This window comes from Melozone crissalis, unplaced genomic scaffold (assembly GCF_028551555.1).
Source record: "Melozone crissalis strain CALT ecotype California unplaced genomic scaffold, PUWL_Pcris_2 ptg000042l_1, whole genome shotgun sequence".
NCBI classification, from domain to species: domain Eukaryota; kingdom Metazoa; phylum Chordata; class Aves; order Passeriformes; family Passerellidae; genus Melozone; species Melozone crissalis.
In genome coordinates this window covers 57,761,587-57,877,891 of record NW_026535820.1, presented here as the reverse complement: position 1 = coordinate 57,877,891, position 116,305 = coordinate 57,761,587, and the positions used below count along the sequence as shown (strand labels likewise).

Genomic DNA, 116,305 nt, shown 5'->3' with positions numbered 1-116,305 from the left:
CATTATCCTATAAACTTGGGATTTGCCAATGAAGTATCTATTAATTAGTATCTGCAGGTTCACAACCTTATCTCTGCGACATCCTGCGGCAGCAGATTGCAGGTTTTCATTACCTACTGTGTGAAGTGTTTATCCACATGTGGGACATCCCCAGAAACCTGGTGCTGCAGCCACCACTGAAGTGCTTGGTGATCCTAGAAAAGATAATGCTCCTGTCATGTACCTGTACCTTGAAATGGTGTCCTTAGTCTGTTGTGCTGTGTTTCCTGAGTGGGAGGCATGCACAGAACCCACCAGCCCCCTCACACTCCCCTCATCCTAGCACACTTTCTTCCTTTCCCTAGGACAGGCTCACCCTGCTGTCCATCACAATTACTTCTGAAACACCCACCAGCCCTGGTTAAAGTGTTGATGACAAGCATATCTCACCTAACATGAACTGAGAGCAGGGGTCTTGGAGAATGGAGAAAATACAGTGTGACTAAAGTATTTTCTGTTTTTGTAGTCAGATCCTGGCTAGTCAGCCTCGGCCAAGAGAAAAAGAGAAGCCCTGTCTTTTTTAGCCCTAAACACCACACATACAAAAGGCTGGCTTCAGCTCTTCCTCCTGCTGGCCACAGGGCAGAGGCTTCTTCCTCCTGTCCACACTCCTGCAGGATGGGTGGGTGGCCACAGCTGCAGTGGTCCACAGCATTGCCACTACTTTCCAGTGGCATTTGTACTCCCCATGGAGCTGCCAGCTGCCAGGCAGAGGAGTGGTGTAAGAGCCAGTGCCACCCTCAGCCCTGCTTTGGTGTTACTGACAGCCCAGTTTTTAATCCCAGCATTTCATCTCAGTTTTGACTTGGAGAGTCTTGCAAGCACTAGAGATCACTAACACAAGAGCAGCAGCCCTTCAGACCCAAGCAGCAGATGAAGACTCCTCAGGCACACACCTGCACAGCTGAAATAAGCCTGAATTTCCCTGACAAGCCACACAGACTGAAAAGAATTTTTTTTCCTTTCTTTTAATGCCAGCAACCCTCTAAGTGTAAATGCTAGATTTGCTAACAGGGACTCACTGTAAGCCTTGAGTAATAAATGAGGGACTCGATAAGGGGAAAATACATTTCTCCAAAGCCCTTTGACTTTCTCCGAAGTCCTTCTCTTTGTGCAACAAAGTGCTTCCTCCTCCCTTAGCCTGAATACAGAGTCATCAGCAACACAACTCAACAAGGCTCCCACCATATCTCTATCCACTAGCTTTTCTTAAGAATTTTGGTCTTTAATGCAAGGAAAATGTTACACAGGCTCTCTGTCCCCAAATCTAATATTAATATTGTGCTATTAATATTATGTTTTGTATTAATGGTAGGCTACTATTGGACTAATACTAATATTAGACTTTGGGAGAAGGTTTTAAAGTAAGCTGATCATAAGCCCTTGTTTTACCTGCTCAGTAACTAGCAGGATTTACACCAGCTTTGATGGGATGGAATGTCACATTGCATCTCAATTGTGAGAAGCACGAGGATGCAACATCAAGAACTGGTTTTGAAAAGATCTGGACAGCGGGCAGCTTTCCCTTGTGATCAGACAGGGGGAAAACCCCACAAAACCAATACTTTTCCTAAGCTGCTGCAGATTTTTGTACAGTATGTTTGTAACCCTAAGAAGTGGTGTGTTTTGTAGGCTTTTTTTCTTCCTCAAGCACGGTGAAAGTTAAAAAAAACAGACCTCTCTCGGCATTTTTGAGACCTCTCTTCCTGAAGCAGACAGTTTTGAGGTCGCTTTCCTTTACAAAGTAAAGCAATGCACCAGTGCCCTTAGACTCAAGCCTCCATGCATTCCCACAGGTACACAGTATACAGCCAAACAACAACCAGGCTCAATACCTACAAGCAGCTGCCCTTGTACTTCCCAGTCCCACCAAACAACAGCAGAATTGCTATTAATTAAAATAATAATAATAATAATAATAACAATAATAAAGCGACAGCACCAGCAAAGGAGCTCAGCAGCATCGGTCCTGCCAGGAGGGCCCATCCCCAAAGCCTGGCGGCCCATGCCATCTAGTGGTGACAAGTGCTCTCCCCACCCCAACTGGACACAAAAGCCTCCAGGATTTTACTATCTATTTCTTTATTTACTGCAGTGTCCAGTTCAGGGATAAGCGTTTTCCACTCTCCATGACATCACTTGAGGGCTCAGGAGAAACGTGAGGACATCCTGGAAGCAGGGACAAGGTAAAGCAAAACCAAGTCTACACCCTCAATATGTGAATCTTTTGGAAAATGTAAAACTAAGGCCGCAAAAAGTGTCACTGCTAGTACTTCAGTGCCACGATTGTTAAATGAACATTGTGATTTTGCCCAGAGAAGCTGTCAGTGCCCCCCATCCTTGAAAATATTGGGTTGGATGGTGCTTAGAACAACCCTGTCATGTGCCAGGGAGGGTTGGAACTAGATGATCTTTAGGGTCCCCTCCAGCCCAAACCATTCCGTGATTCTATGATTTTGGAAAATAGAAAGGCTAACAAAGAAATTCAGTAAAAGACCTGCAAATCAGAGGCACAAAGTGAAATTCACAGCTCCCTGCCGTGGCAAGGCCTCCCTGCTGGCCTGAAGGATAGATAAACATTTCCCCACGTGGCTGTAGTACTCATGGTGGTTTGTGTTTGCCAATGTGCCCCCAACCCACTGACATCAGAGGTTGATCAGACTGGTTCTGTTCTTGGAAAACCAAAAATCAAGCTGTGCCAGGATCAGAAGTCACAGCAGATGTGGTGCCACCCAGCCACCACCTCGAGAGGGCTTTAGGGAATTACCATCACTGCAGAGATGCTGCAGACCTGGCACGTCCAAGCTAAGCATATCCTCTGCCTATGCCTTGCAGACACCTGCACCAAGCTCAGCCCTCTTGCAACCATCCAGAGGTCACCAGGCAGCATCTTCTGCTTCTCCTGAGGATCTTCTCAAAGCAGGGTCTCTCCAGAACCTGAGGGGAGCAACTCTTTATATTTCTAAAAACTGAGACCACCGATGTTGGAAATAAGTGGTGGGCAGGGACAGATTTTGATGCATTCCACCATGGCAAGGAAGTTGCCTAACATTTTTAAACACATTAAAGACCAACAGCTGATCATCTGGCATCAAAAGATTCATTTGCCACAGGAACTGCAATTAACCCAAAATAAACAAGAAGTTCTCACAAAGACAGAAGGCTCCTGATTAAGTCCTTGAGTAAGAAGGAGCAGGGCACTGTGCTAGGGAGTTAAAGATTGACTTTAATAAAAATTCAGTGTTGACATAGCCCCAGTGGTACAACTTAGCACAGTTGTAGCAAAACTTGCTTTGAGTCACAGCCTGTGTTACTGGCGAACAAACAGATTTGCTGCCAGAAGGCTTTAGACTCCCCAAAAAAGATGATAAAATACTCTAGTGCAGAGGAGAGGAAATTGACATGACATAGAGCAAGGTATTCTCCTTTGTAGCATTCTGAGGAAGACACAGGTTACATGTAACTTCTCATTTTGAAACTTGACTGTTACCTGCATAGAAGGCTGGATGTTTTAATGGACTGTGGACCGAAGTTAGCTGCCTGAATTGTTCAGCACACTCAGACCCAGGGCGAAAGATTTACAGGCAACTATCTCTCAGGGCGCAAATTCCACATCTTCTTACCCTTCTCAGTTCAAGTACACTGCCAGCATTTGGGACGAGTCACAGGGGCAGTGACACAAAACAAGCCAGCAGAGACAGGTACACCACAATTAGTAGGTTATGTGTTCTATACTTGGACAGTGACCAGAGTGGCCACATTATGGCCCTACCCCATCTTTCCCTACATATTAGAGTCTCTTGGCTACCAAAGTTAAAGGAACATTTGTGCTATTCATTTCCTGCTGTGGTAACTGAACAGCCCTGTGAATAGAAACACGGAAAATAAAGCCCAAGATGTACTGGATCACATTGTCCCCCTTTGTGAAAATAATTCCTGAAGTGGAGTCCAACACTGCTAGATATGAATACTAGCCCCACACCAGATGAGAGCCTTCTCCCAGGCGCTGTGAAACAGTGCCAAAGTGTCTCCCTTCCATCCAACTTTCAGAGATAACACGGTGATTATAAACACCCACAGATGATCAAAACATAAGAGCTTCTGGTCGACATGAAGAACACAACAATATTCATGTCCTTAACATTTAACGTAAAACTCAGCATATTGACACTGCCAACTTCCAGTCTGATCACAGAAAAAAAATGTTCATGAAAGCAAAACCCAAACAAGATGTAACACTGCTTATATTTTATAAAGATTGTGTATTTTAATTACATAGACCCAAGGCCACAGGAGACCCCTGACAGCACACGAGCACCCATAGTACAAGTTAAAACAGCTTTTGGTGGAACCTGAGGCAAACTTATTCAATGGCACCTTCATTCATCCCATTGGAATGGGCCACAAAGGAGTTCTTTGGGATCAGCACCAAAGCAGAAAAGCAACCATGTGTTTCATGTGCACTTGACACCAGTTGCCCTTCACTGATTGTTCTCACTTATACTAGCCCCCAACACAAACCACCACATACAAATCCAACTTCCCAAGCTGAAAAGACCCAGGTGCTCAAGTCACATAACACCAAGACATTTTGCAGTACTCCGTTAGTAGCCCGTTTTTAAAAGTAAGAAGAGTAGAACAACTGCAGAACAGTTTGTTCTCTCATGATATTTCAGATTTTCCTTCAGAATCTTTTAATGTTGCATTGTTAAATAAAATAACCCAGGATACAACAGAAGCAGTAAAGGATGAAGCATGTTTTCACTTCCTTCTCCTGTACATCTTCATTTCCAAAATAAGAACTTCCTACTTCATCAAGACACTTACATTAGAAAAACTAGAGTCTACAACCAGTCTTAGAAAGATCAAAAAAAGCAGAGTGGGGAGGTGGCTTGATTTTTTGGGGGGGTTTGTTGTTTGTTTTGAGTTTTTTAGTTGCTAAAATGAAATTACAGCTTTGAAGGTATAAGGCAGAAAAACCACATTTACTAACAACTACTCTAAAAGATATACACAAACCTGCCCACTACAATGAAGTCATCTGCAGGTGTTACACCAGCTAGAATGTGACTTTTGACAAGTCCTCTTTTGTAGTGCTTCACACTCAAACAAGCAGTCTAATTCTACAGACAAAATCCACTCAAAAATGTAATCAGAAAATCACTGAGATCAAACATTCATATCAAGACGGGTTATTTTATTTTTTATCTGTGCAGTCAGTTAAAAGAACAGTAATGATGAAAACAGACAACCACAGAAGCTTTAGGTACAGTTTTGTAACACTGAAGAAGCAAATGACCACACTGAACACATTCTTTATGCTGGTCATTTCCAAATGAAACAGAAGGACATACACAGGTCTAGTTCAGTGTAAAACCTGATATTAAGCAGCAATGTGATCACAAATTGCAACACTGTGACATACAACACAGGAAATTACTGCTTATTCAAAGTTACACAGCCCCTGCAACAAAGATGATATGACTGTATTTAAAATAAGAACCCAAAATACATTCAAGATAACGGCTGCAACAATAAGGCAATCGTTTTAAAAATAGATCCCACTAAACAAAACAAGACCAACCTGTTTGTTGCCTTCATAAGGTTTCAGACTTGGATGGGTGAGTTCAAAGTTAAGTGCTTACCTACCATAACGTTTCGGAAGGACATTGGTAAGAACATCTGAAGACATGAGTATATTGGACTGCCAGCAATCACAACCCAGGTCTTATCACAAGCACATGTCCCACACACGCAGCTTCGCTCTTACACGTTTGCATCAAGTGCCCCATACAAAGATTTCACTACAGTTTTCTTCAAGAAAAATTAAGCATTGACAGAACACATTAGCATTTCAAAATTCTTCCAAACCACTTTATAATATATACCTTTGGCCTGCTACTAGTAAGATCATTAAAGCTACACACTAGGGAGACAGCATTATTGGCAGCAATGTCACAACATTAAAAAAATAGCATCAGCTGTTTAAGAAAAAAAAGAGACTGAAAATAACTTGGGGAGTGAAATGTACACCTACAGATGGCATGGAAGGGAGAAGGAAATTGTTTGGCTAGAGCAGATGAGCTATCCAGAGGTTTCATGTCCATCTTATTGCATATTTGATCAGTGTCCTCATTCAAACCCATACGGATTTCTCCTTCATTATCTTGCTCCAGAGTCTTGATTGTTGCACCTTCAGAGCTACCCTAAACTAGCCATATATATTGCCATAATTTCACATTTCTTCACAGCTCCTAGAAGCAGGAACTAAGTTACTGTTTCTTTGCCAGGGACACTACAGACATCAGCCTTTTGCTGTCTTCTGTACACTAAAGTCTAGATAAAGTGAAGTGCAGTGGAGTGTCAATATCCTATGTCAGTACAGAGCAAGTTTATTTGTAAGCTGTATTAGCAAAGCTTAAGACAAAGATGCTAATTTCTTAGGAAAAATGTCCCAGTATTTGATTAGCACTGCTAGACTGGAAGTCTCACCATGTGACAAGACATAAGCACACTAGAAAATTGTGACATTAAGTTATGTGAGGCAAACTGGAAGCAGCAGGGAATAGAATCTGATTGCTTCTGCTCAGTTTGAATAAATGGGAAGTTTACTAATTAAAGGGGAAAAAAAGAAAAGAAAAAACAATCAACCATCATTAGACATTCCCTTGCCAGCACGAAAGACAGAGGAGGAAACAATCAGTATTTCAACATGTTTACACGATATGTGCATAGCACTGCCTAATCATGCTTCAAAACATAACCTTATGCTTAATATATACATGCTAGCAAATGAAACGGTCTTTTAGACTCCAAAGGAAAGTCAGGGCTGATCTGTCTTACATATTTTAATACTGAAACATCTAAATGATTTTAAGAAGTGAATGCCCCTCACTGGATTTTGATCACTATCCAAAACTGACAAATTAAAACATAAAGGCACTAACAGAGTGCTCTTTTCCCAGATGTAGGCCTACTTGATGAAAAACCTAAATGCTGCTGCTTTCAGCCATATAACTGATCCAAACCACAATTTGGAAGCCACAGGTTTAAACTTCTTAACAGCTAAAAATACAAGATCAATTTTAAAGTCCTGATTAAGTTTTTATACACGGAACAATGATCCAAACACTACCACATATCCAAACTTTGAGAGAAAACTGAAGCTGTTCAAGATGAGACCTGTTGGTAGCTCTCTCTCATACACAGAGGTGGTTACATGCATGCTCCTCATCTTTACAAAATCTCATGCATCAATCTTCAGAGTTCCTAGATAAACAGAAGTGGAGCACTTCATTGTGAAGTGCAATGTCAAAACAGCTGTAGAACTCATCCTCAGAGAAAACAGGAGCAACTGCTGATTACTGGTAAAAATCTGTAAGTCCTCCAGCAAACATGAGGTATCGAATTCCCTGCTGGAACACTGTCAGAGTGTCCCAGCAATGTCTGACAAACTGCTAAGAGAGCCTTAACTGCTTCTAGGAAAAAAAGTTAGGTTAGATACCAAACACCTGACGTTAAGGTGTACAAGGAGAGCTAAGAGAAGGGCTCATTATCCAAATACCAAAGATGACACTTCAGAATATTAAACAGTGAGCAGTGCATAACCCAGACACCTTCCCGTCTTCAGCACAGGTTGGACTTGGAGTAAGGTTCAGGAAAAACATTCAGAAGCCTAGCAGGACTGTTTAAACTATAATCCTTCTTATATACCAAAATCAAGAAAAAAGGTCTTGTTATCCAATTGCTTTCTTTGCATCTCCTTCTTTTTTAAAAAAGAGGAGATAATAAAAACCTCCAAATCAAGTGCACCTAATAGAGTTTTTCATATTTCATTTATACTTTTTATATATACAAGAACTTAACTAAAATCTCACTTTAGAATACATTCTAAAGCAGGATATTCTTTCAACTGATTTTTTAGTTCACATGCTTTCTCAAGGTTGAAAAAATATATATATTCAAATACAGCTAAGGAAATAAAACTCAATTTCATTATATGTAGTTACAGTGCTGTAAAGAAAAAATAATTTATAAACTATTTTAAGTCTGAAATATTTACTATGTTCAGACTAATGCAAAGGCTAAGCCTATGGTCCAGGACCTGTTCTTCATCTGCGTGCTGAGACCTGAGACCAGAGATACAGGAGCTCAGCACTTTTGTGATGGAGATTTCTCTCTGCCCCTCCCTTCTTCCAGTACTCTGTGACTTGCTGCTGAAGCCCTCCCCGAACCTCTACTGCAGGAGCATCATCCATTGGTAGCTCAGAAGTAAAGGTCCACAGGGATCAATGGTACCTCAGGTCAGTTTCTCAGTGAGGTCACACCACTGAAGGACCCAGTGCAGAAGGTTTCACAGTTTACGCAGAAGTTCAATGGGTACTTTAAGTCGTGTCTTCCGTAGGTGCCCTTCGCTGCCGAGCCGATTTCTGTCTCCCTCTCTGAGGCGAGGGCGGAGTTTCCTGTTCAGTTTCAGCTTCTGAAGGCTCGTTGTCTCCCTGCTGGGACCCTGTATCACCTATCAATTCTCTCAGGAATTTGAATTTAGACAGGAACAATTGCCAGACCACATACCATCCTGCAGGAGGGAGAAAAGAGATACTGCTTAGTTACTTCATACAAATTGATAGTCAGCTCACTGGCAAAGTGTATCACCAAAAGGAAAAAAAAATTGATCAGCTCCCATCCTCTATTTGCCAACCCCAACAGCCCTCCACAGCACATACACTCCTTTTTACAGTCCTGTAAAAACCAATTCAACTTCGTCAAGTTCATCCTCATCCAGAAGCAACATTTAAGCTCCAGGAAAAGCCCTACACATTCCAAACTGAACTGCCACAGCAAGCAGGTGGGTGATCACCATCACACAAATAAAGGTCTTAATTGTCAGGAAAAAAATAAGTCCTGTGGTTATATCTCAAACAAGGACTCAGGATTCATTACACAGGGTCTGTGAAAGCACTACAATTTTTCCCCTCACCCAGCAAACATTCCATTCTGGAAATCACATTTTAAAAGTTGCATTACATAATCAATATTAAGCACACTTACTCAGAGCCTCAAATTAATATCATATTTTATAGTAAATCCTATTCTGAAATGGACAAGGTCTTCCTTATGTTCACCGAAAGACCACATCCCCCAAATTCAATGAGATCCCTCACCGTGCCTAAATCCCACTAAGTAAAATTAACATTCTGCAGTACATCTATGTTCTGCTCCACCACTAAAATACTCTAGGTCCCAAAATTATGCAAGTAAAGAGCTGAAATGGCCACATTTCTAGAATCTATCTTAAAAAATACTTAAGATCCACCTGCTCCTCCTCCTCTGTCTTGTCTAAGTGTTTTTGTAACCGGTAGCGAAAAAAATCTTGAAAAAGCAGATATAAATATATCTAAACCTAAGCCAGAATCTTCATTTTAAAAGAACCCACTGAATAGGAATACAACTTCTCTGTGAAATACAGCTAAGTGGAGCAAAATTTAAACAGCTCATTGAAAATAAATGCTATACAAACATCGTTTGCAACACCACCACCCATCTGCCTGCACAGAGCTATATATTTAATATTCCCATTTTCTGTTCAGAAAGTCTTGCCAGCTATTTAAGCCTATACTGCTGACCTATTCAGATATATAGAGCCCTGTTTTACAGAGCTAGGGAAAACTGTCCTCCCAATTACACAGCTTCCAGCAGTAGCAGACTTCTGGGAATGGATAACAGGACACAGTAGAAAGGGGGGAGAAAGACTACCAACTAACTAATAAATAAATAACACTTATATAACCACAGCACCTCTGTATTTCTTCCTCTTCTATAATCACAGTCAATACAGGCAATCCATTCCTTATGCCAAAAACAAGATCCCACCCTTCTCCTCCTTCCTGGAATACTTTTTACATCCCGCGGTTTTTTAATTTCAGTAACTTCTCTAGTCCTGAGGAAATTGAAGAAAAGCTTCTATATGAAAACCTTTTATGATCTAAATTAATTCCTAGAGCCTACACAATATTTCCTTTCCCATGAATACCTAACCCCTTAAATGACTTGTGATTAAATCGAATCTGCTGTCCCACAAATGTATAACATTCCCTTGCACCTAGAAAAAAAAAACTGATGGTAGATGGCTCGGTTTGGCTTCTCTTTTCTTTCAGAACTAGAAGTAAAAATTGAGCTAGCAGCTCTTTGAAGGTTGCTTCCGTTGAAAGAGGAGAGGGAGGAGGAGGAGGCAAAAATATTCAGGGCATTCCCAGAAGGGTTTTAGGGCACTTTACGCATGACTTGAGTATATTTGGTGTTAACAGATATTCCATTAAAGGAGGTATTTTAACTTAAGCTAAATAAAGTGAACTACATGCTTCCTCTATCCCTGCAAACAGGTTACTTAACACCCAGAATTACTATGGGGTGTGTTTTGGGGAAATACTAAAGAACATAGGAAATTCATTTGCACTCTCAAGAAAAACAGCACTAATTTCTTTTCAGTGTTTGGTCTGAGTTAGAGAGCAGAGCAGAATGGTCTAAGTATCCAAAACCCCAAGTACCATAAACAAGATTTTGGAGCTCTCTAGCCTCAGACTACAAACAAGACAGTGTAAATAACCAGCCAAGGGAACTGGTTCTAGCAGGCAAACAAACAGACCAGAGGTAACAGGCAGGTGAAACAAACCACATCACAGCAGGTTGAAAAGAAAATCACAAAAGGCTAAGCCAAAGGCATTAGTGGGAGGGCAACCAGGCTTGAAAACCAGAACAAAAAACCTCACAAGGTCTCCGAGCCTGTACCAGAAACCTTTAGGTATAAAGTAATCAAAGTAGAAAGATTTCTTTCACTTGCTCTAGTTCCCAGTTTGGATGGAAAGGTTAAAAAAAAAAATCCCCACAACAAACACACTTGTACAAATCAAGTTTGGATCTCCCTCTTCAGCTGAGCCTCCCTGACCCTAAATAAATAAGAATTTCCTTGGAAATAACCAGACTACTAAAGAATAAGTTATTCTGGCTATAGAAAAAAATCTCTCCAGAACAATATCAGCTAAATACATCATTAAACAAAACCACACAGACACAAAGCCTGGAGGCAGATTCACATTGTCTCTGAGAAATTAATAGAAAATGCATTGTCTTCTGATTCATTCTCTAAAGAACATTGCAAAATGGTAACACCAGTCACTGTGCCATACTGAAGAACTCCAAGTTACATAATTGTGTTTAAAAAAAGAAAATAATTGTAAACTAATTTAAAATACACACACAAGAAAAGGAAAATGAGCATCTCAAGGCATTCCTTTCTGTATGTGGCTCAGTTTAGCTTTGTGGGCTTTTTGCTGTAGAGCTCTTCCTGGACACGTAAGTGACACCATTGGTTTGCACCTCTAACACTTCCACTCTGTTCAGGTAAGCTGCTCTCAAAGAAGTCCTACTGATTCAGCTTCACCACACACAAAACATTTGATTAGAATCACTCCTTCAGTGCTTGCTTTATTTTCTTTAGCTAATTGATTTACCTTTTAAAATCATCCTTAGCTTGACTGAGCCTGTGGAAGCCAACCAGCACACCCACAACCTGCCTTCAGCAAACAAGCAGTGATGACATGCAGACTATAACACATAGTATTTCTACACTAACTGGTGAAAGAAGTTGCCTCTCAAAGCAGCAAGCCAGATCAAACATACATCAGCACAGTGCAAAGCAGGGGATCCAGCTCTTGATGTAGCACATACCTGAATCCAGTGTTACAAAATCTAAGCTACCAGCAGCTAGGCAAAACAGCAGCACCCAGCCTTGCAGAGTTTAGCACTCATTAAAAGCTGGGTGCCACCACCTCAATTAAAAATGCCACAGCCAGATGCCATGCAAAGACACATCTGGTAGTGTGCCATCAGTATGTCAACCCCCCTCTAATAAATCACAATGCAATGTGTTTGTGAAGGTGGGACTGTGAGTCAAAGCTTTTGACTAACTCACAGAGGATGTAGGTAACATCCATGCAATTCAGATGTTAAACAGATTTTATGGTTTGACTAAACTTCATCAAAACTGCTTTTTCTGTTACTTCCCACATCAGCTCCTGGTTCTTTGTAAAGGAGAAAGAAACAGTGATCCAACTACAAAGTTACTCCCACTCCAAAAGTGAGGGATAACAAGTCTCAGGCCCATCTACTTCATTCACCTTTCACTGGCTTGTATGCAACAGCTGAGTTTTCTTTATTGGAGCACATTTTCCTCTTCCGTTTGAATCAGGAGAAGCAAACAAAAGAAAAACCCCATGGGTAATATGGAGCTCTGAATAAAAGCAACTTGATCTTTCTTATGTGAAATAGAAATGAAACCAAGAAACGCAGGATGGTGATGCAGTAACTGCAGTAACAGCACAGAGAAGACTGAGCTTCCAGTTCTGACCCTGCTGTGGAATTCCTGTGTAGTTTTGCAAGATCATTTTACTTCTTTGTCCCTACTGATTTGAAAATAGGATCCTATCATGCCAGAACATGGGTACTAATTTAAAACTGGGGTATCACCATGGTGAATGTTGCCAATATTCAAATGCTGAAGTATCCATCGCAGAAAATCCTAAACAGCTACAGCTGCAAAAAGAAAAAAAAAAAGAAAAAAGAAAAAAAAAGAGCATGGAGCCTGAGATGCTAACCTGAGATTTGGGAGAACAGGGCTCTTCTCTGAGCTCTGTTAGATAACTCCTGCAACCATGCACAAGTCACTTCATGCACATCTCTGAAACAGTGCAGCTCTAGTACACTGCCCTAGCGGACAGTTTTGCTATGGAGAGGATCAGCCTGAAGGAAGCACTACTCTGACACTGGGATAACAGAGGACATCAGGTGACACGGTGCTTGGCTCTGCACAGCTCCATAAACCTGCTCCCACTTAATGCAACACTAGCCCTTGCTGATTGAGCAAAAGGAAATTTGCTCTCTTCTCATCTGCCATTTACAACTGTTTGAAAACTCAACTTGAAATTAAAGGATATTTTCTCTTTACGAGTGGTCTAATCAAGCATGACTTTCCTCATCTGTTAAGGTATTTCCCAAGAATCACTCCTTGAAGATAGTTAACAAACTGTTGTGTGTGTAGCAAAGCATTAAAGAAAAGTTATGCAGGCAGAATTTAGGGCTGAAATGTTTTCCCATCTGCAACTGAATTCATACTTCTGAAGTGAACTACTCATTCATTTCAGCACTTAGAGTTACATGATTTTTATTTTAAGGTTGTATGTCTCAATCCGCATTTCATTAGCCTCTTTTGACAAATGAGATGAATGCTTCCATCTGTTCCAGTGAAGGCACTTTGGCAATTTCACTTGGTTTCATGCATTGCTACACTGGGAAAACAGAAAAAATACACAGAGGTAAGCAGTACTAGAGTTCACCTTGGCTGGTATTTTATTTTATCCTATATCCTTGACTATGCCAAAGTTCCTCCCATCTCAGAGGTACATGGAATACGGAAAAGCAGCAATAAGACCACCAGAAAAAGAAAATCAGAAAAGGTGGGAATAAAAGAAGCGGGATCAAGTTATCTTAGTTCCACTTTTAAAAGAGCAACTGAAAATTTGCTGTGTTTACAGTACCTCAGTGGTTTCTGTGTCAGATGTGATCAGTTTACAAATGCTAGCTGCAAGCCTCTCGTGCTTCTCAACTAATTCAGATTAACACTGAAAGTAGCAGTTGCCAGCATTCAGACATGTTTTAAAGAGAAGGAAATCGGGCCATTTATTCAAAGTACATTTATAGACATAAATGCCTAATTCACATTGCTGAAGAACCAGTCAAAATAACTTCTGATAATTTGTGCTCTGAATTTTGTCTTCTCATGTTGAAAAAAAAAGGTTAAGTGAATGTTTTACTCATTGTTTAATTGCCCTTATCACATTATATGTGGAGGTACAGCAGAAATCCACATGATCCTGGATATTTAGGTTTATTACTCTCTACAGGCAATCACACCATGAGTTCTTTTATGAGCCATTCAAATCCAAGTCCCAGCTCTTTACACTCTTGACCCTTTCTCTCAAGGCTGTTTCAACACGTCTTGTCAGATTGCTGGAAAATATTCTCATCATCAGATCAGGCTTACTCCAGATTATATCCAGCCCTTCCTGTGTCAGATTTGTCCATTAATTCGTATGTCTCACTGGCTGGCTTTTGCTCACATCCTGTCCCACACAGCACTTAGGCAGTTTCTCTGCCACCTTCTCACCTGGATGTCACTACTTTTTCCAGCCTTCCCAGGGAAACTGCCTGTCACTAGCACAGATAAACAATTAAGTTCAAAGTACTCTTTTTTTTTTTTTTCAATAGTGTTCTTGACACTGTTTTCCTTGAATATTTTCTGTGCAAGATTAGTTAAGTGGTATAACCAATATTAATTAATTAATAAATGCTGAGTGATGAAAAAATAATTACAAATACTATAAATCACTATCAAATCCCACTGAATCACTTCTAGCACGGTAATAGTTCAAATCCCTCGCCAAAAAACCCAATTAATGTGTCAGCTTCCTGTGTTCAGTACACCTGAAATCTAGGTGACTTTTAGCAATCATTTTATAAAGTCTGACACTGATTAAAGTAAAATACAATGAAAGATTCAAAGCAACATATTTATGGAATTTAAGATGAATGTACAATATGTAACTCCAAACAAGCTAAGTATTTACAAGCCACCTAAAGTTAGTCATTACTTCTGCTTTCTTTAACCAAGAAATCACTAGGCAAATGATTGTGTTATCAGCCAAAGTTAATGCTTAGCATTCCAATTCCATTTGTCATATACAGACAAAGGCAGAAGGGCCTGAGGAAAACGATGCTTGTTTCTGAGTTTGAACAGTGGTTTCACAATTGTATTACACTTTCAGCAAGATAGTAAACAAAGATCTTGTATTCATACTTCTATATAAAAGCCCTAGCAATTACCATGCTGCATCTTCTAACAGTTGAAAAGTGGCCAGTCAACACCTTAGGAGGGTAGAGAAACATGAATAAATATCTGCTCAGGTCACTGCTTAGTCTGTAACAACAGACAGTGCAGGACATGCAGGAAAAGAGCACGAGACCAAGTGAAGTACAGCCTTGCAGTTCCAGTTATCAGCATTTCACAGATTTCTTCACCCAAGATCACGACCAAGACATTGACCTCTCTTCCAGGAATTTAAATGCCAGAAGTTTCAGCATCCAAAATATTCCTTATTAACGAGCTTGCAAATTATTTTCCCATAGTGTAAAAGAATTTTTTTTTGTTTTCAGCCTGTTGCTTGACCATTTAACTTCATGTACTCCAACTCCTCTGCAATGATGACATTTCAGAACACTCTCACTTCACTTTTGACTTGCTAGTCAGTGGTATACCATCACCCCTTCTCCAGTCACCTATCTTCCAGGCTTGACAGATCTAACCTGTTTAGAGCTTCTTCATGCAGAAATAATTTCACAGCTCCAACAAAGAATTGCTATGGAAACCCTATCTTTTCAAAAAGAAGCTAGGATTTCATTTTTTTAATGAGGTAATACACTTTAACAAGAAAACACACTGTGTGAGACACAGGCACATGGATGATTCCTATAGCAGCATAATGACATTTTCTCTTCTATTTCAGGCTTCTGAAGTTTGATAGCCTGTTTGGTAGCTACAAAGGATTACAGAGATATTTTGGAGAAATGCTTGCAATTACTTCAGCTAATCCTTTCTTTGGGATAATAGCAGCTCAGTTTGGTTCCATTATATTTCTCCACACAAATTACATGTGTAAACATTTCACAGTTTCTACATGCCTTACTTAATACACGTTAATACTGGACTTCACTTCCTATATTATCATCCAGTCCCTTGATAATGCAAATTTTTCCACAATGCTTTGTCATTTTGTCAACAATTAGCAGTTTTTAAACTATTAAACATCAGTCTCCACTTTGCTCCCTCATTTTTTCAGAAACCCCTTGTAAACACACCTGTCACCAAGGTGCCAGGTAGGTTTATAAGTGGTTATAAGTCTCACAAGCCTCTCATCACCTATTATGGCATAGCTTGAATTTGCTGGTGTGGTTTTTGTTTGTTTGTTTTGAGAGCCGCAAGTTCTGCATATTGGCCACAACATTCACACACTGTACTGCTGATTCCTTCCAGGAACTCCCAAAAGACCTGCAAGTCATTCCTTCCATTGAAATAACCCTTCTCACTGTGTATTAAAAAAAAAAAAAAAAAAAAAAGAATTAAAAAAAAAAAACCAGCCTTGGATGAATCATCAAGCTTGGAAGAAACTCTTTAAGATCATCCAGTCCAACCATTCACCCAACATTGCCACTGTAACCCCTAAATCACTAAGCCACTTCCAGACACCTCTTGAACACCTTCAGGGATGGTGACTCCACCACCTCCCTGGGCAACCTGCTTCAGTCCCCGACAACCTAACAGTGAAAAAACATTTTCTAATATCTACTCTGAATCTCCCCTGTCTCAGTTTAAGGCCATTTCCCCTGGGCCTCTCACTGCATGCACAGCAGATGGACCTCACTAGAGCCTCATGTCAGGTGGTTGGAGAGGGCGAGGAGATCTCCCCTGAGCCTCCCCCTCTCCATCCACGTAAGAAAAAGCCTCCTAAGAGCTGTCTTCAGCCAATTCTAGCAAACAGATGTGAGGGATGCCAGTCCCAAGTTTACTTCCTGCGCTCACTGGCATTTCAGACCCATGCATGTAGATGCCGCACAGGGTGACGGCTTTTTTTTAGTGAGCCCCATCACTAAAAAAGCCCTCATTTCCAGAGGAAACAGCGAATTAAACACCGAAGTAAGGCTCTGGGAGCACCTCAAGGCTGGAAACGACTCGGGAACAAAGAGAAGAGGGCGCTGCACAGCACACACGCTCCCCCACAGGCCGGGCACGGTGCCCTTTTCCTTCCCGCAGTCAATCCGAGCCGAGAGGAACCAGCACAGATTGCGAGCCCGCCGCGGCGCTGCGAGGGCGGTCGGGGGGCACCAGCACCGCCCGCCGCAGCCGGGCCGGCAGCCGCCGCCCGCAGCCCGGCACTCACCGCACAGCATGAACAGCAGCACGCAGGCCAGCGTGGCCACGATCACCAGCAGGGTCAGCCCGACGCTCTGCCACATGGCGCGGCCGGGGGCAGCCGGCAGGACCCGGGCCGGGCCGCCGGCCCCGCTCCCGCTCCTGCTCCTCCTCCCGCCGCCGAGGAGGCGGCGGCCAAGCGGGGCGGCGCTCGCGGAGCATCGCGCTGGCGCGGGGGGTGCGCGGGGCATGCTGGGATCTGTAGTTTGTCTTCCTCCTCAGCTGTCGCAGCGGAAGGACAATCCCCGCCAGCGAGGACTACAAGTCCCGGTGCGCCCTGCGGCACAGTGGTGATGGCGGGGGCGGTGAAGACTGTGTAAGGGCGGGGGGAGCGGCGTGTGGGGTGAAGCCCAGAGGCGGTGGCTGGAGCCCTGAGCGGGGCAAGAGTTCCCGTAGGACTCACGGAGAGGTTACTCAAGGCCCGGTTGGCGGGTCTCTAAGCGGCCTGATCTGGTGCAAAGTGTCCCTGTCCAGAGCAGCGGGGGTGGAACTGGATGATCTTTAAGGTCCCTCACAACCCAAAGCATCCTATGATTTCATTGCTCTATAACTTAGATTTAGGGATGAGGCAAACTGATTTCTTAATCCTCCTTCTCACTCTTGCCATTCCTGCCTTCCTTCTCCCTCTTGCCCTTCCACCCAGTGGAATCGTATAAAGGGACAACAGGAATATCCAGGCCTTAGTCAAGGAAGTGATTTTACTGGCGAACCCGGCATGGTTCGAATTCCACCTGGCTTTGGCTCTTGCCCTCTGATGACGTGGTGGTGGCACATCAAAGCTGGCCCTTCCCACTTAGAAGAAATCTGAGGAAATAATATCTCTCAGAACTGTGATATGATCTTGATTGTGATATGGACTTCGCTGTTAGCACTGGAATGAAGTTAAAATTTTCCTTTGCAGCATGCTGGTTAATGTTTCTAAAACTACTGGAAACGTGTGTAAATCCACTACTACAGAAGCTTAGTTTCCCATGGGCATGCCACCATTGTAGTGATACGTCAGAGAAAGCTAGTCCAGTTCTTTGTTTCTTTTATGTAGTATTTAAAAATCTTCCTGTTTAAGCGAAGCTAACAATTCTTTGTTTTCCTGCACTCTGAGCATGCCTCATGCCTCCTCCTTCCAACATACCTGTAAACCAAAATTACCTGCATGTGTGGTCCCCCATCCACATTCCTTAAATCTACTGTGATTTCACCAAATCCACCTGGAGTTCTTTCTTTCCGATCTTAGCCTTCTTTTCCCAACATTCCAAGCCCTGTTTAATACTCTGTCTGGAGTGTTAAACCACTTAGTATGTCTTTTGCAAGTATCATTTACATTGAAACATGTTTTCTGTTATTTTCCAAGTTTTAACTTTGACATGACCCTGATCTTTAAATGTTATTACAATCTCGCCTCAGCACTTGTTACATATACTTAAGCAAGGTTTCTTTTGTATTACAAGCAAAGCAAAGTAGTAACAGTTGCAACCATATTATTTTTGAAAAATAAGCTTCCTCCTAGCTGCGCTGTTCTGTTTCTCTGATTTTTTGCTTACCATCTGCAGTTCTCTGGATATGGGACTACTACCTTCTCATTTCTGTAAAATAGCTGTCAAATGTAAGGGCTACAAAAATAATCCAAATATGCCATTCTATGGTTCCAAACTGCTATAATAATAGTAGCAATAGATTCATTCACATCACATCCCCAAGCATTGCAGAACCACACAGCATTCAGAGCTGAAGAAAGAATTAATCTTGCGATCAGGTAGTTTGGGAGCAATAAATATACATGATCCGTGTATATAGGCCTCAGATATACGTGGATATATATATGGATCATACATTCAAACATATAGAGTACTGCCCCAGGCAATATGGAATTTCAGGCACACAGTGATTCTTGGGGTGTCCTGTGTCTTGTGCAGGGCCAGGAGTTGGATTTGATGATCCTGATGGGTCCCTTCCAACTCTGCATATTCTGAGATTCCAATAGACTATGAAGTAAAAAATGAAAACAAGTAGTAATTAAAGTCCTAATATGTTCTGTACAGGTTGGATGCCTTCTAATCAATGTATGTTCCGTTTGGAAAACCCTAATTTAACTTATTCATGTTGTCCCTTTCTCTAGTTCATTCACCAGGCTAGTCACCTTGTTGTAGAGGGCCATCAGGTGACTTAGGCATGATTTCCTGCCCATAAATCTATTTTGATTGGTCACAATTACCTTGATCTTCATGTTTTCAGAGATCACATGAATTCCAGGAAGATTTCCTCTATGACCTTTCCAGAGACTGAGATGAAGCTCAGAGGCCTGAAGTTCTCCAGCCCTTCCTTCTTGCTCCCCTTGAAGATAGAAGAGATGCTTGGTCTCATCCATTCTCCAGGAACATCTCCCAGTCAGCAGCCTATTTCAAAGCTAATTGAGAGCAGCCTCACAGTGACATCAGCCAGCTCTCTCAAGGACACAGCCTCTCAGGCCCTGGGAACTTAAGATATTTCCATTTTGTGTATGTGTTCCCTAACCTAGTCCTCCTCCACTGGGGATAATTCTTCCTTGTTCCATTAGACTTTCCCTCTAATCTCTTGCCTGAGACTGCTGAATGCCAGTATAGGTGAACTACTGAAATTGTCCTCAGGATAGACATGAAAAGGACTTCCTGGCATAATGGCCAAGGAACTTCACTAGGAGATAGATGTATAGGTGGGAGGTAACTGGGGGTTACACTGTAACCAAGCCATGAGATACAAGAAGAAACTTTTCCTCCTCCAGCTATTCGGTCAGCACAATCTTTGTTATTCTATTTTTCCCAATACATGAAATAAACGCTTTCTTTTGAGCCACTTTGTGTCAGTTAAGATTTATATGCATGCAGATCTCCATATGAATGAAAAAAACCTAAACATATTACATGTATTTTACCTAAGACTTTTCTTCAGATGGAAGTTAAATGACACAAATAAATACACATCTATCCCACTATGTATCATTTCATGTGCTAATGTGCCAAAAATCTGTACAATAGCCATGGTGATGCATTTGGGATAGGTGAGCTGCAATGTGGACATGGTTATTTTTCAAAACTCCATAAAATCATACAAAAGAAAACAGAACTACTGTTGGACACATGAGGTTTTCTATTCACTGAAGTTCAGATAAAAGGTTACTTACACAAATCTAATCTTGGTATATCCAGTTCCTTATGTGTATATGTGTGATGCGGAGTCACAAAATTGGATCTAGCTTATCTATTCCCTGAGGAGGATGGAAAAATCCCACTCATGACATGATGACCTTCTCTCCATCCTCTCTTTACATGCTGCCTGCATACTATCAATATTCCACATTGAACACTCTTTCCTGTGATGCTCAACACTGATCGATCTTCCCACATCTTCTCTCAGTGTGTACAACCACAGACACACCGAGATATATTTTGGGGGCAGGGAAAAGAGGATGCTCAGGCCATCAGGCAGCAGAAGGACTGCAGCAGCACCAGACTGCAGAGAGGGGGCACTCAGAGGGCCTCTGCCCAACAGTGCTCCAAGCCACGGGCTGGCTCACTGCAGCAGCATTTGACGTTTCCTCAAAGCAACGAGGCCCCACAGTGCTGTGAATAAGAGAGATAAAGACTCTAGCTCAGGGAAAAGGGGTACAGATGCTGAGGGCACAAACCTTATTTTCAGGGTGTGTGAGCTGATGCATCTAGACCAACCAGTTGTTTCACAGCAGCCAGTTAAGCACTGTTTGTGTTTGCATAACAGGACAAAGGGAGGGATCTTATTATTCCTCCTTCACCTTGGAGAGGGCTGAGGCAGACAGACACATTTGAAGTGTCAACTGATTGTTGATTGCCCCTTCTAGCCTGCTTGTGAGCTGGCATGTGGGGAAAATCTCATGCCTCCCTTTATTTGTAGCACAGCTTTTGCTGATATCGGGTCCTGCTGCAAGTGCTGAGCACTTCAACAAACCCACACTTGGTTACCTAGAGGGAGACAGGAGAAGGAAGAATGAAATCATTGACTAGCTGTAAAAACTTATATGTAAATAGCATAGAAATTATTCTATATAAGACATTTATTCTTGTCCTGAAAAAGAATTTCAGCCACTTAACTTTGGTTTGGTTTTTGTTTTCTGGTTGTTTTTTTTTTGTCCTTTTCGAGATCCTTGCATCATTCATGGCATCCTGTTTGTTTATTATCATCTGCACCCTGCATTGATGAAGTGGGAGTGTTGCCGAAGGCTATTATTGCAAATAAGGCTTAGTAAAATGAATGTGGGCAGGAAGAGCAAGTTAAAGTAATCCAGGCAGTTTTTGTTCTACAGTGTCCTAATTTTTTAAGCCTTCTCTTGGCACATATAGTATCTCTGAAGGTAACTGGCAACCATATTAACTACTGGAGCCAAAATAATGTATAGGAACTTGACTGCCTATCAGTTGTACTCTAGAAGCCGGGCAGATAGTTACAGTTCATGCAGAAAATGCAAATTGTAGCCCCTTCTGCTATTCAGAATGTACTTATTGACCTTCCCACTGCTGATTTTATTTTGGCATTAATACACTTCTCTTTTCCCGGGGTGGGCATACAGAGTAACCCCTTCCTTCCACCCCTTTCTCTCTGTGTTACACTGTTACTCATGACACTGGGAACTCTTGTATGTAGACATATGTATCTTGTGGATAGCAAGACCATGGTCCCAAACTGAGACCTCCACAAGCTACCCTAACACCAAACACTGGTGACTGTAAGAGAGAAAATTGAGGTTCATCCTCAATTCCCAGCAGGTAACGCCAGCAGGCTCCTCACAGGAGACATGCAGGCAGCGAGGAGCTTATGGTCTTTTGTAACAGCTCACCTTCAGTATTTGCTTTGGAGCCCTCATGCTTTTCCCACTTCTTGGCTGGCTTAAATGAACAGGACAGACTATTTGTATAAAGATGATAAGTCTAAGAGGGATGAGAAAATTCTACTTATGTTAATTTATAGAATACAAAAATACATAGCTAAGCTGTATCTGTGAGTGCAGCTGAGCACTTTTCCTGTTGCAAATGCTTTCCAGCTTTAGCCAAGCCCTGTGAGAGTAAACACCAGCAGTGATGGTTTGTGTCCGAGAGAGGGTGCTAAAACAAAATATTTACTACAAAAACTTCAGAGCTCCACAATTGCTCAATTCAGTGCTTCTACCCGCATAAATTTATTTTGACTTAGTTTTTATTTTACTTGCTAGCAGTTGGCAATTTAATGAGGCATTGTCTTTACGGACATATTACACCAGCTGTAGTTTCAAAGCTGAAAATAACATTTAGAAAGAACTAACCATACCAGAGAAGTACAAGGGAACAAACTTCCAAATTTTCACTTCAGCCTAATTACTCAGATTTGATCACCTGCAGTTTCATTACTGACAGTTCTGAGTTAATAAAATTAACAAAAGTTAACTGAAGGAGGAGACATTTAGGTTAGATACATAGAAGAAATTCTTTACTGTGAGGGTGGTGAGGAACTGAAACAGGTTGCCCAGGGAAGCTGTGGATGCCCCACCCCTGGCAGGGGCCAGGCCCAGGCTGGATGGGGCCTTGAGCAAGCTGTTTTAGAGAATGGCCCCTGTTTATGACAGAGAGCTTGGAACTAGATGATCTCTAAGGTCCCTTCCAATCCATTCTATGATTCTATAAAATTCTGTCACACTGATCTTGTAACTCCCCATGGTGTCACTAGCAAAATTGAAATCTGCAGGTACATAACCATTGTTCTATGCCAAAATATTAGCAAAAGAATGGATAATAGAAGAAATGTATCCTCTTTCATCTGAGCTAGATGCTCAGAGACAGAAGAGTCATTTTGCCAGTGAATTAGATAGAGGCTGCTGGCAGAACAATTTTGTGAAACAGGCATGCCCTGAGTTTAAATCCCAAGCTTTAGAAGAGGTCATGGTCGGGTCAAGAGCAGTGACTGCTAGTAGGTGACGTGGTAGTGGGAGACAGAAAGGCTTTTCTTTCCTGAACTGAAACTTTTTCCTGCTGGTTGAAACTTAGTGGGATCTAAGCATTGCTGGTAGTTGACTGATCAGGGATACCTTGTCCACCCTGTTTCCTACCAAGCTGTAAGCCCAGTGGGATCTGTCAGCTCTGAAGTCATTGCAACTCAAATGTGCTTTTCCTAAGATGTAGAGATATCCAAAACATGACTGGACACCAACTTGGGCAGCTGGCTGTAGGAGACCCTTCCTGAGCAGGTTGATTGGACAAGATGATATCCAGAGGTCCCTTTCCACCTCAACAAGCCTGTGATTCTGTAAATTAGGTAGTTTGTGATAAAATACAACCTAGAACCATCCCTAGACCAGCAGTGCTCAAGCTCACTCCCTGTGGTACTGCACTTTGAACAGTGGTGGTTGTGTAACAGCATTGCCCCAGAATGAAGTGTTGTTTAAACTGCCTCTTCTTACTCTGCCAGTTTTCAGGGAATTTCAGCTGGAACTAAGCAAGTCTATTTGTCCATATGTAAACTTATTTTTCTGCCTTTTATCTCAGGACAATGTGCTGCTCAACAATCACTGGAAGCTGGCTGTCAGAGGTCTGCTCTGCTTAGTGCCTGGGATCTAACTAAATGCATGGCATCACTCTCCCTACAAAACAGATGAATCCAAATCCTGCCACAGCCCTTAAATCTCAAAATTTAGGTCCTTAGAGAGGTGTTAAAAATATCCATTATGCTATTACAGCTTCTCTTAGATGCCACCAGAATCCTATTTGTTCTTCACTGGAGACACTATTGTTTTTCTAAAAAAGAAAGTTGCTGCTGTAGAAGGAAACTAGTTAAGGAAGAAAAGTATCAATTAGTATGAATATAATTTTTCAGGAACAAGTAACTGAATAAATTAGAAATATGACATCTTTACCAGACTTGAACATAGGTTTCCTTTCTGTTTTAGACAAAGAATAACAAGAATAAAGACAAAAATACCTCTTATTACCATATTTTTAGGTCTAGATTTGGCTTTACACACTAACCCAGATTATTTTCGACTATAAAGAAACTGGAATAAAAATTGTGAAGCCAAAGCACTGCAATGCACTGGGTCACTTCTATGTCAGTCAGCTTCCAAACTGTTCCTCGCTCTACAGCACCTAAAGAGTGACAAGTTTTTTGGACAAAGAGGACAATTTTCTCTTTAGTGAACAATTTCTCTGGGGAAAAAATAGGTATAGAAAGTATTTCCTCTCAATATTTCAACATTGTTTGTAATGACGGACAAAGAATTAAATGAATAACCGATGGAAAAGATGAAGTAGGGGAAAGGTTGGCAGGTCAACCTCAGGAATTGGGGCAGTTAGTTTGGACTAACATGCTGGAATTTGGAAGCTTGAGCAATCAAGTTTGTGTCTGTAAAATTGGGTTAGAAATTACATAAGGACAGGCTTTCACATGAACCTCCTGGCAGTATCATTTCTGGGCAGGCAGCAGCCCCGGGAAGATCACCATCCTCACTGCCTTTGGTGGACCTCTGTGTCTAGATCCAAGAGAAAGCAAGGGCTGGAGTAGCACATGGAAAAAGAGACAATCAGGAAGGAAATCTCAAATTCCAGAACATCAGTGCTACATTTTTGACAAATACAGCATGTCTGTACATCAAATATGCTTTAGTTTGTGAAGATGACACCAGTCCTGCACCACACATGCTCTTCTTGTCTTATTTCCACTGTTTGTCCCACTGACATGGAAACTCATCTCTGAGCTGTGGTCAACCAAACTATGAACACAGAATTGAGAAGGCAGCTATGGAAGTGCATGTATGGATATGTAATTTCTTGACAAATTTTCCTTTAGAAAATAAAAACTAAAAATAGTAAGAGTTTTTAAGAAATATTATTTTGATCTCTTTATTAAAAGCAGGGATAAAAAAGCAGGAAATTTTCAACCAGCTTTGATAGCTTAAATAAATGTTTTATAGTAGCTGTAAGACTTTGTTACCACTTGGAACAAAAATGCATTTTGAAGGTGTGAGATTTTTGTTTGGTTGTTACACCAAGCACAAGGCCACTTCTGTCCCTGACTCTTTTTCTGTTGTGTGTCAGAGGCTGAGTTGTGATGGGATCAGTAGCTCCTGCTCTGTGTGACTTTTGTTTCCCTCTTAGCCAGCCTGAACATTTTCTTAGCAGTCACTCCCCAAGAGACAGATCTCCTTGGTGATGCCACAGTTGGAATCATGGAATCATTTAGAGACCTCTGAGATTATTGAGACCAACTGGTAACCATTCCAAGTGGTGGATCTCACTTTGGCACCGCGTGTGCAGGATTCAGGGCTTCAGATCAGAGAAGTTCAGCCTGTAAAAACGAGTGCTGGGCCATAGAGCAAACCCAAGCTGAATCCAACAGATTCAGTGACCCTGTCTGCTCCCAAAGCAGCTCGACAGTGAATTGAATCTTCCCGACAGGGTGGATTCCAACAAAGGCAAACGGCCACCATCTGCCGCGACAGCTGGGTGGGTGATGGAGCAGCCCCGTACAGCCTCTCCCCCGCCCAGATACCGCTCCCCTCCGCCTCCCCACGGCCCGGCTCGGCTCTGCCCGCCCCGCGGAGCCCCGGCCCCCCGTGCTGCCCGTGCCCGCCCTCTCACGGCGGGGCGGGCGCGCCGGGGCCGGGGAAGGCGGTGCCTTATAGGGCGGGCGCGGGGCCGCGCCTGCAGAGCCGCGCCGAGCCGCCGATACCCTGGACAGCGCCGCGCCGCCACCATGGTGAGTGGGGACCCCTGCGTCCCCTCCCCGCGCACGCACATCCCCCGGGCCCCCTGCCCCTCTCCTCCCTGCCCCCGCTCCACCGGGGCCGGCGGAGAGACCCCGCTGCCCGCCCGCCCTCCTCCCCGCCGCTTCCCCGCTGCTGCGGGCCGCGTTCGGGCGTGATTTTTCGGGGGGAAGGGGGAGCACGGCCTCAGATGCCCCCAGCCCCCACGGCAGGCACTCGAGCCGCCGGCGCGGGTCGGGTCGAGCCGCTGAGCTTGGGCATTGTAGGGAAGGAGGGAGGGACAGAGGGACCCTTGGGGAGCGGGGCAGAAGGGATGGGGGACAGGGAGCCCCGGGGGCAGCCGCGCAGCACGGGGAGCCGGGCGGGAGCGGGGACAGGCGCGTGGAGGAACGCGGTCCTGGGTGGTGGGAGGGAGGGATGGAGAGAGGGAGCGAGAGATGGAGCGCAGCCCCTGGGCATCCATCTCCCCCGCTGCCCTGCGCCCTTTCCCGCTCCGAGCAGGTGCATTCTGCTCTACCCCGAGGTGCGTTTGAGCGTGTTACATAAACCGATTATTCCCGTTAATTTGTTATCTTAACAGAATCTCTTGCTTTAGCCATGCAATCTGTAGTGGAACACTTCCTCTTTTTTTTTTTTTTCTCCATGTAATGAATGAACAATGGAGTTTTAGATTCTAGTTCAGCATTTAAAAGAGTTAAAGTGGAACAATGAAGTCACCTATTTAGCGAGCAGTGCCGATTCCCCATAGCACATTGTGTCTTTGCAGTCATAGTAACTTTCCCAAAGGGGCTCATCCTGTTTATAAACAGCAATGCATTAAGTGTACTGCCGACCTTACAAAGTAGGACACTATCAAAGAAGTGGTTTGCAGCCTTAAATTTTGAGGCACATTGGGATGAATAATTTGGCAAAGCTTGTTGTATCAGAAGCTTGAGACATGATTAACTGAGCCTAGTTTTTGTTTCATATGATTTAACCACAAAAATACTTCCCCCCCCCCCCCCCCCAAAAAAAGTCTTTTCATCACATATAGTAAATTCTGCCTTCCTTGAACCAAAATTGGTTTGGACCCTTCCTTCCCCCATAAATCCAGACATGAATAATATGCGAATAGTCATTCTATGAATTAACTTCAGTCCTCTTTCTAAAAGCCATGTGTACACCTGCTGTCAGTCTGAATCTGTTTCTCCTGTGTATTCTATTTGCCACCAACTCCACTTTGGGATGATAGATATGAGAAGACCCTATTGAAAAGACCTGAAATGGTGCAGTAGTTTATGCTGCCTGAGCCCCCTTAGAGTGGTATAATTGAATTTCTATTTCCTTTAAATTTGGAATATAAACACAAAAGCTATGACTAAATTACCACAGCTGCACAAAGACTTAGTGAATACCAGCCATTGATAATGTGTCCCTTGTGGCAGAGGAAGAAGGTTACAAAGATACCTGGTGTTGCAGAAGGTAATGTACATTATTTATCAGTAATTGGTACAGGTAATACCCAGGTGCTCAGGAGTACTGAGGCAGCAGGAAAGAAAGGTAAAATATCCAGAACTAGTTAAAATCTTTCATTCTGATTCCTTCCAGGACTGAGATGAAGTCAGTTATACTGGTGCAAATCAAGGAAGCATTATTTGGTAACATAGGCATTGGAAACCTCATATCAATGGAAATTATAGCTGAGACCTACCCTTAACTCCTTCTGGTTCCTAGAGCTGTTCAATTAACCTTGACATTTTTCTTGAAATGGCTGGAAGCAATAACCAGAAGTCGCCATTCAGAGCTACACGTGGGTTTAGATTAGCAAATTTTGCGCTTCTGTATGTCCACTAATCTTAGCATTCAAAAGTTGCTGACATTTCCCAAGCTTTGTTACTCATACATAAAGGCATTCTGAGGAAAGAATTGCCAATCTGAGAAAGTCCTTGAAGTAGTATAAAGGCTGAAGGTTACTTTGGAAAGAGTGTCTTTGGAATAATAGTTCCTGAAACAAATACCTGAGCTATTGATGAAAGCTGTTGCAGTGATGCTAATGCAGGGTTAAAAGTTACAGCACATCGATTTCTAGATGGACCTGGAGCTTGGGGGCAAGGGGTCATGGGGACATTGGAGTATACTACCAAAGGTATCAGGAACAAATGTAGGACAAACAGATTTTTGGCCTAGGTGGTGGGAACATTGATTGAGCATTCCCTTCACTTGTATAGAAATAGAGATAAGCAGGCTTATGTTGCTAGTGTCCTTTAAACTCAACTGAGAGTTTTTTCAGCATCCTGGGTGTTCAATAATCACTATTATTTGTAGAAAGTTGGATAAGAAAACTTTTTTGTTTGTTTGTTTTGAAACTACATTTTGCTGAAGCAGCAAACCACTGCCATCATAAAGCATTTAGTATTTCCTCATCATCCTCACCGTATGAGGGCAACCACAGTGGCTTGGTTCTTCTGTTTATGTAGTTCACTGCAGCTCTCCTTGCTTCAGTGAATCTAGGTCAAATTACACTGGCTCAGGATTTGGCTGCACCCTTGAACTTTAAACCGATTACACATTTTGATTTGTCAGTGTATTTTCCATGGGGTCAAATCCCACTTTCATGGGGTAAGAGGGTGTATAGCATTGCACAGTCATGGCAACTTATGCTTACAAAGAGACTAGGTAGCACTAAGGTAAGCATAAACATGAGGACTGTATTTAGATATTACAGATCCTTTGCCAGTATCTATACCTTTACAAGAATCCAGTGGTAGAAGGAGAGACAGAAGCTAGAATATGCTTTTCATTTCCTTCAGAGGCTTTGGTACCCCTGTAATCTGAAGTCAACACAGAAAGACACCTAACTCTTCTAAGCATTCATAAGCGTCATGGCCACCATATCAGGATATGGACCTTGGTGTGGGCATACACTGATTGCAGAACATACGCAAAGAGCCCTAGAGAGAGCAAAAATGCCTCTTCTTTGTTGACTGTAGCCAAAATAAACCCCTGTCTCATTGTCCATTGGTGTTTGTTAGTTTCTCTGAATACTGCATGAGAAGGATGATTGCAAAGGCGATGTTCTAGCCACTGAACAGTGGCACGCAAATTGGAAGAAAATGTTTTTCATCAGACAGAGATCAGCTCAGCACAAATACCTGATGACACAACATCCAGTGCTACAGCACCCACAAGATCTCTCCAGCTCCAGCAGAGTGAAGAGGGAATGGACTGCAGCAGCCCTGCCATCCAGAACCAGAGCAGCAAGGCAGGGGATTGCCAGCTGACACAGAATTAGTGGGCTATGAGAAAACATGCTGAGAAGCTGCATATAGAACAGGAAAGATAGGCTCTGCTTGCATAGAAACTCAAGAAGAGACACTGAATCCTTTGGCACATGGTGAAATTGATTAGGGAAAAAACCTTCCAGGAACTGAAGTAAGAGTCCACCAATTCATTTGCATTCATAGTTACAGATACCCACATACCAAAACCTGCATTCCCTTGGTGTTGATCCCTCTCATCTCTAGGAAGGTCCTCTGATTCTTGAAGACGGATCATTGTATCTTCATTACAAGCAGTCTGATCTGTGAAAAAAAGCACAGTCCTCTTGTTCATCAGGAACTCGATTTTACATTCATTTAACTTTATAGCATCGCTTGACTTTATTGAAGAAAAAGGTTAATCATAGGCAAACACTTTAAATTTGAACTTCTGACTCAATCAAAAGTTGGGAAAAAAACCCTGCAATATTATTTTCTTGAGGCATTAGTAAAGTCCAAAGTAAGGCAAGTATAAAGGGCTGGTTTATTCCCTGATCTAAGCAAAATTCAAGTGTAAATAAATAGAATAACATCATCATTCTTCCCGAGTTTTGTTAAATACTGCCTGTAAAACTGATTTGAAAGCTGAGACATTATTAAGCATCATACAAAGAGTGTCTGAAATCTATATTCAATGATAAAATAATATGTCCCAAGTGCAGTCTGATTTGTAATTACGGAAGGTAACAGAGAAGGGAGGGAAATTATGGGGATGGAATTAAGTGCACAACTGCTTGTTCCAGCAAAGAGCTGCTGGGATGAGCCTGCCTGGTGAGGCAGTGGTGGAAAGGTACGAGGAGGATTGCCCAGCTGAGAAGAAGAAACAACCCCGGGACGTGCAGCTCTGTCACATCATAAATGCCACACTTCAGAATTTGAGTACACCAAATTAATCAGCCAATTTCTGAGTGCCTGGCAACAGTGGAGCTTGTAAATCCATTATCTGGATAAACCCTCCATGGCTTCCCTTGTCATATGCTAAATACACGGGCCACACTATCTGAGTGACTGTGTCTTTACCCATGTGACTGCTGCACAGTTGATAAGTAGAGTACAATGTGAAATGAAGTGAATATTTATGACTTCTGTGGGGCATCTTATCTACCTAATTAACAGCAAATGCCACTTTAAGTTTTTGAGGAAGAGGTAAATTCAGATTTAGCAGTGTAATTAGAATTCTTTACATCTTCAAGAAATGACAACATTATATTGGCATTAATACTGGAAGTACTCTGACTTGATGTCAGTCTAACAAGAACAGAGTGATAATTTTAAATATTGAGTTGATCAAGGTAACAACTTTTAAACTGCCCTGAATTTCCTTTTTTTAGTCAAAACTGACTGTGATAAAGTGGTAAATGTCAGCACCCCACAGTGAAAGAAATCACAGGCTCTCTGGTAGAAATTTGTATACAAAGATATGTAATTAGAGAATAAAAAATTAAGATCATTACCTTTTCATCATTGGTTGGAGAGATTTTGATTTTTTTCACCCTAAGGAGGACAGATATGGAAATGAAGCAAGAAATAGCTCATATTCTGTGTCATCATTTGAAAACCAAACACAGCAAGAAATGGAAATTAGAAGTAGGGTGACCAAGTTTCAAATAAATGTCCTAAACCCAAGCATTAGGAGCCACAACCAAACCATTCTTCCCTTATTTCTTAAAGAACTTCCTACAGGATGCTTGTCACCATTCGTGAAGCTTTTTAGCCAGCAAAGACAATGTGGTACAGCAGCCTAACAGGGGGACTGACTTACACACGTGATAAAAAGTCTACAGCTGTTGTTATTTCCTCTAGGTGACAATAACTGGGGCAGTTTACAGACATTTTGTATCACTAGGGCATTACCATGCAGCACAGTCATTAGCATTTTTATTCTGAGGAAAGTGTCGGTCTGGGTGTTTCCATGGTGTAATGGGTTTAAGAGTCTGGGCTTTAAAATTCCAGTTATGTGTGGATTAAACTCTAGGATACCCACTGTTTGGGCTGATGGAGAAAGGGAACTAATTAGCTTGGGCACCCTCTTATCCTGTGCCAGCAGACAGCGCTCTGTTATTTGGGTTTCATACAATTTTAAGAAGTGTCCTCGGAGTTCATTAGGGTTCATTTAGGGTTTTAAAAGAGGAAAATTGAGAATTGTTTTGGAGGAGGAGACATAAGAGGACTTCCATACCCTCTGTTTTGTTCTTTATTAAGCTTGAAAATCAACTGTCATTTTCTTTCCTCTCCTTGTGCTGTCTTCTTTAAACATGACTGAAGTCCAAAACATAAATTAGCATTTGAAAAACAGGGATTTGCCCTCCAGGATTTAAGGGAGAAGTGGAAGGAAGAAAACAAAGTTAAGGACCAGTTTATAGGAGAAGATATTTCCTTCTTTAGTTGTTGTTTTGTGTTCTCAAGTGACTCTTTAGAAAGCAGGCATCAGATTCTGCTTCCTTATTTCCTTATATTACACTTGCATTTTCATATCCAACTAGAAGTAAAACAAGACTGTTTCTTGCATTTTTCTGTAAGCATGGATAAAACTGTTCCAAAAAGCAAAGTGCCTTCAAATTGGCAAGGAATAAATGGTTGGCAAACTTTTCCAGAGTGATTTCCTTGTCAGGGAATTGGCACATCTCTTGGTAAGGCAGTTCTGAATATTACTGTCCACACCTGCTTTCTCTCCCATTGCTGGCTGCAGCCAGCCAAGTTACTTCTGCTGGAGTTTAAAAGATTAGCTGTGAGGTTGTGCAAGGTCTGATCAGATAGGAGTTGGTATTTGTGCCAGAACCATGTTTTACTCTGCACATGGTGTAATTTTTTTCAGAGTTTGTCAGTAGTCCATGCAATGCCAGGGGTAAAAATCATTGTCTTTATATGTTTTTATATTTATATACTTGTCAATTTATTATTTAAATACCTTTATATATTAAGTAATTTACACAATTTGCATTGTGATTGGCTACTCAAAATTATCCTTCTCCCCAATTCAGATGCTTGTGTGATATGAAAAGTACCCCATGCAATGGGATATTTTTTAGAACCAGCTGCATCTGTCCTCTCAGCTGTTAGTATTGTGTGTCTTCCTAGGGTAGCATTTCAGTGTTGCTTTGCTGTTACACCAGACTGTACTGTGGATTTAAATTTTAAAATCAGCCCTTCTTACCTAGGAGTACTCACTTGACTCGACTTCTTTCCAAGGCATAGCTTTTAATACTGACAGAAAAGTATGCATGAAGCCAGGCAAAAACTCCATATTTTCAAGTTAATGGAGGAAAAAGAAAAATCAAAGACTTGGAAAACAAGTATATCAGAAACCAGTTCAGATTAGCAAAGTCTTCATAGGTTCCTTTCTTCTTCCCACTTCCTGCTGCTACTGAAAACAGAAGTGAGAGATGTCTTCCAGCTAGCAGTGATCATCATTCTCCAAGTAGTAGACAGCTTATTTATGTGAGTTACCTAAGAAATCCAAATCTTCTCCCAAAAATTAGGTACATCCACTGAAAAATGTGTTAGAAGAATCTGGATTCACCCTTAAAAGCAACATTGGACATTTTTCCTGTTGAAATACTGGAGCTATTGGCTTTATCTGGTAGCTTGATGATTAAGAACCATGAGAAAGAGCTGCTCAATCAGTCCTTCCCCAGAACCAGGAAAATAAAGTACATCACATCTCTAGTTTTATAGTGTTCTTTTCAATTTCCAGGGCTCCTTTTTCAGGCAGAAATTTAGTTACATATTCTCTCTAAGATTTTTTTTTTTATATGTGGCAAAAGTATTGCAGGATCTTCAAGCTCTCCTTTGAAAGCTGAGATACAGCTTGTGATTTCTTGGTGCTGAACCACATTTGAAATTTGTCTTTAAAACTGGCAATTTGTGCAAGGCAACAGAAGAGGTAGCATTCAGCTTTATTGTTCAGCAAAATATAAATACCTCTCCATTTCAGTGAAAACTGAAATGAAAACCTTTTGGGTTCAATGCAGTTATTTCTTCCTTACTGCTGTAGACTTTCTAAGCCCGTATTTTAATAGTATCTATAAAAACCCTTCAAAGATAAAAGGCTAGATAAGAGTTCTTTTGATTGCAATAACTTAAAGAAAAACTAAAAAATATATCTCATAACCTAACTGGAGAAAAAGAACCATTTTTTCCCATTTTACATTTACTAAATTTGCAGCATAATTTTATTTCAAATCTGGTATAATTAAAATGTCCCTTCAGGACTACATTTAATAGAATTTTTTTTCACAAAATAATTTCTTTTTCATCAATCAGGAAGTAATTTTCTTCTGTTTGCCAGACAGCTTTGGGAGATGTCAGAATTCAGATCAGAAAGTGGTTTGATGGAACGGTACAAAGTTGAAAGCCAAGACAGAGAGCAGTGTCTTTAAGACAGGCGTAAAAGAGAAAGAAGACAGCACTGTCCCATTTTCCCCCCAGATGTGTTTTCCTGAGTTTAAAGGAGTGTGAGTATTTCAATATTCTGGCTTGTAAAACCTCAGGTCTTGCTGAAGCTTGACAGGCATACAGCAAACACTTAGTAAACCTCACAGGTCCTGGGCACTCAATAGGATAAGGAACATCCTGATCAGCTGAAAATAAGAAACCCGTGCTAGTCCCCTGGTCTTAGGAAACTTGGGGTTTCACATGTTCTTGCTTCTTTTACAAAGGCGTCTCCCCACTGTTCCACCTCCAAATATGAACAGCACTGATAAGACACTGGAGTAAGTGTAATTCTCAGAGGCTTTCATTGGATGCAATAAGGTGGTTGTTTCAGCAAAGAGGATGCAATATTATTCAAATAATGAGTCAGTGTAAATTAAGAACACCGAACTCAACAACAAAGTAGATGATTAAATACCTGTGACACTTCATTCATCCATCCGGCATTAGGTGGGGTTTGAGAATTTGTTACCTGAAATGATCATGCATTTGGCTCCAAAAACCAGTTTAGGATATATTTTGATCAATATACACCTGATCAGCTCCTCAGGTTAATACTGCAGGTAACTGAATTTAAATTAGGAGAGAGACATATGCACAGTCAGAATGAAGGAAGCTTTCAATTTCAATTAGAACCCTCAAATAACACAGTGTTTATACCTAGCTGGGGAAAGTACCAGAGGACATCTTCAGACATTACCTCCTGCTTTCTTTCTTATAGCCTTCATAAAAGAAATCATTCTAAATAGATGGATTTTCTTTAAAATCAGTGATACTTGGAATTCTTTTATTTTACCTGCTCACCTAACTCTCACAACTGTCACACATTTACTCCCTCACCACATTTATAGATTGCACTGACTTAAACAGAGGTATATATTTCTTGCTATAGTTGGTTTTCCAGGGGAAAGCTTCTTAGCACTGCTTTTTTGCCTGAAACATCTTAGTACTGTATGATATTAAATAACTAGATTTACCATTATTACCTTTGCCACTCTTTCAGACAATGCATTTCACCGGAAAACAATTATTCTGTGTCTGCTAGTTGGTTTTTCTCCCTTAGTTGGTGTTTTTTGGGGGTTTTTTTGAGTACAAAAGGTTCTCATTTTATCTTTATTACCTTATCTATTTATTTAGTTTTTAAGCTTATCTGTACTGAAACTTAAATCAGCTACAAGAGCCATCAGAGCTGTTTCTAACTTCTGTAGAACAAACGTATTTATTGCGTTTACTTGTAAGAAATTGTCATCTCTTCAAATTCCTAACAGCACACACATGATGCAAAGTAAGAAGTGATGCTTATCCTTCTTGGAAACCTAAGCTGGTGAGGATATTCATTTTCTGGAAAGAGGTACTTGATCAGTGTGTGTGATGTATATCAGGTCTCAGATACTTCAAGCTGACCTTGCCAGCAACTCTAGTTTTTCTCCCACTCCACTTTGGAGCAGCATTGAACCTCATTGATGCTTAACTATCAAGGGAACCAAAATTTTTCCAAATGATGTCCATCTTTATAATGGCTGTTTCTTCTGAGAAGCAATTCATTCAGTCTGGAGAGGTGTGACAGTGACAGCCCCAGCGGTGCAGGGCTCTCATGGAGCTGTTATGGCACATGGAAATTCCCAACTTCAATGGTGCTTGTCTTTCCAGGTCAGCTTAGGCTGATCCTATCAGATGATCTTCCTGAATGCTGAAGAAAGCTAGCTGTGTGAAAAGCCTCCACCAAGAAAGCTGATCTTCTAATACGGAACATAATTACAAAGGCACAAGATGTATTGCACGACCAGCAATATCCACTGAAGTACTGCAGGTTTTCTAGTCATGTTTGCTTTACATATGCTTTAGACATCATGACAGGCTTACCCTTCAGAATTTTTTGGGTTTACTTTTCTTCTTTCAATCAGCAGTAAATGGTAAATGCTATCTACCATCAAGTGATAAATTAGGAGATAAATGTCTATTACAACTCACAAGCTTGAAATCTGCTTGATTTAAAATCTAAGGTACAGATTTTTGAAGTAGGTATTTTTACTGAAAACTTCATGCTTCTTTCCCAGAACAATTTACTCTCCAAATTGAAAAGCTTCCTGTACTGAATTTTTTGTCCACATTTGTCACCCAGCAGTTAGACAGTTTTGTACATGGGTAATGACCTCGAAGTGAAATTGAAAGGCTTTGCATGTGTTGGAAGATTAAGGCTGAAACCTTAGAAGCTGGGATGTGAACTCTCTAATCCTCAGCAGCATGCTACAAACACCTCCCTCTCCCTCAAATTATTTTCTTTCACCTTTTCCAGCTTACATCCCTATAAATAGCTCAGGAAAGGTTCTATCCATTTGGGCAGAAACTACCCAAAGAAATGGCACAGCAAATGACTGCAAACCAAGGAAAAACATTTCTCCAGTGGGCAAAAGAACACACCCAAGCTGTAAGAACAAGAGGAGCTGAGTGCTGTTACTTTTAAGAATGTGGCTAAAGCAAGATACAACCTGACCTATGTGACCAGTCCCTGCATGGGACAGATAGAAAACATGCACACACATACCTCAGACTTAGTTACCTTGCCAGAGTCCTGCACTCCCTGTTTTTGAAGAGAAATTAAGATACAATTAAGATACAAATTAAGACACAAGCACTCCACTGCTGGCAGTGGGTCCAGTGAGTCTGGCCAAGGAGAATGTTACATCCGTGTGGAATTCTGCTGGTCCCTCCATCAGCCAGCATGGAATTTACCCATAATGTGTTGGGTTATAATTGTGCTATGGACATGCACCCTCATAAATATCCTGCTTCTTCCAGAGGCAAGGGGATGGGAATTTGTCCTGGTTTAATGTCCTTGTATAATTCAACAACTTGAGCAGGTTAGACAGAGTATGCACCAGGGTAGATTTTGCCTTTAGGCCGGTACATAGCCCAGTTTAACTAAGTGTTTATAGGTGCAATTTTCCACAAAGGAAAAACAGCTGGGCAGAATCCATCTTGGTAGATTTAATGTATAAATAAGACACTCAGTAGAGAGTTTGGGGGGAGGAAAAAGCAAACATAATAATAAGCATTATTATAGATGTGCTTTTGTGGGTTTTAATCCCACTTTGTTCCTTTCTCAGCTTTCTGAATTTGCAGAAGTCAGTAAAAATCTTCATTTAGAGGTATTAGTTTTAAATGTAATTCTGGTTTTACTGTTACAGTGAAAAGCTTGGAGGTATGACTTTAACTTCTAGATTGTGTAGATTTATGGAAACAAGAACTTGGTGGCTTAGTTCAGTAAAAATGCAGGGTAGAAGGGGTTTGATTTGGGGTATCTATAGTAAAGAAGTTGCTGCAGAAGCTAGCCAAAGATCTGAACACCTCTCTGTTCCAGCTGTGCCAGCTGCCAGGCACACAGCACCATTCCTTTGCTGCAGGTCACTGCCCCGCACAGCTCACCTGAACTCGGTACAGTGTATTTCAAGAGCTCCAGTTTGGATAGTTTCAATTAACCGATGCCTTTATCTGAGATAGGTAAGAGCTGTAGAAACAGCCCTGCAGTGCCATTCCCAGCCCAGGGAAAGCACAGCTGAGAGGCCCGTGCATGGCAGTCCAACTCTCCAGCCAGCACTGTGGCTTTCATGGTACTTAAAATGCCACACATGTTTAGCTGTGATTTAGTTTTTGTCTATGGTTATAAGGAGTTCAGGGCAGTTAAATAATTGCTTCAACTTGAGACTGTTTCACTCATGAGGATGAAAGTATTTTCAGGACCATTATTTGTTACTAAAAAAATAAGGTATCCTATGTTACAATTTTCTGTTTATGCATGGAACCTTTAATATTTAAAACAGGCTTCTGTACACAGTCCCTAGCTATTGCAACGTTAAAGTACTTCAGGAGTATGAAATTAATACTAGTGGATTTCACAAATTCATAAGGTACTGCCTGCATGTACTGTATGTGGTTAAGTGATGTAAACAAAATCTGCTGCATTTCATTCATTTTCTTACATACAGTACTTGCAGAATTTTATATGTTAGAAGTGCCTTCTAATTCCTATATCCTGACAATGAGACTTTGTAACTGGTTTGAAACAAGTGTTAATTATGTAGGAAGCTATCAGTTTTTCCAGCATCTCTTATAGTTCTCTTTTTTTTTTTACATGCTTCAGAGGCTGTATTCATCTTCTACCACTCTTTTCCTTGGCAAAAGTGTGTCTATAAAGGGAATTAAGACTGCAGGAAAAAGTCTGAATTAAGCAATTATTTAGTTAATATTTTACAAGTTGAGTTCTTGACTTACAGTTTTCTGAAGGGCTGCTGACAATTGCCTGTCAAAGATTACAAGATGTAAAAAGCACCCTAACACTATTTAATTTCATATGTTTACACTTTAGTACTTTAATTTAATTTCTTGTCTTTTAAAGAGAAAAACACACAGCCCTAGTTTTAAGTGTGCCCAGAGGAACTAGAAATGCTACCCACACAGATTTTCAAATACTCCTGCCTTGTCTCCCCTGCCAGCAGCCAAGGACCCCCCAGCACTGGCATGAGCTGATTAAGGAACTCAGGCAAAACTGCTCACTGGGGGAAAGCCCCAGCCAGGGAACACATTTTATAAAATCCTTTTTGATCCCCCTGCCTCTATCAGGAGGGGCAGGCAGTCCCTTGCACATTAATCCCTGCCGTGGGGACACAGTTGCAGACATCTGGGACGGCAACCAAGAAACCTACTTCTTTGGCACAGAGTGCCCTTTGTCCTCCTGCACTGCCAGGATTGTGGGAAAATCAGAGCTCTTGCTTTTGGATTTTTTGGGGGAGTTTTGTTTTAGTTTGGGGTTTTTTTTAAGGTTCTTTGTCCAACAAGCCATGAGATCGTGTGCAGAGGCTGAGCATCTATTCATCTTAGATCGTGAAGTTTGTTGCTGTAGAAAACGAAGAGATTTTCACAGTACTAAAAAGGATATGTTGTCAACTTGTCCCGTTTCTTTCTCCAGAAAAATGATCAATTGTGTATGCAAAGCACAAAATAAAGTCCTGCATGCATTATACTAACTTATGGAATCAGCTTCTCAGCAGCAACAAAATGTGTCTGCAAATAGTGAGGAAAACAAACTTATCATGATATGGCCTACTGAGAAAACTGAGCTGCCATATAAACTTGTTGCTGTAATTCTCCTCTACCCTTTCATTTGCTCTCTGTGCCCCTTTGGTTTATTTATTTTATGGGTCTAAACATAGGATGCAAAATCTTTGTTGCAAAAACTGTGTAGTAGCACATGTGGCAAATTTTGGGCAAACACTTTACACCCAGTATGTATTTGGGGAATATTCTGTTCCAAAGCTAAATAATCTGGTAAATCCAAAGCCTTAAAAGGGTGATTGCCTCCTTTGTTTTGGTAGAGTTATTTTCCTGTGCTTCTCAAAGTGCAGCTGGCTGTCTTGCTCTTATATAAGACGAAACTGTATACTGGTTCTTCAGATGCAGTTTGGTTGGGCATCCTTTATCAAGTCTGGTTGTTTGGAAGTAGGTAAGTTAAGCTGTGCAGGCTTTCATATTGCTGATGTAAAATTCATTCTGATCTGATCTGTCTTCCCAACACCTTGTAGAGTCAACAAGAGCTGAACAGACAATTAAGAAAGCAACCAAAACAGAATTAATTTCTCTCTAAAAAAACTCATTGGGGTTTTTTGCTTGTAACTTTAGGACCTGCCTGTTTCAGAGGAAACTTTCTGTTATTCAAGCCAGAACCCATTCCCAAGGATTGTTTATTGCTTGAGAAAGTGATATATTCACTCAGGCTGTTAGAAGGAGGCAGAATTTTTATCTACTGCTTCATTTTTAACTGATTTCCTTTTTGTTTATTCCCTCACCATCATACATTCTTGTCATATCATCACTGTCAGGAATTATGCTCCAACTCAGCCCATCCTGTCTTTTTAAATCTGATTGTTAGGGCAAAGAAAAATGAGGTCAATAATTGCTACCATTTTCTTGGGAACTGCCAGGCTGCATCTGAGGTCTCCCTAGAGAAATCTTCTTTAATTACAAGTTAAGCTGATGTTCCCCTGTGTAGCAGGTAGAATTGAGCAGGATTACTTTTAAAAGGATTGCACTGATCTGCTTTGGTGACAGTTTCATTTTGAAATTCTGATAACAAGCAAGAGGGTGGATTATAAAGATACAGTTCTTGGGAGTGTACATGACTGACAGATGCTGCAAATTGGGCCACAGCAGCAACTCTTCCTTTTTACTCTTATTTTAGGGCCATATGAGATCTATTTTAAGAGCTGAAATTGGCTTGCATTATTTTAGTGATTACTTAGCATATTCACAAAGAAGAGAGCAAAAAAAGTTTGGGAATTGTAGAAGGGAAATCATGCAAGCAGTCATTCAAGAAAGGGGATTTTTCACTTGGAAACATTGTGACCCTCAGCCTTTGATAAGATTGAGAAATTAAAAATGTGTAAAGGGTGGAATGCATTCAAGCACTTCAATTATGAAAAGGTTTTGTAAAGTCAAGTAAATATTAATGCGTTCTTAAGTCATTTTTCTTCTAACCCATAAAATTTTAGCGCAGAAACCTTCCAAATGCTTTTTCCTTGTACTTAAAAAAAACCCAAACAAACCTTGAACAGCTGATTAAATTTGCAAAAGCAATTTATCTCACAATAACTGATCTGACAGTAGTGTGACTGGTAAAACAAACAAGTCTTGCCTCATTTTATGTAAGCAGTTAATATTTTCTATGACTCCTAGCAGGTTGCATAGTCCAGAAACAAGACTGATGTCTGAAATAGCTCACATACTTACAGTGTTTTCACTAAAATTCTTCTGCCTCTTAAGTGCTTTCTCACCTATGGTATTGATGGTGTTTTAAGCTGATTTGAATCCTGATGGAAACCATAAAACAGCTGTTCCTCCATCCTTATTCCCATGTGTAGGATGAGCAGGTGCAGCACTGAGAAGGACTATAAAACCAAGTGAAAAGAGACCTCTTATGAAACAAAATTTAAAATCCCAAAGCAGAAAGGAGCTAAATATTAGTGCCTTTTATCAGAAGTGAAAAGTCTGGAGTATGTTGGCTCCCCAGCTGAAAATGGTTCAAACTCTCATTTCCAATGTGAGTCATCAACCCACAACTGATCAGGCTTGAGAGAAAACTGTTCCTCCAGCATCTCCTGGTTGTAAAGGCCTGTCACACAGAGCTGAGGTGCCTGCAAAGTTCCTGCTTTTGGCAGCAATCCCCAAAGCCAGGCATTCAGTTTTTAGGAGTTTTACACCAAGTAAAGTGTTGCACAACTCACTTCTCAAATGTAACTGCACTAAAGTAATACGTGCTGGGCTTTGGGCTTTCATCATGCATTATTATAAATTTGTCAGTACGAGGCTGCTTCACTACAGCTGAAATCTGGCATTTTCTGGGAGCCATAAGAGCTCTCTTTGTGATACCTCAGTATCATGAGTTAAAACCTTTTGGAGGACTTGGAAACTTTTGGAGGAACAAGGAAAAAATAGAAAGCAGGGTATTTTTGTTAGGTAGGAAGAGAGAATGCAAACACAAATGCAAAGCTTTTACAGTTTGATCTTCATTTTGTATCACAATTTTATAGAAAGGTGAATGTTAGAAGATCCAAAAGTAAATGTAATTTTATTTCTTTCCTTGCATTGGGTTATTATCCATTGTGTTTTCCCTTATGTGTGAGATAATTTTACCAATCCCTAAAGCTGTTGTTTCAGTCAAGCAGCAACAGGGAGGGTTGTCTGTAGATTCACACCTGTAAAAAACAAGACAAGATTCAGCACTAAAGGTGGATATTGCAGTGTAGATGAGAGGGATTACAGCTGGTGTGGGGCACTGTGGTTACAGCCACAAGCAAGATGGCGTGCAGGCATGTTTTGGGAAAGAATAAGCATAGCATATCTCCTTGGGTCGCTCTGCCTTTCTGAGGTGACCAGCCAAAGCCTGGAGCTGGAGCTCAGAGACCTGGAGCAGAGCGTGCTTGCTGGTTTGGGGGCAAGGAGCAAGCTCAAAGGGATCTGCTTCCTCAGGGTGAGGAACACTTGTACCCACAACTTGTACTCACAGCTGCCATGTGGGCAGCAAGGCAAAGGCTCTGCCTTCAGTAGGACACTGTTTCTCTATGAGCTCTCTGACAATAATACTCAGAGAGCCATAAGATGCCTAAGGGTGTGTTACTAAGAGAGCTCTGTGCCTTGACTCATGTGGAGGCCACCCAAACTCACATTCCACAGAGGAAAGTGTGGCAATTTCTCAGCATTCAAGCTGCAAAGTCATCTGCTTCCCTTTCACCAGAAGGAGAGATAACACAGCAGCAGATACTGAAGGATGGGATTGGCTTTCTGCCACCAGCTGCTTTAGCAGAAAACGGGAATTAAGTCAGGGGAGGTCTGTGCCAAGTCCCTTCTGGCCTTGCTCTTTCCTGTGGTAGTTTCTATCTGCCTGTGGGAGCTGTTGGTTTGACTCTGCTGCTTCTCCACTCTGGGCATTGACAGGGGATGTTTTCTGGCTCCACTGTCCCTATTCCTAGTGCTCTGGTCTGGTTTGTCTGTGGAAACACCCACAAAAAGTACCATTGGCACAAATGGAACTGCAGAAAGGTGACATTATTCACCAGAGACATGGAATCTGCATGGAAACTTGGTTTAGGTGCATATTTGCCAAAAAATCAATTTTTAACTTCCCAAAGTGCAGAGGCGCATTATCAAGAGGAAAGATTTCTTCTTTGAGCAGCCTGGTCTGGGGGAAGGCCCCTGCCCATGGTTGGAGGGTTGGAACTAAATGATTTTTAAGGTCAAACTACTCTTCTACCTAACTTGAACTCATGTCTGACATCTTTTTATGACTTTTTTAACTGCTTGGGCTGGCAAATCCCCTTGATTTTTTGAAGGTAATCAGCTATTACCACCATCAAAGAATAGGGAAAAAGTGGAACTGAAATAATTCATCTCAGCATCTGGATTGGAGTCCCTGCTGTGACACATAATTAAGTTTTCCATAGGGAGACAAGAGCTGTAGTTGCAGAAAAATAAATTCCAGAGTTAACTGCTAGTCTGAGGCTCAGGGCAGATTTAGAATGCAAGCTGAAGGTCCACTGGCAGATTAAACAGAGAGCAGGTGTGAACATTTGTATCACAGGCACACCTGGCATGCTGGCTGCTGCCTCTATCCAGGTACTGCTTTCTCATCTTGGCTGTGTTTGTAAGGGGAAACACTTGTGTAGGTGAAAGATCTGTTTGAGTAGAGAGAACACAGAAGTAAAATTGAAGATGAAATTAAATTCAGTTTGCCGGTGTAAGGAGCATCTTACAGCATGCTCCTGGTAATTTAGGCAGTCAAATATTCTGCTTCAGGTTTGATGCAAATACCACTGCCAGCCTCCTGCTTCCCTTCAGGCACTGCTAAGCCCTGTGGTAAAATTTCTCTGGGCAGTAATAAGGAGAATCTGAAGTCATGCCACCCAGATAGCTCAAATGCCAGATAAAACCTCTGGCAATGTGTCTTTCCATGGTTACCAAACTTCACGTCCATTCATTTTTTATATCAGAAATAGCTAACCAGTCTTCTTGTTGAGGAACCCACTGAAAATTGCATTTTCTTTCAGGCAGTGCAACCTGAGCAGCTACTCAGGGAAAACCTGCAAGCCTGCCTTCCCTTTGCAGCTGCCTTCCCCTTATCTTTACATCCTCAGTAACACCATCATCAACTCAGCTCTCTCTTCAGTGACTAAATCAGCACAAGAGAGGGTGTTCAGCACTTCTGGCTGTAATCCCTGTTCCAACAGCTGTGCTCAATTCCTTCCAGAGAAAACCAACCTATTTGATGAATCAGTTCCCCCACCAATTTGCTTTGTCAGATAACAGGCAGGCCTGCAAGCTCCCAGCCTCACCTAGGCTGCCAACCTGCAGTCAGTCATTTCCAAATACATGCAAAAAATAACCCTCAACTGCAAAAAAAAAAAAAAAAAACTGTCACAAAAAGTGCTGAATTTGGTAATATCAACTGGGAAAACATCCAGACATTTGCACATATGCATGCAATCTTTATCAGTGGAATGAATAATATATTGCATAGTATAAAAAAAGTAATAGGAGTAAAATATGATCTGGTTGAAAGACACTGAAAATCTAAAAAATAATTTACTGACCACAGTAACAACATCTTTCTTTCTTGGAGTCCTTACAGTTTAATGTGAAAGCCTTTAGAAGAAAGAGGAAGAGAAACATACAAAGACTATTCATGTTTTATTTTCTGTGCTAAAGCTGGAATGGCGTTCCTTTTTTTTTTTCCATATTTTTCAGAGATTTTTGAATTATATTAAAATACATTACACAGCCTGCATTTCCAAAACAAAGATGCAGCTCTCTCTTTTCTTGGAATTGTAAAAGAATGACTATATTTTTAGACTGAGTAGTTCACACATAGTTCTTTTGTTAGTTATTCTATTTTCTGCAAAGTAGGAGCATTACCAAATGTTGTCCACATAGTATATGGGCTTCTTTCCAGACCCAGACCATCAGCAGGACTTCCCTCTCTTCCCTTGGCTTCAGTCACTTCTGTCACACTAAATTCCATGCCTTTGAAGGAGAGGTGGAAGGATTCAGGCAGTGAGATTGCTACAGCAGCAAAACCATTTCCCATGGATCCATCTCATGTTGGCAAAAGAGCCCTTTAGTCAGCCCAGGTTACCCCAGAGGGCTGTGCTGCTCCTGGGAGCTCTGGCAACACCACTCTGCTGGGTGAGGCTTTTATGGCTCAGCCCCTAATCCTGGTCAGCCACCCGAGGGGAGAGAATGTCCCAGAATGTGGGACACAGAAATCACCATGTCAGGCAAGGACTCAGTTTCTGTCTCTTCAAATGATTAGTCTAAAATGCCAATAAAGAAGATCTAAGATAAAGTCTCTTGTAGCTATTTTTTCCCTCCCTCCCAGTACATCCACGGGACATAGCAGCAGCCTCATGCCCCATCCAGTTGAGTTTCTCTCACGAGCTCACTCCAGCTTGTTCCTACTCTCAGTGAGATTATCTAGCAGTGAGACCAATATACTAAGCATAAATTACACAAAGCAGCAGTTTATTGCCAGCTCCTGGATGTCCTGCCTCCCAATTTCATTAAATATCTCCCTTCTTATAAGACACAATTCATAGAAACATCTGCCTCGCCTTTCTGCCTTCAGCTTCAACTTTCTCTGCAGTTCACATATAAATCCTTAAATAAATGCTTCCTTTGGGGATTTTTTAGTAAAAATTATATGTATCTGTTTCCTCTACAAATATAACACACAAATCATAGAAGGTAAAGATGACAAAACCCTAGAAGGTGTCTGAAGCAATGGAGAATTGTCTCTCACTGTACATCTTTGTCCAAGAGTAATTTTAAATGCTTAAAGCAATAAAAAGCTAAACAATTTAATCTATAAGCAGTTCTGAGTTGGACTCAACTTTGCTTAATTTCATCCTCTATTTCAGCCATTCTAGAGCCAACACTACCATTTACAAAATCTTCTTTGATATTTGTATATTTAAATATATGCATAGTAGCATCTAAGATCAGTTTCTTTAAAAATGCTACTAAATTTGGATTCATTCCAGTACTTCGCAGCCATGACTATGTACAGAGCAGAACTCTTCAGGGAATCAAAGAAAAATTGCCATTTAAATAATAAAATAAATCATGTATGTATTTTCAATCAGGGAACTTTAAAATATCACTGTTACTTCCAGGAGCTGTATCAGAGAGCAGAGTCTGGCACCCATTTCCACTTTTTCTTTGAAGTCTGAAATGAGATCTTGTTTTGTATACAGTATTCTAATTTCTATGTAGCTATGTAAGAAGAAGCAAATAATTATGACAGATTTTTGAGGCAGAGAATGACATTCAAGGCTTTTGAATTAAAAAAAAAAAGCAAACCAACAGTAATACAAAAGGTTTCCAGATAGCATAAGTAAGATTGAAAGTAGTTTATTCATCTGTAAGAAGTTTATTTCAGAGAGTTTTTTCATGTTTCTATTGGATCCAAATAGTTTGTTTATAAAACTATAGAAAGAGCAAGCCTAAATCACTTGAGGCAGTGCTTTCACTGATCAATAAATAATGCCTAATGGCAAAACATTGATATTTTGAGAAATCAAAGGTATTTTTGACAAATCAGAGTTATTTTGATTTCTGCACTGTTTAGATAACATTTACCTAATTTTTACATAGCTTATACTACTTTTGCTAAAAACACCTAGAAAACCAGTAGATATTGGTCTCTCAATATGTCTTACAAAGATATATAAATATATAACAAGAAGTGATATATTTTTTATATTACACACCCAGTGACTTTGAAATTGTGTTTGAGGTGCAATGGCATGAAAACTAATTCACTTATGTGCACTGTGCTATCTATTCACTTACCTACATTTCTGTGCAAAAATACTGAAATATCTCATTAGATAGATCTCTGTTGCTTTATCATCATTGACTTTATACTCCCTCCAGATCTTTCCATTTGGGTGATTTCATTTGCTCTGATAACCAACTGTCTTTTAAATAGGTTTGGGTAAATAGATCTTCCACAAATCTGTCCAAAATCCTGCCAAGGAATACACACTGCTAATACCCAGAGCAATGTCCTGTACAAAAAAATAAACAACATGAAAGACACATTGATCTTTAGCCTTGTAACCTAAATACCTTTGTTGATAAACGTTATTATTGTGATTTGCCAGAGAGAAGTGAGTTGTCTGAGCACATGGATTTTTGGTTTTATTTGCTTTTCTTTGGAAATGTGACAGATCGTGCTGAGCAAGACATTTGCATGTATCTGCCCAGAGGTACACACAGAGGTATTAAGGACATGTTCTAAAACCCAGAAATACAGTATAGTCTCTCGTAGCAGTGTTGACAGGAAGGTGTCAAGACTAGTCACATAAAATTACCTACCTTTTTTAAGAATTGCTTTTCCCAAACTATGACTAGCATTTTTAAGTATATAAACAAATATAATTTCTATAACAATCTTACAAATCTGCATCTTGTAAATTTCTATTTTTCTTTGTGTAAACTAAAATAAGCTGTACAATGCTGAAAGAGAGACAAAGGCTAAAATATTCTTTGTAAGAAGAATATTTGTTTCTCTGCTGCACCTCCTAGAAAAAGTTCTACTCTCAAATTACCAATGAAGGCAAACCAGGCACTGAATTTTTGTAGTGCTAATTAAGATAGATGGCAACAAGTTTGTCAGCTGGTACAAGTTCTCACTGTGTCATTTAAGCACACTCATGAGGAGGTAGGTTTAATTTCAGGCTGGCTCATCTACTCAGCATGCTGTCTGCCCATCCTAACCAGGTGTAAGAGGTTGCAGGTTGGATCAGTGAGGACAGTGACCTGTGTTGGGTGGGAGTGTTGATCTGCTGGAGGGTGGGAAGGCTCTGCAGAAGGATCTGGACAGTTTGGATCGATAGGTTGCGGCTGATGATGTGAGGCCCAGCAAGGCCCATGCAGCGTTACAGGCTTGGGGCAGGGCAGCTGGAAAGATGCTCTGTGGAAAATTATCTAGGCCAGTTGACAGTCAGTGGAAAGTGAGGTAGCAGTGTGCCCAGGTGGCCAGGAAGGCCAGTGACATCCTGGCCTGTATCAGCAATAGTCTGGCCACCAGGAGCAGGGCTGTGATCATCACCTCAATACAAGAATACTGAGGGGCTGGAGCAGGTCCAGAGAAGGGCAACAAAGCTGGGGAGGGGTCTGGAGCACAAGTCCTACAAGGAGTGGCTGAGGGAGCTGAGAGTGTTTAACCTGGAGAAAAGGAGGCTCAGGAGGGACCTTATCACTCTCTACAACTGTGTGCAAGGAGGCTGTGGCCAGGTGGAGGTTGGCCTCTTCTCCCAGGTGACAAATGAAAGGAAAGGATGAAATGGCCTCGAGTTGTGCCGAGTTGTGCCGGGGAGGTTTAGATGAGGTGTTACAAAAAATTTCTTCACTGAAGAGGTTGTTGAGCTCTGGAACAATCTGGCCAGAGAAGTCACAGATTTTATCACTGTCCCTGGAGGTATTTAAAAGATGTGTAGATGTGCACTCAGGAACATGCCAGTGGTGGAGTTGGCAGAGCTGGGTTTACAGTTGGACTTGATGCCCTAAAAGTCTTTTCCAACCTAAACAATTCTATGATTCTTTTCTTTTATTCTGCTCTTCCTTCTTAATATCCTACAATTCCTGTTCCTCCATCTAACTGTTAGAAGCATTCAGTACCTAATTTCCATTTCAATACAGCTGAGAATGGGTTTGTCTACAGTATTTTAATATAAAAGGAATATACATGGTGTTTTACTTTGTTCTGGACATGTAAGATTTGTTTATGTAATGTAAGCATGAAAGCAAATAGCTTTGTATGCTCATTCCTACAAGTCACTCAAATCCATTACAGTATTTTTTCCAAAGCAATCTGTTAAGTCTAACCACAAAACCATGAAGCAAAGGAGTAGGTCTGTTTCAAATTAATGCAGCAGGTGTGCACATCACAGACAAGCAGCAGTGTGGCATTTCCCAAAAGGGAGTATCATTGCCATGAAATAATAACAGAATTACTGTATAGCTCAAGGGGATAAAAATGGAAGCAGATTTTTGCACAGGTCCCACACCTAGAAATTGAGTCACCTCCTATGACAGAGGCCATTGTTAGGCTGCTAAGGTAATTGTCTGAAATTCAGAAAATGCCTTTTTTTATGGGCTGTAGCCAGGACACCTTCCAAAAAGCTAGTTTAATTTCCTCAGTGCTGTGAAGTATGAGAAACCTTTTTGTATCGTGAATCATCAGTTTCTTTTGAGGAAATATCTTTGTTTGGTTGGTTGTTATTTCTGTTTGTTTGGGGGTTTTTGTTTGTTTGTTTTGGTTTTTGTTTAGAAAAATATATACTTTTCATTTTGGGGTTTTTGTTGGGTTTTTCTCCAAGAAAACATCAATGCAGCAGCATCTTACCAAAAGAAAATTTTATAGCCCAAGGTGCTGAAAGAACCTCTCATTACCAATTGTTCACACAAAATCTGTCCACTTGGAACAGTCTGAGGACCAAAATCAAGGGCAGAAGAAACACAAGGAAGGGGCTTGGGAGTGCCAGGAGCTTGGGTTTTGCCCAGATCAAAACCCAGTCCTAGTAAAGGCATGGAAAGGTCAGGGCTGGAACTTCTAGAGTGCAAATATGGTTCTTCATAAGGCAAATCTGTGAATGGTGTCAGCAGTCCAGGCTGGTGTGAAGATATCTGGCATTCAAAGGTACCCAGAGCCCACAGCAGCTCCTGCCCTGCAGCGAGGTTCAGCACCTCTCTGGGTCCCCCTCCTCAGCCTGGCAGCATTTTCTCAGGGCTGAAATCAGTCCATCAAGCACAGTAGGATGCTGTTGGGAAGAAGAGAGGGAGAACCTGGCTGACCTCAGGCTGTGGCAGGGAATTGTTCAGGCACAGGCATGCAGGAAGCCGCTGCCCAGAGCTGCAGTCTGGGAAGAGATCACCACATCTAGTTGCAGAAAGGACTGTGTAGGTCATGGCTTAGCTCCCAACTCAGTCAAAAACAGACACAAACTTGCTAAACCTGCCAGTTTGGCAGCTTCATTGACCAAGACCTCAAAACATAATGTCTCCATAAAGTTACCTGCCTCTTCCTGACACCCTGCATGGCCTGAACTTCATCACTGGACCTCTAGGTTCTTCTGTAGGCTGGCTTTATAGGAACTTGGAACCTGGTTTAGAGATATCTCAGTTGGCTCACCGTCACTTCAATCACTTAAAGATTTCCTTTTTTAAGTGCAAAGCATTTAGATATTCAGTTGAGGAAACATAATAAAAACAAAGAAGCATCTTTATCAGAGTGAAAACTACACCCATCACAGATGGGTTTACTGTGATACTTGCTGATTTTCATAAACCTTAATTTCCCTTCCTAAAGAGTTCTGGTTTGGGCAGTTTCCAGGAATGAGACCTGTGCTGGTATCCAGACAACAATCTGCCCTAAATTAATTTTTAAAGAGGTTTGGGGTTTTTCAGTATACATGATGTTGTGTACTTTGGAAATACTTGCGCATGACAAACTTTTTACAAATTTATTGGAGTTTTTTTCAAATCATATTCTCTCTGTGACCCTGAGATAATGTCTTTTTCACATGGCCTTTTCCATGTTTTTTAGGAGACCCTGAAAGCTTTTGACCGGGAAGTAAATGCATTTGTGGACTATATGTTTGGACCTCGAGGTAAGCTCCTCCATTTACAGCCCTTTAAGGAAATATTTCTAGGTATTTCCACCCATAAAGCTTCTAATAAATTTGCTGGGTAACTTCTTATTGAAAAATTTAAACTAGGCAGCATTGCAGCATTGCAGTATTATCAGGAAGACACCATTATTGTAGCAAATAGATCAATAAAATGATTTGTGATTCCTTGGTTTTTGAGAATATCAGAGAAATTCAGTTTTTCATCCTAACGAATAAAGAGCCTGAAGTGCTGGATCTTTCTGAAAGTGTAAGGTCTGCTTTGGGACTGATTGTTGTTCATAATCCAATTTGTTTGGTCCAGCTAATTAATTAAATTGCCTAATTCAGAAGGATGTTTGGAGCAAAAGCAACCTGCAGGATCACATCCAAAATTTCAATAAACCAATTGGTTGGGTGAGAGTCATCTTTTGACTTCCTATTATTGCTTTTCTGGAACAGTTTGGACAAGAGTAATTGTAGGTTGGAGGTGCCTCATGCTCTGTTAGGATTGAAACAAGTAAGTAAAAAAGAAAGCAAACCTAAAATAGGACTGCAGCCAAGGATAAAGCACCAAAGTCAGGGCTAAGAGAGCCAAGCAAATACAAGAAGGGGATGAGACAGGAGCTTAGAAAGGACACAGCCTTCAGAGTAGGCCCCTGCAAGGCCACCTTGCTGTTGATAGGGCTGGGTTTAACTTCAGGAATTGCCTTGCAAACTTCTACCCATGGTAAAATCCAGAACTGCTGCTGTGGGGATGGATGCATGATTATGGATTGCCAATTTGTTGCACTAATGTTCTCCATGTCACGGAAACAGTTCTTGCTTAATTGGAAGTAAAAGGGAAAGATGTGTTCTTAAACACAAGAAATTCTAATTTTTCTTAGCTGGCTGGCTGGCTACAAAACCTTTTCCATCATGTCTACAGTAGATGTGAAGTTTGAAAGAAAGATTTCCAGTGAAGAAACACTGAATAGCTTGGGAACTGCAGAAGAAGTGATTAAAGCAGAATAGGTTTTATTAATGGCTGCAATAGTACATTTTAATATTAACAAAGAAATGTGATCAGAAGGACAAAAGCACTATTTTTGGTGTTTTATTTTGGTTTTGTTTTTTTCCAAATAAACATGATGTTCTCTTTTGTTCCTCTTTCCTTGTTGGTCCAGACAAATTGTCCAAAGGAGTAAGCCATAGTTGATCCAATTCTGAATAGCACAGAGACCCCTTTGGGATTTTAGAAAGCCTTTCAATTAAGCAAGTATTATTGGTATTGCTTGCCAAGTATATCACCATCCTTCTCCAGACATCAGTGCTGAAGATGGCTTTGTTTGTCCACGCCTCTGCCCTCTGATCTTTAATTTAACTGGTGGTATAATGACACAGTATCATACATTTCCTGAATAGCATATCTCCCTCCAGTGTGTTTATCCACATAAATAATTCACATAAATAATTCACAGTAGACTGCAATCAGTTTTAAATCAAATGACCCCACAGATGAATATCTAATGAATTTGAGAGCTTCCCCAAACATCTAAAACCACAAGCAATTCCTCTTCTTTCTCTCTACTGATTTTCATCCACAGTACACACTTCATTCTGCAGCAAGATGGATTAAAAGGATAGATAACAGCATTCTATTATTTTAAAAACCAATCCCTTATTTATTGTTTGTATTATAGGTAGTAACTCCTGAGATACTTGTGTCACTATGCAGGTCTTTGTCATCACTAACAGATGTGTCTGAGGGCACCAGAAGAGACAGAATGCCTCTGGGAACTGGAGCCTGGCCATCTCTGTCCCACTGGGAGCACCAGGTTAACACAAGCTGCAGTATTGCCCTACGGCAATGAGGGACAGAATATCTGAATTTGATTTATAAATATTGGCATATTTTGTACCTTCATTCACCGGTATCAGCTGGGCTTTGTAGATAACATAACCTCCTTGTTTGCTTTTGAGCTAGCAGAACAAGTCCTTTGGATTGGGGAACAGCAGCCATATACCTGCCCATTGATTTCATCTCTAAGTAAGGGGTGGTCTTACAATTTGATGTTGGTCCCTCTTGTTCTTATGCTCAAGGCAATTTGAGAATGAGCAAAATAGCAATTTTCTTCTGTAAGAGATAATTTTTCCAGGGTAACCCTTTATCATGGACATATTTTATGAAAAATCTTTTTGCTAGGATCTTTTTTCTTGAGAACCTGAGAGGCCTCAAAAACAAAATGTAAACAATAATTATCTGCTGCTGTGGAATGCAACAGGTGCATCTTTGATTGGTTTCATGTGGTTATTTTTAATTAATGGCCAATCACAGTCCAGCTGTCTCAGACTCTCTAGTTAGTCACAAGATTTTGTTATCATTCCATTCTTTGCTATTCTTTGCTAGCTTTCTGATGAAATCTTTTCTTCTATTTTTTAGTGTAATTTCAATATATAATTTTCTTTTAATATAATATATATCTCATCTCTTCTTTCGTCTTGGGACTCCTGTGAACACCACAACCCTTCATCTGTGGAGTATTGTTTGGTGTCATGCAAAATTAAGTAATACTGAATTGCAGGACCTAAATCTAGTTAACTAGTTGTTTGTTTTATCTGTGAAAGAAACAGAGGTGGTCAAGAAGAGATGTGTTTTGCTAAAGTTATGATAAAGTAAAAAGCACTTTTCCTTAATAGAGTCTGATCAGTAGCAAGGCACTGGGCAAACTCATCTACCCTCTGCACCTTAAATAGGAGTGAATCTACTCAGACACTGACTGCCCAAAGCTATACAGAAACTTGAATCAAAGTGTTTCTAAACCTCATTGATAAAGGCCTGATATGTAAAGAGCCTGGGAGGCCTGCCACTCATTTAAAGGGAGCCAGGATTTCACCCCAAGGGTTTGGCACATCATGGCCAGTGACCGTGAATGAGCTTATTCACGGAGCGATCGGAGCTTGCGGGCGCCTGCTCCTTCCCCTGCTGCAGTCCTGTGCTTTCCCACTGTGACTTTATTCACTGCTTTGGTCTCAATTTCAGATGCTGTGCGAGTTCAATGCTGTAAAAATAATCCTTTCTCCTATTGACAATGTAACTTTATAGCACTTGAACATGGAGATTTAACTGTCGGTTCAACAAAAATACTTTTCATCTCTCATTCTTCTGATAACTTCTTTTGAAATACATTCCCTTTCCTCCCCCTTCCTGACATATAAAAACCTCCCTCTGCTTGTCATTCAGGGATAAGTGGAAGTGGAAACAAAACAGTCACGTTCCTTGGCTGCCCTTTATAAACCACTTTCTGCCAGAAACTGTCTTACTCTTCAAGGTATTGAGGTCGTGGTGGGAAATATTCAGGAAGGGTACATGTTTAAACAATTTCTCTTGAAACTGGAATACAATAGAACTTAAAAATACTTGGCATGCTGACCTGAACGAGCACATGAGTTCTGCTTTTGTGTGGATCAGCCCACATGCTTGTGGCCACTCAGAGCAGAATGAAAAGTTTCTGAGGGCATACTGGGGCAGAATTTACTCTGTGTAGTTCAGTTTGTATTCCGAATGCTTCTGAATATTTTTTCCTTTTTGAGCACACTTGCAGTTTTGCTATCTACTGATGCCAATTTACCTTTGTGCATGTAATCTTTATGCACCAAGTGTTGCAATCCTCAGATGGGAGACCTTTACTTAGTTAGCAGTCTTGCTGACATGGCTGCTTTCTACATCATCATTTAGGGTAGCATTTAAATAAATTAAATCCTTATGCTCCTAAAACACACACTCCTAAGACATCAACACTCAAACACTCAACTTTTAGCTGTCCTGTGACTCCTGTGTCATGTTGAGAGCCTATAAGGGAGCAGAATCACTTCTAAAATATTCATTCCAATGCTTCACACGTGGCTTGTGAGATTTAGGAGATTGTTGGAAGTGTTTCCTTCTCACACTGACGTCATCCAAATAAGCACTGAGATCTGAAGACAGACAACAGGCGTTCTAGCTTGGTAATGCACAACAAAGCAAGGCTGCCATAAAAGGAAGGATTGTGCAGTTGTGACTGCTTTAATCCTACACCTCTCTGCTCCTAGAGGTTTTTGGGAGTCCAAAAAGGAGGGTCAAAAGCAGGAGAGCATTGGATTTCCATGGCAGTGGTGGCCTGGTTGAAAGTCTTTCCTGTAAAAGGGCTAACAAGCCTCTTGGAATCCAAATTCAACAGATGAATGTTACAGCCACTGCAAGGGAAGTGAGGGAGGAGGCAGAGGGAAAAGGTAATGAGAAAGAAAGCTGGTGTTCAAAGCCTGGCTCATATGCAGGTTACTTCAACATATGTAAAATTTCACTTAACATATACTTATATGGAAGTATTTCTGACGAAGGAATTGTTGGAAGTAGTAGAGTACAGCACAGCAAAATTCCAATCAATTACTAATTTTTTGGGCAGTTTTAATAGGTGCATCATCCATTGCCCAGTCTTTTCCAATTTCAACACAGGCATAAAAAAAGTAAAATGCTTTTTCATACACTGTGAATACCTTTTGTTTTACAATTTGTAACACAATCTTGGCCTTTGTAAAAAAAAATAATCTATGTACTTTAAAATGAAAATATTTTCTGAGAGCAAAAACATCTTTCTGTGAGACCTGCACAATGACTCCTCACTGACTTCTTTCTTCATGAGAATTTCTCCTTAAGTAAGTCATTTTAGAAAGACTTGCTCCATAAGTAATTCTAAAAGCCAGCCATGATGCCCCCTTGTTCTTTCCACAGGTAAATGGCTGAAGAATGTTGCTATGGAAAATTGACTCTAGATTTTTCTCCATTTTGGAAAAAGAAAAGAAATCACACCCCTTTCACTCATGACATCCAGTTGTTCATATGACAATAAAGTGGTGCCTCCAGCTTGGCATCTGGGATTAGGCTTTGCTCATATACACTGAACTATCTGATTACTGCCAATGGGATTACTTGTGTGAATAAGGCAAGCAGGATTTGACCTTAATATTTCATTTCAGGACCAGGCAATTGGGACAGAAACTGTGAGAAAGCGAGCCCTTGCCCAGCCAAAAATCTTTGATAAGCATCAAAGTAAACATTTGCCACTTGCTTTTCATATTTAATATTTTGGAAACATCTTCCCCTTGTATGAATGTTTCCTAGTCAATTCTATATACCTTCCTGTATGGCAAGTGCAGAATTAAAATAACACATGAGCTGGCAACATTACATGCATACTTTGGATTTAATAGTGTCTGCAAATTGTCTGTTGAGCAGATTAAGATAGGATTTAAATAAATATTAAGTGAAAACATTATTTTTTTAAAGCATATAAAAATGGGATTTCCCCTTTGGTTTTCACTTGACTATTAAAATGAGATGATTTAGGTGACCTTAAATTATTAGGGAATTCCATGCAGTTTTCAGCCCACATTCTCTGAGACTTAGCATGCAGTTTTGATAAGTTAAAACAAATGGATAGCTCTTGTGAGGAAACAATGGCTGATTCCATCTCACACTTTTAGCAGATTCTTTACATTATGTGTTCTGCCTTATTTTAGCAATACTTTACCATAGCTTTCTTAATTGCCTGCTCCTTGTATTTCTTTTTTTAGATACCAGGGTTAGAGGATGGTTCCTTTTGGACTCTTACCTTCCCACATTTTTCCTTACTGGAGCATATCTACTCTGCATATGGCTGGGCAACAAGTTCATGAAGAACAGGCCTCCTTTCTCTCTGAGACCTCACCTCATCGTGTACAACCTGGGCATCACGCTGCTCTCCTTCTACATGCTGATAGAGGTGAGTGCTCTGCCATGCAGCACGGCTGGGGGAGGTGACCAAGGCACAGTTTTTTAGCAGAAGTATCTTAGTGACAGCTGGTTCTGCTAGGAAAGTTTACATCAACAGCAAAATAATATTGAAAAGTTCCTTCTCATCTTAGATCTTGGCATGTTTTGGTTGTCCTTGCTGAGCTACAGACCACACCTGGGGACAGATCTTTGCTGCCAGGACCGTGTCCACAAACATAAATTCGAATCTGCAGCAGTCACTCTACTCAAACGTGCCTATACCTTGTCCTTCAGCACCTGTGAAAATGCCTTAGATTGGCTTTTATTTGTATGACTGACTGTGGAATGATTTTTCTAGGCCCATGCTTAAACATGAATAGATTCATAGATGAGAGCAAGTACTGATTTATTTATGGCATTGGCAATTTGCTGTTATTTTTCTGCTGTGTGGCTAAGAAGCTTTCCTCATACAGCCAGACAGTAAAAGACAGATGTTAAAAACTTAGCACTTCATCCAAAAGCAAGGGCTGTGGAGCTTGGAGGCTGAATATGGTCGCATAGATTATTTCCCAAGTACTTATCACAAAAGAACATGCTCATATAATTCAGGATCCATTTAGAATCAGAAGAGAGATTTGGATGCATCTGATGATTTTGCAACAGCAGAGGATTCAAACAGTGCCCCTCAGCAGACATGTGTGATTTTACTTCTGCAGAGGGAAACAAGTCAAAAATCACTATTTGGATATTATCAGCCTTTTGATAACTGTGATACTTTTAATATTAAGGTGTTAATATATATTACTTGAAGCCCCTAAAAACAACTAGAAGAAAAAACCCACAAAACCTTTTTTGTTAATTTGTTGTTTTTTGGGGTTTTTTTGCCAAAGGAGTGACCCTGCTTGTGCCTGACACTGCTCTGTTACCTGCACAGCCTCTCAGCATTTTTCTCAGTCACAGTTTCCACCTTATTCTGTTGGTTGGACAAGAAACTTTCCAGAAGCCAAACAGGACACCCTAAGACTTCAAGTTTTAAATTAATTTGAGCTAAACAGCAAGTGACTGGCCTGGTCAAATGGCTGAGGAGCAGTTCAAGTTTGTGCCTTTGTGCCTTGCAAAGGACTGACTGTGTTACACAGAGCTTTGTCCTGGTCAATGCTCCAGCTGGCTTCAGAGGCTGCTGTGGGTGCCTGGGAGTGCAGGATAAGGTTTGGAGCAAAGGAGAAACCAGCACAATTGCTGGAAGGTTTGATGATTCCACAGTGATTGTCCTCCAGAATATAAATTAGTACTTTGATGTTTAAATCCCCATTTTGCTGTAAGGTATGCAGATAACTGGCTGCAGTAGCAGGACTCAGCAAAAAGGATTAACTGAATAGAAAACAATACTGCTGCCCCCTTTCCCTTCCAGTCTGATTTGGCCTGCCACAAGTAAATAAATGGAAGAACAAAGACAATTTTAGCAGGTCACATTTGCATGAATTAAGCAAATTTCATTTTAGCCACCTTCGCATCCTGGTAGGAACTGTATTTATCCACCTCCTGTTCAGCTCCCTTCCTGCTCCATCCGTCCTGAGGCTAACTTTGCTGCAGACAGTTGCCGAGTTATGTTAGTCCTTAGATTATTCCCTTGAAACCTTGATTCTGAGGCTGGAGGCCGCTGATTTTCACCTCCCAGATGGCAGCTGGGCATGGCTGGCAGTGCCAGCTCACAGCTCCACATTCTGCAGATTTGGGAGCCCAGGGAACATGATGGCTGATCTGCACTGCCAGCTGCTCTAATGCAGATTTCTCTCTCAGCTTTGGACTGTCGGTTAGGCTGGTTTTACACTGTACAAAATATGCTTCCATTTTACTGGCTCTGTATTTTCTCTTAGTCTACTTCCCGGGCTCCCATCACAGCTTCTCCTGTGAAGGAGCAGAATGGAAGTTAATACTTGCAGTATTGTACTGCCTGAGGTAGCCTGCACATTCCTGCTGAAGAAAAACAGGCAAATGGGAGAGCAGAAATCATCTTCATTACCAAATAAAGTCATGGTGATTCAATATTTCAAAATGTCTCATTTCCAAAGCTTCTCTCTATGCCCCTTATTCTCTCAGTCTTTTGTGGACACTAAGCTCATTAAGGCAAGAGTTACCTATATTTAGCACATTCTGCACAGTGGTTCCTTATGTAAACACAGCTGATCCTTCCAGTGCCTGTGATCCGGGATCAATTCCTTGTTAGACACATCCACAACAATTGTTTTATTGCTCCATCCTCTCACTGCATCTAAATCCCTCTGGTCTCTGTACTGGGGAACAATCACAAAATAAGAAGCTCTACAATAGAGATAAAACACATTCCCCCCACTCACCTACACCTCACCAAAAGAAACCCCCATAACCAACAATCTTTCTTTGTTTTGTTTATAAGGTGCCACACAGCATTTCTTGCAATAGCTCCAGAATGTAGGGGTTGCTTGTTAGACATTCAAAAGAAAAAAAAAAAATCTCATTCACAAGAAAGGGTGTGTCTCCAAATACAGGCTCTCCCACATGGTGGATTTAATGAGAAACATGGTAAACCTGCTGGTGGGGGTACCTGTGCTTCAATTCCAGATCTCCTCACCCTCATCTCCTGACTAGTTATAGCTGGCACTTCATGACAGTTGAACTGTGCAACTTCAAGGCAAGAAGGCGAGGATTACAGCAAAGAGTCATAACAAAAGGGCTGTTTTTAAATCTCCAAGGGCAGATTCCTCTTTTGAGCCGGAGCTCCAGCACTGCACCGTGGGCATGAACTATCTGGGAGCCGATTTTATCTCTGAGCTTTGAGGTCAACCAATCCGCAAAGCACTTGGAGGAACAGCTCCAGGGCAGCTCTAAGATGTGCCATTAACATAAGGCCAGATACCCCTAGGATCCCCCAGGGACAAGGTCTAAAGATAAATGGCTCTGCCCTCATCCTAATGAGATATCTCAAAATTTTCGAGTCAACAAAGAGTTAGGTGCCCCTGAAGGCCTCCCAGAAGGGCAGCTTGTTGGACCTTTGGACCTGTGAGTTAGGCAGATAGATTTTCCTGAAGTTGTCAAAGGTGCTTGCCTTCCCCAGCTGAATATGGTGAAGTTGGCACTTGGGTTTGGAGCTCATTTTTTTTCAAGTACCTGAAGCCTAGACAAGGTCCTGTGCTTAAACTGGGCAGGCTGCAGGTGGGCTGCTGAGGAGGCAAAAGACAATTCCTTCCATCCTTGCTGCTACCAAAGAAAGCCACATCAGAAGTTTGTTATTGTTGTGTACTTTTCTGTACCAGTAAGTGCTCATAGACCCAGATTAACTCCGGTGATCCAACAATTTCTAGAACATTGTCAAATGCTGCATAAGGAAAAACAGCCAGCACCTTTTTACTTCAACAAAAATCAAAACGTTTAACAATTTCCCTTAAGATATATATGCCTTTTCTCTGCACAAATCTTTGCTTTAGATGCTAAAATTACCAACTAGGAGCAGTAAACCAGTTTACTGTGAAAAAACATCACATCTGTGCATATTTTAAAATTGTTTCACATGCTTACAAACCACACTTCAGGGGTGCAACCTGAGGCACCAGAAGCCAAACTGTCGCAAGTTCAGTGATAAATTAAAACTGGAAACAAAAGAGATTGCTGCTGATCTCTGAATTCTGAAATTACTCAGGTGAGGATACTCTCTCTCACTAATAGGAATAGACATAATCTCTGCCACAGTCCAAGGCTGCTTTCCCCAGCAGTATCACCTCTGCCCTATTTAAATCAAATCTCAGCTGGTCATCAAGGTCTCACCCAAGTCCTTCTGTTGATCAGGCACTGAGAAAACCAGGACACGCACCATTTGGGTGAGATTAAAAAGGAGATCTAGAGATATGTGTCATTAGCAGAGGGGTGGCGTGATGTCTCAAGCTGCCTGTATCCCCAGGTAGCTTCTCTGACTTATTACAAATCCATGGGATTTGTAAGCAAGCAACCACACCCCTGTGGGGAAGCAGGGCTTGCCTGTGAGGACCCCTTGTTTCAGAGCAAAGGGAAAAGAGCAGAACTCACAAGTATTGCCAGCCTAGTGCATTAACCTTTCTGGAGGAGCCAGGAAAAAAGTCTTCTACCTTGCAGGATTAAATAAAATAAAGAGCAGTAAGCCAAATGCAGTTTAGCTGTTTCTGGGAGCTGAAAATTCATCCCACATTAAGTCCAGTTTCTGAATTCTAGCCACAACTTGCATATTCACAGATGCCAAGGTGATGAGAGGATTCCCAGGGGTGCCAGAATGATCAGGGCCATCAGCCACCACTTTTAGCCCTGCACACTACAACTGAGGATATATCTCACATATTACTAGAAAGTATAATGCCTGAATTAGACATAATGGGAAAAAACAAAAGGAACAAATCAAAAATAGAAGGAGCACTAAAACTCTGTTTTATTCCATCATTATAATGACTCACATTAGAAGGATTTGCTTCCTATCTGTGCAAGTGTAGAAAAGATGGAGCTTGCGTAACACAAATTCTAAGTAAACCTTTAACAGTGCAGATGATGCAGAAAGGGGAAAAAGATCTTAATCAATTTGAACTGTTCTGGAATTTTACTGTAGAAATACAACTTCAACATAATCTTGCTTTTCGTATTTGTTTTGATTTTGTTTTGGGGTTTTGTGATAAATTATTGTTTACTCCTTCATTAAGTGTCCAGAAGTTAACAAATGTAAATTAAGTACAGAAATACGGAAAGATTCTAGATCCATCAATGTTGGTGCTTGAGGTGAAGGCTTCCTTTGAAGCAATTATTTAGTACTGAAAGACTATTTGTACCTTAGGGCAGAAAGAGAAAAAGAACAAAGTGAGAAACTAGAAGAGATCAGGTACACTTTTCTATCATTTGAAGAAAAGGAGAAGAGGGAAAAAGAAAAACCTAGAGAGCAAAAGGTCACCAAGAGTGCATTGTAAAGCACTCTGTGAAATGTAAGGGCAAGAGCAAACTGATCTTTTGATCAAGTAAGAACTTTGTGTGAATGGAGTTAAATTACCAGGTGTTCTTCTATCTTAATCAAATAATTTATTTGGAGAGCTGAATAGCTGACTCTGCTGTCCTTGCTTGCCGTTATTCCAGGTGGGCGCGTTGTCTTCACATCTCAGTTTTCATCCTCTGTGTTCTTCTTGTCTTTCATACTGACCTTTCTGAGCTCTGCATTTCAGTAGAACATTTAACCTGGTCATTGAAAAATGCAGTGCTCTGGATCTCTCGTGCACGTTCAAAAAGAATTCAGTAGAACCTTATGGGAAATCAAGAATAAAACTTCATATGATTAGGTTTTCCATATGTGCACAGCTTCTAATACCACCACTGATACCACAAAATATGATAGGGGAGATATTCAGAGCAGATGTAATCAAAGACTCATGGAAAATAAGCCTAGACAGGGTTTCTTTTAGCCTGTCCCACTATCCCAGACAACAGCAATACTCAAAGTAATTACTATTCCAAAGTAATTTTGAAGTCATTAGTTCACTAATCCTTCTATCAGGCTCCCATTTACTTAAGGAGTATTAAATAGAACTGGCTGGTAGTTTCTCAACAATATGGCTTTACATTTGAAAGAGTTTTTGTTGATAAAAAAATTCAAACAATTATCTCAACTTCACTTGGGAACAGGCTTGTATTTTTTGTCACCATGTTATGAACTCTCTGACCTAAAAACGGGAAGAAAGCATAGGACCATATATTTCTTCCATCTGGAATAACCAGCATCCTTTTAGCTACAATGGTCCAGGTGGAGGAGATATCCAACTTGGGGTCCAGCAGTACGTTCTGCAGGTCAGCATAGCAAACTCCAGTTGGTGATTACAGAATTAGCAGATCTTTTTGGGGGAGACACAATGCATGCAATTTTTTGACCTCTAACCAGACCCTAATGGAGAGCTGGAGACCCTCACCATGCAGTAGCCTAAAGCACACTTTTGACAGTTCTGTCCCCATGGAAAATATCTTGAATGCATCATAAAGAGAAATAACAAAATATTTCCCCCATGGCAAATCTTGTGGGGTGTTTCCTATTCAGCACCTGGGTTTGTTTGGCACAACACCACCACTAAGTTTTACATTCGGGGAAGCCATGGCACTAACCAAGTGGCACTCCCAGATCCCCTTCCACAGGGCTGCTCTCCAGCCCTTCCTCCCCCAGTTCATACTTAGAATTAAAAGGATTTTTTTTTATGAACCTATCCAACCATTCTAAATCCATCCATAAAAACATACAAAACCTAAAAGATTTAGCAACTCAAATTAAAGAAGACAATACGTCATAGTTAAATGATTTATTCAAAGAATGGAGCTTTACACCTTAGCTAAGGGAACTTTGTAAAATAGGTCTATATGTATTAAGTGTTTTAGGGGTGATACTAATAGTAATACCTTACCTACTTCAGTGTGTGCAACAAATAATAGACCAAACTATCAAAAAAATTTCACCATACAAGAGAGAGAAATAAGAAACAGATTCACAGAAAGTTCTCAAAATCTTACAGTGACAGTAGATAAAAGTATAGACATAGAGAAAAGTTTTGAGTTAAGCCCTTAAAACAAGCGAGACTTTCAAACAACGAATCATAATTACTATCAAATATAGCTTGTACCCTTTAAACTAATTAAACTTTTGCAACATTAAAATTGCTGTGTTGTAATATAGCAATGCTTAATACAAACAAAAAAGGTGCTTTGAACAAGTAATAAACAGATATACTGCAGTAAAGCTCTATAAAACACAAAGTAGTTAGTGCACAACACAGTTACAAAAGTTTCTTTTTAGTTGAACTGAGAATGGGACTTGTGGGAATCCTTAAAATCAGAGGGTTTTGGGAAGGCTGCAAAAGGCAGACCTCAGAGATAGCAGAACTGCAATTAGAGCTAAGCAGTAGCCATAAGATTTGTCAGCAGAAAAGTTACATAAAAACTAGAAAGTAAGGACATCCCAGCAGTCAGATCCAGCATTTGGATTTTAATTGTTAAATTTCATCCCACTGATGACTGCCCAATGCTCCACTCTACCTCTCTGCAAGGACTCTTGTCCCTCGAGAGAGTCAGCAGCACCTCCCTGTTTGATACCATCAGCAAACCTGCTAAGGGGGCATTCAATTCCTGCCTCCAGATCACTGAGAGGTATTTGCACAGCACTGGCCCTAGAACCGATCCTGAGGAACACCCCTGGTGACTGCTCACCAGCCTCATGTAGCCCAGTGCTGCTGCCTCACCCTCTGCCTTCCTCCTGCCCTGGGACAAGGGGGAATATCTTATTGCTTCCAGGCATTTCCTCTCTGAGGAAGTCCAACCATGCACAGAGAATTTTCTATAACTCAAAAGAGCACAGAGAACCTGCAGTCAGTAGAAATGGCAATATCCATTTAGAAAATCACATCACTTTCCTTTCTAGCCTATGGGGAACAGATGAAAAACAAGCTACAGCTGTGATATTTTTGAATTTGAGAGCTTAAAATGAGAAGAGCACAGGCTCCTGGGTGAGGCTGTCAGAGCTTACTCAGTGAGGTGAGAGGATTACATCATCTTTAGGTACCTGCTGCCCACCCCTGAAACCTCTGACAAAGGAACCAGCTTTCAATTCTGAACACTCTGATTCCCTATTTACAAAAATAAGGCAGGAGCTGGACTATAGTGCCAAAACAACTCATGTGAATTCTTGTGCTGTTTGTACTTGAGTAGATGAATAGAAGTAATTAGTGTGAAAACAGGAATCTGTTAAGAATAACATTAGGGCAAACAGCAAAAGATGAAAACTCTACTAATTAATAGAATGTTGCTGCTTAGCAGAAATTTTTCACAAGTCAGCACTTTGCTCTTTACGTGATCTGTTTTTCCAAATAGCTTCAAACAATACTTGTTCTAATGCTATTTTCAGAATAGGCTACCAAGAATGCAAAGAATGCAAAGAATTGTTTGTTACAGGGAGAGAATTTGTGTTTCAAAAGATAGAGGGGATTTCTCCTCTCTTTGATAGTTCCTGCACTTGCGCCATCTCTGAGAGATTGATACACCATCAGCTCTGCAGAGTTGTGACTGTTCAGCATACAAAAGGGAATGTGACTGAAACAGCGCAAGTAATGTATGGGTTTGGTATCAGAAAAAAAGAGACCTTGTACCAAAATGCCTTGTGTCAAGACTGGCTTCTGTGGCTTCTGTTCCTGATATGCATCTGGCTCATTTGGCACCATTGAGTGAGCTGCTTACCTTCCACAGCCAACAGGAAAGACATTGCCTAAGATCACCAGGATCCCACAGGAACCCATAAAAATTACTCGCTGCTTTCCAAATTTCCACGCTTTCCTGTCTTTTTTTCTTTTCCTAATAAGGAAGTTAGCCAGAAATCTTGAAAATTATCTCGCAAAGCAGAGGAGTCAAAACTCAGTCAAAACTCAAAACTGAATTATTTTCCTTAAAGGAGACACAGCAGTATATTAGGTGCCTACAACAGAGAATAGAAATGTCGAGCTACAGAAAAGCTGATGTGAAAGACTGAGATTAAAATAAGTAAAAAAACCCTCCAGTCTAAGCTACTGCCTTTTGAAATGCAGACACAAACCAGAGGAAACTCTTCTGCCAAGTAAAATGACAGAGGAATAAGTGAACAGAATGATCTTAAAAATCTGGTATTTTTAAAATCATGGAAGAATGAACAAAAGAAATTAAATAAAACCATGCAGTCTGACAGAGTGGTATTCTGGCCCCAAAGCTTACTCCCCATTTGCCTGCTGACCATTTGTAAAGAGTTGCAGATTATGTAATTACCAAATTAAAAAATTGCGACACAAAAAATTGAAAAGAAATATTGATGTTGAAAAGAAATATTTTTATGAGCCTCTAAGGGTTTTTTCATCTCATTTTCAAACATGCAACCTTTGAATGAAATACTTGAAAAAAATAGATGCAAAACCTCAAGATACTACTGAGCTCACCTGTTCAGCACTGAGAGGAAAACTTCATAAAATGTGTCAAATTGGAAGACTCCCATCAAGATGATTGACTCCAACTCCTGGCCCTGCACATGACACCCCAGCAGTCACACCATGTGCCTGAGAGCATTGTCCAAACACTTCCTGAGCTCTGTTGGGCCTGGTGCTGTAACAACTCCCTGGGAAGCCTCTTCCAGTGCCCAACCACCCTCTGGGTGAGAACTTTTTTACTGATATTCAACTTAAAACTCCCCTGACACAGCTTCATGTTGCTCCCTTGGGTCCTGTCACTGGTCACCAGAGGGAAGAGACCAGTGCCTGCCCCTCCTCTTCCCCTCATGAGAAAGTTGTAACTGCAGTGAGGTCTCCCCTCAGTCTCCTCCAGTCTGAACAGACCAAGTGACCTCAGTCTCTCCTTGTAAGGCTTGCCCCCAAGGCCCTTCACCATCTTTGTTACCCTCCTTTGGATGCTTTCTAACAGCTTGATATCTTTGTCATATTTTGCCTCCCAGAACTGCCCCTAGTACTGGAGGTGAGGCTGCCCCAGCTCAGAGCAGAGCAGGACAATCCCCTCCCTTGCCTGCCTGGCCATGCTGTGCCTGATGCCCCCCAGGACAGGGTTGGCCCTCCTGGCTGCCAGGGCACTGCTGGCTCATGTTCAGCTTGCCATTGACCAGGAGCCCCAGGTCCCTTTCCATGGGGCTGCTCTCCAGCCTCTCGTTCCACAGTCTGTCTGTACATCCAGGGTTGCTGTATCCCAGGTGCAGAACTCTGGTTTTTTATCCCAGGGACCATTCCATCTGTTACCCTTCTAGTCTTGTGATGTAATTTAGTTTACTAATCTGCACAGTGTCAGGAAGATTTGGAGCCCACATAAACATTAGGTCTATTTTTTCCTTCAACTTTTCATTTTCTTTCTGTTCCTCCTGTAGCTGTCTCTGGAGCTGTTCTGTTTTAAAGGACAGTAGTAACTCAGTTGCTTTCCTTCTCAGTTTTCAGTCCTTGTTTGTCTTTAATATTATCTTTTCTGTAGTGGCAGGCAGCTTCTGGAAAGGTATCTAACACTTTGCAAATGATCACTTTCTTCTTCCTAGCCTTTATACAGCCCCTAGCAACTTACAGATGTTCCTCCACAGCTTTCCAATCACACCAGTTATCCTGAGCCCATTGTCTGAGAACTTAGGACTTGGACATCTTCCATGCTTTTGTGAGTAGTCAGTGATTGTAGTCAGCTTGCAAACCTGCTGACTACACCAATTTTTGGTGAATGCCTGTTTTAAGGTCATTCAACAAATTGCTGGCAAAGGTATCATCAAAAATAGGTTTAATATAGAAGTGAAAGCACAACAGAGTTCTTTGGCAAGGCTCACTCTACTACTTACCAGATGGTTAAAAAAAGCAAACAAAAAACCAGCATCAATTAGTCCAGACCAAAAATATCCCCAAGGTATCTCCATGGAAGACTGCAGCTCCTGACATATGGTGAGACACCACCTTCCTTCCTCAGGGCTTTACCCAGGACCTGCTGGGCAATCAACTGGCCCTCACTCCTCACCTTTAATACACAAGGAGACAACATGCAAAAGATTTTTCAAAAATCAATCCACTGTAATAATTCACAGACTGGAAGAGTTGTAAAATAGACTGATCAAAATATTGAAAATTGTACATTTTCCAGCAAATTCTGTGAACCAACATTTTACCTACTGCAGCACAAAATTTTGAGGCCAAGTTTCTGGACAAAGCAGAAAAATGTAAAGGAATATGTTTGTTTCAATTGTTACATATAATTTATCTATAAAACACTCATTAGCTATATACTGTCATCTCTCTCTGCAATTTCTATGGGTTGCTTTGGCCACCTAAAACAGCTAAGTTCATATTACAGGGATAATGACAGAGTGTGAATTCAGAAGAAAAATAGTAAAAGACTGTGGTTCTCCAGGTTTCAGTGCATTTTAATGTAAATTTAAAATAAACATTCTAGGCTACTTTCTAATCCTCCGAATATTATCAATAATAAATTTTTAATGTATTTACTCTAGGAATTAATTTATTTTGATCACTGAGGATGTCTCTGCTTCACTTTTATATAGGCTGTCACAGATTCAACACAGAACAGTTCTTTTCATTGTGAACTAGAGGGAAAAGTTCTGTGCTGACACACATCATTCCTGTGAATGTAGCTCCAGAGCTGGAAGTGACCCACTTCTCTCAGCATCTTGCAGTTCTGCTTACAGCATAACACGGATGCATTTCTCCCACCTTCACTCTCTGCAGTGTCTGTAGAGGGTGAGAAAGACTCCAGAACATGAGTTGCTCAGTTTGTCCCCAAACCCACTTTGCACTTATTTGAAAATTAGCAAGATCTTTTAAAAATCAATGGATTCGGCATGGCATTTATAAGCAAAAGATGATGCTCTCTCTTCCACAAGGGCTGCTGAGTGCTTTAGGTGGCTGTTGCTATAAAAATAGTCCATATTGGAGACTACCATATGGTTTTCTAGAAACCTGCTCCATCCCAGTGCTGCACTCTGATATTTCATTGCTCTGCTTCCCCGTGTGACATGTGCAGAATCTAAGAAATTGCTTGTGTGCTATTTCACCCCTGCACTCAGCACCGTGCCTGCTCTCCTTCACTTCCTCCAACATTTAACAGTGGAGGATAGAGACACGTATGCAATTCTCCCATTGCACTACTTTGCATTTGCCTTCTGTTTGCTTCCCTGGCAAACAGGGAATTTTTCTCAAGGACAGCTTTGCACAAGTAGCCGTATTAAGCTCTGTTCATACTGCTTCAGGACAAAGATACACTATTCCAACATTTTCTTTGAAGCAAGGATTTAGAGGTGCATTACATAATAAGATATTTTAATGGATGCCTTGAAGGCTCTAAAGCCAGAGAAAGAGAAGAAATGCATCATTTTATCTCTCCAGCTTAACTGATGTCTTTCCCCTTTCACAGTACAAGACATTAACAAGTTGTCTGGTTCAACAGCATCAGTTCATGGAAGGAGTGGGTACCCACCAATGAGGACAGAACAACTGCAGGGGGAAAAACCATTCCATCTGCTCACGAACACAATTCCTCTGTTTTCTGTTCCAGCTCATCCTTGCCACATGGGAAGGCGGCTACAACCTGCAGTGCCAGAACCTCCACAGCGCAGGGGAGGCTGATATCCGGGTGAGAGACAAAAACAGCTCAGCCCTCAGCATCCTGTCTGTTTTAACTGTCCTAGGACATATCCTGAGCTCTGATAAAATATCTCTACTCTAGGGGAGGATAGATTTCATTGTATAGAGTATCAAATTTAGATTTTTTTTTTCTTCAAAAAAAGAAACTGGCAACAAAATCTGTTCAGGGTCAAGGAAATGGTATCACCCTTAAAAAAACTGAACAAACAACCCCAAAATGAAGAAAAAACCCACTCACAAAGCTGCACCTTTGGAAAAAAATCCCAACAAAACAATTAGAAAACCCTTCCTCAAAGTTTCTATTTCTTAAATTATATTTTTATAATTATTTATACAATTTCTTAAAAGATATGTGTTTTTTACAAAACTGCTTCATTGAAAAGCAAAATAAAATTCAAGACAGAGCTTGTGCTTCTCCTTTTATAGCATATTAATGCCTTCTGAGAAGTTGCATGCCTAGGGAGTGAAGAAGTACAGAAATATTTAAGCAATTGTATGGACAGATATTGATCTCTTGCTCCTTTGTTCTTGCTTGTACAGGTAGCCAAGGTGCTGTGGTGGTATTATTTTTCCAAAGTAATTGAATTCATGGACACTATCTTCTTTGTGCTGAGAAAGAAAAGCAGTCAGATCACCTTCCTTCACGTGTATCACCATGCCACTATGTTTAACATTTGGTGGTGTGTTCTGAACTGGATACCTTGTGGGCAGAGTAAGTCTTTGTTTGCTTCATCACCTGGGGTCTAAGTCAGCTGCAGCTGGGGAGGAATCACATCAGCATGCAAAGGAATTGTGTCACTGTGCAATGTGAGGGCACCTTTAGGGTTCAGAGCCTTTCAGAACTGCTGACCACATGCAGAACACAGGAAAATGAAAAGCATTGTTGAAAGTGCAGGCCAAAAATACCTGAGTGTTAGGCCTTAGACTTTTCACTTAGCTGCCACAAACTCATGTATTTACTTCTCTTCAAACCACTTTTAAGCATCACAGTACTGAGTAGCACAGACGGGCTAGCACACACAAGACCTACTCCAAAAGCAGATGCAGGAAGAAGTCATGGCCCTGGTAAAGCCTTTATCAATCACAACAACAAATTAAATCAACAGCCCTTTCATAGGCTCAACTCTTGTATACATCAATCTCTGCTTTAGCAAGATATATTACTTAGTCACTAATTAAAATATCAATTTGGGTTTATTCTGTTTCATATGAAGATACATCCTCAGAAGGTTATAGTAGCTGTCATCATCTTCCCTGTTAGGAAGGGATCTATAGTGCCACAGGCTGGTCACTTGGCATTTGTATAAGAACTTCAAACAGCAGAGAACTACTTCAGCTGTTTCACAACAGGCACACTTTTCCAGGGCTTCACACAGCTAGAGGCTTCCTGTGGAACTGCTTCCAAAGCTGAGAAAAAACCCAGTTTTCCTGAAACCCGTTAGAGTGAGTTACCTCAGCCCGTTGCAACATTTGTAAAGAAATTTGTTGCAGGTCTTTTTCAGATCTAAAAGCAGAATTCACATTTGTTGGCACTTACTGTGGACAGCACAAAATCAAAGTAAATCAGTGTTAGAGGTAGAAGCAGGGATCAGAGATTTCATAGCGATTAGGAACTATTTCTAGATGTGTAAACAAATCAGTGGGGGTTTGTGCTTTGTAATGTGTGGTGCCCCCAGTCTACACTAGTGCTACACTACTGTAATTAAACCAGCAGCTAAGTAATTAATCAGCAGCAACATCAGAACAACTGGCGAGTCCCTCTTGTAGTTGTAGCACTGCCATCAAACTTACAAGCACACAGCAGAGTTGTGCTGCTGCTTCTCTACAGTCTGCAAAGTACAGAGGATAATTAATTTTCTCTAGAACTAGTATTCACTAAATGTAACTCATAAGAGTAGCAAGGTATTATCAGGGATGAAATTCTATACATGTGCATCTAGCAGAAGAGCCAGTGAAGAAAACAAGAGTGGTGATCAAACACAGGCACAAAAGGCTAGTTTAATTCAGAGTAAAGTCCTTGCTACTGCATCAGAGAGCAGGAGTACAGGTGTCTCCCAGGGTCCTAAGCTACCTACCAAAAACAAAGTCATCAGCAGCATTGTTTAAAGCTTACAGGAATAATGGAAAGACTCAGCAAGAAGAGCTTTAGGAGAGGGGAAAAACAGCATGTAAACTACATAATAGGAAAAAGTGGAGGAGAAGAAAAATACCAGATAAAAATACAAAATTCAGCATAAGAACAAGCCTCTAGGAAGTACCATTTGGTTTTTCAGTTGTCCCTAGGAGAGCACCTCTACACATCAGGAATACCTTCAGCAAGAAATAAGCATGGAAGGAATATGTTGTCATCTTATTGCAGGGATTCGACACTGTTGTCTCCATATCACAAAAGTTTCATACATTTTTGGTGTTTCTCACAGGCAGCTCCTCAGAGCACTGACTCTTTCTTCTTCACAAAGGAGCCAACCGACTCCAGTTCCCTTCTCACCCAGCCACCCCATTCTTTTACAGCACTCTTCTTCTCATTGGTTACAGCTGTGACTTATTAAAGTCAGGCCTGTTCCTAATCTTTGATAATTGGCCCAGCTGCAACTCCTTAGGTGTAAGATTACTTTCTACACTACCTTTATTTTCGTATATTCTGTCCCCCTACAGGAACACTTATATTTGCAAGAGATTCAATACAGAAGCAATACAACAAGCGGTAATATCCTCTCTCATTTTTTAGCAGTTTGTACTTAATTATTTTTTCCCTACTGGATTTTTATAGGCTTCTTTGGACCCACTTTGAATAGCTTTATCCATGTGCTTATGTATTCTTACTATGGACTGTCAGTCATCCCTTCCATGCGCAAATATCTCTGGTGGAAGAAATACCTCACTCAGGCACAGCTGGTATGTATCTGTTTTGCTCTCATTTTTAACTACCAGAAATCCTTCAAAATGTGAGAGAGGATGAAATTAACTATAGGTAAACATTGTTATTTACACAATTAAGCCAGTTAGAATTGAAGTATAACTAAACTATCATACAGCATAAGTCACTAGTGCAGCTTAATAAATTTAATGAAGGAAATTTTGTTCAGAAGTGTTATCTGTAGATAACAAACAGTAGATACTCTTTAGTCCACAAAATTCTGTTCATTTTGAACCATTGCATAGGAAATAACTGCTCTTTAATTGTGGAAAAAACTGATTTAAAAGTCACAAAAAATGTCTGACAGAGCCAGGTCGAAGACAGACGCCCCTGCTGGCCAAAGCTGAGCCCATCAGCAAAGCTGGGAGCACCTCCGTGATATCATATTTATTCAAGGGTGAAACACATAGCACAGCAGCTGAGAGAGAAAACAGGAAATGTGAGAAGGCCTCTAAGTACCCAGGTCAGAACAGAAGGAAGGAATTAGCACCAAAAACTCCCCTGCAGCAGTGATGAAGATGCTGGTGAAGCTGTTCCCCTGCAGCCCACAGAGGACCTCGCGCTGCAGCAATGGACATGTCTGCCCTGAAGGAATACAGCCAGTGGGGAAATAGGCTCACGTGGACCCATGGAGAGAGGAGCCCACTCTGGAGCAGATTTGCTGGCAGAATCTGTGTCCCCATGGGGACCACATAGGAAATGCCTGTTCCTGAAGCCTGGACCCTGTGGAAGAGACTCATGCTGGGGCAATTTGTGAAGAACTGCAGCTCATGGGAAATATCCACGTTGGAACTCTCTCCTGTGGGAGGGACCCCACAGTGAAGCAGGGAAAGAGTGTGAGGAGAAAGGAGCAGCAAAGCCAAAGCACGAGAGGCTGGCTACAAACCCCATCCCCCTGCACCACACGGAAGGAAGTAGAGGACTGAAGTTCACAAGTGAAGTTAAACCTGGGAAGGAACAGGGGTTTAGAGGAAGGTGGTTTTAATTTTATTTCTTGCTATCCTTCTGTGTTATTAATTGGCAGCACTTGAAACTAATCTTCCTCGAGTCTAATTTGTTTATAACAGTAATAGGTAAGCTTTATCAATTACTCTCCCTAAATTTATCTCAATCCACAAGTTCTTTTCATCTTATTTTCTCCCCCTACTCTACTGAGGAGAAGAAGGGAGAGAGCTGCCAGGTGTGCAGCTGGCAGCCAAGCCAGGTTAACACACAACACAGTGGTACAACTGCAAAATGGTGTAAACAAAGTTTAGGCAATACAGAAATTGATTTCTAAAAGTCTGTTCCACCTGTTGCTGTAGCTGAGGAGCTGAGCCACATCAAAAGTTCCTATCAACAAGATATAAGGCTTGATATGAAATAAAGTTTCTTTTACTTTTATCTTAGAGCCTGTTCATATTATTTGGAAGTTGAGATTTTTGCAGTGAGCTTTAAAATGCCTATGTAGAAATTTGCCTAGCAAGAGCTGCTTCTCTGAGACCATCCCTGCAGGTGAAACACACTTCCCTGTTGGAAATGCACCTTAGTACACTGGTTTGAGGGCACACTTATCTGGCTAAGGAGAATTAGTGTGGGCTGTGGCTGACAGTTCTAAATACAGGCAAGTCTCTGCAATTGCTTCCCTGTCTCATTTTTGCTTCCTTTGTCCCCTCCTTAACTCCATTAATGCAAGTGATAACCTATCCGAAATGCTTGGACCTGAGTTTCACCTTTTCTGTTCAGACTTCTAAAGCTATTGCCAGGAATCTTCAGAGTTTCCTCCGGTTTCTGTCCAGCAACAGAGACAACAACTGTACCTGTGACAAGGACTGGAAGATAGAGCAAAATCTACCAAACCTGAGAGGCAAAAAAGCTTCCCTTTTTTCAACTAGGCCTATAAACTTACTTTTAGAAACGTCTGACCCCTTAGGATTTTATTTAATTTCAGAAGTGCACCATTTTAACTTAACCCTCACAATGCATTCAGAGGTTATAAAGGGCCCTTTCTCAGCAAATACACCTGCATTGTCGTCTCTCCACAGATCCAGTTTCTGCTCACTATTGTGCACACACTCAGCGCAGCTGTGAAGCCATGTGGATTCCCATTCGGCTGCCTCATGTTCCAGTCCTCCTACATGGCCACACTGGTCATCCTCTTCATCAACTTCTACATTAAGGTAAGCAGTCTTCTGAGAGCTCTCTGACAAAGATGGGGGGAAACAGAACTTTGTGGATAGCAGTCTGGGTGGACTCAGATGTAGAATGACCATCAGTGCTTAAAATATGTTAGTCTTAAAATATATACATCATTTCTTTAAAATATATACATCATTTAAGAATAACAGATACAGCCACATCTGAGAGAGAGTTATTCAGTAGTGATGACCTCCTCATTGCAGCTCAACCCTTCTGCACTTGTATAGCAGATCAGGTACTGCATTTAGTACGTAGGAGGTCTGAATTTGCTTTGGTGGGCAAATTTTTGAGTCTTTCTCCTCCTTAGGGGAAAAAAAAAATGGAGCTCTGTCTTTGCCTAGTTTACTTCAACATCTTTAGCAGGGAGTGCTCTAGCCTGCCTGCATACACAAAGCTTTTAGTGTACAAGGCTTGAAATCTCTTTTGACATTGAGGAGTATTACAGTAAGGCTAGTAAAGTAAAATCACCCACAGCAGTGAAAAGGCTACTGTACTCCTAATGCAGTCTGAAGAAAATATATACATCTGCATCAACAAACAGCAGAGAAGTTCCATTTACAATTAACCATAAGCAGTGTTTTGGTGGGCTTTAAACAAATCCAAATATTTATTTTGGATTTTGCTTTTATAGACATACCGGAAAGCACCTTCAAGAACAGCTGTAAAGGAAACCCCTGCCACAACAGAAATCAAGAATGGTTTCCATAAGGACTACTTTGCTGCTGCCAACGGATTGCAGAATAATAAGAAGGCACAATAAGTATAGTGTTTCCCATGGTTTTTTTTCTAAAGAGAAAAAGAAGAAAAAAGACTGAATTACAAGCTTTAGCTTAAAACCTATTTGATTACATTTATCAGTTCTTTGTACCAGACACTTATTAATGTACTGCTATTTAAGTTTTAACAAAATGAGTAGAATTACTTGTCTTGTCAAAGATCAACATCAGAACAAAGAAGGCCAAGATCTTTCTCATGAAAAAGAAAACCTTTCTGATCTCTAATGCTGACACAAAAACGCCTTATGAAACACTTGATGGATAAATCCATCAATGCCTTCAAAAGGTTAGGACTCTGTTCAGACTAACATGGTGAGCACTTTCTGTGCATGTCAGAGGTCTTGAGGCAAGGCTTCACAGTGCACCCAGTACATCCAGCTGAACTGCAGCCAAGGCCAGGAAAATAAAGGAGGGGTGGCAGGAAAGGTGAGAATTGTACCTCTTCCATCACCATACCCCTCTTTTCTGCTTCTCAGCAATTCCTCAAAGCACACTAGCAAGGTAGCAGTTGATCCTGTGGGAGCCCTGGGGAAGGACATGATAGAGGGCAGAGCCCAGGTGCACCATCCCACAGTTTGCAGGCAGTTGTGGCTCCACACTCACTTGCTTTACACAAGTGCAACCTGATTCAAATGCCAGGAAGGCTGGCAGGAGCTTTCTGTTTCAGGGGGCTGGGCTGGTAGCCCCTGGCACTGCTCAGAATGGAATTCTGAACATAGAGCAAAACAAGTCACTTTGGATGTGCTAACTTAACAGAAGTTGTAAGTAAATGGATTTTGAAAGAGATAGGGTCATGCAAACTTAAGGCAGATAAATCCTTGAGTGTAAATGTGGGTAAAGTTAATCCTATACAAACGTTGCTAATTCAAAGCAAACTGTCATGCTACATATTAATAGACTAGAAGATGCAGAAAATCTGTGAGCTCAGCAATGAGCCAAGCAGGTTATACAGGAGTTTCTGTGGCAGGTGGACCTTACTCAGACTGGTCTCTGGCTGGAAAAACAGACGGGATCAAGGCACAAGCTGCTGGAGGGGAAGGAAGGAGATATCTGCTGTCTGCAGCTATAAAGGTGTCTCCCAACAGTCCATCACCATCTCTGTTGCTACAGTTCACTGCATTTACCCCCACTTAAATGCTTAGAAATGAAGAATACCCAGGGTTAACTTCATGAGTCTGCCCTCACCTGTTTCTCATTTAGCCCACTTAATTTCCTCTATTAAAAATAGACAGACTTTTTTTCCTCACAGTGAAGTAGTTCAGATCTCTTCCATTCTCGTGTATAAAATTCTCTTGACAACAACTTTTGGAGTCACTCTAGCCCAGCAAGTCCCTTGAAGTGAAGCAGTTCTGTAAAGGAAATATGTCCTCTCACTCCTGTCACCTTGCAGTGTCCCACAGCAGGAGGAGGACAAAACACATACCTAGCCAACACGGAGGGCCCAAGCAGCCACAGAAGGCCCACATGTAGAAGAGGCTGTCCCAAATCCTGCTGTCCAATTTTTCTCCACTTCTAGAGGGTCAGTTATCTCCTCCAGATATCCCCATTTAGATGATCTGCTGTCAGGAGGTCTTGAAGACTGCAGGCATAAAGGCAGGAGGAAGGTTTATCCCAGGGAGCAGTATGGATACAGGGCAGCCAGCCTCACAAGGAGAGACCACAGCCCAGAGGGCTCATGGATAGGAAGGAAAGAGGCTGAGGAAGTGGTACAGGAGGGGAAGAAGAACAGATGGGGTTGTCCAGTAAAAGCAGGAGGAGAAAATGGCATGAAGAAGGGTGTCTTGTGTCAGAATTCTGCTTGACTGTGTGCTTGAAAGTCCCATTGAATGCCATCTGTCTCCAGCCAGTCCTAGCTCCATTGTAATGTGGACAAAACTTTTCTGCTTCAGCAGGAAACAGAAATTCCCAAAATGCTACAGCAGAAACAGCACCTCTTAGCAGCCTGACTGCTGAACTTCATTGTCGTGAACTGGGTGACCAAAATAGCTGCAACATTCAAACCCTTTTACACTACCACACCAGCCTAGGTCTAACTGGTGCATATTCACATTTGTTCCCCTCTTCATGAAGATGGTCATGAAACTTCACTTACTGAAAGTCAGTGTTTTGTTTTATTTAACACTCAATATGGGGGAAAGCAGCCACCCAAAAGACAAAACCCAAACAAAACAAACCAAGAACCCTGCATTCACAAAGCCTGGACACTCTATGCATATGCTATTTCTCTCTGGCCCGTCCAGAAACTTTACAGGCATTTCTGGTTGATACTGTAAAAATCCCAAGACCTAAGAAATTAGTGGGTTTGACTGAGGGTGTTTTACACAGCCCTGAGTAAAGGGAGAGCTTCAGAGCTCTGTAGAAATCAGTTTAATACTGGAAGCCAGGGTAAAGGCGGAGGAATTTGAAGGAGATGACAAGATAGTGAACAAGCCATGAGCTGGACCCTTCATCTAAGGCAGGCAACACAAGGGTTGTGTGGCCCAGCATGGATTTTAGGCCGAGTGGAGTCCATAATCTTTTGATGGCAAAGCATGCATTTGACTATCAAGGTGGAAAGCGTCAGCTGTGCTAAGTGTTAAAGTTTACTATGGCAATCAAACCCAGAGATATTGTTTTCTGTTCTGTTGAAACCTCATTCAAAAGAAAAGGAAATAAATGCCTTACTTGAAAATTCAAAGGGCTGGGGAAAAAAACAAAAGAAAATGAAAAAAAAAAAAAAAAGGAAAAAACCAGATGGTCTCAGACCTTGCAGACCCAGATCAGCCAGGAAGGCTGGAATCAGGTACGTTTAAAATTCTTCAGATATGTCTTAACACCTTCAAAATGCCACAACTTTGAAGAAAGAAGCATTGACTTTTTAAACTGATTTTCCTGTAATACATAACACTGTAAATAAACAAATTTTACTATCAGACTGTCTCCACTTCTCCTTAAGGCATCAAATTGGGGTGGTAACTGGTTACTTGAGACTGCTTTTGTTCTCCAGCTTTTTTAGAAGCATTTTAGGGCATTCACAACAGATTCAAAAACAATCTCAATAACTTAATACACCACCTTCACTGGTATTAGTGTAAAGCTTCCATACAGTTTTTTTGGCCCTCTACCTATAAAAATGTGGGCTTTTCAACAAAGGTAAAATTGAAGTAGAGAACTCGTTTGTTCAAAGCTTGACTTGCCCATCAAGACCTCATTTGATTATCAGAGAGTGTTTTCACTTGGAACATGATGGCTGAAAACAGGAGAGAGACAACAAAGAAGTCAAAATCTCAAAAATACATCTCAGGATCTCAAAAATAAAATTTCTTTCAGATTGAAAATACACAATAGCTCTCAGCTGTTGCTAGAAACAGGTCTATTTTCCAGTGCATTACTCTCTTAGAGTTCTACTGCCTGCAGAAGCAGGACCTGTCCCTGTGTGCTCTAGGTAACTTCAGCATGCCTTACCAATAGCAGGATGGGCAGTTCCTGGGCCAGGGTAAACACACACAACTCTTCTACCCATTTCCAGCCACAAAGGACATCCTTTTTTCTGGCTTTATGCAGCCTTGACACGAATTAGCTGTAGCGTTTGGATGGGCCACAGCACTGGCACAGAATGTGCAGGTAAACAAGCACTTGGCACAGCATCATCCCCCAAAAGATATGTAGCATAAATAGCAGAGGTTATAGTCAGTTTAATATTAAACCCTATTTAGAGCTTAAAATGCATAAAGAAATTGTCCATAACCAGAACTTTTCTATTTCCCATTTCTTTTTCTGGGTATTGATGCATAGTTTTTGCACCTCAGCACCTACATGTTTGTTGTTCTGGTTCAGAAGTGTCAAGGTGTCACAGACACATCTGTTTCAGAAACCAAATGGACTTCAGACCATCAGGAGGTTTAAGGTCAAACATGTTTAATTGACCCAGCAGTGCAGGAAGTGGTATGAGATGGGCTGTCCAAAGTCAGAACATGTAATTTCTGTCCCAGATGTGGTCTCCAAACACTTCTACTGCCTACAGATGGAAAGACCAAAAGTAAAGTCCAGAGTTTTCACCTTAGGCAGTTCACAGGTTATCAAGCTAGAACACATTGAGCTTCTCAAATGCTAAAGTGTTTCATATGAAGGGATAGATGAGTGCAGGGGTAGAAGGTATTTAAGCAGTGTGACATCCCTTTCTGCTCTCCCATCCCCATCATTAAAACACCCTTTTGGGGCTCAGACTTTTCCAATAAAAAGAGCTAAAACCAAATGTAAGTGCATACAGATACATTATGGCAATTTTTACTAAGTAAGGAACCCTGATTTTTCCATTATCCACACCCTCTGAAGTGCTCAACACTCACTTTCCAAGCTTTATGTGGAGATGCAACAGTAAGAGATACAGAAATGCGCTCTAAGTTATCTAGCAAAGATACTTGATGAAAAGTATTCCTAACTTTTTCCAGTTAGAGGAGACACCAAGAGAGCCTTCTGCCAACACACATGAAGGGTGAGGAAATGTAGCAAAACAAGTGTTTCTACACATCTACTTCACAGTGCTGATAAAGCTTAAACGCTTAGCAGCTTGAACTTAAGAGAGCAATGAATCCATCCAAAACATCAGATTAAAAAATTAGAAAAAAAATAATCAAGCATTACTGTCATAGTTTGGAAAAAACCCATACCTTAAATCGGAGAGACACATCCCATCTCATCCTCTTCCTATTTCAAACCTTCCCTCTGGGCAGCAAACTGCTTGGAGATGCAGATGAAGGAGTCTAAATAGGCCAACACCCATCCCAAAGGAGGCGACGTGCCCCGAGGGTGAAGTTCTCAGCGCTGTTTCTGTGGCTTTGCCGAATTCAGTGTGAGGAACAACCCGTGCAGGCAGCTCATCTCGATTCTTAGGTCTGCTTCACATCAAGCACCTTGTTAGCCCAGATTGCATCATCATTTTGGGCCGGGTGGTGGGGAATAAAAGCAAGGAATATAGGCATTTATGTGGGAATTACTGGAAGGCTTACCTTGAAGCTGAGGAGTGGGAGCCACGCTCCACAAGGGATCCCTTTACATTCACCAGTGTGAGCTCTGGATCCCAATAAGAAGCAGCAGGGCAGTTCAAGCCTCATCACACTCCTACAGCCAGGACCTCAGGTTACTACTGAAGTAGTGAAAGCCCCAAATTCAGGACCTGGCTCATTGAAGCAGTAGGATAGTGATGGGATCAGATTACTCAGGCTGATATCTTAAAGCCCGTTAGGGTTAATTACACTGCTGGGGCCATCAGAGTATATAGTGGGACTGGAGCCTACTGAAAACTCTGTTGCCAAGATGCAAAATTAGTTTTACCAGACTCAAGCACAGCTGCTCACAGAGGTTACAGCTTCATCTCCCAAAAGTCATGGCTTCTTCAGCTGAGTGCTTTGAGATCCTAGAATCAAACAGCAGCTGCAAGGACACTGAAGAGTAGCAGGAGGATGCAGTGTAGCCAGGTCACTAGGGCCAGCCCTCAAGGACATAAGCAGAAGCCAGTGGTTGTAAAACCAGCACTTAAGCCCTTCACATTAGGAATAGCAGGGGTAGACCAGTAGATCTGAACCTTTGGAAAGGGCAGAGTTGAAGAGGTCTTTTCTTTTAAACCACCCCAGGGAAAAAGCACCCAGTGCATCTTGATGTGGATGATAAAACTTCAGCTCATGCCAAGCCTAGTTAGGACTACTTAAGATAAAGAAATAAGCATAAAATGGTAACGCAATGGCAACAGCAGCTTCTTGCCATTCTCTGTGCTGGTGCTACCCTGTGTGACCTTCTCAAGTAGCAACAGCATGAGCCCTACTTCAGTTATGAAACAAACTCTGTCAGGGTTTGGGCTTTTGTAACAAAGGTACATTTTGTGCAGGGGAGGATTCCCTCAACTCTAATCCATACAGCAATCTGAGGTTGGTTCTCCAAGTTAAGGAGATAGAAACCCAAAGCCTGGAAATCTGCCATGTTCCCACAAATTCATTAAGGTGCACTAGCACTAATACTGTTTTTGCAGGAATACATTCTCTTGTGAAGAACAACTATATTCTGGGGAAGTCTGTCACATTCTGTCACAGCAGACGACAATATTAATAAGCATGGATTTTCTGCTGCTTACTTTCCAGAGACCTCTGATGCTATTTCATCTAATCCTAGCATTGTTCACTGTATTCTAAACTCTTCTTGGAGCCAAAAGTCACTAGTGGCAAAAAAATTTCTCCTGCTTCACTTCCCATTTTCTGTTCAGTTCTCTGAATTTCTTGCCCCCTGCAGTCTCCCGTTTGCCCACAGACATCTGGACAATATATCCCTCTCTGCTTTCAGCTCTGCAATCCAGAACTGAGTGGCAATGGTGTCAAGCCAGCAGCTCCCACCCTTATGTGCACACTATACCTACCACATCCTATGCAAGGTAGGCAGAACTCTAGAGTACCTTCCCAGACACTCAGAGTGCATCAATTTGAAGGAAAGAGTGAGATTATTATTCTATGCAAACAACTTTTTACTTTGAATCAATTGTTAAGTGCTTTTACACTTGATAAAGGTGTTAGCAGAACAAAGTAAGGCAATATATCCATCAATTTGATGGCTATATCATTACCTTTAGTTCATTTTAAAATTTTCTTTGATATATAAAGGACCCAACCTTGCAATTTTCAGAAAAACTTGTTATCAACAAAGGGGTCACAACTGCACCACTTAGCACTATATATTCTTTTTAGGCCAAAAAATGGCTCAACGTAATGCTTTTTCCTCCTCTTTTTGCTTTTCATTTAAAATAGACTAGCATACTTCACAGAACCATCTTCTCTATGCTGCACACAAAGTGCTCAAATGCCATGAGCAATAATGAGTTCAGGGTTTTGCTAGTCAGAAGGAATGATGAACACGTTTTCTTCTGCCTTCTTCGGTGAGAGTTCATACTGCAGGGAAGAAAAAAAAGAAAAAGGTAAGACAAAACATCACAAAAATTTATACAAACATTGAAACTCTTCAAGATAAGAAATTGCAAAGATCCTGGAAGCACATTTAGATTCAGCTCTTAATTCTCAAGCCCCTATCCTGGAACAAGTGCTGCAGGATGAGCGGCTCCCATAACACAAGTGCTCTTTTCTCAGCCCTGCTGCTCTTTCAGTATCCCTATTCAGGAACACCTGTGTCCCTCAGCAACTCAACGCTCATAATGGAAAATTTTCCCTTTGGAAAGGCCCAGGATTCCAACTTTAACTGCTAAAATCTACAAGCCCTTGGTTTTCATCATCTTTTCTAAAATCCCAGGCTGAGTCTGCTGTGGTGACCACAGGCACAGTTGCTCCTTCAACACAAGGAGCTTCCTGTGAAGTGCAGGCACATGGCAACCCACACATGGCAGTAATCCACCAAACTTACTGCAGAAAAGCTAAACTCCAGAGGCATCAGATCAGCACAGAGACCTGGAACAGCAGCAGTAGCAAAAATACACATCCATGTGATGGGGTGAATCAGATGGAAACTAAGCATTGTATCAAAGTTTGCAAAGTATTTGTCCTAATTTACAGAGAGGGAGAGCTTAAGAACTTCAACAGAATATTTAACCAGGACGTAAGTTAAATAAAAAAAATTGTTTTAAAAAAATCAGACTTGAATACATCAAGGCTAGAAGTTAGCAGACCTAAACAGCAGATAAGAGAACGCATGCAAGGTGCTGTTAGACTGCAGAGCCCTTAGCCACAGGTTGTCATGGATGTATAACTCCAAGGGCAAATGCATTGAGGGTCACAAACTACACAGAAACTGCCCCAGAGTGTGAGTCCAGGAGAAACATCACTACCTGATGGCCCTTGTCTTTATCTTCTCCCCCAGGAAAGTACTGTGTGACCTCTTCCCCTCGTCAAACATTTCTTTCTCAATGGTTTCCATGCATCAGGATCAGAGGTCACATAAAGAACAAGCCCCACAAATTAGCCAACCAAAGTCTTCCCCTCCCAGGATTTCAGCTTCATTTTGTCACTTTTGACACCAATCAGCCAGGCAAGAGCTCAGTCCCCCATCCATAGGGAGCTGCTTTTGTATCACACATACCGTTGTATTCTGCACAGCATCGGTAAAACTCTTTGCTGTTTCACCCAGGGCTGAGTCAACTGATTCAATTCTGAAAGAAAAATGATCTTAGCTGGTTTTTCATGAAGCACTTACTGGTGGAGTTTGAACAGATATATTTACCACCAAAAATAAACCTGAGAATGGTAGGTTTTTGCTCAGCATTTATGCCAACAGTGTCTTTTATACAGAAAATGTTCACCTCCTTCCACCTCCTCTGACCCCTAGACAGTCATGTTGAGAGTGTGCAATTGCACATTATTCCAGATCCTGGTACAGCTCTCCTGAGCAAGGTTCCTCTCCCACACAACTTCCCATACAGGGTTCCCTCATTACACTCTAATCCCAATTGAAAACCCTCACAAGGCTGCAAAAGCTCCATCAGTGGACACCAAGTGTAGTGGTGTTCACCAAGTGAAGATGCCATACTAGGTTTAGAATCCTTTCCCATCTATCAGCAAGGGTACCACCAGTGCCCTCTATGACCATCAGAGGACTTGTGAGCATGCAGGACAGCCGGCAGAGATGTACCTTTCCTTTTGCTGGTTGTAGAACGTATTCAGTTTGAGCAGCTGCGCATTCCAGAAATCCTAAAAAGACCCCAAAGAAACCCCCTGTTACCTGGGAAGAGGCACCTTTTTGGGCTGGCACACAAGAAGCTGTACACACCAGTGCTTCCTTCTCCATAGCTGCCAGAATTTGAGTATCCTTCTCAAGGTTGGCAAGCTCTTCAACAACAATCTTCCGGAAGGTCTCAAATTTATTCAGCCTAGTGATGGAAAGCAGAAACAATTTTGCCACTTTAACGTGCAGTCACACAAGGTGGACAACAACCCCTTCAACACCAGAGCTACCTTGAGGCAGAGGAAAATTTCACTGCTGAGCTACATGGGGCAGATTTGTTCTCAGATATGTCACAGAGCATGTGAATAGCTGCACCAAAGGCACACTGCAGATAAACACGGCTCAATAGCCTGTCCCAAACAGCAGCCAGGAACAGAGGACTGGGGCAGAGCATACACATGAATTCCCAGTGCAATACTTGCACTGCGTGCTCTCCCAGCCTCCAGGGAGTTCAGCAGAGATTTCTTGTGCTGAAGACCTCTTTAAGGTCCCTTTCAACCCAAGCCATTCTATGATTCTATTTTAACACGAACAGCCTCTATGGAGGCTCTTCTTGCCTTAGGTTTCATATGTACAGGATGCCAGCAATTTCTAAACCTTAAGAAAGGTTGTGGTTGCAACATCCTTATTGACTTGGGTTTGCCACCATTCCCAGCTGCATTGAGATAGGAAAACTTTGGCACAGCCCTGCATCCGCTATCCTGTGATCCTGGTTAGATCCAAGTTACTTCAATGCTTGGTTGCCAAGTAAGTATCTCACTGTCATCTACTCTTATCTTCCACCACAAAACATCCCTTTTTTTTTTTTCTTTTGGAACTCCAACTTCTCCATGTACCTTAATGACAGCAAATTCTGCTCATAGAGGTCCCATTGATACCCGGGATTTTTGGCTTTAAAGGTTATTATTTCATGCTACATTTGATCTAAATCCTAAAAAGTGAATGTGCAATAGATACAGAGGCCTGATACTTACATCCTATACTCTACTTGTAAGTGTATCTCACTTATACCAAATTCATAAATATTAGAATTGATTTTTTTATCTAGCTCCAATCTAAGAAATTCAGGATTTGAGAAATTCCTTTTCTTCTCCTCCACTTCATTAAGCAAGTCACAACCTGGCTTCTTTCTTAAAAGATTTAGAAATAGAAGTTACTAAGTTGATGAAAACCAGAAGACAGTTCACAGACCACTCCAACTGTTTGTAACTCAAGCTTACTTTGCATGAATTAACCCATCCTCTCCTCCTACAGGAAAATTAGAATTAATCCCAGGAGTTATACATCTGAAACTCTTCTTGTGTAAAAGAAAGAAAAAAATAAAGAGACACACACAAGTTATTTTGCCATACAAACCATAAGCACAATATCCAGCTCTCAATTTGGCTTTCCCTATCAACCAAAATTGACAAAAAATTGAAGCTGTTTTCAGCCAGCACCAGACCACTTACCTGCACATATGTATCTGGTTCAGCAGGGCTGACAAGTTCTTCTCTGAAGATCTCAGGGCATCTTGTGTGTTGATCTCAATCCTTTTGTACCGGGACTAGCCACAGGATGCACAGTTAGGGATAGGCAATGGCCCTAGTCAAAACCTAGAAGTCTAGCTTGCAAAATCTTTCCCTGGAAAACATGTTCCTCTGCAGGAACTTGCCATTCATCTTTGCAAAAACCATCTTAAATCAAATTTAATCTGCAGTAGAGATGACACACATCAGTGCTGCAGATACACTCTGATTTAATTCAGTCACAGTAGTTACACCAACAAGCCTCGATGCAACCTATGTGACTTCAGGACAGTGTTGTGCTAGGAAAAATCTAATTTAAATTTTCTTTATGTCTTCCCTGTAACATTACTCAGAATATACAAGTTCTGTAGAATACTTCTAAGAGCTCCAGACTAACAGACACTGCCACCAAAGCCCTACTCCCGACCACAAACTAAAAATGGGATATTTGCACCAACTCTCCCTGAGATAAAAAGGTAATTTCACATAATATGATCAATTGCCACACATGTTGAAAGAGCTCACATTACCCAGAACAATTTCTTCAGTTGGCCAATAAAGCTTTCAAAGGCAAAAATCACTCCTGAATCACTCAAGTCTTCGTGGAGCATCTTGGAAAAAACCACATCGTCTAGGCTATCATCCCTTTTCTGACCTGGGAGGAAGCACATGCCCAGTTAGCATTATGCAAGAAGAATTGCTGGAATATAAATCTTCCTGCTACTGAAGGGATTGTCATTCATGTATGCAACAACTTCTGGTAGACAGCTGGAATTTGGGGCTTGTTCTTCTAGAGCTCACAAGCAGGAGGGCAACTGGCTCAAAAATCCCCAGAGAAATACTTGTTGGAGAGCAGCAGGGAAGGATAGGCACAATAGAGCAACACAATGAGCTATCTATCTACAGAGACTGAGGTAAATTAACAGAATAAAGTCAGAAAATAGGCCACCACTTCTTCTGTCTTCTACTTATGCATTGCAGGGAAAGTCTGATCCTCTTGTGCTCAGAGTTAGCAGTATTTTGCAGTTACTTCATCCATTACCTGCATGCTTTTTTCCCAGCTCCCGTGTTTGATGGTTTTTTAATAATTCTGGAAAATCATACTCAGAGTAGAAAGTGTGGATGTCATGGAGCAGCTGACCAAGTGAAACCCAAATGTCCTTATTCAAACCTCTACATACACAGTGTTCACTGCCATTGGCAGTGCTGCAATATCTTCTGATAATTTTCACTTTTGGATTGTGGAGAAGGTGGCCTCTCAACAAATACATCCCTTCAAGCTTCCATGTGACTATGATTTCTACCACAAAAAAAAAAAAAAAAAAAAAAAAAAAAAAGAAAAAAGAGAAAAGAAAAAGAAAAGCTGAAAGCATTTAAGCACTTCACCTTAATTACAACTGGATTTTACCTTTCTGGACCTCCACTTCCTCTTCTACTGAATCAGAAATTTTCTTTGGTGTATGGTTCATCTCAGAAGGCAAGTGATTTTTCTCCAAACTAGAAAATTTAGGCTTTTTTATGATAGTGCCACTCAGTATATCTAGAAAAAGAACAGAAGATGTTTCAGAAGAAATCTGTCCTTTTGCATGAGGTACACGACAGTGCCTGCTCAAGGAGAAACTGCCACTGGAATTACCAATGCTTCAGAAAAGGAGGCAGCCTCATTTTATGGTCTGGCATCACACAAGACAGGATAAGATTTCACCTGCAAGCACCTTCCCTAGCAAAAGCAGAGAACTAGCCTGCCCAGTGTTATACAGGTATTTGGAAAGTTTCCATGTCTCCATCCTAAGGATTAAGAAATTTCCTTTCTTGGCCTAGTGCTATTCTAATCATCAAACACCTCTGATGTCCAGCTTCTTCCCAATCCCCTTTCCAACCCAAGTTCTCAAACTGCTTATGAAGAGAATTTTTGAAAATAAAATTGAATCAATCCAAACAATCCAAATCAAAGCTGCAGGGGATTTACAGCCTCTACTTTAGGGAAAATTTGCTAAAACCCAAAGAAACAAACTATATCCCCATCCTTTTGTCTCACTGTGCACTTTTTCTGAACTCAGTAAATTGTCTGACAAATCATCTCCCTGGAGTCTCCATAGGGCAGAATGGAAGGTCATGGGGCCCAGAACAAGGGAGGGAGACAGACTAAGAGAAGCACCATGGAGTAGATTTAAAGTTCACAGAGAGAGTCCAAATGCAATCAGAAACCACACCTGAAATTTCTGAGCATAACCCTGTTTGTGCCTTTGCATGGCAACAATCCCTCTCCAATTGTAAGTCTGTACAGCAAACAGTGACAAAAATGAAGTCCTCAGCATCTATCTTTTCCCCCAGAATTAAACAGATGTGTCATTGCAGTGAGGGCGTATTCAGAAAATGCTGGACAGGTAAAAGATCCATTGGGAACACAAACAGAACCAGCTCATGAGAAAAGGGATGCTTTTGTCCAAGACTGAAACTTCAGTGACTCACTCCATAGTCAAATCAGTAACTCAGACTCCTAGAACTACATCAGCACTGAGAATTATTAGGATGGAAGCAATCCCATTGCTGCTTGACTTGCTTGAAGTTCAGTTGTTTCCAATCACAAAGAGACTGTGCCATACTTTTGAGTTAGTTTATAAAAGTTCAGTTTCATTTAAAAAAAAATATCCTGGTATGCCACTAACCTATTAAAAAAGCTACAGCAGTAATAAGCATTATCCAAGTCTCCATTTAACAAATGCTTATAGCAATGGTTTACATCCTTGTTCTTAGGTATAAAAAAACCCTGCAACTTGAAGGGACACTTGTTTTGTTTAAACTGAAGTTGCAGTTCACTTCTGAAACATTACAAATTATCTTTTGTGTGTCTCTTGGGTCATTAGCTTGTAAGTCTACACTACAAGTCCCCCTATAATCAAGGGGACAGGTTTTAAGAGTTCGCAATGAATTCAGGAATGTATGTAAAAGCATCTTACCACAGTCTGTCATGACATTCAAAAAAGAGAAACAAAATTTAGCAAAAAGAAAAGTAATCTCAAAAAAGTCAGGGTTATTTTGTCTTTGAAAGAAAATAACTTTGGCACCACCTCTTTCTGCTTTTACCCAACTCTTCCCCCCTGTTATCAAGAGTAACAAACCTGAGTCCTTCCGCTTGCTGCTTTCTTCCTCTCTTGATAATTTGGCAGGCGTACTATGAAATTTCTAAGGAGAGAAAGGAAACAAAATAAGAAGGTGCCCAGCCTGCAGACAAGCTGCCAGGGTCTAGTCTTGTTATGGGAAGCAAAGGGACACAATCGCTGGTTTCAGGCAGAGGCAGCCTGAGAGCAGGCTGGGAGGAAGCAGAGCACTGCAATCTGCACCTGTGTGGCTTTTTCCACGTCACTGAGAGAGCTCCTGGCAGACACACCAAGCAGCAGTGGACTCCCTCCAAGATCATCTGAGAGTGCTTCATCTGTGTGAGACAGTAATAAATGACACAGGCAACAAAGTTTGAATCCTGTATTGGCTGGAAATCACAACTTAATGACAGAAAATAAAACCCAAGCCCTCCATCCTCTCGTTTATCTTGTCACACAGGGAAGAGGTGGTGGCTCAGACTCAGTCCAAACGCTGTTTTCTTAGTGGTTGTCAGGTCATTCCTTTATCACTCAATAGCATCAGCTTATCTTCTCCTTGTGCAAGAGACTATCTATGCAGACAGTATCTACCCCTCATAGCCATCACAAAGAAATATCACAAGGCAAATATTTATGGGAGAAACGTGAAGGAAAAGTGGAAAAACCCACCACCAAAAGAACTCATCCAAAAAAGTACAGACCCACACATATCAAAACCCTTCAAATGCACTGAAGAATATTAAAATAAAAATACCAGCACGATTCACTGTGGGTAAATCATCTTCCTTGGAGCTCAATGAGTTTTTCCTTAGCATCTCCTTTTGAGCTCTTTGCCTTGATTCTCCCTCCTAAAACAAAACAAAGTCTAAACCTTATTTAAACATTACTACAGAAGGAGAGGTTGGGGTGCTGTTTTGGAGGGAGAGTTTTGGATGAATGGTTTGTTTTTTAAATACACTAAGAGTGGATACATACATTAAATATGCCTAACATACTGGTGGCTCTATCCAGCATCAAAGGAGACCTGTGCCCTGAAGTTCAATGCATGCAAGAATTCTCCCTTCAGGCATTGGAGATGTACATTTGATGATGTTTTTCATAAGCAGAATAGAAGCATTGTAGTCAAGAAAGAAAGTTTTCCAGGGGAAAATAAAAGCTTTTACTGTGACTACTAGTTCTGCTTTTAGTGTGACTACTAGTTCTGGGGATTTTTTCCCAGACTGCCTGTATTTCAAATATGTATATACAAATATACATACACACACACATATATTTGATATGCAGCATTTAACAGTTGTTTCTATGAGGTTTACCATGTTTTCCTAAGATCTCCTCCATTAGACCAGTAGAGTCTCAACAGCACTTAACAGACAAATCTCTCCATCAGAACATTTGAGAACTAAAATAATACCAGTTTACTTAATTCTCACTCACTGGTACACATTTTACATGCATAATGTTTTTAAATCTGAGGCACTAAAGCACGACACCTTCTTACCTTCTTTGACTCGTAGTCGCTGCCACTACTTGCAGAAGATACTGGAAGCACTGCAAGAAGAAAAGCTTCCCTGGTTACTGGCAATGTAAAGGGTGTACTTTATGCAGTTAACTGAGTTAGCCACAATGCAAATCATAAATCATTTCAGTTTTGGTTTTCTAGCCATTTACAAGATAAAACTTCACAACACTTCCATTAAATTTCAATGAAACACCTTTCTCTAACAAAGACAGATGCAACGATGCAAACATACACAACTCACTGCATCCAGAGCAGCCAAAAGAGTAAAAAAAAAAAAAAAAAAAAAAGAAAGACAGGCTTAGCATCTTGTCTGACAGTCCCCAAGTCCCAGGCAAGACTTGTGGGCTGACACTGCAGTGAGAACAATTGCCCTCGAAACCCAGCAGTATAAAGAATAATTTGAAGCTCAACTTTCTTTTGCTTTTTAATCTGTGCAGAATCCAACAGCTACCTGAGCAAACATCATTTCTCCAGGAGTGGGAGAGAAACATTCCATCTCATTCAGGACAATTTGGTTTCCATTTGGTGGTCACAGAGGCACACAGCCCTGGAGCACAGCTGCAGGGGAGGTCTGCTGCTGGTCAGGCCCAAGCAGAGAATACTATCAGAGAGAATCACATCTGACACTCAGAGGATGATTGGCTAATTACTGCATAAACAGGGGAGCAGAATGGCCTGATCTGCAAATTGTGAGGATTTTCAAGGTTTACTCAGTGATGTTTCTGGGGAGGTGAGGAAGGGAAAGCTGCAGGGAGGAGGTGTGGTAGCTTCAGAGAGATCTTCCTCCTAGTGCAGTCAAGAGCACCAACACAGCCGCCAGCTGAGGGCCCATGGGCTCTTCAGCACCATCACAGAGAGGGCTGAACCCACACAGTTTGTTTAGGTGCCAAATGTCCACCTGGACATTTGAATCCCAATTTGGGAAGGAGACAGGAGCCCAGTTCAAGCAAAAAAGTTTACAATGCCTCTCCTCCATAGGGTACCCCATGCTGCTGGCCTCAAGGCTGCTCTCTCCCACTCAGGAAAGCCAGGATTTGGCCAAACTCTCCCTTTCAAACCATCACCAGCACTTACTTTTCTGCAGCACAGTACATCATGCATAGCTAAGTGTCAGAAGGGCACTAAGCTTACCTTTTAATTTACTTCTCACCCTGGGTCTTTTTCGGGTATAGTCAACAGATTTTGGCACTGGCTGTATCTGAGAGTCAAGGATCCAGCTTTTCTCACTCTTATCAGGGCTTGTATTTTCATTGTTACTTTCAGAGAAAAGGTGTTTCCTGTAGCTGGACTAAAGACACAATTAAGTCCTTCTCACTAAGAAGCCCCTCAGCCCTTCTATTTCAGCTGCTACTAAGTTATCCCATTTCTTCCTCCCCACAGTACAACGTGAAAAGCTGTGAAATCTGCCAAAATACCCACAGCCAGCTGTTGAAACAGCTGCATAAAAACACCAAGAGGCAGATGCTTGACTTTTGCCAGCATGGGGTTTTTACAGTACCCTCCTTCCTTATCTCTCCCTCTCTCCTGTGCCTAAAATAAGAGCACTCTTGCAAGGAGAAAAGTCTCCATGTGTCTGAGCTGCATCTAGTGGCACATTAGGAGGAACAGGTAACACAGACAATTCACTAGCTGGTCTGGCAGTGATGGTGCATCCTGATCACTGCTTTCAAAATGACAGACAGTATTTAGAGGCTGTCAGAATCACATTTCTCCAACCCTGCACTGGGTAGGCCTTAAACTTCAGCTTCTTTGTGGGTGGAACAGATCCATACAGGTAGAAATACACAGCATTCAAATAGGCAACAATCAAAGGTTCTGGGGATGCAAAAGCATAGACAACCTACCCGCCTTCTCTCAAGAGTGCTTGATTCCTTGCTCTTGCTTCTGGTTTCATAGGTCCTGCCAAGTAACACAAAGACCCAGATTAGAGTAGCAAGCACAGCAATAACACACCACAGCACTGTGGAATGGGCACAAGCAAACAGAGGGAGCAGGAGGCCCCTTAAGAGCTCAGCAGAAGAACCAAACTGTTAAAGAGCATACAGTAGCCACATTTTTTCTTTACCTGGATTTTGAAAGTAGTAATTCAAGGATATCTAGAAATCAGCATATTTTAAAACAAAAGTTAATCTGCATACATAGAGGTGGCGAGTTCCTGGAAGCTTGCTATGACTGGAAGGCAGCCGAAGCAAGGCAGGGAGTTTAAGCATTTTTCAAAAATTCAATCAGTCATTTTTGCACATGGTCAGAAAAGGATGATGTTTAAGAGTTAAAATCATATTATTGTCAAAGTTGACAGCAGTCACTAGTCTCTCCAGTAACCTTTATATTCTCAGGTACTAATTAAAATATTGGTATCAACAACATCCACAGATAGTGTGGTAGCTAAGGAAGGAACTACTGTATTAGAAAAAAAAAAAAAAAAAAATCACACAGCCTTTTGGATCCTAACTTAAAAGATCTTAACCAAAGCTATGAACCCTTATTCACATAGCAAAAGGTTCATAAACACTGAATGTATAATACTGTACCTCTGACTTTGTGAAGAAGTTTTCTGGGCAAGAATCTTTCCTTTGGCTTCAGCAACCTGAAAGCAGAGAGTTATCTTAGAGCCCAGTTACCTCATAAAATACTCTATATATTGAAAATAGATCAGAATTCAGAAAGGAAATGGATTACCATTCCTGCTCAGAAATGTCACTTTTTAATGGAATAGGATTTGTTGAATGAAAAAGTGTCATAAATTATTATAGACAAACAGCTGAGCCTTTGACAGAGTTCCTTTCTCTTTTCCTTGGTTTATGAAAAATGCTCATTTTAAGCACCAACATCATGAGACATGCCATTTAAATCAATAGCAGTGCTGGCAGCAGCGCTGTAAGCACGGCGCAGGGCCCCTGCACAGCCCTGGGACAGCTGCTGGGGCCGGGGCTGGGTGCCATGGAGCAGGGATTTATGCTGACACCCAGTGGCAGTAGCTAGGATCAGGCCATGTCCAGTTTATAATAGAGAAATTTGGGGTGTTCCATTCAGCACCCATTGCCTCACAGTTAGCAGCACCAGTGACAGCTCCCACATCAGGGAAGAGGCTGAAAGCCAAAAGGTTTGTCCAGCACAGCCACCTTGATGGAATCTGTCAGGAGCCAGTTCACAGCTTCCTGGGAAAGCCCATACTGGGCAAAGTTTCAAAGCAGCCAAAGTGATTCATTTTTATCCCTCCCTCCTTTTTTTTTTTTTTGAGAGCCTGCAAATGTAAGTCAATCAGAATTCTCAACAAAAGTTTTGCGAGGACTGAGTTTTAACCAGGGATTCCCAGCTCGCAAAGCACAGCTTGAAGGGGATTTCAGTCTCTTCTATTTAGTCTAGGAGGACAACATGAATGCTCAGCAATCTGCTTTTGGTATTCAGTAAAGCAGAGGTTGGCCTTCAATCACAGAGACATCCCACAGCCTCACTGAAGCAGCAGCTCAAATACCTGCTGGTGTTATCTTGCATTATCCACCACAAAACTCACGTAGTGATGAGCATTCTTGCCACTCAAAAAAAAAAAAAAAAAATCCATTTCCACCACACAAAGAAAACGAATATCTCAGGTTCCCAGTTGTCTGTCTTGCTATAACAGCATGTTCATCCTTACATCATTTCTGCAGTAAAGGATGTCCCCTGCTTCAAGTTACTAAACCATTAGGTACTGAGTTTTTGTCTCAAGTTTACCTTTTCACGACTTGAAGAGTCTGAGTTTTCAAAGTCATAGACTTCCTTCCTGCAAGACAACATAAATATGGCAGTGATGTACAATAGTGAAGAATCACCCCATAAAATTCCACTAAGAGCAGGGAGGTGATAATGTGGTTTCATTCTGAGCCCCTCTCCTCAGACACCTTCTATGCCTAAAAATACTGTTTTCTAAGCTTCTAAAAAATACTTGCTCCTTTTCTACTTAGTCTTTTTGCTGTCTGTCTTGATTCTCACTTTTTTAAGTAGTAACTGTTTTAAGAAATACTCAAAACTTAGAAATTACCCTATCCCTGTTTATGTAGAGGATATTTTGTTCTCACATCGCCCATAGTAGTACATGGTAGGAAGAAGTATTGAGTGGAAATATAACATCAGAAGCATTTTAAAAATTCCTTTTAGTTATCTTTCGAAAATTCTAGTATTTAATATTTGTTCTCTAATCTCTTGTTTTCACACCCTCCAACATTTAAACTTAACTGTAGTTTTATAGCTCTCTCCAAATCGTAACTATTTCAAAAAAATACTACAACAATTGCTAAATATACAGTACATCATCTTTTTACTAGTAAAAGAATGGGAGAACTAAAGAGCTGAGATCCTTGCCAAAGCCTCCCAAAGGAAGGAAACACTCATTTCAAGATGAAACACTAGAGGGAGCAGAATGACCGAGCTAAGTTCCTCACTCCTAACTTCTACACTGCTGCTCCTGTTTTAAAACCGGTATTTGCTGCATCAGATTGTCTTAAAATACACAAAACAAATAAACTTATGAAGTCCTGCATCAAGTTTTCCTATTCTGACCTACAGTCAGTCAAAAATCATCTAAGCACTTGGGGTTTTGGGAGGTTTTTGGAGCTGAGAGACTGTGGGCTGAAGCAGGACTCCTATGGAAGCCCCAGAACAGGAGCAGAGATCCTCACACACAGCTCATTGGCCCTCCTGCTCAGCAGCAGGCATTAACTTGAACACAACGCTTGGCAGAGTGTAGGAGGAGGGCTCAACAAGGCAGACTTTTAGTGCTACGGGTTGCATAGAGCCCCCAAAACCTCAAGTGCTTCTTCCTGCAGTGCCCCCAGCCTCAAATGCAAACAGACAGATGTGAGGGGGCAAGGGAAAGGGACAACTTGAAAGAGAAGCCATTCTGAAACCCTAGGAAAGGTGATGTCAAGGAACTGGCACAATATGACTTAAATATTTGTGAAAGAAGGTGGTGTTCAGAACTCAGCTCACTGGAGGATTATGGTCGGGCAAGTAAAAAGCCAACATGCCATGACAGTATCACAGGGGTAGAGGGCATTTTTGGCAGGCTAGGGTTAGCTTCTGAGATCTTTATCACTTTGGGCACCCAAACGGTCCTACAGAGACAAGTTTTGACCCTTCATAGCATCATTTTGTTTTTCTTCCTGCTCTAGGTACAGTCAGGCCACCCCCCATGGGGACACTCTTCCTCCCTGAGTGCTGGAAAAGGTCTAAAATGTACACCAGTCCCTGCATGGGGACAGGCCTTGGGTGTCATACCTGCCTTCAGCCCTCTTCTTGGCCAAACTCGATCTCCTGCTTCTCTTTTTGCTGGTAACGTCCCTTGGAAAAGGAGACACTTGCAGGATCTGAAACAACAGTACCCAAAGTCATGTTCTCGTTCTAGAGCCTGCCAAAGGCAGAGAAAAGGTGCGCTAGGAAACTTCCCTCCTCCCTCTACAGCAATTTTCCAGGTGCAACTGTTGCCTGTGGTACTTTCCTACCACAAAGTATGAGATTCACAGAGCTGAAACTGGGGGGGGTCAGGAGGGTGAGGGGAGAGAAAGTTGCTCAAAATCTTTGGATTCACTGTAGAGTGGGCAAGTGCTGCAAAACCAAACTGACAGTAAAAAATATTTAAAAAAAAAATTTGGAACTAGCACCTGGAAATGTAAACCCAAGAACAAGTCTAAAATGCGATTTCTTATATAAGTACCCAAACTCAAAAATACTGCTTTGAGAATTTAATTTTTCTCACATAGTGCATTTACTTACTTGTTTTAATACATGGACACACCAATAGAACTTTCCAAGTGCAACTACAAATGACTCTCAGTTACTTGGAAATTTACCCAAGTTGCAAGCTCCTACATAGGAGAGTCATTAGAGCCCACATACAAAACTGAATAAACACATCTGTAGATTTCCAAGGCTTATCTCCATTTAGGAAGCAAAAATTCCCTCTTGAGGAGAGTGTGCAAGACTTGTGACATGCAAGAATGTCCCACACACCCCTGCACTCCTGGACACAGGCACTGCACATTGCTTTGGGGCCGTGGATGTGCTGAATAAACTCCAGTGAGCTTGAATCTCTTGGCCGGGCCCCTCTAGGATGAGGTTGGCAGCTGTGCCTCTGCAGCTCACTCCTGGTGCCAAATGGCGCAGCACATCAGGTGTGACACACTGGGGGCTCAGGACACTGCTCAAAGCCATGGGTGGGTCAACCCATCCCAGCTTTCTTCTGCAGCTCCACCAGAAAGCCTCTTTCCTATCTCTTCTCTCAGGGGGACCCCCAAGGCACACATACCTTTGGTATCTGCTCATCCATGGGTTCTTCTTCTAGGGACTTCTCACTGGGGACAAGAGGACATGTAAAGGAGCTGCTCATCTAAAGATCAAAATGTTTGTGAAGTACTAAGTGGGGGGGAAACCCCAAACTTGGACCAATTAGCACTAAAGCAACAGTTTAATGTATAGGGAAGAAAGGTAATCAAGAGCTCTATAGAAGTCCAGCTCCTTAACTACAAGGAATTCTGTCCTGCAAAGGTCTGGGATAAAAAGGTGAATTCAAGCCAAGGTGAAATCAAATTCACGTCATTTTTTCACTAAGTCATGGTGCCCATAAGGAACAATCCCACACTGGGCAAGCTCAGGTTTCACAGCTGAGGTTTAACTGTCCGTAAATCAGCTGTGGGCTCACCTTGGATTTGGACTAAATCCATGATGAGAAAAAAGTCACACCAAAGCAGCTGCCAATCTAGTAACCAAACTGTTCAGCAACTCCAAAGCATTGCAACTCCAGGCAAACAGCCTTGATGTCCAGATGGCAAAACAGAATCTTCAACGTAATAATTGATGGAATAACCTCAAAGTTACGTGCATTAAAACCTCAGGGGGAAAAATCCAAACACACACACACAAAAGAGCCACAAAAAACTCACTTTGGAACTTTCTGTCAGCGAAACACTCACCTAGGCTTAGCTTTCATCCCTGAAGATGGAGTTTTGGAGTTTTTTTCTGAAGAAAGCAAGGAAACTGTAGTTTTACCCTCTGAAGCTACTATGAAACTTTATCTATTTTTTGCTGTAAGACCCACAAAATCATAGCCTTCAGCATATCACCTGGGTGACATTTAATTGGGTCGGACTTAAGGTACTGAAGGGAGCCATGCCTGACCTTGGTCAGCATCTTCCAGGTCAGTCTGCTGGCTCACTGTAACCATGGCAACACCAGAGTTGACCATTTTCTGCTTGGAGACATGAAACCATGAACAAAACATGCATATGACCAATAAAGAAGTGGGGGTTTCTACAAATAGACTTTTTTTAGCTGTAGCCTGTGGCAAGAGCTGCATGGCAGGTCTGCCATTGCCCACACATGAAAACTTTTTCAGCTGCATGCAGGTGATATTATGGGTTTCTCACTAAAAGCATCCCTCTGTCCTCTTACAAGAGGAAGTAATTTTTTTTCTTTTTTTAAAAAAATCTGCCAAAATTGCAGCTCTGGAGATAAGTATTTGAGTTGAATAGACACAAACCAGTTTTCTTTGAAAGAAGGTTTTAGTCACACCTGTAAAAAAAGCAGACTGGAAGAAGGGAAAAGGGGAACAAGGACTGTTCCATCATACACCACACACTTACTGCTACAGTCCCTGCTAGCTGCTGTCTGTGCTGAGAGGCTGAGTTGTCTTTTGGAGTCTCCACATTTTCAGAGTTTGAAGGATCTTTCCTCCTCTGTGTGTTAGAGGACACAGGTGTTTCTGCAGAACAGCAACCAGGGGGAGAATGCCATTGCAGCAATTAAACACCCTCACTGCCCCTTCTTTCCATTCCCACACATGCATGCATAAATTGCAGCAGTACAACCTTCTAGGCACATCTTAAACTCACATTTAACAGAACAAACCCAAGTGTCTTCAAAGTACCCAGTGAAGAATTGCAATGCTAAATAAAAAACAGGCTCATCAATACTGGACAAATTTATGCAAGTTTATCATCTTACTACTTATCTTGCTACATTGACTCCTAAGCTCTGGAAGACATGGAACAAGCCTGCATGTGTGACTAAAGTAGGGGGATCTTCCACCATCTATGCTTTCCTCCACTGAATCTCCATCAGGTACTGCAAAATTTGTTTCACTGCAGACTAACTACCTTCTGCCCTTTATCCTCCTTGACTGCTTCAAGTACTCATCTGTATCTCCACAAGCTGGAGGACTTCCATTATAGCTCTTTATAGGCTGTAAGTGGAGCAAAATGGGAAGGACTACTGAAGAAGTTACTGCCCCAGACATTTAGAGGTGGAAATGGCTCTTTCAAGTAACTTAGAAGAAATTAAAAAATAAAAATTTCTTTTTAATATTCTAACAGAAAGAATGTGACAGCTATCCTAAGAGCTCTTCAAACTTCACTTGTTTTCAAGACAGTGGGTGATAGCAGTAGGAAGAGCTGTGATTTCACACCCTTAGAAGACATGGAAATATCTGTCAAGTTACACCCAGAAAGGATCCATTAAAAATCTAATCACTCTAAAACCTGAAATACAGCCAGTTTTGGAGCAAGAGCAAATCCCAGCTGTCAAAGTTAAAAGATCACTATACAGAAAAAAAAAAAAAAACATACACCTTCAAAAAAATTTGATACCAAAGTTGAGCTGAGGAAGCTTTTCCTGTTTAACACCAATTTTGATCATACACACCTCCTGCTTTTTTGCTATAAGCAGCTTTTCCTTAAGGCTGTGACCTACAGTTTGTGGGGGTTTACAAAAGAATTTCATGAGAAGGAAAGAAAGGAGTTACTCTCTCTTTTTCTTGGGAAGTACTGGGCTTAGACCTCCTTTTGGGTCAGACACAGAAATCTGTACTTCAGGCTCCAAGTTACCTCAAGAACTCCTGAATTTAGAACATAATAAAACTCTGTCAAATGATCCTGGAAGAAGATGCCTTGCAGAAGATGTTCACTGGCAGCACTACAGGAACACCACCATTTGATGATGGAAAACCTTATGTGTCCAGTTCAAGGAAACACAAAGCATTGGCTGTAGGGTGGTGAGAATATAGAAATAAATGCTATTCCAGGTGCGGCTAAGGGCCTGCTCTGCCTTAAGGCAGCTGCTTTTGTAGCTGGGGCACAGACAGGTACAGCCCTGCAGCACAAGGTATTTACAGCAGCAGGTCACCTCCTGCAGAGGAGCTGGGCTGCTGCTCACCTCTACCCACAAATAGGGACTGCAGCACTTCTGTTCCCCCAGCTGTTCTTCCAGGACAGCTCCAGGCACCTCCAAGGCATCATCCACTGCACTTGGGGACAGGGGACTGGAGCACATCATTCGCTGAACATCACCTTGTTCAGAAAAACCAGAAGTTGCCTCCCTGCAGGAAGCTTTAGTGGAGGCTGCCCCACCATGTACACTGTGCAGAGGAGAGCTTGTTATGTGCCAAGGTGCAAGCACTGGCCCATCAGAGAACCTGTGCTTTCAGGAGGCCAGAAGCCACCCCATGGCATGGCCAAACCAGAAACCAGGCATCAGGTAAGCCAGAGGGGAGGGCAGGAGGGTGCATCCCACCACACCTGCAGATGGAGAAACATTCTGCACACCCTGCAAATCAGGGACCAGCCAGCAGCTGAGATGTGCCTTGGCAGGCCACCTGCCAGCACACAGATCCTGCCTCCATGAGCATTCCCTGCTCGTGCAACCCCAGCAGCACATGGCCATGGGGCCCAGTCCTCACTCCCTGGGCCAGAGGGACTCAGCAGCTGACACAAGCAGAGCTACCAAGCTAACAAGGCAGGAACAGAACAAGACTGAGCTTGGGCATGGCCTGGTTTTTGTTGTGGAGTTGTTTTTGGTTTTTTGGGATTTTTTTCTTTCTTTTTCCTTATTTTAAGTGAAGTCAACTGTAAGCTGTGGACTACAAGTGAAAACGATAATATGAAAACAGATATTTAAAGAAAAAACATCCCAGAAAAAAAAAAAATCATATCACCTGCTTCATTCTGCATAGCTTCCTTCCCAGAATGGACAATCTCATCTTCAGACTCAAATATCTGTTGGTATGAATTAATCTCATGTGAAAAGTGGTCTTACAAAAAGTAGTCTTTATCTACTAAAGTCAGCTACTTAACACAAAACTAACAGTTGCTAATTGCCAGCAACAAATCAGTGGATACTAATTGAGTTGATAATTTAGAAGGATCTTCGCTCCTTTAAGGGCAAATGGCAGCCACTATATTATGCTTATTTACTGTCATGTAAGCTTTTCAGCAAACACTACAGACTGTGAATGAATTACAAAACAAAAATTAACTATATTAACACTTGGGGGAAAAAAGAAAAAAAATCACACCAATTTATGTTTTGACATTTGCTAATAAAACCCTTGAGGTTTAAAAGTACTCTATTCTTTGTCTTGAACTCCTGTCTACAAAGTCAGTCTAAGATTTGTATTTTTCAGCACACCTCCAGGTTTTTGTGTAACAACTTGCTCATCCTGTGCAATGTAACAGTTGGAGCCATATATAAGAGCATGTCCATACTGAAAATTATGTAATTAAATCCCATAGGCTTAATTTTCTACTTCAGAAACTCAGGAAAATTATAACACAAGGAATTAATTAAAAAATAACTTTAACATGCCAGCTTTTAAACCATAAGTTCAAGTATCTCAAAACTTCTTTCCTAAAACACCTCATTTCTCTATGTAGAGTATCATAAATCCACAGTGGGAAGGCAAATATATAGTAAAGAGACACAGAGCAAATAAAGAAACCACAAAACACAAATCCTACAAACCTGAACGGTTTTGTCCAGTGTAAAACATAGTTAAGAAAAAAACCCCCCATATTAGAACTTACCATCAGTCTTTCATCTCCCAGGACTTTTCTAAGTACAGCTAATATTTCAAGCTCATCACTGAAAACCAGTTCGAATTTTATTGCTTCTGTTTTGTTAATAGCAGTAGGTATCTTCATAAAAATTTTAACAATCTTTTTTCTATCCTTCTCTGCATTTAAAAAAAAAAAAACAACAAACAATCAATTTCATTTATTTTAGATCAAGACATTTTTCTGTTAATCCCAAGATGTCTGAGTAATTGTTTGGGATTTTAAAAACAGCCTTTTACATCTTGCCTGCGTATTTCCAGTTACTCTGCTTACTCATTTCTTTCCCTTTGAGTCTTGGTTATGCTGTTCCCCAGGACACCAACAAATTGACACCTCAAGGTGTCCTGTTTGGGTAGAGAAGGGGGGTTATTGTGCAGAATGGGCCCACACTCTGTCCAACAAGCAGAGCTAGTGCAGGATGACCAAAGGACAAGGCAGAGAGGGAGGAGAATAGGCAGGAACACCTTGGTGATGGTGGGATTTCAGGTGTCCTCCGGGTGTCTCATGAACCCCCAGCCAAACAGGATAATGTTGGGAAAAATCTTACCCTTCACACTGTAAGTGTTGACATTTTCTTTTGACAGCCTCACAGAGTCCCAAAGACCTCCCTTTGAAAACCAAAAGCATCGTGTCAGAAGGGCTGAGGGAGTGCCCACTGGCTTGGGCTAACCCAAGGCCACCTGGGCTTTGCTGTTACCTCATCACAATCCACATAGAAAGTCACACTCTGGCTGCCAGCATTGAAGTCAATCCAAAACTCCTCCAGTTTCTCATCCGATGGCTTCTTTGCCTGGGGACGAAGAGCAGCACTGCTGTTGCCCTAAACACCCCATGGCTGCTGTATCAGTCACAGTTTTCTTTAGTGAGAGAAAACTGGAAGGCATTACCCTACATAAACATCCATACATCTTGCAGAAACAAGAATTCAGGTCACGCTGTGGGGTGAGCCAGCCCACTACTCACCCAACCATACCCGTGTCAGGTGTGCCTCTGCTTCAGCCATGGGAGCAGAAATGCACAAATCCTCCCATGATTGTGCCAGAAAGAAGCTGTGGAAGCTCTGTTTCTGAGCACTTGAAATAAGCACAAACTGTGGAATCAGCTTCCATCTACATGGGTTTGATTCAATATGGCTGTCAGGAATGGTGCCACAGTTTATTCAACAGAAAACCAGTGAAGCAAACTGCAGGATCTGCAACTCTTCTCCAGAGGCATCAGGCTAATCTTGTTTTCTGGCAGTCTGGAAACAGCTCTGCCAGAGGACTCAGAGTTGTCCTGTCCACCTGTTTCTTTTTAGAACACTCTTCTGTCATCACCATGAAGAGAAGCATTGCCTCTATCACTTGGCTGATACAACAGCAAAGTCAGCAGCAGTAAGCTGGGAGCTAAGTGACAAACAAGCAAAATTTCCAGCTAGAGCAGCAGGTTACACCCTACGCTCCAAGAATTGAGCTCTTCAATGAAAAAGAGGCAGGGAAAAAAAGGCTCAAAAATTTACCACAGAAAGCAACATTTCAGCAGCCATAAAACACTCTAAGGAAGGTGCCAGAGCTTTAAGAGCTATTACCTCATTCATGTCAGCAAAAGCAGATATGCAAGGAAATGAGTAGACCCTGGAAGAGAAGCAGACTTCACATGATACATTCAACATTAGAGTCTGACTTCAATTATTTTATTTTTAATAAGATTAGTAACCAATCTCATTGTTCAAAGAATCATTTCAAATTTTCTAGAGGTAAATTAAGCTTGGATAAGTTAAAGAATACAGTATTTTAGTAGTGGCGCGTTATCTTAATTGATTTTGCTTTCAAAAGAATCGCCATAAAAATCCATAAAATTTCCTTCTTAAAAAAAGCTTAATTTTACATGTGATGCAAAATATTTTTTTATGTTTAAGCCAACCCTTTCCACAATTCTATTTATTCCCTCTGCAGTAATGATGTCACCAATTTATTCTGTTGGTTCCCAGCTTACCTTCTTTTATCTCCAAGCCTTTCATTTAGAAGATTAAGAAATTTTCTGCAGTCCTTCAAGACAAATGACACATTATTTTTTTTTAAATCAGGCTATTTCTCCTTTGCAAAGTTATTTTATTGTGTAGAATAATATTTGCTGTGTAACCCTTATTGCCCAGTTAAAAGCTTTAAGCTGTGGAACACCAAAGACCACTGGGAAGAAACTCTCAATTTACTACAAAAGGTTAGATTCAACTTAAGACCAGTAAGAACTCAAATATAAACCCTGTAAATTAACTTATTGATGCATTATTTATATTTTTATTTTACTTTTTATAGGTAAAATAATTTAAAAGTAGGAGCTATTTTAACAATGTCTCATTTAATATTTACCACATTAATAAGAAAAAATAAAGGTAAAACATGCCATCCACAAATAACTTCGTGCATTTATAAAATCAGTTTTGTAGGAACTTCGTGCAAGGACACCCTGGCTTAACTCAACCAAAACTAGCCCCTATACACACTTGTCAAGTATGTTGTTTTCAAAATAAGGACTCTCACCGTCTCAAATTCTCTATCCTTGATCTCTTTGAAAGCTTCAGCAAGATACTTATCTTCAAACCAGTGGTGAACAAGGTCATCCCTCCATTTTTTTATCATTAACCTACAAAGTGCTTCTGAAAGGGCAACCTGAAGGTCATAATCTGCCGGGTAATCATAAGCACAGGATAAATATCATCCCTCTGGCACATCAGAGGGTTTACAGCATTGCTACTCCTGCCATTTTATACTGCACAGTCACACCCATCCTCCAGCCTCAGTTCCCCCTAGGAGAAGAGGGGAGGCTAACAGCCAAGTGTTGGCTCAGGCAGCCTCAGCTCCCCCAGCTCAGTGAGACTGAGATATGGAGCACTGCAAACCACAACACATGAGTGGGAGATGTGCTTGGGAAGGGGATGAGAGCAGAGACTCATCACTAACCCACCAGAATTAGGCTACATTCCATATACCATGGTAATACTCTAGGAAGTGTTATTATTAGGAGAAAACAAAAAAGATTTCACTCAAGAGGCCATTAACCTTGTTAGCTAAATTTTGTCCATATCATGACAAAGCAATTCAAATTTAATCTTTTTAAGACTAACAGCCAGCATATTCTGTAAACACATACATAAAGCTGACTTAATTACTTTTCTACATAAATCAGTTTAGCCTGCCTGATTAGTCAATATGCATTATTAATATCAACCAGAAAAAGCTAATGCATTGCTGTATTTAATTTTTTTTTAATTTATGTTTTGTTAAAGCACATTTTACTTGCTTCCCTAAAAATCAACTCTTGACAAAAACCTAAATTATAATTCATCTATAATAAGCATGTAGATGAGGTAAAGCTAGAGAACTTACCACCAACATCCAGTATAGTTTTTGCAAGGTCTTTCCTGAAACAGCATAATGCCACAAGTTAAAATGGAAATAACTAACTCCTAAGGCAGAGAAGAGGGTATTGAGGTACAGAAACAGGAGGGGAAAATCACTTACGTGAGAGAGCACATCTCCTCAGAGAGAGGGAACTTCTTTCTCTCCTCCCGTGGGAGACTGTCAAGTATAGAGTTGAGGGTCCTCAAGGCCTTTCACCCCCACAAGAGAAGGGGTAGAAAATGAAGGGAAATAAATCAAAAATATAATTTCACATATTTTTATCTAATTACACAAACTTTTGCACAAATATATCAAATTTTCTCCTCCTAGTAAGAATCTTACCTCCAGGTGCAGAGAGCAGCAAAGATTTGCTTCTGTCACTAGGCGCCCTAGTTCAGGCAAAAATAAATTCACTAGCTCTTTCTTCCCTAGAAAAATAATTTGAAAGGTATAGCTAGAAATGGATGGTGTCCATACAAAAATAGTTGAAGCAACAACAGTTTGTTTTGTTGAATGAATAAAAACATCCCAGCTATAAATTAATTTTAAGACAAAGTTTCCAACCATCTAATCCTAGATAGAAAGGGGTAATGGTAACTTCTATCTAAAAAAAAATTGCTCCAGATACACTAACTTCTGACCTGAGTAGCTATTTAAAGAGGCAGAGAAAGGGGAAGCTAATTACTAACCACTAGAGTATTACACTGTCTTGATAAGGTTTTAGGGTGAGAGAAGTGGACGAGAATTTTGGTTGATGATCAGAAGGCTGGATTTATTGATATATGATACATAATACATTATAACTATACTAAAAGGAATAAGGAGAGAAGTTGCAGAGGCTGCTAAGGTAAGAATAGTATAGAAAAGAACGAATAACAAAGTTCTGTGTCTAGCAGAAAGCAAGGACAAACTCTCCTGTGAGTGGTTAGCAAATCTAAACACTTACAGAAGACTAATCACTGTTGCACTTGTTGCATTCTACACTAGCTGATAACAATTGTTTACATTCTTCTTCTGGGGCCTCAGTTTCCCAGAAGATGAATAAATATCAAAAAAAAGATTTCTATGAAAAAATGTCTGCAACACTAAAGAAAACCTGAATATACAGGTTTTGTCAAAGTCAACAGAGTAAACCAATAAAGTATTAACCAGAAGATGCTTGTGCCACTCTGCTCCTACTAGAATAGGGTACAAGGACAAATAAGCACATATTACCTGACCTACAGTACAATGCTTCATTTTTACATGAATTGTGAGGCTGGATGTGTGGTCACAGGTATTTTCTGAAAGCACCTGCTCCCCCCCACCCCTATAAAACCAGCCACAGCAGAAAATTTTGCTGCTGAAATTAATGAGATAGACAGACATCCCTCTATTGAATTCAGAAGGCTGAAGGAGTCACCACATTATTCTGTGGAGATGGTTGCCTTCAGCAAGGGAATGATATCTGAAGCCAGAACAAAGATATGTGCAAGAACAGACTGTCTAGACTGAACCCCTTTCAGAAGCCACTTACTCTGATCAAGTGAAATGCTTGATGCTGACCATTTAAACAAGATAACAGAAACAGATTTTTTACATAGCAAGAAAACAAAGAGAAACAGAGAAAGGTTTTGGGCTCCAATATAAATGTTAATGAAAATAAACTGAAGAGAAATGGGCTAGAGAATTTTTTAAAAATATATTGCAGAGAGGAAGAAGTAGGAAGCTGAAGAGAAAAGAGAAAGGGGACAGAGTTCAAGCAGAATTAAGAAATTCACTCCCGAGATTAAGATTCACAATATTGAGGAACAGAAGGAAAAAAATACTGACCTTCATTACTGCATTTGCAAATCACCTGATGGAAAGAGTAAAAAAAACCTTCATTGGCACAGCACCACGCAAGAACAGCAGTACATGAAGTGTCAAGGTGTTAATGCATGCCTTCCTTACCCCCCAACTTTCAGATGCTAAATAACATAAACCAGTACATACCCACATCAGAATAACCTAAAACACCAGTGCACCCACATCAGAAAAAGCCACCTGATCCAGTTATGTCACATATGGTCACCCTGATCATACAATATGCAGGGAGGGTAAAGGTAGCCAAGGACCCACTTCCCCCAGGGATTTCAGCAGCACTTGAGAGTGCAGTGCCTACAGGTTCCCTGGAAAACCCACATCATTGTGACATCCTTCTCTTATTTTTATGTGGGCCAATGTGAAAGCATTTTTTATGATTATACACTACAGTACTAGATACCACAATGTGTATCTGAAGGATGTTAAAGTCCCTTGAGGAAAATTAAAAATAATGCCATAACACAAAACACTTCATCCTCCACAGTGAAAGCATGTGGAAGAAACGTAGCAGGAAGACATAATTCAAAATAAATTCCATTTTTGGGAAAATAAATGGGTATTTTATAATTTCAAAGTGGTTAGTACAGAAAGAAGGAAGCTTGATTTTGCACAAATATCTTTTAGCAGAGCTCCTGAATAGAGCCATAGGTATTGATATGAATTCTGATACACAAAGTGACACAGTTCCAGTAAGCTACAGACAACAAGACTGAGAGAAAACAGCTTGGGGAAAAAATTTAAAAGCATTCTTCCTATTACAAGTGCTACATCACTAGGCCTCTAAAGTCATGGATATTTAAAGTTGAAACCTAAATGAGAGTTGTAAGCCAGTTAAATCATTCTTTAGAATTAAATAACCTGTTTCAAATAGAGTAGGAACAAATTGCCAGGACCACCTTAGCAAACAGATTTGCACATGAAGTGCAGCTCAGTATCAGTAACTTGTGAGTTTTAAAGACAGCTTTGGCTCACAAGCCTTTATTTACAAAATGCATCAGTATTTCTTGCAAATTTTTCTACGAAAACAAATACTTCAAGTTAGAAAATGAGAAAGCACTTCTCCCAAGTGTGTCAAATCTCAGCCAGATCCCAGCCTGGAGCACACTCCTAGACACTGCCCACCCACTCCCACCTAGGCTGCTTCCCAGGCTCAGCCCAAGGGCACCAGGTCCATGCAATTATTTCTTTTCTAATAGGAAATTGTTTGTGAGCAATAGCTATCTTATCCAATAAAGACAACCCTTCTGTCCCCTTAAAAGAACAAACATACCAATGCAGAATCAAAGAAGTCTTCAAGCAGTAACATCAAAAATTTATTCTCATTTGGGTCGATGATGGTCACAAACACTCTTGCTCTTTCAAACCAAGATACCAGGTAAAAGTTAAAAAAAAAAAAGAGTTAAAACCTGAGAAGAGGAATTAATCATTCTAAAATATATGTCTGCAGGAAACCTTACAGAGTTTTTTACTCTTTAAACTTCAGAGTCAAGTACTGTGTCAAAAGCTACATGGCTTTAAGGAGTTCAAATTTCGCTAGGAGGACATGAAGACTGCCATTTCCCCCTTCCCTCCCTAGCCCTCCTTTTATCCTCCTTTCTTGTCCAAGGCACCCACTAGTGATGCTCAGACACAACACATGCTGCTAGTGGCACCAAAACTACTGTAGACATTTCTAGAGGACATCAACTCACAGCAAAACACTGTAAAATTTTTTCAAGCTTTTTCAATGTAAATATTTTTTTATACTTTATGGTTTTAAACATTGCATAACATCACACACAAATGGTGAACTAGAAATCTATGTTCCACTGAAAGTCCAGAGATCAGACTGGAAAAAAATTATTAATTTATCTCCATACAGGAATTTTGAGCAACTGTATCCCTGAAAAACATAACTGCAAGGCAGGAATACAACATTTTGGACTGGGGACTCCTCAGTTAGCTCTTTGCTAACAGACAGCATGTGTTAGCTGTTTCCTAGCACCTGTGTTAGGTCCAGGTGATACTCATCTTCAGCACAATTGCCTTTCTGCTACTACAACTGTTACCAGCTGAAATCAATATAGTGCCAGAAGATAAAACACAATTGCAGACTAAATGTATCAAGTTTGCTACATAACTAGAGAGGGACCTTCATAAAGAATATCTCAGTTTTTAAAAACATAAAAACACAAAGTACTCATCAATTATATTACTAAAATTGTATTTTAGCAAAATGTATTTTGCTGGAGCATTTAAAATGCATTTAGAAACTCTAGATCATTTCACTAATGGGACTTATAGAAATTAATGCTCTCCTTCTACTATCACCTAAAAAAAACCCAAAACAACCCAACCCTTTAAATCAGGTAATACATGGAGCCATGAAATTGGCTGCTACACCAAAAGAAATAAGAGAGTAAATATTTTTTCCCCACTCAGCTCATTATGTGTATTTTTAAAATACATTAAAAATATTTTAAAGTCTATTAAAAATATTTTGTTTCTGTGTGGCCAGCAAGCCATCCTCTAGTTTTCACTTCCTTTGAGTTCTTTTACTGATGCAAACAACCTTAAAGCACAATAGTAAATTGCATGCAGTATATACTCATCTTTGCTACCAGTCCTTGCTCAATAAACAAGCTCTTCCCTTCTTGAAGATCACTTTTAAGGTAGAGCTGAATACATTTCAGCAGCAATGAAACATTCTTGAATTCATTCTTGTCCAGCTCCTACAGAAACACAGAATGCCATGCATCATTAGTCTGCTACCCTGTGAGTTGGCTGTTAAAAGAGTTGAGATTATTTATGGTACTCACCTTTCTCAGTGCTTTGTCCAGCTGGTTAAAGAGAGAGTCACTGTATTTCTGGGGAAGCTCTACTTCCTTCTCTTGAAGCAGTTCGTCTATTTTTTGAAATCCCTTCCCTTTAAAGGCATCAATGAGCAATGATTCAAGCTGTAGAGGGAAGGGAAGAGAACAATTAGTGAGTAAAATAAGCAGGCATTGGAATTGGAGCAACACTAATTATGACTAAATACTTGTAATGCTATTTTAAAAGTTGCAAGTTTCTGTTTATTTGGTTTTTTATTGTTTGTTTCTCTACTTTCATTTTACTACTACATCTGAAGTGAAACATCAGTCTTAATGTCCAAAAGAGACAGAACCCTTGAAACAGAATAATCATCAAAGATACAGAGTAAGGAAAGAGGCAATTTAGTATAGCCAGTTTGTAAGCCCCCCAACTATTACAATAATTTCTTACCACTTACTAAAGAAAGGATTAAGAGGACTACTGCACTTCCCACTTTAAATAAAATTACAAAAAGTTCTGGGTTATGCTATATCCATTTAAGAAATGCACCTTGAAATATATGTATATATAAAATAACAATTTGTAAGATAAAGATAAGGATGCATTTAAAAGATCCTTACGTAGTCTCCTGCTCTGTCTGCCATATTGCCACTCACATCTCTATTTCGTTCTTCACTTCTTTCTTCCTATAAAAATAAAAGGAAGAGAAAAATACAGAAAAAAAAATCTTCTTTCCCCCGTCGCCCCCAAAAAAGAAAACCCAACCAACCAAAACAAACCCAAACGACTTTTTCCGCCCCAGAGCTGAAGAGCACTTACTCATCCCCTCGCTTCCAAAACGCTGGTTTTCCTTCGTTATTACCTAAGCTGCAAAAAACCCCCCCACATCACACAACCCGAGGTTTCTGGCGGCCGCGGGCAGTCCCGGGGATATCCCCTCGTGGTGTCCCCTCTCCGCTCACCTGGGCCATGGCGCGGGGGCTGCTTCACTCGCTCCCCACGGCCGGGACGCGCTGCTGCCGCTGGGCACACCGGCGCCCAGGGTGGAGGGTGACCCTCGCCAACCTTTCCCACCGCTCCGAGCCCTCTCCTTTCCTCAGCAAGCCCTCACCAGCAGCGGGGGCGGGAAATGAGGAGGACAAGCAGCCCGGTTCGCAGCCGCCCTAAAAAGCCGCAGCTGTGCGGCTCCCGGGACGGGCCCCTCGCACCCCGGCACCGCAGCACGGACAGAGCCCCGGCCGAGCCCCGGGGTGCAAAGGAGGAGCTCAGAGCCTCCCTGGGGGCTGCTCTCGACCGAGGGATGCCGCAGCGGGCGTGTGCTGCTGCCGGGTGGGATTTATCGTGCTCAGCTGAGGGTTAGGATCAGTAAATTTTGGACCAGAGAGGATGGAAGCGAATGAGAAAAATAATTGCCAACAGGTGGGATCGTTTAAACGGCGATTGCAGCGCTCGGCGTTCAACGGCTCGGTCTCTGGGCTGTTGTGGATTGAATTTTGGTGTGCGAAACAGAAAGAAAAAAACCTGTCTCCCTCCTTCCTTCCCATAATCTCCCCCCACTCCAAAAAAATCCCAAACAAACAAACCACAAAAACAATAAAAAGAAAAACAAGCTCACGAAACCAAACCAACCAAACAGAAAACTCCAAACTTCAGACCCCATCGGCCGTTTCTTTCGAAAATAAAAAGATAACAAAAAACTGTAAATGTTCAATAAGTTTAAATGCGCCTATCAATACAATGGCACCAACACCAACTCTGCATTTTAAACCAGGTGCTATAGAGCACAGGGCGAAGGGGGAACCTGCCAAGTAACGCCGATTTCGTTTACGTCCGAAGAGCAGGTTATTCCGCATCTTTGCCTCCCTCCGCAGGCTTTACAAGCTGCGGCCAGCTCCGAGGCACGCTCCAAATCCAAGATCAGGAGCATCCCGGCGGGGCAGAGACGGGTACCCCATTACCTCTCCTCATCACCCCGGCCACCGGCGGGAGCGAAAGGCAGAGAGAGCCCCGCGGATGCCGGGTCAGACTTCCAAACCCAGCTCAAATTTGCCGAGGTCGCGGCCCCCAGTGCTGGGGGGTGGATTCGTGCGCAACCCCTGCATCCATCCCCCGTCACGCACCTCCAGGTGAGGGTAGCGAGGCCCGCCTGTGGCGCGGAGGGGCAGCGCAGCTCCTACCGCACCCGGGGCCGCAGTGGGGTTCGGTGATGGTGCTGCTGGCCCGCCCACACCTCGGCGACGCCCCGACGGCATAAAAAAGCGGGAGCCGCCACCCACGGCCGCTGCCTACCATGAAGCTCACCTGGGACATCAACGACCCCAAACTGCCGCAGGTACCGGGTGGGCGGGGGGTGCTGGGGAAAGTCTCCGTCCAGATCTTACCCGGAGCTGGGGAACAGCAAAACAAACTTCGCTCTAAGCAAAACTTTGTTTTGCGTCTGCTTTACTTCTCTTTTCATTTTGTGTTGTTTTGTAATCTTTATGAAGTCACTTATATAATGAAAGTATGGATTTGATGCACAGCTTTGCCTAGCCGGATATGAACTCCTAGAACAACCCGTGGCTCCATTTGCACAATTTCCTTGTCCCTCCTCCTCCTCATTCAAGAAATGTTGAATTAGAGCTTGAATTGACTGTTTACTAGTATTACCCAAGTTATCTAATTATTTCTTTGGTTTATTGATGCAACACTTTAATGCCAATGAGCACTCCACTTTTGTCCAGTTGTGAGTTCCAAATGCATTTTTTTAATTTGCAACTTTTTTCATCTTAGAGTTTATTCAAGTTTACAAAGCCCCTGCTGTTATGTCTTCATGAATGCCTTAATGCTGTAAATGCTGGTAGCTCCATTCTGTTTGCTGGGATAGCTCCCATATGCAGTACATACGTATGTTAAATATGTACTGCATTATAAATATTTGCAGTTTAAAATCTTCGTTCATACCTCTGGTAATTACATTTTCATAATGAACTCCTGAAAGATGTGAAATCCCAAACTGAAATGTTTTTTGTTTGTGCCACTATACATATATTGGAAGTATATTTGCAATGACTAAATTTTTATCTCTTTTTTGGGAAAAGCCATATTCAAGTCATATTAGATGCACCTTAAGAAGCCATTCCATAGCTAAAACTTCTAGTTTCCTGCCTGCTGCTGCACTGTCCCACGACAAGGAGAACTTAATAGCAGTCATGATCAGGGTGGCTTGTGTCCTATCTGAGCACACTGATAGTACACTGGTCAGTAAATTCTGGGAGTAAGGCTGATGTCTTACAGCTGGTAACTTCCCTGTAAAAGGCATATGTATCAGCAGACGGTGCTACAATGGATCATGATGCAAAAGAGGAAAGGATCCTGACTTTCTTTTCAGATATGGAATCTCAGACCACCCTAGCCCTCTTAGAGAGCACTTCTGAACAAGATATTATTTCAATATATCTTTTCCTGCTGCTTTTCTCGTGATAGAAAAAGCTTTTTCCTCCCTGTAATGTGTCTTAGAACAAGGCAAAAAATTAGGTTGTGATATACTAATGACGTTCTCTTGCCCTTCTCCTTGCTGCCTTGCCCTGCCGCCCCACCTGCGGCGCTGCAGGAGCCCAAGCACTTCGACGCCTTCCAGGAGTGGCCCGATGGCTACGTGCGGCTCATCTACTCGAGCGAGGAGAAGAACGCGCAGCGGCACCTCAGCGGCTGGGCCATGCGCAACACCAACAACCACAACTGCCAGATCCTCAAGAAGTCCTGCCTGGGCGTGGTGCTGTGCGCCCGGAGCTGCGCCCTGCCCGGCGGGGCCAGGCTGCAGCTCCGCCCCGCCATCTGCGACAAGGCTCGGCAGAAGCAGCAAAGTGAGAGGCGCCCAGAGAGAGCTGCCATGCCCCGTTTCCTTCATCCGGGCTTGATTTCCAAGCTGGAGTCGCCCTTACTTGCGTGCAGGCTAAGGCACAATTGCAATGACTGATTGATTCCAAATTTCATCAATGTCTGTTTGCAAGTATTTAAGGGGCTGTGGATTTAAATCCTTTAAATTATTAGCATATACATCTAGTGGGCAGCTCTAGTTCATACCGTTTAGCTATGCTTGGTGGTCTATACTGCATTTCCTTGAACAATACATGTTAATCTGAATTTTGGAAAAGTCTGATCATGTTGCTCTTGAGCTCTGTTTACTCTCAGGCAGCATCCTTGTCCTTAACCAATCTCTTCAGCAGTTTCTGTCTGTTCACAGAGAAAGCCTGCCCCAACTGTAACTCTGCCCTGGAGTTGATTCCTTGCCGAGGACACAGTGGCTATCCGGTCACAAATTTCTGGAGGCTTGATGGAAAAGCAATATTTTTCCAGGTAGAAAGCAGCTGTATGTATTTATGCACACTATCTTAAAAAATACCTGTAAAGAGAGAGATTTCGTCCTCCCCCCCGCTTTTGTATAACACAGATCATGATGAGCATGACAGAGGTCTAGTCCATGACTGAATTTCTCTTCAGTAGGAACATAAGAACAAATAAAACAATAACACTTGGCTACCTCTTTGAAAGCAGTACTTATGGGTTGGCAATATTCAATTTTAACAACAATAAAACCCATAGGTAAAATTCTCTTTACAGAACACAAATATGAACAAAAATATTGTCTTGCACCCTGGTGTACATGACAACTGGATCTCACCAATGTTATTTCCAAATATTTATTTGCTACTAAAATAAATAGGAAAAAAAAATCCTACTTAATTCACAATGGCTGAAACATAAAAATTCTACTTCATGTGAAACTAGTCTTTGAATTTTGAAGGATTTAAAATCTTGACAGAAAAAAAAAAGAAACTTAGCTGAAATTTGAAACTTCATCTTTTCTAGCAACACTGGAACAAAAATGAAACCAAAAGTTTCTGTTCCATGAGATTACATTTTCTCCTGGATAATTTTTTCCCCTGACTCACACAGCAGTGAATTCTGTTCTCCAGTCAGTAAATGGAAAAAAACTGGCCATATTCCCAGATTCTCTCCTATATTATTCTTATTCAAATGTTGTCTTACAGACATGCAAAACTGGAAGACTTGACTATCAAAAAAGTTGATAAATCCTTGCTTAGAAGTTAATTTCTGCTTGAGAAAGGACAGTGTTTTCAAAGCAATTTTTAGCTTGTATTAGGGACTGTATGTAGTTCTGCTCAGACAAATGAGTAAGGAAATGTAGTGTCCATCACTTCATCACATGCCAATGTAACTTTAGTTATGTAGATCTGCATACTCACAGATGTTTCAATAGCAGAGCATCTTCAGATGTTTTTCCAGGATATAATTTTCAGGCCTGTTCAAGAAGTTGTATTGCTTTAGGAGGATGTTTTTTGTCTTGTGGCATGAAACCTCTTTAAAGCCTACTTATACTATATATATATCTATGTTTTTATAAGGCAGAACTGAGATACTGGACTGCAGAAAACCAACCAAACTATGGGGCTTTTTTGTTTTTTCCCCTTGGTTCTAATTACCTACTCCTCAATGTCACAAACTTAGGTAGCACTTTTGCTCCTTTATCCGCTCTGCATTTCTCACTGACTTGTCCCTCACTTTTTCCTTCTACCTACACCCAAATCATTATTTATTGTATTTGTTTGTTTTCACAATGAATTTGTCCTTGTTTAGTTTCTCCTTCCTTTTTCCTTGTGCCAAACCACAGACCATGCTGTGAGTATCCCTCCTGCTACTTAGAGCATTTTCTCTAATCTTAACCCGTAACCCGTTCTAGGTACACACCTAATTCTCAGTTAATCCTAATTTAGGCTAAAGGAGTCCATGACCATCCCCGGCCAGAGAGCAAACTGGAGGCAGAGGCAAGAAGAAGTGCCATTAAGAAGCAAATGTCCTCTTATCACCACTCCCAGAAAAAGAGATCTCTAAATTCAGAGGTAAGTCAAAGTCAGTAGTGAAATAAAAAGGTGACATAAATGAAGAGTTTATTTTTGTCAATTAAAAATATGTGATAAGCACATACTGTGGATCCCAGGGCAAAACAAAGCTTTACATCATGCTATTAACATGTGCTAATAACAAAGTAACATCTGTTAATTTGGGGCTGAAACTAGCAATAGCACAAGTATTGAGACATATGTCGCGGGCAGTATTGATTCCTGTATCTTAAAGATCTACTTCTCCTTGTCAGGCAGGAAGGTACCCTGACAGCAGTGGTTACACCAATAACCTACAGAATTTTCACTGCGTGGATGGCCCAGAAAGAGTTGGTATCTTCACAGACACCAATTTTTCAATTCCAGCCCAGTCTTACTCTTCACTGCAGAACACAGACCTCTATAAGGCACCTTACGACTCAGCCAGCTTCCAAGAAGACCAGCTATCTCCATACCCTAAATGCCCAAATCCAAGGATCTACATGCCCATGCCATGCAGCTACGAGTTTGGAGTTCCTACCTTTATAAGCTCAAGCCCTTACCCAACATTTTACAAAGATCTGCCCAGCCCTGCCATTGATGCAGACCCCCTCAGTCTGAACGGGCCTCACTACAACACTGTGACCACCCATGATAAGAGCTTTGATAACCCTGGCAGACATTACGGACTGAAACCAGCGTGGGGGAAAACCGGCAGCGGAGACCGGAGCGAGTACGGGCAGATGGCAACAAGTGCTCCCCATGCTTACTGCAGTGGGGACTGTGCCTGCAGGTACAGCCCCAGCCCTGCTCCCATGGCCCCGCCGCTGCAGACCGTCATCACCACCACCACCAAGGTGTCCTACCAGGCCTACAAGCCACCCGCGCTGAAGTACAGCGACAACCTCTGCGACGTGAAAAACATCCAGAGCTACACCCACGTGGCAGAAAACATCTCAGGAGCTGTCTATTCAGGGATGAAGATTCAGGAAGACTTTGGGATGATACAGTCAGCGTTGCTCTACCAGCACGACTCCATCCCCACAAAATCCAAACCAGCTGAGGGCATGGAGAGCTATCGGTATGGGCTCCCTATGGGGAGCAGCTTTGCTGAGCATGAAGGCCAGGCCCTAAGGTATGAGAGTGCTGAGTATTGACTAAATGGTGCCTAAATGGCAAATACCTGCAGATAGGAGAATAGATTATTGTGCTGACTATGTGAGTGCTAAGCCAAGTGGTTTGGGACTTGAGGAGAAATAAGGAAGCAAAACACCAAGACTGCTTTCTCCCAAAGGCGCCTTTCTGGAGCTGTGTGCTGAGTGAATTATATTTTGCATCTAATTTCAAAGAAACCCCACACAGTCTCTAAAATGGCACAAGGAACTGAGCCCAAAACACACCTCGGAGAAGGTAATATGGAGGCACAGCTCCTCTGGAAGTTAACAGCCTCCTCTGACAGCAAGTGCATTCCACTTAGAGCTACAACTCCTGGCTCAGGCTTTGAGAGAAAATGCTCCATCTGTAAGAAAGAAAAGACTAATCAGGTAATGGAAAAAAATTAAGGAAGGTGGCTATAGATTACAGTCAACGGAAGGAAATGGCAGGGAAAGAAAGAAACAACATAAATGTGAAAGCAAGACTATTTGCAGAATAATTCACCTGAACAGTTCATTCACCTGCCATGATCCTTTCGATGAATGGAAAGATCAACTACGTTTCTCTGAAATGAGAAATGAAAAACCTGAAACCTGAGAAATGAAATTTGCTAAATTCATGTTGCTTTTTAATCCCCTGTATCAAGAGTAGAGACTATCCAGCCTTTCTGTGTAAGAAGGACAACCCAGCACAGCCACACCAGGAACTGATGCCCTGTAACACTCAGCCTGGAGGTAGGAAGGCTCAGGCAACCTCCACCAAGCCTGCTCAGCATCACATGGCCACCAGAGTTAACTTATGTGGTCCTGAAAACCATTTACAGTGAAACTGGTTTTTGCTTAAAGGGGCCTGGAAAGCTGGTCAGGCCAATTGGTTACTGGTGCAGAATTCTCTTGACCCATGAATACAACTGGTCTTGTCTAGGAATGCAACATCCCAGCTACTTAGTACAGGTCAGTGTTGAATAAACCTTTCCTGGCTGCCTCTCTGCACTCCATCTCCATCAGGTCTTTCTCCCTCTCCCAAAGGACTGTTTTCTCTGTAAACATAGCTCCCCATGACAGCACTGCTTTGAAAATTAAGCAACCAGCCAACAGAAAGGTTACAAAACAAAATCTCCAAACTGAGTTAATCAATTAAATTGTAAAGGAATGCATTCCCAAATTCATCCCTAAAACAACTAATTCTTCTTTAATCTGGAAAGAAGAAAAACCAGAGCAGTGCTGGTTTAAAACAAAAGATATTTTGAAAGCTGCCTAGTCCCGGGGAATAGAACCCTCACCCAAAATATGTGTGCCATGCAAGGGAGCTAAGTAGACACAGGATTGATCAGGGTAAAAAAAAATTCTTTAGGTACTATTGTTATTGAGTTACAAAGTATCTTTAACTTTTTGAACACTTTTTTTTTACCTCTGTCTTATGTATATTTTTGCTGTGTTTTCAGAAGCAGCATAGTACTGTAGTCTGAATAAATGAAATCACAGTTCAAAGCAAGGCACCATGTAAAGTAATGTGAGCAGCTGGCTAGTTAGAATTATAAGGTTCTATGCACTGAAGCTATCATTAAATTAGTAAACAAATTGTATTTTCAAAGAACAGTTAATAGTTTTTTAAAAATAGTTATTTCTGATGTAGTATATTTTCTTTCTTTTTATATTTTTATGGAAACCATGTTTTCATAAATGTGTTCAGTCTGAGATGTGAAACTGAGCCCCATAGGAATTTAGTTAATAGCATCCTGTTTCAGCAGTGGATTGTTCAGCATTTTAAAAATTCCAGACAAAGATGGAATTCACAAAAAGACTAAATTAATTCACCTGCAGCAAGCTTACCTTGTCTTTTAGCTCTAGTGTACTTTCTGTATATCTCCCTTAGCTTTTGTTAAACTCTTAGGGTAATTCTTCTACCAAGTGTTTTAAATTACTGATAAGAAGAGATTCAGGTGAACAACATCAATTTGATAATTAGCC

At 41.3% G+C, this 116,305-nt stretch overlaps 4 protein-coding genes across 4 annotated transcripts; 2 read left to right on the top strand and 2 right to left on the bottom strand.

The window, feature by feature from the left end:
- Nucleotides 1–8,391: 8,391 nt before the first annotated feature.
- SMIM13 (small integral membrane protein 13) lies at nt 8,392–17,248 on the bottom strand. Its single transcript, XM_054284732.1, has 2 exons — nt 17,088–17,248; nt 8,392–8,617 (listed from the first exon to the last, which is right to left on the bottom strand). The coding sequence occupies exons 1-2, from the start codon at nt 17,161–17,163 to the stop codon at nt 8,424–8,426; spliced, it is 270 nt and encodes an 89-aa protein (XP_054140707.1). The 5' UTR covers nt 17,164–17,248; the 3' UTR covers nt 8,392–8,423.
- An 8,511-nt stretch (nt 17,249–25,759) lies between these two features.
- On the top strand, nt 25,760–75,800 carry ELOVL2 (ELOVL fatty acid elongase 2). The gene is made up of 8 exons (XM_054284692.1): nt 25,760–25,843; nt 49,734–49,797; nt 55,387–55,574; nt 67,643–67,720; nt 68,272–68,443; nt 70,502–70,626; nt 72,673–72,807; nt 73,458–75,800. The coding sequence occupies exons 1-8, from the start codon at nt 25,841–25,843 to the stop codon at nt 73,584–73,586; spliced, it is 894 nt and encodes a 297-aa protein (XP_054140667.1). The 5' UTR covers nt 25,760–25,840; the 3' UTR covers nt 73,587–75,800.
- A 4,656-nt stretch (nt 75,801–80,456) lies between these two features.
- On the bottom strand, nt 80,457–105,811 carry SYCP2L (synaptonemal complex protein 2 like). Its single transcript, XM_054284688.1, has 32 exons — nt 105,776–105,811; nt 104,473–104,497; nt 103,003–103,088; nt 102,781–102,869; nt 102,646–102,680; nt 101,800–101,942; nt 101,255–101,307; nt 100,848–100,893; nt 99,978–100,070; nt 99,828–99,888; nt 99,251–99,399; nt 98,383–98,443; nt 96,044–96,156; nt 95,574–95,643; nt 95,369–95,414; nt 94,705–94,750; nt 93,678–93,766; nt 92,136–92,184; nt 90,953–91,008; nt 90,266–90,320; nt 89,553–89,709; nt 88,401–88,450; nt 87,657–87,750; nt 87,146–87,237; nt 86,924–86,987; nt 85,210–85,341; nt 84,332–84,456; nt 83,745–83,839; nt 82,339–82,438; nt 82,201–82,259; nt 81,652–81,721; nt 80,457–80,513 (listed from the first exon to the last, which is right to left on the bottom strand). Exons 1-32 carry the CDS (start codon nt 105,809–105,811, stop codon nt 80,457–80,459), a joined length of 2,496 nt encoding a protein of 831 aa, XP_054140663.1.
- A 3,777-nt stretch (nt 105,812–109,588) lies between these two features.
- GCM2 (glial cells missing transcription factor 2) lies at nt 109,589–114,337 on the top strand. The gene is made up of 5 exons (XM_054284689.1): nt 109,589–109,630; nt 110,891–111,143; nt 111,524–111,636; nt 113,076–113,201; nt 113,456–114,337. The coding sequence occupies exons 1-5, from the start codon at nt 109,589–109,591 to the stop codon at nt 114,335–114,337; spliced, it is 1,416 nt and encodes a 471-aa protein (XP_054140664.1).
- The last annotated feature ends 1,968 nt before the right edge of the window (nt 114,338–116,305 follow it).

What these genes read in the sequence shown, in the direction of transcription:
- SMIM13 (XM_054284732.1), bottom strand. Translation starts at nt 17,163, where the DNA reads ATGTGGCAGAGCGTCGGGCTGACCCTGCTGGTGATCGTGGCCACGCTG. An exon ending in GCTGCTGTTCATGCTGTGCG is followed by an intron (nt 8,618 to 17,087) that starts GTGAGTGCCGGG and finishes TCCCTCCTGCAG; the next exon opens with GATGGTATGTGGTCTGGCAA.
- ELOVL2 (XM_054284692.1), top strand. An exon ending in CCTTCTACATGCTGATAGAG is followed by an intron (nt 55,575 to 67,642) that starts GTGAGTGCTCTG and finishes TTTCTGTTCCAG; the next exon opens with CTCATCCTTGCCACATGGGA. An exon ending in CAGGGGAGGCTGATATCCGG is followed by an intron (nt 67,721 to 68,271) that starts GTGAGAGACAAA and finishes TTGCTTGTACAG; the next exon opens with GTAGCCAAGGTGCTGTGGTG.
- GCM2 (XM_054284689.1), top strand. Translation starts at nt 109,589, where the DNA reads ATGAAGCTCACCTGGGACATCAACGACCCCAAACTGCCGCAG. An exon ending in GGCTCGGCAGAAGCAGCAAA is followed by an intron (nt 111,144 to 111,523) that starts GTGAGAGGCGCC and finishes GTCTGTTCACAG; the next exon opens with AGAAAGCCTGCCCCAACTGT. An exon ending in AGAGATCTCTAAATTCAGAG is followed by an intron (nt 113,202 to 113,455) that starts GTAAGTCAAAGT and finishes TCTCCTTGTCAG; the next exon opens with GCAGGAAGGTACCCTGACAG.
- SYCP2L (XM_054284688.1), bottom strand. Translation starts at nt 105,811, where the DNA reads ATGTTACTGCTTGAAGACTTCTTTGATTCTGCATTG. An exon ending in AGCTATGCAGAATGAAGCAG is followed by an intron (nt 96,157 to 98,382) that starts GTGATATGATTT and finishes GCTGTTCTGCAG; the next exon opens with AAACACCTGTGTCCTCTAAC. An exon ending in TGGATGAGCAGATACCAAAG is followed by an intron (nt 93,767 to 94,704) that starts GTATGTGTGCCT and finishes CTGTTGTTTCAG; the next exon opens with ATCCTGCAAGTGTCTCCTTT.